Source organism: Ranitomeya variabilis, chromosome 5 (genome assembly GCF_051348905.1).
Source record: "Ranitomeya variabilis isolate aRanVar5 chromosome 5, aRanVar5.hap1, whole genome shotgun sequence".
Classification (NCBI taxonomy): Eukaryota; Metazoa; Chordata; class Amphibia; order Anura; family Dendrobatidae; genus Ranitomeya; species Ranitomeya variabilis.
Window position 1 is genome coordinate 603,161,151 of NC_135236.1, and position 144,179 is coordinate 603,305,329.

The 144,179-nt window shown below is 44.0% G+C and overlaps 1 protein-coding gene across 1 annotated transcript; it reads right to left on the reverse strand.

Annotated features, from left to right (window-relative positions):
* Positions 1-25,053: 25,053 nt before the first annotated feature.
* STING1 (stimulator of interferon response cGAMP interactor 1) lies at positions 25,054-118,160 on the reverse strand. The gene is made up of 8 exons (XM_077266049.1): positions 118,055-118,160; positions 108,636-108,712; positions 97,164-97,402; positions 90,409-90,586; positions 81,149-81,257; positions 71,323-71,561; positions 56,881-57,067; positions 25,054-28,569 (listed from the first exon to the last, which is right to left on the reverse strand). The coding sequence occupies exons 3-8, from the start codon at positions 97,400-97,402 to the stop codon at positions 28,451-28,453; spliced, it is 1,071 nt and encodes a 356-aa protein (XP_077122164.1). The 5' UTR covers positions 108,636-108,712; positions 118,055-118,160; the 3' UTR covers positions 25,054-28,450.
* Positions 118,161-144,179: the final 26,019 nt, after the last annotated feature.

Here is a 144,179-nt window from a genome sequence, read left to right on the forward strand (position 1 = left end):
AAGAGGGGGTTTCCACTTTCAGCAAAGTGATCTCCAAAGGCTTTCAGGCAAGTAAAATAGCAAAGCCAAAGGGTACCCAACACCCGCTCTCCATCACTGCTCTGATCTTTGTGTTTTGGCTGCAGCAGTGTTTTCATGTCAACAACGCACATCACCACTGCCACCAATCACTGAGCTCAAGGATTTGTGCCGTCCACATCGGTAAGGCGTAATGTCAATGTGACGTCATCACTGCAGTCAAAACAAAGAGCCCGGAGCAGCAATAGAGAGCTAGCACTGGAGCGGGGGAAGGTGAGCACTATTTGGTTTTGTTATTTTACATGCTTTCAGACGTGTGGGGCCCACTTGGATGTTTATTCAATATGGAGAAAGGACTAAGCAGTGGCATAACTAGTGTCCAGTGGGCCCGTGGCAAAACTTGGACCTGGGCCTCCTTCTGCCAACAGCATGTTTCTCTAGTGCGTGGGCCCCAGTGGCATTGCTAGAATGTTTGGCCACAAATATAATATTTACATCTCACAGTAAAAGCAGCACAATCATTTCTAATTGATACTTCTAAATAAGATTTATAAAATTATCAAATAACAAATACTGATACTGAACAAAGTCAACTAAATCAAGACCTATATTACCAATAATACCATTATACAATGGCAAAATAATGCTGTAATATCATAACTGTATATTACCATCCTGTTACTGGGCCAAACCCACTATACCAAGATCAATATACCAATCATGCAAAGGAAAAATCATACCACTTCCCATGACCACATAGTACCAGCACATACAGAGGTGAAGGAATAATACCACCATATAGATCATTGCTAGTGACAAGCGAACGTGCTCAGTTAACGTGTTATCCAAGCACTCTCGGGTGTTATCTGAGTATCTCGGGCGTACTTGGATAATATGTTTGATTCCCCAGGGCTGCATGATTCGCGGCTGTTAGACAGCCTGAACACATGCAGGTATTACCTGTTTGTTAGGCTAGTTTCACACAAGCGCTCGGCAGGGCTGCAGACGAAAGCCTTCTTCTTCCGTGAAGCCCTGCCCACTGCCACGCCTCTTCCTTCAGCTCCACCTACGTCTGCATGCGTCCTGAGTACCCTATCTTTAACATTGGGTACACAGGCCATACGGATGTATGCGGATGCCTCTGCATGCATCGTTGTCATGATCTCCATGGCCAGAGAACTAGCATAAGCCTCTATAGGAACAAGCTCTTGGAAGATGTAACTATACTGACCATGAACTAAACCTACCGCATCATCTAGAAGTAGCCAGGTAGCATGTCCTACTTTTTATCCCTATATGCCCAGCGCCGGCCGGAGAACTAAATAATGCTAGCAGAGGGAAATATAAGACCTGACTCACCTCTAGAGAAATGCCCAAAAAGGAGACAGAGGCCCCCCACATATATTGGCGGTGATATGAGATGAAACAACAAACGCAGCAGGAAAATAGTTTTAGCAAATTTGAGGTCCGCTTTCTAGATAGCAGAAGACAGAAAGCATACTTTCATGGTCAGTAGAAAACCCTAACAAAACACATCCAGAAATTACTTTAGGACTCTGGCATTAACTCATAATACCAGAGTGGCAATTCCTGATCAACAAGAGCTTTCCAGACACAGTAACGAAACTGCAGCTGTGAACTGGAACCAAAATACAAAAACAAAACATGGACGAATGTCCAACTTATCTAGTAGATGTCTGGGAGCAGGAACAAGCACAGAGAGGCTTCTGATAACATTGTTGACCGGCAAGCATCTAACAGAGAAGCCAGGTTATATAGCGACACCCAGATCTAATCAGAACAGGTGAACAGGGAAGATGATGTCACAAGTTCAATTCCACCAGTAGCCACCGGGGGAGCCCAGAATCCAAATTCACAACAGTACCCCCCCCTCAAGGAGGGGGCACCGAACCCTCACCAGAACCACCAGGGCGATCAGGATGGGCCCTATGAAAGGCACGAACCAGATCAGAGGCATGAACATCAGATGCAGTGACCCAAGAATTATCCTCCTGGCCATATCCCTTCCACTTGACCAGATACTGGAGTCTCCGTCTGGAAACACGGGAGTCTAGGATTTTTTCCACAACGTACTCCAACTCACCCTCAACCAACACCGGAGCAGGAGGCTCAACGGAAGGCACAACCGGTGCCTCATACCTGCGCAATAACGACCGATGAAAAACGTTATGAATAGAAAAGGATGCAGGGAGGTCCAAACGGAAGGAAACAGGGTTAAGAATCTCCAATATTTTATACGGACCGATGAACCGAGGCTTAAACTTAGGAGATGAGACCCTCATAGGGACAAAACGAGAAGACAACCACACCAAATCTCCAACACAAAGCCGAGGACCAACACGACGGTGACGGTTGGCAAAAAGCTGAGTCTTCTCCTGGGACAACTTTAAATTGTCCATCACCTGCCCCCAGATATGATGCAATCTCTCCACCACCGCATCCACTCCAGGACAATCCGAGGATTCCATCTGACCGGAGGAAAATCGAGGATGGAACCCCGAATTACAGAAAAACGGGGAAACCAAGGTGGCAGAGCTGGCCCGATTATTGAGGGCGAACTCCGCCAATGGCAAAAAAGCAACCCAATCATCCTGGTCAGCAGACACAAAACACCTCAGATATGTCTCCAGGGTCTGATTAGTCCGCTCGGTCTGGCCATTAGTCTGAGGGTGAAAAGCAGACGAAAAAGACAAATCTATGCCCATCCTAGCACAAAATGCCCGCCAAAATCTAGACACAAATTGGGTTCCTCTGTCAGAAACGATATTCTCAGGAATACCATGCAAACGAACAACATTTTGAAAAAACAGGGGCACCAACTCGGAAGAAGAAGGCAATTTGGGCAGGGGAACCAAATGAACCATCTTAGAAAAACGGTCACACACCACCCAGATGACAGACATCTTCTGAGAAACAGGCAGATCTGAAATAAAATCCATCGAGATGTGTGTCCAAGGCCTCTTAGGAATAGGCAAGGGCAACAATAATCCACTAGCCCGAGAACAACAAGGCTTGGCCCGAGCACAAACGTCACAAGACTGCACAAAGCCTCGCACATCTCGTGACAGGGAAGGCCACCAGAAGGATCTTGCCACCAAATCCCTGGTACCAAAAATTCCAGGATGACCTGCCAACGCAGAAGAATGCACCTCAGAGATGACTTTACTGGTCCAATCATCAGGAACAAACAGCCTATCAGGCGGACAACGATCCGGTCTATCCGCCTGAAACTCCTGCAAGGCCCGCCGCAGGTCTGGAGAAACGGCTGACAAGATAACTCCCTCCTTAAGAATACCTGTGGGGTCAGAGTTGCCAGGTGAATCAGGCTCAAAACTCCTAGAAAGGGCATCCGCCTTAACATTCTTAGAACCTGGTAGGTACGATACCACAAAATTAAACCGAGAAAAAAATAATGACCAGCGCGCCTGTCTAGGATTCAGGCGCCTGGCGGTCTCAAGATAAATCAAATTTTTGTGGTCAGTCAATACCACCACCTGATGTCTGGCCCCCTCGAGCCAATGACGCCACTCCTCAAACGCCCACTTCATGGCCAAAAGCTCCCGATTCCCAACATCATAATTCCGCTCAGCGGGCGAAAATTTACGGGAAAAGAAGGCACAAGGCCTCATCACGGCGCAGTCAGAACTTTTCTGCGACAACACTGCCCCAGCTCCGATCTCAGAAGCGTCGACCTCAACCTGAAAAGGAAGAGTCACATCAGGCTGACGCAACACAGGGGCAGAAGAAAAACAGCGCTTAAGCTCCTGAAAGGCCTCCACAGCATCAGGGGACCAATTAGCAACATCAGCACCCTGTCTAGTCAAATCGGTCAATGGCTTAACGACATCCGAAAAACCAGAAATAAATCGACGATAAAAGTTGGCAAAGCCCAAAAATTTCTGAAGACTTTTAAGAGAAGAGGGCTGCGTCCAATCACAAATAGCTTGAACCTTGACAGGATCCATCTCAATGGAAGAGGGAGAAAAAATATATCCCAAAAAGGAAATTCTCTGAACCCCAAAAACGCACTTAGAACCCTTGACACACAGAGAATTAGACCGCAAAACCTGAAAAACCCTCTTAACTTGCCGGACATGAGAGTCCCAGTCATCCGAAAAAATCAGAATATCATCCAGATACACTATCATAAATTTATCCAAAAAATCGCGGAAAATATCATGCATAAAGGACTGGAAGACTGAAGGGGCATTAGAAAGACCAAAAGGCATCACCAAATACTCAAAGTGGCCCTCGGGCGTATTAAATGCGGTTTTCCACTCATCCCCCTGCCTGATCCGCACCAAATTATACGCCCCACGGAGATCAATCTTAGAGAACCACTTGGCCCCCTTTATGCGAGCAAACAAATCAGTCAGCAACGGCAATGGGTATTGATATTTAACCGTGATTTTATTCAAAAGCCGATAATCAATACATGGTCTCAAAGAGCCGTCTTTTTTTGACACAAAGAAAAAACCGGCTCCTAAGGGAGATGACGATGGACGAATATGTCCCTTTTCCAAGGACTCCTTTATATATTCTCGCATAGCAGTATGTTCAGGCACAGACAGATTAAATAAACGACCCTTTGGGTATTTACTACCCGGAATTAAATCTATAGCACAATCGCACTCACGGTGCGGAGGTAGTGAACCAAGCTTGGGTTCTTCAAAGACGTCACGATAGTCAGACAGGAACTCAGGGATTTCAGAGGGGATAGATGATGAAATGGACACCAAAGGTACGTCCCCATGAGTCCCCTTACATCCCCAGCTCAACACAGACATAGCTCTCCAGTCAAGGACTGGGTTGTGAGACTGCAGCCATGGCAATCCCAGCACCAAATCCTCATGTAGATTATACAGCACTAGAAAACGAATAGTCTCCTGGTGATCCGGATTAATACACATAGTCACTTGTGTCCAGTATTGTGGTTTATTATTAGCCAATGGGGTGGAGTCAATCCCCTTCAGAGGAATAAGAGTCTCCAAAGGCTCTAAATCATACCCACAACGATTGGCAAAGGACCAATCCATAAGACTCAAAGCGGCGCCAGAGTCGATATAGGCGTCAGTAGTAATAGATGACAAAGAGCAAATCAGGGTCACAGACAAAATAAATTTAGACTGTAAAGTGCCAATGGAAACGGATTTATCAAGCTTTTTAGTACGCTTAGAGCATGCTGATATAACATGAGTAGAATCCCCACAATAGAAACACAACCCATTTTTCCGTCTAAAATTCTGCCGCTCGCTTCTGGACAGAATTCTATCACACTGCATGCTTTCTGGCGTCTTCTCAGTGGACACCGCCAGATGGTGCACTGGTTTGCGCTCCCGCAGACGCCTATCGATCTGAATGGCCATTGTCATGGACTCATTCAGACCCGCAGGCACAGGGAACCCCACCATAACATCCTTAATGGCATCAGAGAGACCCTCTCTGAAAGTAGCCGCCAAGGCACACTCATTCCACTGAGTAAGCACAGACCATTTACGGAATCTTTGGCAGTAAATTTCAGCTTCATCTTGCCCCTGCGATAGGGACATCAAAGTTTTTTCTGCCTGAAGTTCCAAATGAGGTTCCTCATACAGCAAGCCCAAGGCCAAAAAAAACGCATCCACATTGCGCAACGCAGGATCCCCTGGTGCCAATGCAAAAGCCCAGTCTTGAGGGTCGCCGCGGAGCAAGGAAATCACAATCCCAACCTGCTGTGCAGGGTCTCCAGCAGAACAAGATTTCAGGGACAAAAATAGCTTACAATTATTTCTAAAATTCTGAAAGCTAGATCTATTCCCTGAGAAGAATTCCGGCAAAGGAATTCTCGGCTCAGATACCGGAGCATGAATAATAAAATCTTGCAAATTTTGTACTTTCGTGGTGAGATTATTCAAACCTGCAGTTACACTCTGAAGATCCATTATTAACAGGTGAACACAAAGCCATTCAAAGATTATAAGGAGAGAGAAAAAAAAGAAAGACTGCAGCATAGACAGACTGGCAAGTGATCCAATTAAGAGCACAGAGAAAAAAAAAAAAAAAAAAAAAACTCTCAGCAGACTTCTTATTTCTCTCCTTTCTCAGCCAAGGATTTTAACCCTTTAGTGGGCCGGTCAAACTGTCATGATCTCCATGGCCAGAGAACTAGCATAAGCCTCTATAGGAACAAGCTCTTGGAAGATGTAACTATACTGACCATGAACTAAACCTACCGCATCATCTAGAAGTAGCCAGGTAGCATGTCCTACTTTTTATCCCTATATGCCCAGCGCCGGCCGGAGAACTAAATAATGCTAGCAGAGGGAAATATAAGACCTGACTCACCTCTAGAGAAATGCCCAAAAAGGAGACAGAGGCCCCTCACATATATTGGCGGTGATATGAGATGAAACAACAAACGCAGCAGGAAAATAGTTTTAGCAAATTTGAGGTCCGCTTTCTAGATAGCAGAAGACAGAAAGCATACTTTCATGGTCAGTAGAAAACCCTAACAAAACACATCCAGAAATTACTTTAGGACTCTGGCATTAACTCATAATACCAGAGTGGCAATTCCTGATCAACAAGAGCTTTCCAGACACAGTAACGAAACTGCAGCTGTGAACTGGAACCAAAATACAAAAACAAAACATGGACGAATGTCCAACTTATCTAGTAGATGTCTGGGAGCAGGAACAAGCACAGAGAGGCTTCTGATAACATTGTTGACCGGCAAGCATCTAACAGAGAAGCCAGGTTATATAGCGACACCCAGATCTAATCAGAACAGGTGAACAGGGAAGATGATGTCACAAGTTCAATTCCACCAGTAGCCACCGGGGGAGCCCAGAATCCAAATTCACAACACATCGTCTTGATGCTGACCTGCGTCAAACGCAACATGTTGCATTTGTCTGATCCAGGAAGGAGTGTTCTTGATAACATTAACAGCAGAAGACATTGCACAAAAAAGATCCGGGTCAATATCTTCACTAACATCAACCGATGGGTCGAGTGTAGCATCAGGTAGTGCTGGAACTATGGAACAGGGAAAATTCAAAAACACACATTTTCTGAGAAGCTACCAAGGGAATAAGAAAAGGAAACAAAAACCCTCCCCCGAATATGAACGAAAGGCAAAAAATACCAATTTGGAGGTAATTAACCTTTCTACATACCCACTGTCTAAAACACAGAGTGATCTACTGAAATTAGGTCTAAATTTCGTGCCACGTAATGGTTTCAATTTCTTTACAGCCCTGAAAGATGTCCACCTGTTTTGTCGTAAACTAATTTTCAAAAAACTATATCATCAGACCGATTCAAATTTAGATGTCATTGAACAACAGGCATTGGCAGATTTGGAAGATCTACTCAACGAACAACAACCCGACAATGCAGGTATCATCCCACCCTCGATTGTGCCAAAGTCGGCGACATTCCCCCCCTTGTCTATTTGTCCACCGGTAGATATATTTTGTAAACTGGTAATTGAAGATCTCAAAAAGATACCACAAAATGTGTGTAATGACAACCTCACATTTAAACAGAGACAGGCTCTGAATGAATTGCGATCATTGGATTCAGTGGTTATTAAACCAGCAGACAAGGGGGGGAATGTCGTGATTTGGCCGGTCGAGAGCTATGAAAAAGAGGCTTTCCGACAGCTTCAGAATAAAGACACATATTGTATGCTTCCGAGTAACCCTATGCAGACCTTCCATGCCGAGTTGGAATTTATTCTAACAGAAGCTTACGAATCAGGTACGATTACTAAGAAATTATGTGATGCACTCCTTCCAGAACATCCAAAGGTAGCCACATTCTACCTTTTACCAAAGGTGCATAAGGATGCTTGTAATCCTCCTGGCCGACCTATCGTCTCTGGCATAGGGGGGTTGAGCGAAAATATCTGTAAATTTATTGATTTTCATCTAAAACCCCTAGTGGAAACGCTCCCCTTCTATGTCAGAGACACTACAGACATATTAACTAAAATTGACGGTGTTATAGTTGATGAGGGGATGTTGTTAGTCACCATCGACATCGAATCACTATATACATCGATCAAACATGTTGACGGACTGAGGGCGGCTCGCTTTTTCCTGGGGATGGCCAACTGGGATGGCCATTTTTCTGACTTCATTTTGGATTTGTTAGAATTTGCTTTGACACATAATTTTTTTGTATTTAAGGACCGTTTCTTTCTGCAGACGCAGGGCACTGCGATGGGCGCGGCCTGTGCGCCGTCGTATGCAAACCTGTTTCTCGGCTTTTGGGAGAGGCAGGTTTTCCAGGGCGACGGGGCACAGGCCGCGGACCCAGTAATGGGCTGGTTTCGCTACATTGATGACGTGTTGATGTTTTGGGAGGGTAGCGAAGCCAGCCAATTGAAATTTATGCAGCAATTAAATAACAATTTATTTAATTTAAAATTTACTTTTCAATGGCACAAAAAACATGTGGATTTCTTAGATATTAGTTTGTGGGTCGGGAACGATGGACGAATAGAAACCGATTTGTATAGGAAAGACACCTCCGTGAACTCTCTCCTCCATGCTTCCTCAGCCCACAACTATTCCACCATTAAAGCCATCCCAGTTGGCCAGTTCCTCAGGAATAGGAGAGTCTGCTCCACTGAGGTCCGCTTTGAAGAACAGTCTACTACTCTTAGAGATAGGTTTAAGGCCAGGGGATACAGCAACCGGTGCATCAAGTCAGGATATAGGCATGCACGATCTCTGGAAAGGAGTGCTTTACTTAAACCCTCAATAAAGAGGATTAGGCAGAAGAAAGATTATAAACTAAGTTACATCTCTACTTCAAATTGTCGGTGGGACACAATGCGAGAAATTTTGGAAAAGCACTGGTCGATACTACGTAGTGACAATGATTTGGCTGCTCACCTATCAGAGTCTCCACAGATGACACAGAGAAGGAGTAAAAATCTGAGAGACCATTTAGTAAGCAGCCATTACGTGGCGAAACAACTGACCATTTTCAATCAGGGGAGTAAGAGGTTGGGATGTTTCCCGTGTGGATCGTGTGTGGCATGTCCCAATATAAAGAGGAGTGGGACCTTTAAATCCTCTGATAGGAGCAGGGAATATAAAATTAAGGAATATATTTCCTGTAAGACATCCTATGTGATATATTATGCTATCTGTCCCTGCTCCCTAATATATGTGGGTCTCACCTCAAGAGAACTCAGGGTGAGGACCCGAGAACATGTCCGCGAAATCAAAGCAGCCAAAGAAGTGTCCGATATTTCAACTTTGAAGACTCTGCCCAGGCACTTTAGGGAACACCATGGATGTGACCCTAGGGGTCTGGAAGTAAGGGGCATTGATTGCGTTCATGGAGGTATTAGGGACGGTAATTTGAAAAAAATTCTTGCCCAACGCGAATGCAGGTGGATCACCATTCTCGATACAATATCACCAAAGGGGCTAAATGAGAAGATCACATTTGTCCCCTTTCTATGATCCACCATGTTCTTTTACTTTTCGGTCTTTTTGGGTGCTATTCATTATACTTTCCCCGGGATGTCCTGTCCCTATTGTTGACTCTAAGTATATTTGCATAAATTAGAGTTTAAATATTTATATACCCTGGAGCCCTGCATGTATTTTAACTATGTGTGTCTTTCGTCATTTTTAATTATCTTTTTATTTATGTATATTTTTTACAGTATTCTCTTCCACATGTGATATGCAATCTGCTGTACCAGCCATTTGAAGTGGGATATTGGGACTGTTCCGCGATATAGAAGACACTGTGTACTTTTTTGGGAGTTGAATCGGAAGAAGGAGGAACACTTAGGGGGACGCTTTCCATATACAAATTTTAAATTTTATATTTTCACTATGTATATTGTATTTATGATGTTGTTTTATGTTTATGTTGTTGTTGCAACACTCTATTGTGATATAGTACCCACTGATTGTTTTTTGGTATTTATTAATATCCTCCAGATTAACATCTGGATATTTGGTTCACTTCACTTATGTTTTTATTTATAATAGTCACTTATACACTTTAATTATATGCGTACGTATGTGTCAGACGCATTGATCTATGCATTTTTGACACATACGTATTCGGTATACACATTTTCGTGTTTAAATTCATTTTGGATATATATATATAAAAAAATCTTTTCGGCACTTAGTGATTTGTTCTAGATCATATATCTGGACATCTGATTTATTTTGCACTGGGTTTCACATTATGATTATCTATAGCGATTCTTAATTGGACCGGGCATTTTAGATGTCATAGCCGGTATTGTTAGCCTGTGATTCGGTCCCGGTCTGTCTTTTAGTGTATATGGGTGTCTTTGATATATGTTCTCCTTGATCCCTGTGTGGGTATTTCTAGGATTTATATCCTGGTATACGGCCATACTTTAAAACTTAATTTAGGTACATGAAGTGTTGGTTTGATATAGGCGCGGGATTATGCTTGTTACTAAGCCTTCACAACCCGGTGAATGCGTCTCCTGTGTGCGCACGCGCAATACTTACCCGGATTTCCATGGCAACACAGCCGCGGACCTGTGAATACTAGGTGTTTGCGCCACGCAGGCGCATTAGGATTCATACACTTCCGGGCCAGGCAGTATAGACTTCCGGGAATATCGGCACAAGCAGTGCGCATGCGCAATTCTACTTACCCGATGTTGTCTAATCTCTATGGCGTCCACATGTTGTGCGGCGCGGATGTATATTGGCACCATAGGCGGTTTTCCGCCCGCACACACGCCGTACAATGACGCCATTTGAGATTGCACTATTTTATGTGCGGGATCTGGATGCGCATGCGCCGATTAAACCTTATGTCCGACTTCCTATAAAAGGTACAGTTGTAGTAAGACACCTTTGTCACCTCCCCTTTGAAAAAGCCATCGTGCGAAACGCGCGTCAGGGGTAGTGGGAAGGCAACACACAGACCGCGACCTACTATGGGTAAGCTCTCATTGGTTATATGTTATTGGCTATACTAGGATATGAGTATGTAGTATGTGCAGAAGAGGGCGTTGTTCCCTCTGAGACTTTTTCTTACGGCAAGCACATAGTGTTATACCATTTCAGACTTACCTAGGTCGTATTTGGCAGTTTGCCCTATCTCTTAGTGTACTGGTTGTTTTTCCTCCTGTCCGCATGCTGGAATTTTGTTATGTATTCTGTCATGCTGTTGTATTTTATCTATATAATATGTTTTCTGTATCTTTAAATAAAATTTAGTGTTTTTCTACGATATTGAGTATCTATACTCCTTCTTTTTTCGCTAGTATATGAGAAGAGGAAGAAGGTCTGGGCAGCTTCTCCATGCTGGGCAATGACACAGCACCAATGGCAGCATAGATATGGTAACCTACCCCACGTGATCTCATTGCACTGGGTAGGGGAGGGACGCTTGAAGTTGGTCAGATTGAAACCTCTGCAAGACAGGGGTCATTTAGCACATTTTATGCACTGCTGGACTAATCTGCTTCCATAGCAGCATACTCCAGTACCCCCTTTCCCTGCTGTGCTGGTGCTAGGTGTTGAAGTCAGACTGACACCTGTGCAAAGAGGTGTTACTGTCAGTGGCACCTCTCCTGCACAGGTGTCAGTCTGTTTATGGCATTTAGAGCAAAAACAGCAGTGGAAGGAGGCAGATTGCTGCTATGGATGCGGATTAGCCGTGTAGTACATAGCTGTGCTAGGGTAGCAGAGGAAGAGCCTTCCATCTCGGTTAGTGCTGTCCCTGCAGTGGGGACCAGTCCAAGCCTGGAATAGTGAATCTATATGCATCAATTTTGATCGAGGGAGATTAAGCTATATACACCATGAGTGGGGGAGAGGGACTGTCACACTGTGACTGCACGTGATTAGGGAAAGGGGCCCTGCACTGTCCCTAGTGCTGGGCCCTAGCAATCCCTGCTCCCAAAGGTACCTCTAATGGTGAGGAGGTTTGGGCCACATGCCTTACTGTTCTCCTGTTATACCCTAAGCTGTCCCCTCCTCCAGGAGGCAGGGGACAGACATGCTAGTGTATAAACACATAAGACAAACAGGGATAACAAAAATAACTAACATACAAAACACTAAAGAAAGGTAGCGAGGATTATAGAGAAAGGTATGACTGTACAAACCAAATGGGAATAGGATAATAAGGAAATCATACTCTCAAAAACAGCATACAACAATCTTCAGGAGCAATAACGATCTCCAACTTCAGCACAGCAACTCCTCGGAAAAAGGAAGTAAACTTATACTGGCAAGGAAGAGAAGGTCTGGCTAGATTTTATAGAGAGAGGAAATGACCAGGTTAGAAGCAGCTGTGAGATGGAGCTGCATGTTTCTAAACAGCATAGAAAAGGTCATTAACCTCTTCAGCACCAAAGGAAACAAAATCCATTTAACACGGGACACGAAACACACAGGCTAAATGGAAGACCTGCGATTCACACTACATAATTTTTTCTCTTAAGAGGAAGTGATACACTCATGATAGTACCCTATTCTATGAGGGACCACAGGACCCTCGGAGCTGGGTTTATCCAGATGGGCCAAATCAACCTACCGGCATTACCTTCAAATGCTGACACCCACATCCTCTCCTTAGGAGCATACCCCTTCCAATGTACCAGTTACTGTAAAGAGCGGCGAATCTTATGGATTATGAATCTTATCAATGATTTTCACTGCCTGAAATTCTAAATTGCTATCAATAATAACCGGTAGTGTAAAGGTGACGGTACCACAGGTGCATGAATTTCTTTGAGCAAAGATCTGTGGAACACATTATTGATCTTGAGAGTCGGAGGAAGCTTGAGATGAAAAGCTACAGAGTTTATTATTACGGCGACCACTTTATAAGGACCAATAAACCTAGGACCTAATTCCCAAGAAGGAGCCTTCTGTTTGATATTTTTGGTGGACAGGCATACTAAATTATTCAACCCCAGGTCCGAACCTGACAATAGTTTCTTATCAGCCATATGATCTTTAAATTATTCTGAACTCCTTCCCACAAAGATAAGAGCGATGAAGAAAATTGTTCATCCCCAGGAACCCCCGAGGACTCATTTTTGCTGAAGGTACAGAATTGTGGGTGAAAGCTGTATGCGCCAAAAAACATCGACTTACCAGTGGACTCGCTAAGATGATTGTTTAAAGCAAACTCAGCTAGAAGACCAATCCTCCTGGGTTTCTGGCACAAAACATCTGAGTTATGTCTCCCAACATTGGTTTAGGCGTTCAGTCTGACCATTAGTTTGAGGATGAACCGCCAAGGAAAAGGATAGATGCATCCCAAAATGGGAACAAAATGCTCTCCCAAATTTAGATACAAACTGAGTCCCCCGATCTGACACCACATTGGAGGGATCCTCGTGAAGCTTCACAATTTCAGTGATAAACACCTGAGCCAGTGTCTTGATGTTAGGAAGAGCAGGTAAAGCAATAAATTGTGCCATTTTACTAAACCTATTCACCATAACTAAGATAACCATTTTACCTGAGGATTAAGGAAGTTCCGTAATAAAATTAATGGACAAATGAGTCCATGGTCGGTCAGGAATGGTTAGTGGTAAAAGATCTCCAGACAGACAAGTCTGTGGGGAATGCGCAAAGACACTACAGGAAGACACTAAGTCAGCTACATCCTTACACAACCTTGGCCACCAAAAATGATGAGAAAGGAGGTCTACGGTCGCCTTACTGCCTGGGTGACCAGCAAGACTTGAGTTATGATATGCCTCTAAAATTTTAAGATGCAGATGTACAGGTACAAACAATTTACCTGAAGGAACAGCAGGGGTGTTCACCTGAGCCTTCAATACCTCACGTTCAAGTTCAGAACACACTGCGGAGACAACCACCCCTTCTTGTAAAAAAAGGACAACATCATCAGTATTAATACCCCCAGGGAAACTCTGAGATAAAGCATCCGCTTTGACGTTCTTAATCCAAGGACGGTAAGTAACCACAAAATTAAACCTGGTGAAAAACAAAGACCATCTAGCTTGCCTCGGAATAAGATGTTTAGCAGATTCCACAAAATGACACCACTACTCAACTTAATGGGCAAAAGTTCCCTATTGCCTACATCGCAGTTTCTTTCGGTCAATGACAACTTTTTGGAGAAGAGGGCGCATGAATGCCACTTACTGGGGATGACCCTTGAGACAATACAGCCCCGACCCCCACCTCAGAAGTATCTTCCTCGACAATAAATGGTTAAGAAGCATCTGGTTGGATGAGTATCGGCGCAGCGGAAAAATACCTCTTCAAAGAAGAAAATGCCTGTCAAGCACTGTCACACCACCATGAGAAGTCCGTACCTTTCATAATAATGTCAGTGATGGGGTGTGACAATAGAAGTTTCGGATATATTTTCAATAACAGTTTGCGAACCCCAAAAGGCATTGTAATGCTTTCAGATTTTCTGGGAGGTCCCAGTCTAGAACCACTCAGACCTTATCAGGATCCAATCAGGAACATGCAGCTAATACTAGGAAACCTAAGAACTGAACCTCTTGTACGGCGAATACAGATTTCTCCAACTTGGCATACAGTTTATTATCCTGTAGAACCTGTAACAAATCTATCAACGAGGTGACAGAAGATTTCATTAACAAAATGTTGAAACTTGGTGGGATCATTAATCAAACCAAAAGGCATGACAAGATTTTCATGATGCCTTTTTGGAGTGTTAAAAGCCGTCTTCCACTCATTCCCTTCCTTAATCCTAATCAGATTACAGGCTCCCCTGAGATCCAACTTGGAGAACCATTTTGCCCCAATAATTTGACTGAACAAATCAGGAATGAATGGGAGGGGATATGGGTCCTGCATAGTAATCCAATTTACAGGCGAAGATGAGGGTCTAATATGTTCCTTGGCAAGACTCTAATGCTGGAGTCACACTAAACGAGTTACCAACGACCACGACCAGCGATACAACCTGGCCGTGATCGTTGGTAAGTCGTTGTGTGGTCGCTGGGGAGCTGTCACACAGACAGCTCTCTCCAGCGACCAACGATCAGGGGAACGACTTCGGCATCGTTGAAACTGTCTTCAACGATGCCGAAGTCCCCCTGTAGCACCCGGGTAACCAGGGTAAACATCTGGTTACTAAGTGCAGGGCCGCGCTTAGTAACCCGATATTTACCCTGGTTACCATTGTAAAAGTAAAAAAAAACCCACTACATACTCACATTCTGATGTCTGTCACGTCCCCCGCCGGCATCCACAGGGTTAAAACTGCTTTCGGCAAGAGCGCTGCTAATGCACGCGCTGCTGCCGAGAGCTTCCCTGCACTGAATGTGTCAGCGCCGGCAGTAACAGCGGTGACGTCACCGCTGTGCTCTGCTTTACGGCCGGCGCTGACACAGTCAGTGCAGGGAAGCTCTTGTCAGCAGCGCGTGCATTAGCAGCGCTCCTGCCGAAAGCAGTTTTAACCCTGTGGACGCCGAGGGACGTGACAGACATCAGAATGTGAGTATGTACTGTTTTTTTTTTTTACTTTTACAATGGTAACCATGGTAAATATCGGGTTACTAAGCGCGGCCCTGCGCTTAGTAACCCGATATTTACCCTGGTTACAAGTGAACACATCGCTGGATCGGCGTCACACACCGTTAGCGGGATCGTTGCTACGTCACCAAAAGCATGATGTTGCAACGATATCGTTAACGATATCGTTATGTGTGACTCAGCCTTAAGAGATATAGTCTTTCAAGGTCTGTCTCTCAGGACCTGACAGATTGCATAATCTGGTATTGGGCAACTTTGCACTCGGAAGCAAGTTCACAGGACAATCATACACATGACGGGGAGGCAGTTCTTGACTAGAGATGAGCGAACTTGTTTGGAAAATATTTGCCAATTTCAAATTCGGCATGAATGTAGCACATTCGGATTCATGCTCAGTTTCCTAAGCATTTTTCCTCAAAGTCAGCAAAATTCGGTCAAAGATAGGTAAATAATCACGTTTCTACTAATAATTTTATCTAGGATAATGGTGCTGTATGATAAGCGTTCGGACGTGTTTTATGAGGGGAGGGGTTGTGTCTAGAAAAGAAAAGCGTAGGAGTCTAATATTTTCTGTGTGTACATTCTGCCAGCCAATCAGGGCTCAGAAACCATCCACAATGTCATGATACAAGGTGTTCTGTGATTACCTGCCGAAGTCTCCACATGGAAAGCGGACCTCTTGTTTTGCTGGCACCATTTTCTCAGTGAAACAGCGCAAAGAGGCCGCTCCTGCTGCTGCAAGTGAACTTGTTATTTAGTTAGATAGGATCCTGTCCTGTGCGAAATTGATATTCCATCATCTAACTAGCATGTGCTAAAACTGTGCTGCCCTCAGAAGGCCGCATTTGCTAATCGAAATTGTTTGGGCAAAAACTATGTTGCACTGAGGAATCAGTAGGCCCCATTTGCTCTTAAAACTCGTTAGGCCTAATATAGAGGTCAGCCAGGAGGCCTTATTTGGCAATCCAAATCTTTTTGGAAAAATGTTTTTGTAGCAATGAGGAATTAGTAGGCCTCAGTTGCTCATAAAATTCTTAGGCCTAATTTTGGGGTTCAGCCAGGAGGTCCTATTTGCTAATTCAAATCATTTGGGCTAAAACTGTGCTGCAGTGAGGAACCATAAGGCCCCATTTGCACTTAGAAATGGTTAGTCCTCCTAATATAAGGGTTCATCCAGGAGGCCCTATTTGCTAATCCAAATTGTTTGGGATAAAACTGTGCTGCAGTTAGGAATCAGGAGGCCCCATTTTCTCATCAAAATCATTAGGTCTAAAGGCTGAGTCACACATAACGATATCGTTAACGATATCGTTGCAACGTCACGCTTTTGGTGACGTAGCAACGATCCCGCTAACGATCTCGTTATGTGTGACAGCGACCAACGATCAGGCCCCTGCTGGGAGATCGTTGGTAATTGGGGAATGATCAGGACCATTTTTAGGTCGCTGATCACCCGCTGTCATCACTGGATCGGCGTGTGTGACGCCGATCCAGCGATGTGTTCACTTGTAGCCAGGGTAAATATCGGGTTACTAAGCGCAGGGACGCGCTTAGTAACCCGATATTTACCCTGGTTACCATTGTAAAAGTAAAAAAAAAACAGTACATACCCACATTCTGATGTCTGTCCCGTCCCCCGGCATCCACAGGGTTAAAATCTGCTTTCGGCAGGAGCGCTGCTAATGCACGCACTGCTGCCGAGAGCTTCCCTGCACTGACTGTGTCAGCGCCGGCCGTAAAGCAGAGCACAGCGGTGACGTCACCGCTGTTACTGCCGGCGCTGACACATTCAGTGCAGGGAAGCTCTCGGCAGCAGCTCGTGCATTAGCAGCGCTCTTGCCAAAAGCAGTTTTAACCCTGTGGACTCCGGCGGGGGACGTGACAGACATCAGAATGTGAGTATGTAGTGTTTTTTTTTTTTTTTTTTACTTTTACAGTGGTAATCAGGGTAAATATCAGGTTAATAAGCGCGGCCCTGCACTTAGTAACCCGATGTTTACCCTGGTTACCCGGGTGCTACAGGGGGACTTCGGCATCGTTGAAGACAGTTTCAACGATGCCGAAGTCGTTCCCCTGATCATTGGTCGCTGGAGAGAGCTGTCTGTGTGACAGCTCCCCAGCGACCACACAACGACTTACCAACGATCACGGCCAGGTCGTATCGCTGGTCGTGATCGTTGGTAAGTCGTTTAGTGTGACACCAGCTTAAGAGTGTTGTTCAGGCACACTATCAAAGAAAATAAATAGTAATTGTTCATTTAATTACAGGTGACTGACAATTGAGGGCCTAAGGCTGTGAAACAGCAATTTACAAGAGGAGCAGGGTACATGCAACATAAGTGGGAAAAAGCAAGGTTGTGGTGGAAGGGGGAATAAGCTTGGTGTTCAACGTGTTTGTGGGTTAGATGTTAATGTAAGCTCAACTGAACAAACATCATCTCGTCCCATCCAAAGACCACTAACAACATCTGTTACTTGACGGGCTACTCGACACCCTTTCTTTGGCTGCCGAACAGCGGTATGTCTTGTAGATGAAGCTCAGAAAGAGCATGTGCTCCAGTGGATAGCATGCCCTGCATCAAATGGCCTCTCCTCCTCTTCCTCTACCTTAACATCACACACAGTACAATCCCCAGAGGTGGCTGCCCAATTACCCTTGTTTCCCCCCGTGTCACAATTTTCCAAACGCCCAACTGACTGTGGGGAACCACAGATGGGCCATTCTGCAGAGCTCTGGAGACTCCAAGTTGGGTTTCCATCTGGTGGGTTGCCTGTGTAAGTAGGGCTCTCAGACAGGTAGGCCTGCATTTATTTTGACTCAACTACCTGTGTTACTTTGGTTACATTTTTTATGCCAATAGTACTGTATTAAAATGCTATTTTTTTTTCAATCTGAGTGTGGCTGAAAAAAATTTGAAGGTGTTGCATGAGGTATCAGGGCTCCCAGATAAAAAGGCTTACACAACTTTCTTAACCACCAGGTCCTCATTGAAACCAATTCAAAGCTATAAATGCTTCCCCAGACCCTGATATCTCATACATGGCCCATGACTGACAGCTTCTGTGCCATTATAAAAGGTTCTACTGTGGGTTAATTGATCAGTCAACTACTTGTGTTACTTTCCTTACATTTTTCTACCAATAGTACTGTATGAAACTGATGTTTGCGCCATCTGAGTGTGGCTGGAAAAAAAAATTAGAGGTGTTGTATGAGGTATTCAATTCAAAGCTTTAAATGCTGGCCCAAACCCTGATAGCTCATGCATGGCCCATGGCTGACTGCTGCTGTGCCATTTGCAAATTCCTACTGTGGGTCAATTGATGCTTTGTTTCATGGTGTCTGCCCCTAATTTTAGCTGTTTGGGAAGTTTTTTGTCACCCCTTAAGGTTTTATGTATACGTTTGGTTTGGCCTCCCATTGAAGTTAATGGGGTTCGGGTACGTTCGGTGGACTGTTCGTCGAATGGCTAAATGTTTGGTGAATCAAAACAAACCTTGAAAGGTTCGCTCATTTCTAGTGCCTACATACAGTACATGTGCATGAGGCTAGAGTATGGACAGGTAAAATGTCTATCTACAGTAGTGTAGTAGACCAAAGCATAGGAAACTATGTGTTGTAAAGCTGCAGCGCCCCATGGTCCTGGTCATTGCAGTAATACCATTCTCCTCTGGGGGGAGTGATGTTATGTCTGAAGGCAATAAAGGAGATCTCTTTATCAGGTAACACAATGCATGCAACATGTTCACACTCCAGACCAGAAGGGGGAGCTCTAAGCTTGTTTTTAGGTGAACTCCCCTATAAAACCATCCTGATCTGGAGAGAAAGGGAGTTCAGTGTTCAGTTCCTGTCAGGAAGACAGGGGAAAGGAAGGAGTGGAGTCCTGGAGCCTGAAGTGCTGCAGCTCCTGGAAGAAGTCACTAAAGTGAACATATGGCAGAGAGTGTGCAGGCAAGCAGAGCACAGGAGAGGAATATCAGAAGGGAATCAGCCCTGCACAAGCTGCTTCCTTCTGAGGCGCAGAAATCTGGTAGCCAGAATACCGAGGGAGTCAGGATCTCTACGCTTTACTTCAGAGAATGGCAGGACAGCTAATTGCAAGTTAACTGTCCGCACCTACACCCAGGAGGCACGGTGGCACCTCTCAGAGGCTGGGGCATGCTAGAGTCCCTGTAAAAAGCCTCAGGCCACCGGTCATACGGGTTTGTCCTATCCTTACCATCAGGGGGACAGAGAAAGAGACATAACATCTAGAACATCTACAACAGTTGTGAGGACCTTATGAGAGGCTCAGCAGTAAGGTACTACAACACCCAGGCGCTAGAGAAAGGCTACTGATTTCCACCTGGATAAGGGGACTCTGGATTTGCCTTCAGACCGGCCGGACTCTGCCTGCCCTGTGATCTGGTGCTTGGGACTGTGGATGCTGAAGACTTCAGTAAAAAGATAAAGAGACTGCAACCTTGTGTTCTCGTTCTTCACTGCGCCTTTCACCATCCACCGTCTACACACTGGGAAGCCATGGGGATACACTTCACCTGTGGGAAGGTATACCATCTAGCTGCAATAACATCACCCCAGTGGACCCCTTACAGCAGCGTCGGTCACCCTGACCGAATACCACAGGTGGCGTCACGAACATAAACTCTATCCCTTTAAAGACCTTTCCCCCCTTTTACAATGGATGTCCCTAGGGCCACGGACTGGGTCATCCACCGTGATATCCCCCTTGAGAACCGAAGGACCTGGTACCGAGTACCCCGCTGCCCTACGGGGGCGATCCAAAACCATGTGGCCTTCAGACTTGAACAAAACCCTGCAGAACTATTCTCAAGGAATAAATTGCGAAAGGGACAGAATTAGGCAGTGCACCGGATTGGCCTTCAATATAAGAGGTCAGAGTGCCCAAATGAGAGTACATTTGGCACCAAAAGATGAGGTGATGCTCTTACTGCAGCTCCAGCAGCATAGATAGTAGGCTGCAGCTGCAGGTACCACCAAGGCCCAGACTGGGACCAAGATGGTCAAGCACCGAAGACCAGAGTGATGCTGGCCAAGGTCTAGACTGCACTCATCGAAGTTCAAGCACCGAAGATGCGAACTGTAATAATTATAGGGGATAACTCAGGAGACTCTTTGCGTGGAACAAGACAATTACAGGACACAGTTTTATAAGTGGTAAAGTCTATATTATCACACAGTGATTCAAACAGGTGCAGAGAGAAACTCAAATCCACAACACTTGGTGTAAATATTAAACGCAACTTAGCAGTCTATAGGAAACTTCAGAGGAAAATGCAATCAAGCAGAAAGTCTATGAAGCAGTTATTCTTGAGGATACTTGACACGAATAAATCCTTGTCTTAGTCCAAACACAGATAGATAAGCTTATAAGGCAGTTCAAATCATATCTTAGCTCAACCAGGGAGGCCTGGTTAATAGTCTCAGGTTTTTGCAGAGCAGAAACAGTTTACATGTCCAGCAAATGCAGATGGAAGTAAACACGAGCAGCAGATGAAGGAGGATTACTGGAAACCGATGTATGCAGCAGAAACTCAGAGCAGAGTAGCAGGATCACCACACAGGTTCACAGGAGCAGGTATATAGCCAGGGAGTAATCAGAGGTCAGGAGCTGGATGCAAGGCAGAATACTCTAGCACAGACTGAAGGCTGGGGTGGAGTTTTATAGCAGGAAGACACAGTGCACATGAGACCAAAGACGCCATCTTGGAAAAGGACAGTAATGCACGAAAGGTAAAAAATGTTCAGAGTCCTGACACGAACAATGCCAGTCAAGGTTCCAGACTTAGCCAATGCCGGTTAAAAGTAAAGGATCAACCCCCTACCGATACAGACCTAGGAAATGCACTGATGAGGCCCTGGGAATACCTGGCCAGGAATTCCAGCCTGAGCCAGTGATCGAAGGAGATGTGTTAGTTGGGTTGTCACTTCCAGCACAGACTTACAATACCGAGCGTGGGCAGGGGGGAAGGCTGCAGACCAAACGGGGTTCGGCTGATGCTAGAGTGGCTCAGAGAGTGTTGATAGACTTTTTAAGAAAAGGATGGCTAGTGAGACAGGGCAGTGTCCATCATCAAGGCCCAGAAAGCCGCAGAAACATCTAGAGAGTATTACTGTCAAATATTGGGCTTACCCCCCACTAGAACTAGGTTGAACTGCAGACTCAGATCTGATACTGACGTTTCCTGTTGTATACTAATCCATGTACCTCTGTTATATAATTGCTTGTGAAATACTCTGTAAATATATTGTCTTTTTGTGATTTGTCATTTTCAGTATCCCTATTTCTAGTTCATGTTGTTAATACAATAATTAAATTGTTGTTTCTACCTGGTGCCTCCGCTGTTGCATTTAGCCACCTGCTTACAGTAGCAGTAGGGAGTGCCCTGTGGGATCAATTCCTCCTGTGGGCCCAACACACTCCAGTCTGGCACTGCACAGAAGTGGGTTTCATACATATTTAGGGTAAACAGGGGTGAAATCATAAACACCAAGTAGGCACAGTTGTGGACTTCTTACATACAAACTTCTGTTGGTCGCACAGTCTTATCAGTGCTTTCCGTGGTTCCCCAAGTCACAACAGTGAAGGTCAGAAAATATTTATAAAATACTTTGTGCACAGAGATTGTTTTGTCATGAAAAAATGTGTATGAATGTAAGGATTAGTTAGTAAAGGAATTTTGGACAGATGTCAGCATTGTCATGCCCATACTGTCGATAATTTAAAGTATCCTCCCTATAATCCTGATCTTGCCCCATTAGCCTATCACCTGTTTGGTCCACTAAAGATATGGGGAATTTGTGGATTCTTTCAGGGCTGAAGATGTCAGTAACCAAGAATTATTAAACATGCGGTAATAACCCCTTCACGACATTGGGCGTATCCATGTGTCTAGGTCAGTAGGTACTTACCGAATCATATTTTCCCATTGTGCACAGAATTTAAGATTTAAACTGTCAAAGGGATTGCTCTTTGTCCCATAAACATTGGTAATGCCAGGGACAAGTTCCAGGCTGCAGTGCCTCGTGTGAATGTGGCTCCAAGCAAAAATAGCACAAACGATGAATGATCGACGAACACCCACCTATGCCTGTCAGAAATGGTGAGCCATATATTCATTGTACAATACGCTATACAGAAAGTTTATAACCTCCTCTGAGAGTTAGTTTGGGTATCAAGAATGTTATCTTTTTAAATCTATGTCTGTGTATGTGGGTTGGCGCTCTGTTATTAGAAATAAATGCTTTAACCACTACATAAAGATGTAATAGGAATCTTTTTATCGCAGTGTTTTTGCATTATTATGACTCAATAGCATGAACGGTCGATTTCTGCTGACTTGCCCTGGCTGAACCATTCAAAGTCTATCAAATCCATCTCAAAGCAGATCCTGTCACAACTTATCTAAAGTACGTGAAATAAGATAAGTGTAGTGAGAACAAAAAAATCATGTCTTGTTATGAAGAAAGCATCTGTAAAATGTATAATCCTGGCGTGCCTTCACTTGTGAGGATTCCTAAATTGTGTCAAATGGTCAAACAGGAGCAGGTCAGTGTTTATCCAGGGGGTTGAGAGCAAAGAAAAATGTATAATGGTGGCCGGCATCATGGCCATCAATGACTATCAATATTAGTGGGCCTTGGAGGGTTATTTGCCCCAATACAATAGTAGATAGGTAGATGAACAGTCGAAATATAATGGGTGGCCGTAGGAAGATAGATAAGTGAGAAAGTAGTAAGTGTTCGGTCAACAGCTAATTCTCCTATAGCGACAATACATACGAATAATTAAGGATTAAGGTCCCATCTCTTTAAGGTGTTTTTGCCAGTTTTCTTCATGCCAGTCTCGGCTAGCTTTGCCAAAATGGGCATGGCATAGGTGGGGTGAGGCAAGACTACATCTGTCCATCTAATTCATGAAAAGTTATGCCACAGGCCCCGACAGGAGGTGCCTGGAACTTGAAAGATCCTCCTAATTCATTAGGTTGCATGTTCCTTTTACCGTTATTAGGCACATCTTACTCCAGCGGTCCCATTTATATTCAAATAATTCTTTATTTATTGAACAATGAACAACATACAGTATAATGACAAGATTATATAGCCCATTAAACATGGGATACAATCAGGGTCGTAATATAATAATAATAATAATAATAATAATAATTTTATTTATATAACGCCAAAATATTCTGCAGCACTTTACCATTGACATATACAAACAACAACGACATCAAAAAGTAACACATAGTTCAACAGTTACAGGAGAAGTAAGGGCCTGCTTGCAAGCTTACAATCCATAAGAATAAAGCAGCAACAAAATACTTAGAGGATAACAATAATCAATTTTGTACAAAACAAACTGGAGTGTCCAGAGTTATGGAAAGAGTTTAGGTGGAACCAAAATATGAAGGAGAGATAAAAAGTAGGATGCAATATACAGTAGTCTACATAGGGCATCGTAGGGGACCATACGGCAGGAGAAGAAAGATATTGTGGGGTTGGAGGAGAAAGAGAGCTAGAGGAAGAGATACATTAGGGAGGGCGTGATGTGGATTGTGTCATTTGGCTGGATAGGTTTGGAGCTTTGTGCTTCCAGGGAGACCATATTTTGCGGAATTGTGGTTGGATATGAGATTCCCAGCTAGAAAGCTCTTCTAAGAGATATATTAACTTCCAGCATAGGGGGATCAGGTCTTTGACAGTTCCTAACAATAGCATTAAGAGATCATGTAGTGTTTTGAAGGACAAGATAACAAAACTTCTCCTAGGTTTACAGTATGTTTAATAAGACTTTAATCTTGCAAAGTCAACTCTATCTCCTTGGAGAATTGTGTTAGTACAGGGAAGAACCAGAAAATGTAATAGAGGGTAGTTCTGTGGAGTTGAATCTCAAGTATAGACTAGAGTCTGCTAGTCCAAGATGATGTAACAATTCAGGGTTTCTGTACCAACAGTATTTTGTAGGCATTCTCTTGCAACAGTATAAATCTGGAGAAGCTATGTGAGTTAGATAGAATGGACTTTACATCACAGTCATATGAGATGATATTTAAACGGAATCTGTCACCCCCTGGACGATTTTGATCTACTACTATGGGCATGCAGGTAATAGAATGGTTAAACCAGTCTTACCTGTATGCCTCACAGCTGTGGTGTAGATCTTGAGAAATTCTGGGGCTTGCAGTGCCTGAAAGGAATCACTGCCGCCTGACTTCAATATAAAGGTACCCCCCTCACATCAGCATCACACTGACCTGTTCGGTGCTGTAGTCTTGCACAAACCCTGTCCGCCCTCCTATGGGCAGTCTCTGCATTGATCTTCTGCACAGGCGCGTTGAGCCACTGCACTGCAGCAGAGACTCGCCTGTGCAGAAGATCAATGCAGACTCTGCCTATAGGAGGGTGGACAGGGTTCACGTAACCACGCGCGTGCATAGTGCATGCGCAGGGTTACAGCGCCAAACAGGTTAGTGTGAAGCTGATGTGAGAGGGGTACTATTATAATGAAGTCAGGAGGCAATGGTTTATTCCAGGTACCGCACGCCCAGGAGCTTGGAGAAATCATTAACATATAACATTATAAATGAATTTCTCAACATCTACACCGCAGCTATGAAGCATACAGGCAACAATGATTTAACCATTGTATTACCTGTATGCCCATAGCAATAGATCAAAATTGTCCAAGAAGTGACATTCCTTTTAATTCTTTAACCCATGAGAGAAGGAAGGTTGGTTTATAAGCAGTCATTGGAGAAAATAGATAATCGTATATTTTAGAGATTTATCTGGGGAATCGGGAAAGCTAATTTGAAGAGTAGGCAGGGAATTTCACTGTAAAGATGTTTAATATATGCGACGCATGGATACGTTGTAGGAAATTACTGGGACAACGGGTGGGTTCTTTTGGCCAGGAGTCTATCACAGAAACCTTATTAGATAAATATTGGGAGATGTAATTAGGTACAGAAGATCATAAGTTGTATACATCTGAAACGTTAGGGTCTAAAAAGTAGGAGAAGGTGGAAATAGGAGCCAATGCCGGGAGAGTAGGTTTGGGGGTTAAGACTTTTTCTACAGATCATTTAATGGCGAGGGTAGTGGTAGTAATACTGTCACAACAAGGCTTAAGAGGAGACTATTTTTGCCTAATAGTAGGCATTCTGTGTTTGATTTGCTATGTAGCCTGGATGAGTTGTCAAGTTTGAACCATCTGTTTAGATGGATTGTCTTGTAGATGTAGATATCTGGGAGACCATCACCTCCTCTTACTTTTGGCTCTGTGAGGAGTTTGCATGGGAGTTTCTTTGTTTAAAACTTCCAAATATACTGGGAAAAAATTTGTTTGATTGAGGAGAAGAAGCATAGTGGGAGATTGATGGGTAGCATAATAATTTAGTGAGTATAAGAGATTTAATTAAATTTTTTCTTCCTAACCAGGATAGAAGGGGTAAGTCAAAAGATTAAGGCTAAGTGCACACATTGCAGAATTGCCGCAGAAATTTCCATGGCAATTCTGCAACTCCTGCCACGGGTATATCGCATGCGGAATTGGCATGCATATTCCTGCTAAAAACTAGCATTTTGCAAGCATAATTAGCTTGCAGAATGCTAGCGTTTTCCAAGTGATCTGTAGCATCGCTTGGAAAACTGATTGACAGGTTGGTCACACTTGTCAAACATAGTGTTTGACAAGTGTGACCAACTTTTTACTATTGATGCTGCCTATGCAACATCAATAGTAAAAGATATAATGTTAAAAATAATAATAAAAAAAAAAAAATGGTTATACTCACCTTCCGAAGGCAGCCAATCTCCTCAGCGGCTTCCGCTCCTGGTGAATTATATGGGGAACAATGTAGTGGTCCCATTTATTAAGACTCATGTACACAGCACTAATCTTAATGAATCAGGGCCTATATTTTTAAAGCATGTCTGTCATGTTATTTAATATCCTGTCTCTTACTAGCATATGCATCAAATCAATGTATCAGCCTTTACAAAGAATGAAGTACAGTTTCAGAAACTTTCTATGGAGCCCTTAGATCGCTCTGTGCAGGAGCTCAGCACCTCTGCATGTAGAGTAGCACTCAGCAGAGTGGAGCAAATGGTTTGGCATTTCAAGGCTTCCTGTAATCTGCTGCACATGTTAGGAAGAAACTATATATTAAATATATAAAAGGAGCACTTTAATTCTAAATTGTCCAATAGACATAATATTTGTCAGGTGGGAGTTATGGGAGACCACCATTCACAGTAGAAATTTGAAGATACATCTGCCTTTATTCTACTGTGTATGAGACCTTAAGTGACATTCATAAAGCGTTCAGGAAACTGTAGATTACCCAATTTTTACTTCTAAGAAGCAAAAAGCAAAAATACCCACCCTTCCAATCCCTTGTTAATGTAGAATTATGTGTCTGTTTAAAGACACAATCTTTAAATTTGATATGCATGTAACAGGCATTTATTGGCCACAATAGGATTTCTAATCAGCATGGGGAAGTACAAGCTGTATGGCCGGTCCCTTGTAGGTTAGTCCTGGGAAGCTATGAAGATTGTCCATAGAGAGACACTGTTATCTAAGGGATCTGATAAGGTTTTCCCATATGTAGCCAAAGCAGGGGCTAATGGGAAGGACGGCCCAGACAAGTGCATGGGATGCCACAATCAGTTGAGCCACCGAACTGTAAAGCTTCTGTTAAAAGACTTAGGCCCAGAACTTTGCAAACTTTAAGTCTAGAAGGAACAAAGCATATATGGCCTTATTCTGAAGCAGGTGTTATTCTTGCAGGAGTAGTGCCCACTTACTCCTCTTGGTAGGGATGTTGAGGAGAGCCATAAGATCAAATACTTATTTAACCTCAAGACATAAGAGATTGAGAGAAACGACCCATAAAGTGTATTATTTCTCCTTACATAAGCTTGCTCGGATCAAAGTGTGACACTAAAGATGGCTGCATTTCCTGTTTCAACACACACTATGCTCTGGTATCCAAGAGGACGCCTACCCTGATAACATCATGGATCCATCCACGATGATGCCCACCCTGATGACCTCATGGACCAACTCAGCTCGATGACTTCATGGATCCGCCCATTTCTTATTGTTCAACCTAACAGGGATTTCTGTATTCACTTGTTATGCTGCTTTTCTACTGACAGGTGAAAAAGGGTGGTTACATCAAATTCCACTATAACAGAAGAAATATAAATGCAGAGGATAACTAATGCCTAAAGAAGCAGCCTAAGCTCTCATTAGTTTTAAATGCAACATAAATACTATGGGTCCGATTTATCAAGGTTTTGGCGCAACATTTTATACAACTATGTTGTAGAAGATTCACAAAGATTTTTCACCTTTTTGCGTTTTAAGTCACTCCTGGCCAGCTCTGTTCAGTTTAAGAAAAGTGGGAAAAGTGGAGGCAAAACAGGAAATGACCAAATGTGCACTAAAGAGATGTAAATTACACTAGAAATTGACTCCATTAATTTGACTGGAGAAACATTTCTGGCACACTGCAGTTGAAAGAAGTAACAAATTAATAAATGAATTAGGTGCATCTTTTGGCAGCAGTTAAAAGTCTTGATAAATCGGGCGCTATAGAAAGATATTAGGACCATAAAATAGGCAACAGAAGAGGTGGGTCCTCTTCAACCGTTCCTTAAAAGCAGCAGAGGTGCAAGGCACACCATAGCATAAGTAGCAGAAGAATGAATCTCAACGGTGTGCAACCCTACGGCATGCTGCCTGGAGTAGGAACAAGAACCCCTGTTCTGGTGATCTGTGGAGTTCGCAACAATGAGACCAAAGTGACCACCTATCCCGCATATTATAGGAAACACCTCTTTAAGGAAATTGTTAAAGATGACAAACAAATATTTATTGACTCCGTAATGTTCTAAATTCAAGATCATATTCCTCAGAATGTTGTTGGTTTAAATGCTTCAGTATTATTTGGGATAAGAGATGTTCTGGAATGTCTTCAGTGTTTGGACAATCTGTAAGGGAAAAAAGAAGCCATAATTGGATTATTAATGTAATTTCTGTCAAGTACAGTATGGAACACTACAATCACAAGGGTTTAGAGATTAAAAAAAAGCTTTTCAAGAAAAAAGAGAAAAAGAGACACCTCCCCAGCTGTCCCAGTGAAGAAACTGAAGCTGAAAAGAGGTTGCCTGTTCTATCGAAACAATCATGCTGTAGTAGCTACTATACACACCCAGATTGCTTCAAGAAGCAACAGTTTTTGAAATGTTCTTCACCGATACTACCCAGTCAAATAAACTGATATACTGGAAAAATGGAGTAATATGTCCAAAATATAATGTATAAAAAAGTATAAGTTTATTAAATAGACCAGAAAACATATATCAATACATGTAATACAAATTAAATCAGTTTCAAAAGATTTCAGATTTTTCTCTTTAAAAAGTGCATAGTGCATATGTAAACCTGTGAGTCATTAAGGCATGGGGGGAGAGATAATGAAACTTCATTAGAAGTCAGTACTCAGGGTAAAAAAATTGCTTTATGCCCATCCCATCATGTCAGAACAGACTCTTACCCATGATGTGATGCAAGAAAGACACATCACTAGCCCCAACGCGCGTTTCGCATTGGCTCCCTCAGAGGGCCATGCTACTCTCTGTGTCTCTGCGAGGCATTAAATTTACCTCCCTACAGGTGTAACAAGTTGCAGTAATGGCGCATATGTACAATAGTCTGCGACAAAACCTGCATCACTTCTGACAATCCCTATGACGCTGCGGGTCGCGAAGACCATTGCTGTGACGTCAGTGACCTGCACGCATCATAATTAGGTGCCATCGGTGATGCATCATCACTTGGGACTCTAAGGTATGGTAGACATAACAGATGCGCCCACACTCCACACCTTCATATAGAGAGGGAACATCCCCTCAGATAGCGTAATGATCTGTGCTATGTGTAAGTAAGAAGCACCGAGCAACATACTGAAAATATAAACCGCTGTGTATATATATATTTATATATATATCAAATATAATAGTATGTGAACCATAGATACTTCACCACTAAAGCCACTATAAATGAAAGTGGTTACCACTGATTGGAGTGCAATAAAACAACATGGTATAATAATCAAGTGAATATAATAATTCACTACTAAACATTATGATACTCATGATCACTTCTACATAGTGACGTGTAATAGGGTATCATACCCATGACAAAAAATAAATAAAATAAAAATAATAATAAAAATAATAATGTGTTAAATTACACAGATATCATAAAGTGCTAGTGCTTAAACTAGTTATATTGCACAATACATACAAAAACATGAATAGACTGAATAATATTTGTCTAATAGTACATACAAGTCAAATAGACCTAGTTGTGAATAATAGTGTAACCATACATAGGGAGGAAGAAAAGAAAAGGGACAATAAAAAGCGAGAAAAACACATTCCAATGATGTATGCAAAAGAAAACAAAAATGCGAACATAGACCTCTGGTCTGCTGTAAAACATATCCTTGCATGTGTTGTCCATGGTCCTAATCACCGGAACAAATGGTAGAATGGGAGAACAGTTCAATGCCTGAGAGTAACTTCCCATGTAGACACTTCAAATCGAAATCACTAAGGCTACGTTCACACTTGCGTTGCGTCGGGCGCAGGTTCGGCGACGCATAGCGACGCATGCGTCATGCGCCCCTATATTTAACATGGGGGCGCATGGACATGCGTTGTCTTGCGTTTTGTGACGCATGCGTCTTTTTTGGCGCACGCGTCAGGGCGCAGAGGACGCAGTAAGTTGCATTTTTTGTGCGTCAAAAAATATGCCAAAAATGGACGCATGCGTCACAAAACAATGCGTTTTGCATGCGTTTTGCATGCGTTGTGCGTTGCATCGCCGATGCGTCGCCAACGCATCGCCCAACAACGCAAGTGTGAATGTAGCCTAATACTGATCATCATAAGAGATAAACAACCACAAAAAGCAAAATAAAAAGACACACAAATTAAAATTAAAAATTAAAAACAGAAACATGAGATGTTTATAGAAAGGAGGTAAAGCTCTTCTCACTTTGGGAATGTTGCCTCGGTCAGTAAATGCTGTGGGTTGGACGCTGTGGACACAGTGTCCAACCCGTAGAGTCCAGATGTTACAGCATAGTGGATGGGATTTCAAGAAATCCCATGCCCACTATGTGGGCACCGACGCCCGTAGTTTACCTGCGGAGACGGACATGCTGTGCGTTTTTCCAGAACGCAGCATGTCAATTTATCTTGCGGAGATGCGAGTCTACACAAAATAAGTGTCACCCGTATAATGTATTGGATGCTGTGATTCCGCACGGCTCAATGAACATATGCAGAATCACCTGCGTTCAAAAGCCGGCAACGCTTTGGACGGAGCGGACATGTGCTGTGTCAAAGCGCTGCCGATTACTGATCGCGGGAAAGTACCCTTTCTGAAAAGTGGAAAAAGCTGAGGCAAACCAGGAAATGACCAAATGTGCACTAAAGATATGTAAATTACACTAGAAATTGACTCCATTATTTGACTGGAGAAATATTTCTGGCACACTGCAGTTGAAAGGAGCAACAAATTAATAAATGAATTAGGTGCATCTTTTGGCAGCAAACAGTTAAAAGTCTTGATAAATCAGGCACTATGTAAAGATATTAGGACCATAAAATAGGCAACAGAGGAGGTGGGTCCTCTTCAACCGTTCCTTAAAAGCAGCAGAGGTGCAAGGCACACCATAGCATAAGTAGCAGAAGAATGAAACGCAATGGTGTGTAGCCCTAAGGCATATTGCCTGGAGTAGGAACAAGAACCCCTGTGCTGATGATCTGTGGAGTTCGCAACAATCAGACTTTAGTGATCAAAGATTTATCACCTATCCCGTATATTATAGGAAACACCCCTTTAAGGAAATTGTTAAAGATGACAAAACAAATATTTATTGACTCTGTAATGTTGTAAATTCAAGAGAATTCCCAGTGAAGAAATTGAAGCTGAAAACAGGTTGCCTGTTCTATCGAAACAATCATGCTATAGTACGGTAGCTACTATACAGACCCAGATTGCTTCACGAAGCAACATTTCTTGAAATGTTATTCACAAATACTACCCAATCAAGTAAACTGCTCGATATAGAAGTCTATTGCTCCTTATTTTACATAAAGAAATTACTACTACTATTACTACGATAGTTTGCACCTGTGTAAGCAGGTTACTTGCATACAACAGTGTAGACAATGAGGAGACAGTGGTAGTTAGCCAACAATATCTATTTAACTAACACAAAAAGGAAAATAAAGAAAATAAGTTGTGGTAGATCAACTCACTTGAATGCTTAAAGAGGTAGTCACTGTTATGTTAGGGCTAGCGGAACGCACCTAATGAATGTATATATTTTATTAGGATAGATGCGTTCGCAGCCCGGGGTCCACCGTGCAGGAGAACCTGCTGCTAGCAAATAGCGGAACTGAAAGGCGGTGTACGGCTACTTTCACACTAGCGTCGGGCTCGGCCCGTCGCTGTGCGTCGGGCCGACGTTCCCGACGCTAGCGTTGTCTCCGCCGCACAACGGGGGCAGCGGATGCATTTTTCCAGCGCATCCGCTGCCCCATTGTGAGGTGCGGGGAAGTGCGGGGAGGTGGGGGCGGAGTTCCGGCCGCGCATGCGCGGTCGGAAAAAGCGGACCGTCGTAAGCAAAAAACGTTACATGTAGCGTTTTTTGCTCCCGACGGTCCGCCACTGCACGACGCATCCGTTGCACGACGGGTGCGACGTGTGGCAATCCGTCACAATGCGTCGCTTAATGTTAATCAATGGTGAAAAAACGCATCCTGCAAACACTTTTGCAGGATGCGTTTTTTCAGCAAAACGACGCATTGTGACGGAATGCAGTTAACGCTAGTGTGAAAGTAGCCTAAGTTAACTCTGTTACTTCACAGAGCAGCCGTGAACTCAAAGCACTGCGCCCTGTTAGACACCACAGAGGCACAGGCTAACTGTCTAAACAAGAACAGTCAGTGGTCATGCATGCACACAAAACTCCTCGCCGGAGGTGCCAGCATTCTAGGGGCTTATTTCGGCCAGGTCCCTGAACACACAAGCATACAAACTCCTCGCCGGAGGTGCCAGCATTCTAGGGGCTTATTTCAGCCGGGTCCCTGAACACACTCATAAAAGACCACACTGGCGCAAAGTACATAAATGAAAGCAATACTAGCCATGCGAGCCTTAAATAGTTGCAGCACGTACATGACCTACCAAGGACCAATGAGAGGCTGCCACAGAGCGTGAGCACCTACAGGACCTTAGCTGCAGTGTCTGATCATGTGACCCTCGATCTCCACTGAGAGATCTTACTCTGGGCATGCTCAGAACAAGAAAAGCAGGACTAAAGGTACCTTCACACTGAACAACTTATCAACGATAACGATAGCGATCCGTGACGTTGCAGCGTCCTGGATAGCGATATCGTTGTGTTTGACACGCAGCAGCGATCAGGATCCTGCTGTGATATCGTTGGTCGGAGCTAGAAGGCCAGCACCTTATTTCGTCGCTGGATCACCCGCTGTCATCGCTGGATCGGTGTGTGTGACACCGATCCAGTGATGTCTTCACTGGTAACCAGGGTAAACATCGGGTTACTAAGCGCAGGGCCGCGCTTAGTAACCCGATATTTACCCTGGTTACCATTGTAAATGTAAAAAAAAACAAACACTACATACTCATCTTCTGATGTCTGTCGCGTCCCCCGACGTCCGCTTCCCTGCACTGTGTCAGCACCGGCCGGCCGTAAAGCAGAGCACAGCGGTGACGTCACTGCTCTGCTTTAGGGCCGGCGCTTACACAGTGCAGGGAAGCAGGTGCCGGGGGACGCGACAGACACCGGAATGTAAGTATGTAGTGTTTTTTTTTTTTACATTTACACTGGTAACCAGGGTAAACATCGGGTTACTAAGTGCGGCCCTGCGCTTAGTAACCCAATGTTTACCCTGGTTACCCAGGGAGTTTGGCATAGTTGGTCGCTAGAGAGCTGTCTGTGTGACAGCTCTCCAGCAACCACACAACGACGAAACAGCGACGCTGCAGCGATCAGCATCGTTGTCTATATCGCTGCAGCGTCGCTTAATGTGACGGTACCTTTAGTCCCAGAAGCGTCTGCTCGCTGCTGCTCAGCACTGACTTCAATGGCAGAAGCAGGAAAAGCAGCAGCAACTCTCTGTACAGAGTCAGACTGAGCAAGACGCTGGGACCGACGTCTCGGCTGAGCAGACTCCACTGCGGCAGAAGAATGGGAGACCAAAGCGGAGATGGCCCGAGATTCCCCCTGTGCAGAGATGGGAACTCGACCCCTAATATTACCCCCCTCCTTGGGCCTCGCTACGCTCGAAGGCAGCAATGAGCTGTGGAGCCCGAATGTGCTCAGCAGGCTCCCAGGACCTATCCTCAGGACCGTAACCCTTCCAGTCCACCAAATAAAATTTTTTGCCACGAACCACCTTGTACCCCAAAATAGCGTTCACCTCGTAATCGTCCGTAGATGAACCCGATGTCCCGGCAGATGACTCGGAAAACTGGGACATGTATACAGGTTTCAAGAGGGACACATGAAAGGTGTCGGTGATACCCAGGCGTGGCGGAAGGGCTAAACGATAGACCACATGGTTAACCTGTTCGAGGACCTTGAAAGGACCCAAGTAGCGAGGTGCAAACTTAGTGGACTCAACTCGCAGCCTGATGTTACGGGCGGAGAGCCACACTAAGTAGCCAGGAGCAAAGGTTGGAGAGGGGCGCCGATGTGCATTGGCAGAGGACCTCATTCTCTCCTTGGAGGCCTGAATGGCATCCTGAGTGCGGTCCCAAATATCCCATGCTTCCACAGCCCAGTCTGCCACCCTGGAGTCGGCAGAAGACACGGGCATAGGCACAGGTACCCGCGGATGCTGACCATAGTTAAGGAGGAATGGGGTTTGTCCAGTGGAGTCGGCAACCGCATTGTTCAGCGCAAACTCTGCCCACGGTAGCAAGGATGCCCAGTCATCCTGCCTGGCTGAGACAAAATGTCGCAGATATGTGACCAAGGTCTGATTGGCCCTCTCTACCAATCCATTCGTCTCGGGATGATATGCGGAAGAGAGATTTAACTCAATGCTGAGAAGACGACAAAGCTCTCTCCAGAACCGAGACGCAAACTGGGGACCCCGGTCACTGATAATCTTGTCTGGCATACCGTGTAGGCGAAAGATGTGCTTTAAGAACAACGCTGCCAAGGCCCGTGCCGAAGGTAACCGCGGAAGCGGCACCAAATGCACCATTTTGGAGAAGTGATCGGTGATAACCCAAATGATGGTACAGCCCCGAGACTTGGGCAAACCCACCACAAAGTCCATCCCGACCATCTCCCAGGGCCTGTCTGCCACCGGCAATGGATAGAGTAACCCAGCTGGCCATTGTCGAGGAGACTCATTTTTGGCGCAGGAGACACATGCCTGAATATAATCCCTGACATCACGGACCATATGTGGCCACCAATACGTCCTCGCTAACAGCTCAGATGTCCTTTTTGTCCCAAAGTGTCCACCCACCCTGGACGAATGAGCCCACGAGAGAACCTCCGGTCGCAAATTGGATGGTACAAAAGTGTTGCCCGGAGGCACAGACTCTAGCGAAACCGGAGCTACGGTTCTCAGGCTTTCAGTGGGGACAATAAGCCGAGGCTCCTCTTCCTCCTCCACAGATGACACAACGGAGCGAGAGAGGGTATCGGCACGAATGGTCTTCTCCCCAGAAAGAAAATGGAGGGTGAAATGGAACCGGGAGAAGAACAAGGACCATCTAGCCTGGCGAGAATTTAACCGCTGGGCTGTCTGTAGGTACACCAAATTTTTATGGTCTGTGAAGACTTGGAAAGGAAAACGAGCTCCCTCCAAGAGATGTCTCCACTCCGAGAAGGCCAACTTCATGGCCAGCAACTCCCTGTCCCCGATGGAATAATTCCTCTCTGCTGGTGAGAAGGTCTTTGAAAAGAAGAAGCACGGGTGCTTCCGACCTTGAGCATCCTTTTGGAAGAGGACTGCTCCAGCACCAACAGATGAGGCATCCACCTCCATGATAAATGGTTTGTCTACATCGGGGCGATGTAAGATGGGAGCGCTGGCGAAGTGTGACTTTATGGAATTAAAGGCCTTGGAGACCTCCTCAGACCGCAATTTGGGATTTGCTCCCTTCTTGGTAAGGGCAACCAAGGGAGCTACCAACGTTGAGAAGTGTGAAATGAACTGTCGATAGTAGTTAATGAACCCCATAAAGCGCTGCACCGCTTTAAGAGAATGGGGTTCCTGCCAGTCCATCACAGCCTGTAGCTTGGCAGGATCCATAGCCAAACCCTGGGCAGAGATGATATAACCAAGGAATGGCAAGGACTCCTGCTCAAACACACACTTCTCCAACTTGGCGTAGAGGGAGTTTGCCCGTAAGAGGTCAAAGACTTTGCGAACATCTCTCCGATGGGAGTCGATATCTGGAGAGTAGATGAGAATATCATCCAGATAGACTACGACCGAGGTGGTGAGCATATCTCAGAAGATGTCGTTCACAAAGTCTTGGAAAACGGCTGGGGCATTACAGAGCCCGAAGGGCATCACCAAATACTCATAGTGCCCATCCCTAGTGTTAAAAGCCGTCTTCCATTCGTCCCCCTCACGGATGCGAATCAGGTTGTAAGCACCCCGCAGATCTAATTTTGTAAATACCCTTGCTCCCCGTAGCCTATCAAAAAGTTCAGATATCAGGGGTAATGGGTATTTGTTCTTAACGGTGATGGCGTTAAGACCCCTGTAGTCTATACATGGACGCAGTTCCCCATTCTTCTTCTGAACAAAGAAGAACCCAGCCCCAGCAGGCGACACTGACTTCCTGATGAACCCTCTTGCCAGATTTTCTTGGATGTACTGAGACATAGCCTCCATCTCCGGGAGAGATAACGGATAAACTCGACCCAGGGGAGGCTCAGCACCAGGCAAGAGATCAATAGGACAGTCATAGGGGCGGTGAGGCGGAAGGGTCTCCGCCGCCTTTTTGGAGAACACGTCCGCCGCATGAGACCAGTATTGCTTGGGGAGAGAGGATAGATCTGCGGGTACCTCTGTAGTAGCAACCTGAACGCACTCCCTTTGACACCTACCCTCACAAGACTCACCCCATCCCAAAATTCTGTCTGAAGACCACTCGATATGTGGAGAGTGGTACCGTAACCAAGGTATCCCCAACATGACCTCATCAATACCCTCAGGTATGACGAGCAGAGATATTGTCTCCTGATGGGATGGCGACATGGACAGAGAAAACGGAATGGTCTGGTGAGTTATCTGTGAAGGCAGTGTCGACCCATTCACCACTCATACCGTAACTGGTTGCGCTAGCATAACCAGGGGTATTGCGTGACGTTGGGCAAAGGCGGAAGACATGAAGTTGCCCTCTGCCCCTGAATCCACGCAGAGCTCTACTGAGTGGGAAGATGAGCCAATAATAATTGTCCCCTTAAAGGACAATTTTGAGGCAAACGTCGCCGTATCTAGAGTACCTCCACCGACTACCACTAGAGGCTGACGTCTCCTCGACCGCTGGGAATATCTGGTGGCAAGATGTCCAGACTGCTGGCAAACATGACAGACCTTGGATGCCCAAGCAGTCCGGGACTTAGAATCCGCTCGTGACACCTCCCTGGCCTCATGTGACTCAGGAACCAGGACTGGAGATTCCAGAGGTCTGGCGAAGGTAGGAGCCAGCCGAAACCTCTGCCTACGCTGGGCTCGCTCTAACCTCCGCTCGTAAAAACGGAGGTCAATACGGGTAGAGACAGTTATTAACTCCTCCAGTGTGGCTGGAATCTCCCTAGTGGCCAGAGCGTCCTTAACGTGATCAGCCAGCCCCCTCCAAAATATGGGGATAAGGGCTTTATCCGACCACTTCAGCTCTGAAGCTACAGTTCGGAAACGGATGGCAAATTGGCTGACCAAGGACTCACCCTGAGTTAATGCCAGCAGTTGGAGCGCCATATCATGGGTGACTTGAGGTCCTAGGAAGACCTGTTTCAGAGTGCTCAGAAACAACGGAGCACTCTGCACCACATGATCGCCACGCACCCACAGCAGCGTAGCCCATTCCAACGCCCTGTCCGACAAGATGGACACAATAAATCCCACCTTAGCCCGCTGTGTGGGAAAACGTGCAGCCAGAAGCTCAAGGTGAATAGAGCACCGACTCACGAATCCCCTACAAGATCTGCTTTCTCCAGAATATTTTTCTGGGATCGGGAGGCGCGAAAATGTCGGAACAGGGGTGGTAGTGGACAAAGTTGCTGCAGCCACGCTAGCAGCTAGCAGCCTGTACAGCTGAAGCGATGGCCCGGGGACCACCACGGTGCAGGAAGACTACTGTACACAAGATGAGGTGCAAACAACAAAGGATAGATTTATTGGGAGACAGGGAATGGAAGGGACAAGGAAGATGCAAACGGGTTTACAATAGTAAAAGATAATGCACATGAGTCAACTTGTATGTAAAATAGCACGATACTTAAGCAATTGCAAACTCAGAACCTATCTCATAATCCACTTTGCACAATGGAACATATATATATCGATGCTACTCTGCATATAGCCTCCCTGGCCTTTACTACACAGGCCACACGGCTACCGTGCTCTAACTGCTGAAGTCTGCACTAGGCCCTAACTGGTGCACCAGACAGGAACAGACTCACGGTGACGTTGGGGACACAGGTCCAGTCCCAGGGGGCCCCCGAAGTCCTTAACTGTGGTACACACGGGTTCCTGTCGGCTCTGTAAAGCGTGGTCTTCTCTTTGCTCCTGGAAACCGTAGGTCCCCTTCTCGCTATCTTCGTGGCTTCACAAACCAGCGCAGAACAGCCACCCTTTGCTGTAGCCGGGAACGTCTATTTAGCAAACGCAGTTCGTCTTAAGCTGTGTAATCTTTCCTGCAGCAAAAGTCTCTTCCTTGCAGATAGCAAAGCACCCAAAGTTCTCTCAGTTCCCTCTCGAAACTTCTCTCTCTACGCTGCTTCAGCTCCACCCCTTCACTCAGCCCTGAGCAGTCCATAGCCAAACAAGAGCAGGGGAGAACAGCAGAACATACCATCACATAGACAAGGGGGTGCAGCCTCTTAAAGTGACAGCGTGTTTCTTATTATGCATAACAGCACCACCCTCTTACACAGCAACTGCGGAAATATCCACAGCTGAGGTTGAGCTCTCGAGAGCCGCCAACCTACCCTCCAGCTGCTGGATATACCGCAAAGATTGCTGTATGTCCGCCATTTACTAGCCAGACCCTGGCGCTAGTATTATGTTATGTTAGGGCTAGTGGAACGCACCTAATGAATGTATATATTTTATTAGGATAGATGCGTTCGCAGCCCGGAGTCCACCGTGCAGGAGAACCTGCTGCTAGCAAATAGCGGAACTAAATGGCGGTGTAAGCTAACTCTGTTACTTCACAGAGCAGCCATGAACTCAAAGCACTGTGCCCTGTTAGACACCACAGAGGCACAGGCTAACTGTCTAAACAAGAACAGTCAGTGGTCTTGCATGCACACAAAACTCCTCACCGGAGGTGCCAGCATTCTAGGGGCTTATTTTGGCCAGGTCCCTGAACACACAAGCATACAAACTCCTCGCCGGAGGTGCCAGCATTCTAGGGGCTTATTTCAGCCGGGTCCCTGAACACACTCATACAAGAACACACTGGCGCAAAGTACATAAATGAAAGCAATACTAGCGCATGGCCGTGCGGCCATGCGAACCTTAAATAGTTGCAGCACGTAAAGGACCTACCAAGAAGGACCAATGAGAGGCTGCCACAGAGCGTGAGCACCTACAGGACCTTAGCTGCAGTGTCTGATCATGTGACCCTCGATCTCCACTGAGAGATCTTACTCTAGGCATGCTCAGAACGAGAAAAGCAGGACTTAGTCCCAGAAGCGTCTGCTCGCTGCTGCCCAGCACTGACTTCAATGGCAGAAGCAGGAAAAGCAGCAGCAACTCTCTGTACAGAGTCAGACTGAGCAAGATGCTGGGACCGAAGTCTCCGTTGAGCAGACTCCACTGCAGCAGGAGAAGAATGGGAGATCGCAGCGGAGATGGCCCGAGATTCCCCCTGTGCAGAGACGGGAACTCGACCCCTAACAGTCACAGGAACACTTTCCATTTAAGTTTTCAACTGGTTTATTAAAAACGTACTGCATAAACCAGTCCAAAATTAGGTAAACAACATGGACCTTCTGGCATAACGGGAAAAACAAAGCATACAGTACAGTCTGTGTGGCTGTGGGGAGCCACCTGCTCAGGGGAACATAAACAAAGTTCAGCTCTGTAGATCTCATCTCTAGTCCAAAGGCTCGACATTTATCCTCTGGACCACACCTTGGAGGTGCAAATATGGTGAACAGCCTCCCACCCACTCTTCAGCTGTCCACAAAAACCGAGCCCTTAATATGGCGGATTATCCCCTCTATGCACCTAGTGTGCTGGAGCATTTTTCCAGTTTCATATCACTGAGGCTTACATCCTCAGTGACATATATCTCCCCTCCAGTATTTCACCAGTGACATTCTCACATTTTCCCCCCTCTGCCCAAAGCCAGGGGTTTTGGCACTTTGTCAGCAAACAGTGAAGCCTAGAGAGGGCATCTGCTTTATCGTGTTGTTTTCCGGGCCTGTGCTTCACATGGAAGCTGAAGTCCTGGAGAGCTAGAAATCATCTAGTCACCTGGGCATTCTTCCTCTGCCTTTCCCTCATCCATTTCAGGTGTGCATAGTATGACACTCACCTAAACTTTCGGCTCAGCAAGTAGTACCTCAGAGTGTCAATTGCCTATTTGATAGCCAAACATACTTTTTCCACGATAGCATAATTTTTTTTTCACAGGATGAGAGTTTCCTACTTGGATATAGGATGTAATGCTCCTCAGCATTTATTTCCTGGGACAGCACAGCTCCCAATCCGATCTCTGAAGCATCTGTCAGGACCACCAATTCCTTATTGAAGTCCTGTGCAACAGAGACCGGCTGTTTACTCAGGGTGAGCTCCAACTCTTGGAATGCTTCAGAAGACCAGTTGTTCATCGACGTCTTGTGCCCTTAAGAAGGTTGGTCAAAGTATAACTGTCATGGTGAAATTCAGGATAAACCGACGATAGTGTTCCACAATTCCCAGAACCGCCCTAACCTGTTTTTTGGAGACTGGTTGTGGCCAATTTTGGATTTCATTTTCTTTCTTCATTTCGTAAAAATGAGAAATTGCTGGTCAAATTTTAACCCTTATAACTCCCTAACAAAAAAAAAATGTGTTTCCAAAATTGTGCTGATGTAAAGTAGACATGTGGGAAATGTTACTCATTAAGTATTTTGTGTGACATATCTCTGTGATTTAAGGGCATAAAAATTCAAAGTTGGAAAATTGTGAACTTTTCAAAATTTTCGCCAAATTTCCGTTTTTTTCAAAAATAAACGCAGATAATATCAAAGAAATTTTACCACTATCATGAAGTACAATATATCACGAGAAAACAGTGTCAGAATCACCAGGATCAGTTGAAGCGTTCCAGAGTTATAACCTCATAAAGGGACAGTGGTCAGAACCTGAAGCTCCCGAACTGGCTGCCCCATTGAACCTGGGCGCGTCCCTGTCCTTGCCCACTCAACCTGACTCCACTACTCAACCTGACTCCACTACCTCACCTGTTCCCACTACTCAAGCTAATTTACAACGCACAGAATGGATAACAGCAAGAATACCACCCAACCAATATGAACAAGACCAATTTATTTGGCAGCGAATCATCAAGGAGATGGAAGAATGTCAACATTTGCTGCAGGAACTGTCGCCCGTGGAATGGCAAGCAAAAGAAGAGGGGGAGTGTAAGAAGAAGGATCGTGCTGCAGATACCTGTTCTGTATCGGTTCCGGAACTGTCGGGGCTGTCTCCTCTGTGGTACGGGGGAAAGCTTAAGGGACAGGACCAATCCTTGAAGGCGGAAGCAGGGGCTGTGGCTAAGGGTACACAGCCTCAGCGCGTGCGGAAACAGGTACATTTGGCGGGAACAGACAGCACGCAGCAGGGAGAAGTGAGAACTCCGGCCTGCGAGTATCGGTACAGCACAGGCCCGTGCCCAAGCATCGCCGTCACCACTGACAGAGACTGTGAGATGAGGCGTGCAGTGTACCTGTTGGCCACCATGAAGCTAGGTGCCAAACGCTCCAGGCCCGTGAATACTGTGCGCGCCACCTAGAAGAGACCAGGTGCAGGACCGCCATCTGCACCCCGATTCCTCAGTGTATATCTGCCAGACCACAGTGAGCTCAGACAGTGCAGTGGCCCACGCTTCCCCAGCCACAGCAGTATATGGACTAGGGGCTCAGCGGAAGGTACCGGAGACCAACCGCTGCCGCCAGAAAATGGATCATCATTGCCTCCAGGAATTCATGACCTGCTATGTGGTCCACCACGTTCTAGGAAACGACTGACAGGATAAGTTGACCCAGCAAGAACCGTTAATACCTTTTCCCACTGTTCTTTAACCCTGCATACTATTCACGTTTTGAAATGTCTACCCCCCGTTAACCGTTTATCTCCCTGCGAGGAGTAATCGAGTGTTAATTAAAATTGTTAACCCTTGCTTTGCCTCCTGTCCGTCAGTGCATCCCGCTACCTGCTCACAATAGAATGAATGATGGATGTGACATACAGTGGGGAAAATAAGTATTTGATACACTGCCAATTTAGCAAGTTTTTCCACCTACAAAGAATGGAGATGTCTGTAATTTTTATTGTGGGTACACTTCAACTGCGAGAGACAGAATCTAGAAATAAAAAACAGAAAATCACATTGTATGATTTTTACATAATTAAATTGCATTTCATTGCATGAAATAAGTATTTGATCACCAATCAATTAGTAAGAATTCTGGCTCTCACATACCTTTTAGTTTTTCTTTAAGAAGCCTTCCTACTCTGCACTCATTACCTGTATTAATTGCACTTATTTGAACTTGTTAGCTATATAAAGACACCTGTCCACACTGTTATGATCTGGTGGCCTAAGAGCAGCATGAGACGTACTCTGGAGAAGGTGGTACCTGTACTGACCGCAGACCCTGAACTTAACACCGCAACTAGAAGTAGCCATGGAATGTACCTAGCGCTCCCTAGACATCTCGACACAGCCGGAGGACTAATTACCCCTAGAGATAGAAAAGGGAAAACTATCTTGCCTCAGAGAAAATCCCCAAAGGATAGACAGCCCCCCACAAATATTGACTGTGAGAGAAGAGGGAAAAAACATACACAGACTGAAATGAGAATTTAGCAAAGGAGGCCACTTCTAGCTAAATAGAAAGGATAGGACAGAGTACTATGCGGTCAGTATTTAAAACACTAGAAAATATCCACCACAGAAAATACAAAATCTCCACAGCTAACTAAAGATATGGAGGGTATATCTGCATCTCCAGAGATACCAGCTTGGCTAAACAAATCCTTATACAGACCAAGCTGGACAAGACAAAAACATGGAAAAGAACTGAACAATAAGGCCACAGCATGTGGACAGCAAAAATCAAGGCCAGAACTTATCTTTGTTGAAATGAACTGCAAAGCAGAAGAGACCAGGCAGGGATGTGAATCCTCCAGGAACAATGGACAACTGGCACTGACTAAAGGGTGAAGCAAGACTAAATAGACCAGTCAAAATTGCAAAAAGTGAACACACCTGATAAATGCTGCGATTCAGAGACAGCAGCGCTACCACTTACAACCACCGGAGGGAGCCCAAGAGCAGAATTCACAACAGTACCCCTGCCTTGAGGAGGGGTCACCGAACCCTCACCAGAGCCCCCAGGCCGATCCGGATGAGCCAAATGAAAGGCACGAACCAAATCATCAGCATGAACATCGGAGGCAACAACCCAAGAATTATCCTCCTGGCCATAACCCTTCCATTTGACAAGATACTGAAGCTTCCACCTCGAAAAACGAGAATCCAAAATCTTCTCAACCACATACTCCAACTCCCCATCAATCAACACCGGGGCAGGAGGATCAACAGAGGGAACAACGGGCACCACATATTTCCGCAACAAAGATCTATGAAAAACATTATGGATGGAAAAAGAGGCTGGAAGGGCCAAACGAAAAGACACTGGATTGATAATCTCAGAAATCCTATAAGGGCTAATAAACCGAGGCTTAAACTTAGGGGAAGAAACCTTCATAGGGACATGACGGGAAGACAACCAGACCAAATCCCCAACCCGAAGCCGGGAACCAACACACCGACGACGGTTAGCAAAACGCTGAGCCCCCTCCTAAGACAACACCAAATTGTCAACAGCATGAGCCCAAATTTGCTGCAACCTGTCAACCACAGAGTCCACCCCAGGACAATCAGAAGGCTCAACCTGCCCCGAAGAAAAACGAGGATGAAAACCAGAGCTACAAAAGAAGGGTGAAACCAAGGTAGCAGAACAACTAGCCCGATTATTAAGGGCAAACTCGGCCAATGGCAAGAAAGCCACCCAATCATCCTGATCAGCAGACACAAAGCATCTCAAATAAGTTTCCAAAGTCTGATTAGTTCGCTCGGTTTGGCCATTTGTCTGAGGATGAAATGCGGAAGAAAAAAACAAATCAATGCCCAGCCTAGCACAAAAGGCTCGCCAAAACCTAGAAACAAACTGGGAACCTCTATCAGACACAATATTCTCCGGAATGCCATGCAAACGAACCACATGCTGAAAAAACAACGGAACCAAATCAGAAGAGGAAGGCAACTTAGGCAAGGGTACCAAATGAACCATCTTAGAAAACTGGTCACAAACCACCCAGATAACTGACATCCTCTGGGAAACCGGAAGATCCGAAATAAAATCCATAGAAATATGCGTCCAAGGCCTCTCAGGGACTGGCAAAGGCAAAAGTAACCCACTAGCGCGGGAACAGCAAGGCTTGGCCCGCGCACAAGTCCCACAGGACTGCACAAAAGAACGCACATCCCGTGACAAAGAAGGCCACCAAAAGGACCTACCAACCAAATCTCTGGTACCAAAAATCCCAGGATGACCAGCTAACACAGAACAATGAACCTCCGAAATCACTTTACTAGTCCATCTGTCAGGAACAAACAATTTCCCCACTGGACAGCGGTCAGGTTTTCAGCCTGAAATTCCTGAAGAACCTGTCGTAAGTCAGGGGAGATGGCAGAAAGAATCACCCCTTCCTTCAGAATACCGACCGGCTCAAGGACCCCAGGAGAATCAGGCAAAAATCTCCTAGAGAGGGCATCAGCCTTAACATTCTTAGAACCCGGAAGATACGAGACCACAAAATCAAAACGGGAGAAAAACAGGGACCATCGGGCCTGTCTAGGATTCAGCCGTTTGGCAGACTCGAGATAAATCAGATTCTTATGATCAGTCAAGACCACAATACGGTGCTTGGCCCCCTCAAGCCAATGTCGCCACTCCTCAAATGCCCACTTCATAGCCAACAACTCACGATTGCCGACATCATAATTGCGTTCCGCAGGCGAAAACTTTCGAGAAAAGAAGGCACACGGTTTCATCAAGGAACCATCAGAATTCCTCTGAGACAAAACGGCCCCTGCCCCAATCTCAGAAGCGTCAACCTCAACCTGAAAAGGAAGAGAAACATCCGGCTGACGCAACACAGGGGCAGAAGTAAATCGGCGTTTAAGCCCCTGAAAGGCAGAGACAGCCGCAGAGGACCAATTCGTCACATCAGCGCCTTTCTTCGTCAAATCGGTCAGGGGTTTAACCACACTGGAGAAGTTGGCAATGAAACGGTGAAAAAAATTAGCAAAGCCCAAAAATTTCTGAAGGCTCTTCACGGATGTGGGCTGGATCCAATCATGAATGGCCTGAACCATAACCGGATCCATTTCTATAGATGAGGGAGAAAAAATGAAGCCCAAAAAAGAAATCTTCTGTACTCCAAAGAGGCACTTAGACCCCTTCACAAACAAGGCATTATCACAAAGGATCTGAAATACCATCCTGACTTGTTTCACATGAGACTCCCAATCATCTGAAAAAATCAAAATATCATCCAAATATACAATCATGAATTTATCAAGATAATTCCGAAATATATCATGCATGAAGGACTGAAACACAGATGGAGCATTAGAGAGTCCGAATGGCATCACAAGGTATTCAAAATGGCCTTCAGGCGTATTAAATGCAGTTTTCCATTCATCACCCTGCTTAATACGAACAAGATTATATGCTCCTCGAAGGTCAATCTTAGTAAACCAACTAGCCCCCTTAATCCTAGCAAACAGATCAGAAAGCAAAGGCAAAGGGTATTGGAATTTGACCGTGATCTTAATCAAGAGGCGATAATCAATACAGGGTCTCAAGGAGCCATCCTTTTTGGCAACAAAAAAAAACCTGCTCCCAATGGTGAAGAAGATGGCCGAATATGCCCCTTCTCCAAGGACTCCTTAACATAGCTCCGCTTGGCGGTATGTTCTGGCACAGACAGGTTGAAAAGTCGGCCCTTAGGGAACTTACAGCCTGGAATCAAGTCAATAGCACAATCACAGTCCCTATGCGGTGGAAGGGAACTGGACTTGGGCTCATTGAATACATCCTGGAAATCTGACAAAAACTCAGGAAATTCAGAAGAGGGGGAGGAGGCAATTGACATCAAAGGAACGTCACCATGAACCCCCTGACAACCCCAACTAGTCACAGACATAGATTTCCAATCTAATACCAGATTATGCACCTGTAACCATGGGAAACCCAGCACAATAGCATCATGCAAATTATGCAACACCAGAAAACGACAATCTTCCTGATGGGCTGGCGCCATGCACATGGTCAGCTGTGTCCAAAACTGAGGTTTATTTTTAGCCAACGGTGTAGCATCAATGCCCCTCAAAGGAATAGGACTCTGCAAAGGCTGCAAGGGGAAACCACAACGTCTGGCAAATTCTAAGTCCATTAAGTTTAGAGCGGCGCCTGAATCCACAAATGCCATGACAGAAAATGACAATAATGAGCAGATCAGGGTCACAGATAACAGAAATTTAGGTTGTACAGTACTGATGGTAACAGAACTAGCGATTCTCTTGGTACGCTTAGGGCAATCAGAAATAACATGAGCAGAATCGCCGCAGTAAAAACACAACCTATTCTGACATCTGAGTCCTTGTTGTTCAGCTCTAGACACAATCCTATCACACTGCATAGGCTCAGGACTCCGCTCGGAAGACAATGCCATAGTGTGCACAACTCTGCGCTCACGCAAGCGCCGATCAATCTGAATGGCCAGAGACATAGAATCACTCAGACCAGCAGGCGTGGGGAACCCCACCATAACATTTTTAACGGATTCAGAAAGACCCTTTCTGAAGATTGCCGCCAAGGCATCCTCATTCCATTTAGTCAGTACAGACCATTTTCTAAACTTCTGGCAATATGATTCTGCCGCTTCTTGACCCTGAGACAGGGCCAACAAGGTCTTCTCAGCATGATCCACTGAATTAGGTTCGTCATACAATAACCCAAGCGCCTGAAAAAAGGTGTCTACATTAAGCAACGCCAGATTCCCAGGTTCCAGGGCAAATGCCCAATCCTGGGGGTCACCACGCAGCACAGATATAACAATTTTACCTTGCTGGATGGGATCACCAGAGGAACGGGGTTTCAGAGCAAAAAACAGTTTACAGTTATTTTTAAAGCTCAGAAATTTGGACCTATCCCCAAAAAACAAATCAGGAGTTGGAATTCTAGGCTCTAAAACCGGAGTCTGAACGATATAATCGGAAATACCCTGTACTCTAGCAGCAAGTTGATCCACACGAGAAGCCAATCCCTGAACATCCATACCAGCGCCGAACTCCTGAGCCACCCAGAGGTAAAGAGGGAAGAGAAAAAAAAACACAACAAACTACAGAAAAAAAAATGGCTCTGCACTTTCCTTCCCTTCTTCTGAGATGCGGTTAACTCATTGTTGGCCAGTTGTACTGTTATGATCTGGTGGCCTAAGAGCAACATGAGACGTACTCTGGAGAAGGTGGTACCTGTACTGACCGCAGACCCTGAACTTAACACCGCAACTAGAAGTAGCCGTGGAATGTACCTAGCGCTCCCTAGACATCTCGACACAGCCGGAGGACTAATTACCCCTAGAGATAGAAAAGGGAAAACTATCTTGCCTCAGAGAAAATCCCCAAAGGATAGACAGCCCCCTGTTGTGAACTCTGTTTTCGGGCTCCCTCTTGTGGTCACAGGTGGTATTGTGTGAGTTTTGTTTTTGGGCTCCCCCTGGTGGCTTTGTTTGTTATCCTGCGGATCTGTGGCTGAATCAGCTGCCTCGTTATGCTCTAGGGAGTTTCCTATTTAGCTCTGCTTCACCTCCACTTGTTGCCGGCTGTCGATGTATTCAGTGCTATTCTGATCTCCCCTGATTATCTTCGTTTTCATTCTCTTCTGGAGAAGCTAAGTTTCTGTTTGATTATTTTTTGCTCATCAGTCTGCAATATGATTTCAGTGTATGATGAGTTTGTTCCAGCTTGCTAATATGTGAGTTCTTGTTGCTGGTAAGCTCTGGGGTACGGAGTTGCTTCCCCCGCACCGTTAGTTGGTGCGGGGGCTCGAGCAATCTCTGCGTGGATATTTTGCTTAGGGTTTTCTATTGACCGCACAGCTCCCTTCCTATTTTCTGCTATCTAGTGTTAGCGGGCCTCATTTGCTAAATCTATTTCATCTCTGCGTTTGTGCTTTACACTTAACTCACCGTTAATATTTGTGGGGGGCTTTTCTATATCTTTGGGGTCATTTCTCTGAGGCAAGTAAGGACTTTACTTTCCCTCTAGGAATAGGTAGTTTCTCAGGCCGTGAAGAGACGTCTAGGATTTTCAGGTAACGTTCCACGGCTGCCTATAGTTGTTTGCGGATAGGATCAGGTTGCGGTCAATCCAGATACCACTTCCCCAGAGCCAGTCGTCGGTTTAGTTACTTAGCTAGTCTTACTTGCGATCCTTGCCACTAGGATCATAACAGCCCCCCACAAATATTGACTGTGAGAGGAGAGGGAAAAAATATACACAGACTGAAATGAGAATTTAGCAAAGGAGGCCACTTCTAGCTAAATAGAAAGGATAGGACAGAGTACTATGCGGTCAGTATTTAAAACACTAGAAAATATCCACCACAGAAAATACAAAATCTCCACAGCTAACTAAAGATATGGAGGGTATATCTGCATCTCCAGAGATACCAGCTTGGCTAAACAAATCCTTATACAGACCAAGCTGGACAAGACAAAAACATGGAAAAGAACTGAACAATAAGGCCACAGCATGTGGACAGCAAAAATCAAGGCCAGAACTTATCTTTGTTGAAATGAACTGCAAAGCAGAAGAGACCAGGCAGGGATGTGAATCCTCCAGGAACAATGGACAACTGGCACTGACTAAAGGGTGAAGCAAGACTAAATAGACCAGTCAAAATTGCAAAAAGTGAACACACCTGATAAATGCTGCGATTCAGAGACAGCAGCGCTACCACTTACAACCACCGGAGGGAGCCCAAGAGCAGAATTCACAACAGTACCCCTGCCTTGAGGAGGGGTCACCGAACCCTCACCAGAGCCCCCAGGCCGATCCGGATGAGCCAAATGAAAGGCACGAACCAAATCATCAGCATGAACATCGGAGGCAACAACCCAAGAATTATCCTCCTGGCCATAACCCTTCCATTTGACAAGATACTGAAGCTTCCACCTCGAAAAACGAGAATCCAAAATCTTCTCAACCACATACTCCAACTCCCCATCAATCAACACCGGGGCAGGAGGATCAACAGAGGGAACAACGGGCACCACATATTTCCGCAACAAAGATCTATGAAAAACATTATGGATGGAAAAAGAGGCTGGAAGGGCCAAACGAAAAGACACTGGATTGATAATCTCAGAAATCCTATAAGGGCTAATAAACCAAGGCTTAAACTTAGGGGAAGAAACCTTCATAGGGACATGACGGGAAGACAACCAGACCAAATCCCCAACCCGAAGCCGGGAACCAACACACCGACGACGGTTAGCAAAACGCTGAGCCCCCTCCTAAGACAACACCAAATTGTCAACAGCATGAGCCCAAATTTGCTGCAACCTGTCAACCACAGAGTCCACCCCAGGACAATCAGAAGGCTCAACCTGCCCCGAAGAAAAACGAGGATGAAAACCAGAGCTACAAAAGAAGGGTGAAACCAAGGTAGCAGAACAACTAGCCCGATTATTAAGGGCAAACTCGGCCAATGGCAAGAAAGCCACCCAATCATCCTGATCAGCAGACACAAAGCATCTCAAATAAGTTTCCAAAGTCTGATTAGTTCGCTCGGTTTGGCCATTTGTCTGAGGATGAAATGCGGAAGAAAAAAACAAATCAATGCCCAGCCTAGCACAAAAGGCTCGCCAAAACCTAGAAACAAACTGGGAACCTCTATCAGACACAATATTCTCCGGAATGCCATGCAAACGAACCACATGCTGAAAAAACAACGGAACCAAATCAGAAGAGGAAGGCAACTTAGGCAAGGGTACCAAATGAACCATCTTAGAAAACTGGTCACAAACCACCCAGATAACTGACATCCTCTGGGAAACCGGAAGATCCGAAATAAAATCCATAGAAATATGCGTCCAAGGCCTCTCAGGGACTGGCAAAGGCAAAAGTAACCCACTAGCGCGGGAACAGCAAGGCTTGGCCCACGCACAAGTCCCACAGGACTGCACAAAAGAACGCACATCCCGTGACAAAGAAGGCCACCAAAAGGACCTACCAACCAAATCTCTGGTACCAAAAATCCCAGGATGACCAGCTAACACAGAACAATGAACCTCCGAAATCACTTTACTAGTCCATCTGTCAGGAACAAACAATTTCCCCACTGGACAGCGGTCAGGTTTTCAGCCTGAAATTCCTGAAGAACCTGTCGTAAGTCAGGGGAGATGGCAGAAAGAATCACCCCTTCCTTCAGAATACCGACCGGCTCAAGGACCCCAGGAGAATCAGGCAAAAATCTCCTAGAGAGGGCATCAGCCTTAACATTCTTAGAACCCGGAAGATACGAGACCACAAAATCAAAACGGGAGAAAAACAGGGACCATCGGGCCTGTCTAGGATTCAGCCGTTTGGCAGACTCGAGATAAATCAGATTCTTATGATCAGTCAAGACCACAATACGGTGCTTGGCCCCCTCAAGCCAATGTCGCCACTCCTCAAATGCCCACTTCATAGCCAACAACTCACGATTGCCGACATCATAATTGCGTTCCGCAGGCGAAAACTTTCGAGAAAAGAAGGCACACGGTTTCATCAAGGAACCATCAGAATTCCTCTGAGACAAAACGGCCCCTGCCCCAATCTCAGAAGCGTCAACCTCAACCTGAAAAGGAAGAGAAACATCCGGCTGACGCAACACAGGGGCAGAAGTAAATCGGCGTTTAAGCCCCTGAAAGGCAGAGACAGCCGCAGAGGACCAATTCGTCACATCAGCGCCTTTCTTCGTCAAATCGGTCAGGGGTTTAACCACACTGGAGAAGTTGGCAATGAAACGGTGAAAAAAATTAGCAAAGCCCAAAAATTTCTGAAGGCTCTTCACGGATGTGGGCTGGATCCAATCATGAATGGCCTGAACCATAACCGGATCCATTTCTATAGATGAGGGAGAAAAAATGAAGCCCAAAAAAGAAATCTTCTGTACTCCAAAGAGGCACTTAGACCCCTTCACAAACAAGGCATTATCACAAAGGATCTGAAATACCATCCTGACTTGTTTCACATGAGACTCCCAATCATCTGAAAAAATCAAAATATCATCCAAATATACAATCATGAATTTATCAAGATAATTCCGAAATATATCATGCATGAAGGACTGAAACACAGATGGAGCATTAGAGAGTCCGAATGGCATCACAAGGTATTCAAAATGGCCTTCAGGCGTATTAAATGCAGTTTTCCATTCATCACCCTGCTTAATACGAACAAGATTATATGCTCCTCGAAGGTCAATCTTAGTAAACCAACTAGCCCCCTTAATCCTAGCAAACAGATCAGAAAGCAAAGGCAAAGGGTATTGGAATTTGACCGTGATCTTAATCAAGAGGCGATAATCAATACAGGGTCTCAAGGAGCCATCCTTTTTGGCAACAAAAAAAAACCTGCTCCCAATGGTGAAGAAGATGGCCGAATATGCCCCTTCTCCAAGGACTCCTTAACATAGCTCCGCTTGGCGGTATGTTCTGGCACAGACAGGTTGAAAAGTCGGCCCTTAGGGAACTTACAGCCTGGAATCAAGTCAATAGCACAATCACAGTCCCTATGCGGTGGAAGGGAACTGGACTTGGGCTCATTGAATACATCCTGGAAATCTGACAAAAACTCAGGAAATTCAGAAGAGGGGGAGGAGGCAATTGACATCAAAGGAACGTCACCATGAACCCCCTGACAACCCCAACTAGTCACAGACATAGATTTCCAATCTAATACCAGATTATGCACCTGTAACCATGGGAAACCCAGCACAATAGCATCATGCAAATTATGCAACACCAGAAAACGACAATCTTCCTGATGGGCTGGCGCCATGCACATGGTCAGCTGTGTCCAAAACTGAGGTTTATTTTTAGCCAACGGTGTAGCATCAATGCCCCTCAAAGGAATAGGACTCTGCAAAGGCTGCAAGGGGAAACCACAACGTCTGGCAAATTCTAAGTCCATTAAGTTTAGAGCGGCGCCTGAATCCACAAATGCCATGACAGAAAATGACAATAATGAGCAGATCAGGGTCACAGATAACAGAAATTTAGGTTGTACAGTACTGATGGTAACAGAACTAGCGATTCTCTTGGTACGCTTAGGGCAATCAGAAATAACATGAGCAGAATCGCCGCAGTAAAAACACAACCTATTCTGACATCTGAGTCCTTGCTGTTCAGCTCTAGACACAATCCTATCACACTGCATAGGCTCAGGACTCCGCTCGGAAGACAATGCCATAGTGTGCACAACTCTGCGCTCACGCAAGCGCCGATCAATCTGAATGGCCAGAGACATAGAATCACTCAGACCAGCAGGCGTGGGGAACCCCACCATAACATTTTTAACGGATTCAGAAAGACCCTTTCTGAAGATTGCCGCCAAGGCATCCTCATTCCATTTAGTCAGTACAGACCATTTTCTAAACTTCTGGCAATATGATTCTGCCGCTTCTTGACCCTGAGACAGGGCCAACAAGGTCTTCTCAGCATGATCCACTGAATTAGGTTCGTCATACAATAACCCAAGCGCCTGAAAAAAGGTGTCTACATTAAGCAACGCCAGATTCCCAGGTTCCAGGGCAAATGCCCAATCCTGGGGGTCACCACGCAGCACAGATATAACAATTTTACCTTGCTGGATGGGATCACCAGAGGAACGGGGTTTCAGAGCAAAAAACAGTTTACAGTTATTTTTAAAGCTCAGAAATTTGGACCTATCCCCAAAAAACAAATCAGGAGTTGGAATTCTAGGCTCTAAAACCGGAGTCTGAACGATATAATCGGAAATACCCTGTACTCTAGCAGCAAGTTGATCCACACGAGAAGCCAATCCCTGAACATCCATACCAGCGCCGAACTCCTGAGCCACCCAGAGGTAAAGAGGGAAGAGAAAAAAAAACACAACAAACTACAGAAAAAAAAATGGCTCTGCACTTTCCTTCCCTTCTTCTGAGATGCGGTTAACTCATTGTTGGCCAGTTGTACTGTTATGATCTGGTGGCCTAAGAGCAACATGAGACGTACTCTGGAGAAGGTGGTACCTGTACTGACCGCAGACCCTGAACTTAACACCGCAACTAGAAGTAGCCGTGGAATGTACCTAGCGCTCCCTAGACATCTCGACACAGCCGGAGGACTAATTACCCCTAGAGATAGAAAAGGGAAAACTATCTTGCCTCAGAGAAAATCCCCAAAGGATAGACAGCCCCCTGTTGTGAACTCTGTTTTCGGGCTCCCTCTTGTGGTCACAGGTGGTATTGTGTGAGTTTTGTTTTTGGGCTCCCCCTGGTGGCTTTGTTTGTTATCCTGCGGATCTGTGGCTGAATCAGCTGCCTCGTTATGCTCTAGGGAGTTTCCTATTTAGCTCTGCTTCACCTCCACTTGTTGCCGGCTGTCGATGTATTCAGTGCTATTCTGATCTCCCCTGATTATCTTCGTTTTCATTCTCTTCTGGAGAAGCTAAGTTTCTGTTTGATTATTTTTTGCTCATCAGTCTGCAATATGATTTCAGTGTATGATGAGTTTGTTCCAGCTTGCTAATATGTGAGTTCTTGTTGCTGGTAAGCTCTGGGGTACGGAGTTGCTTCCCCCGCACCGTTAGTTGGTGCGGGGGCTCGAGCAATCTCTGCGTGGATATTTTGCTTAGGGTTTTCTATTGACCGCACAGCTCCCTTCCTATTTTCTGCTATCTAGTGTTAGCGGGCCTCATTTGCTAAATCTATTTCATCTCTGCGTTTGTGCTTTACACTTAACTCACCGTTAATATTTGTGGGGGGCTTTTCTATATCTTTGGGGTCATTTCTCTGAGGCAAGTAAGGACTTTACTTTCCCTCTAGGAATAGGTAGTTTCTCAGGCCGTGAAGAGACGTCTAGGATTTTCAGGTAACGTTCCACGGCTGCCTATAGTTGTTTGCGGATAGGATCAGGTTGCGGTCAATCCAGATACCACTTCCCCAGAGCCAGTCGTCGGTTTAGTTACTTAGCTAGTCTTACTTGCGATCCTTGCCACTAGGATCATAACAGCCCCCCACAAATATTGACTGTGAGAGGAGAGGGAAAAAATATACACAGACTGAAATGAGAATTTAGCAAAGGAGGCCACTTCTAGCTAAATAGAAAGGATAGGACAGAGTACTATGCGGTCAGTATTTAAAACACTAGAAAATATCCACCACAGAAAATACAAAATCTCCACAGCTAACTAAAGATATGGAGGGTATATCTGCATCTCCAGAGATACCAGCTTGGCTAAACAAATCCTTATACAGACCAAGCTGGACAAGACAAAAACATGGAAAAGAACTGAACAATAAGGCCACAGCATGTGGACAGCAAAAATCAAGGCCAGAACTTATCTTTGTTGAAATGAACTGCAAAGCAGAAGAGACCAGGCAGGGATGTGAATCCTCCAGGAACAATGGACAACTGGCACTGACTAAAGGGTGAAGCAAGACTAAATAGACCAGTCAAAATTGCAAAAAGTGAACACACCTGATAAATGCTGCGATTCAGAGACAGCAGCGCTACCACTTACAACCACCGGAGGGAGCCCAAGAGCAGAATTCACAACACCACACAATCAATCAATCACACTCCAACTTCTCCATAATGACCAAGACCAAACAGCTTTATAAGGACATCATGGACAACATTGTAGACCTGCACAAAGCTGGTATGGGCTACAGGATAATAGGCAAGCAGCTTGGTGAGAAGGCAACAACTGTTGGCATAAGTATTAGAAAATGGAAGAAACACGAGATGACTGTCAGTCTTCCTCGGTCTGGGGCTGCATGCAAGAAAAGAAAGAAAGAGACACAACAGAATTTGCGATGAATGATCAGAATGGTACTTCCAAATATGGAATCCTATAAGGTGAGCAAGTGGTGGTGTTTGGATAAACGTTCATTATACCACATGGCTTGTTAACAAACAAAACCAAACAAAAGACAATGTGTGCATATACCCTAATGAAAATAAATAAGTAAAAAAGCAAGTGCGTTAAATAACAGGGTATTTAGTAAACACTCTTTTTGATAAAAAAAGCATAAAGCTGTCCCACAGTGGCAAGGTGTACCCAATTGGGACAGACCTACACTCTCTAATGTTAAAATCTACCTAGTGTGAATAGTGGCAGAGAGTAATCGGGTCCCAACCGGACACCCGGCTTTGGAGGGACTATATATAAACTGCCCAGCTCAGTAAAATGGGGGCCACACCCTATTTGTACTGAATACAAAAATACTGAAGAAAAACAGAAAACTGAGCCGGAGTAGGACTTGAAAACATGCATGATGTAAAAGCATGTTCACACTGGCCATGGAAACCAACAAAACCAAAGAAAAGACAATGTGTGCATATACCCTACTGAAAATAAATAAGTAAAAAAGCAAGTGCATTAAATAACATAGGGTACTTAGTGAACACTGTTTTTGATTTTAAAAAAAGCATAAAGCTGTCCCACCGCTGCAAGCTTTCTGTGTACACTGTGCATAGCCATAAAGCTGCCAATCAGTGGAGGAGGGGAGTTTGTATTGGAGGATTGCATGTTAGCAGGGTTAATAGTCCATTACTGATAACCAGCTGCTGATAAAACTGTGATTTTACCAAAACTACAGCAAGCAGCCGAGTAAGTGACAAATCACTTAAACCAGGGTTTCTGACACATAATGAAAACAGCATAATGTACAGAGTAAAACCTCCATGACAGATTCCAGATTTAAGAAGTCTTGTAGAATCCATGAGAAAACTACTTATGTGTTCCTTACAATCTGAGGTATATGGAGATAGAATTCTACAGGTGCATAATATACTGTATCCGAATAAGCCATGGGCCTAAATGTAACTAATAGTAGAGGTAAGAAGGTGCATCTGAGCTCTATAAACTGGTCTGGTACTGTACCTTCCATATCTATAAACTGGTCGGGTACTGTACCTTCCATATGTTGCAATGTTAAGTATCAGTGATATTATAAAATAACATTTAATATTGGAAACATTATTAAGATTCCCTTGTCAATGTGTATATTATACCTCAAACCACAAGGCAAGCCCTTTCTTTATTGCTACTTTATCTCTTAGCTCCACATTAGACAGTGTAACGTAGTCTTAGCAGGAGCAGGGATGCAGAATTCCTATTCCACAGCTCTAGGTGGACGAATTGTACCATCAAAGTGCCTAAAATACTTGCACTTGCTTCCTATAGTCATGTAAAATTAATATTTGTTTCTTTTTCTGACTGCTGCTGTTGGGGAGAAAATACAATGGCATAAAACCACAAGTCTGTGGAAACAGGAAGGTTTTGCAGTAGTTTCTCAATGTGAACAAGTATGAGGGTTCCCATGAAAAATAGACAAGTGCATTTTACTTTTGCAATGTGTTAAATATTGAGATAAAGTTAGAAGACATATTAGAAGAGTAGTTTCTTACCGTCATATATCACTAATCGGAAAGTGTTGTGGCATTCCAGTGCACTTTCTAGGATATCCTTGAGGGTGCGGTAAAACAGCTTGGCTTGCTCCATGCGATCTTGCTTACTAAAGCCAGCAGTGGCGATATTTGACATTTCATACAGAGATGCAAGAGGTGTAGCATATTCCACTATACAGTAATGTGGCTATGCCACGTAAAGAGGAAAAAACATGAATTAAGATAAATTCACACATGTAAATTGCCATGGAATAAATGGCGCTATAATAATAATAAATAATAAATGCTTTCGGTCTATCTTTAGTCATTCATAGCACATTTTAAAAGTAAACCACAACTTTTCTGAAGTATTATGACATTGCTCTTAAATCCAATGATACATTTATACATTTCTCTTCAACAGTGAAATTGCAGCTCTTAAAGGGAAACTAAGGAAATCATAGGATGGATAAATATGTTAATATTATGTAAATTATGAACAAATGTAATCAAAACATCTTGTTTTTTTCAGTGTGGAATATAAGCACTAAATGTAGAAATACATGCATTTACATGCCTTGGCTGTTATCAATGTGGTCATTTACGGTTGTCTGTGGAATGTTCTGCCATGCTAAATACACTTGGGTATGCAAATCATCATGATCTGCTGCTGGCAGCTCCCTTTGTAATTACCGACCAATGATGTCCCAGATATGCTTAATGAGAGACAGTGCAGGCCATGTTAGCATATTTAGGTCACGCAGGCTGATCATAATAGAACCAGCGACATATAGCCTGGTGTTGCCATGTTGAAACACGGCTCCTGGGACACTTTGGAGAAATTGCTGTACCAATGCTTCCACTATGACATCAGTTAATCACTAAAATGTTAGTGTACATGGAATAAAGACTAGAAGGGCCTGGCTACCATCCTGGAAGTATGACTAGTGTGATGTTCCCCTGTGAAGGCCTCTTCATGGTGTTTTCCACATAGGCTCCAGATGGAGAACAGAGTCTGTAATGGAGCTCTATCCTCGTTAGTGACGAGTCCTGTTTCTGTTTTGGATGCAATGATAACACAGAGATATATCAGGATTTGTCTCCCATCAAGCACATGTGGTACGTCATTGGTTGGCGATTGCAAAGTGAGCTACCAGAAGTCGGTCTTCAGCATTGGCATGCTGCATGGCAGAACAGTGCTCAGACATAGGGATAGAGCCTAGATATGAATAATTGTCCATGATGCATCTATTATTACTTGACTAGTTCTGCGTGTGACGTTCAAACTCAATATTGAATAAATTGAGAAGCAAGCATTGAAAATGTTGTTTCCATTTTTTTATCATTTACATATCATTAACATGCCTGTTGTTCCTGTGATTTCAACAATTCAGCTTTTCCTTCTCCGTGTTGCAATATAAAGGAGTGTAGTACAACTGATCTGGAGAAATGGGCATAAACATTTGCAAATTTCTGATTGCTAAAGGTCTATTGATCTGGAATCACAAATATGACCAAAGATGTAATACTATGGCTATAATGTAAAATTACTACTCAATAATTTCAGCTGATGGGTGGACTTTCTAGACCCAAAAGCAAAATGAAAAAAATAATACTTGCATCTGGGATTAGTGACCACTTAGACTGCAGTCTTTTCATTAAATCTGTTTGGATGGAATTAGAAGACTGCAGTCAATCCAATTAGCAGCAGTGGTAACGTGACACCCAATAAGTGCCATGGATGCTGGCAGATCGGCAGGTGATGCAGTAGCGAGTGCAGATGAGTGACACAATTTCAGGAGGTAGGATTTTTTTTTCTGGACCCATTAGATATATCTTGTAAAGTTGAGACAGCCCATTTAAAGATATATGCAAAGAGTATCCAAGACCACTCTGCAATTAATTAATATATGAACTTCCCTATAGCCATTAGCATCAAACACAAAGCTACTTGTGCAGTTTTGATCAAAATTGTATAAGCCCTCCTACTAGAAAAAAAATTGACTGTATAGACATCTGTCTGAGATGGGTTAGTGAATCCTGCATTGAGCAGGGGGCTGGACACGATGACCCTGGAGGTCCTTCCAGCTCTAACAATCTATGACTCTATGAAAAGGTGGCCTGCTTTTGCATTGGACCATAAATTCTTTAGACTTATCTCTTCATGTGTCTAGGCATCAAATAAACTGTAAAAGGTAGGGATCCAGCTAAGACACTGGTATATATGGGTGGGTAATGGGGTGCACAGTCTTGAACGTGGCCACATCCCCAAGTCACAACCCCTTTAAAGATGGCGCTAGGAGAACCTTACAATGAATAAAAGTGGGAGAATGTGATAAGAGACGGAACAAAAAGCCTAAAACATAGCAATGCCACTTGCACTTCTCAATCTTTTGAATCATGCTGCTTAATATGTTTTTTTAGTCCAAAAATGCTATTTTAAAACATAAAGTCCACTTGGTTCCTATCAATGTAATGAGTACCAACATATTGCTGTGTTTGTATGTAAAACGTCAAGGATGCGTCTCATTTTTTGTATAGGCTTTTTTGTAAAGGGCTTTATGCTATTGTTTATGCCTTAAAAAGTACTGTATATACAGTACAACAATAGATCAATGTTTATAGAAATAGGTTATGTATGCAAATGCATGCCATACTTTGCAAACACGTGCAACATAAATTGTAGTAAAAAGACACATCTACGTCATACTTATGGAAAATCAAAGTTGTTTAGCCAAATGCGTTGTGCAAGGACTTTGAATATTAGCCTAAAATCCAATAATTGATCCCCGAGGTGCTTTTCAAATTAGTTAACAACCTAAAAGTAGTTTGGACAAAACTAAGTATTTTATAGAGTTAATAGGAAAAAGATTTGTGGTGATCCTGAGATTATTTATGTGCCCTAAGCATAATGCACCGTATCGGGTTGCCATATAAATCAAGGGACACAATCGAGATGGGACTACAAAGCTTAAGTTTATGATATAGCTGAAAATGAATAAATATTTGATGAAGATCCATTGCTTTACTACTATTTATGATTGTACAACCCCAATTCCGAAAAAACTGGGTTACTATGTAAGATGTAAAGAAAACAAGAATGTAATAATTTGGAAATTTCATACAGACATATTTTACTCTCATCAGAACATAGAAAGCATTTCAGAAGTGGGAAGTTGCACTTTTTTTACATTTAACTTGAAAAAATTAAGAAATGAATTGCAACAACGCATTTCAAAAAAGTTGGTACAGAATTAACAAACAGATGGGAAAGTATGTGGTATAATAAAAAACAGCTGGAGGGTCACATGAATGTGGCAGAGGCAAAATCTCTCCGAAATAAGAATGGTCAGAAGTTCACCAATCTGTGAACAACCGCGGCTCAAAATTGTAGGATTATTTCAGAAAAAATATTTCTCAACATAAAATGGCAAGCACTTTGAATATCTCACCAACTACAGTACATAATATCATCAAAAGACTGAGATTCTGGAAAATCCATGTGCACAAATGAAAAGGCCAATGGTCAATATTAGATACTTGTGATCTAAAGGTACATAAGCGGCATGGCATTAAAAACAGGCATGATACGGTGAAGAAAATCACTCCATGGGCTCAGGAATACTTCACGAAATCATTGTCTATGAACACAGTTCACCGCTCAATCCACAAATGCAAATTAAAGCGCTATCATACAAAGAAGAAGCCATATATGAACACTATCGAGAAATGCTGAAATCTTCTCTGGGCAAAACCTAATTTACAATGGACTGAGCCAACATGAAAAATTGTTCTGTGGACATATGAATCAAAATGGGATTTGTTAATTTTCAATATTTGCTGAAGGGTGTGCTCATGTTATGAAATTGGTCTAGTTAGTTAGAAATCATGAAAATAAGCAAGTTTTCAATTGATTTGCTTTTTCTATCTGCTTTCATACTCCTGCTATGAGAACTTTTACCTGTTCATCTTGTTGCCCATGAGATTGCCCACCAGAACCTGGAGTATGTGCAGTAGACTGATGGATTAACTCTTGAGATTAAAATTGATTTTTATGCAACAGTTAAAGAGGTTGTAAACTACTTTTACATTGATAGCCTATATGCTTAGGATCGGTCATCAATGTCTGATCGGCCAGGGTCCAGCACTCGGCACCGCCGCTTATTAGCTGTTATTGTTGGCGACGGCTGCCAGCAAGAAGTACTTACCTGTTTAGCTGGTCGTATACTTGTAGTGGCCGGGGCTTGTTACTGAACTTCTGCCTCCTATTGATTTGTATAGGAGGCAGATGTGCAGTACCCTGCGGCGGCCACTACAAATAAACGGCCAGCTCCACAAGTAAGTACTTCTGGGCGGCGGCGCCACCGCCTTCACCAATAATAGCTGATTGCCAGAGTGATGGGTGCCTAAGGATAGGACATCAATGTAAAAGTAGTGGACTACCTCTTTAAATGCCCAACTTCCACCTAACCTGACTTTTTATTTGTCCAAAACAAATCACAATCCACTGCCCTGACCATTGGCCTCTTTCATCAGCAGTGTCAACAGCAGTTATCCTAATCGTTGCACTCACTTTCCCAGTCATGTGCTTGTTCAAAGATTGAGTTATGCCTAATATACAATTGGAAAATGAGTATTTGATACGGTGCCAATTTTACAAGTTTTCACACCTACAAAGAATGGAGAGGTCTGTCATTTTTATCGTTGGAACACTTTAACTGCGAGAAAAAGAATCTTGAAAAAAATCCAGAAGATTACATTGTATGATTTTTACATAATTAATTTGAATTTTATTGCATGAAACAAGTATTTGATACAATAGAAAAACAGATCTTAATATTTGGCATAGAAACCATTGTTTGCAATTACAGAGGTTAGATGTTTCCTGTAGCTCTTGACCAAGTTTGTACACACTGTAGTAGTCAGTTTGGACCACTCCTCTATACAAATCTTCTCAAGATCTTTCAGGTTTCGGGGCAGTCACTGGGCAACATTGAGTTTCAACTGCCTCCAAAGATTTTCTATTGGGTTCAGGTCTGAAGACTGGCTAGGCCACCCCAGGACCTTGAAATGCTTCTTACGGAGCCACTCCTTACCTGCCCTGGCTCTGTGTTTCAGGTGATTGTCATCTGGAAACCCCAGCCACAACCAATCTTCAATGCTGTTACTAAGGAAATGAGGTTTTGACAAAAATCTCGCTGTACATGATCTTATCCATCCTCCCTTCAATAGGGTCCAGTCATCCTGTCCCTTTTCCAGAAAAGTAAAACCAAAGTATGATGTTTCCCCGACCATGGGATGATGTTCCTGGGGTTGTACTCATCCTTCTTTCTCCAAACAGGGCGAGTGGAGTTGATACCAAAAAGTTCTATTTTGGTCTCATCTGACCACATGACCTCCCCCATGCCTCCTCTGGATCATCCAAATGGTCATTGGCGAACTTCAAACGTGCTGGCGTGAGCAGGAGGACCTTGCATTCCCTGCAGTATTTTAATCCATGACGGTATAGTGTATTACTAACAGTAATGTTTGAGACTATGGTCCCAGCTCTCTTCAGGTCATTAACCAGGTCCTCCCATGTTGTTAGGGCTGATTCCTGACCTTTCTCAGAATCATCATTACCCAACGAGGCAAGATCTTGCATGCAGCCCCAGACTGAGGAAGATTGATAGTTATCTTGTGCTTCTTCCATTTTCTAGTAATTGTGCCAACAGTTGATGTCTTCTCACCAAGCTGCTTGCCTATTGTCTTTTAGCCCTTCCCAGTCTTTTGCAGGTCTACCGTTTGGTCTCTGGTGTCCTTATACAGCTCTTTGGTCTTGTCCATGGTGGAGAGGTTGGAGTCTGATTGAGTGTGTGGGCAGGTGTCTTTTACACAGGTAACAAGTTCAAACAGGAGCAATTAATACAGGTAATGAGTGCAGAGTAAGAAGGCTTCTTAGGCCGGAGTCACACTACAGTGTAATACGGCCGAGTGCAATGCGGTAAAAAATCGCATATCACTCGGCCCAATTTTAATCTATGGGGCATCTCCTATCATCCATTTTTTTCTCGGACGTATTCAGGATCCAAGTGAAATCGCAGCATGCTGCGATTGTCAGTGCATCTTGGCCAAGAATCGCCAATGCAAGTCTATGGGTGCGAGAAAAAATCGGATTCCACAAGGACCTTGGGTGTGAATTGCGAGAAATACGAAAGACTTCTCCAGGTGACAGGAAATTGAATCATCCATTATCAGGAAGCTTTGGCATGCAAATTTCTTGGCCACACTGTAGAGCAAACCAGGAAGCACGCCTCCACGGAGTGTAGCAGCATGGCCAGGCATATAAATGTAGAGATGCTGATAGCTCTGGTCCATGATAGACCAGAATTATGGGACCAACGCGACGCACATTATGTGGACCGTGCACGTAAAGACGCAGCATAGAGGCCAATCTGTCACCACATGTTCCCCGATTTTGATGATCGACCTCATGAGGTGCAGCATGAAATTTGTAAGTACCATCCTTTACCAAAATATATTAAAAATTACCTTCATGAGAAAAATTATCATGAACACATCATATGTGATGTGGTTATTAGTGAGGTTACTGTTAAACTCTTGTTTGCGGATGCGAAATCAGCAACATGACACCCAAATATGTGTTACATTTAATAGCAATAGTTCTTTTATATAGGACAAAGGGACTTTTATTTCCCTCTAGGCTCCAGGGCCCGTGTGCGATTGCAAACCCTGTACCTGTTGGAGTTATGTGCTTGATAGTTAAAACAATTCTTGTGTTTGTTTGCAGTGAATGATGTCAATAGACGCTGGCGGAGTTGCTGGGACCAATACCGGCGTGAACGTCAACTTTTTGGGCGTAGTGGTGATGCAGCCCCCCAAAAAAGAAAATATGTCTATTTTGAGAGTCTTAATTTTCTTGCACCGGTGATGGAGCTCAGACCGTAAATGCATGCATGTCCAAAAACTTATAACACATGTTATAACGTCAATATGTTTTTTAAACAAGTTTTTATTTATTTTTGGATTACCAGAACAGAGTCAAACCTTACAGAAAGGGAGACTGCATCTGACTCTGAGGTGGTGATTGACCCCATTGGGGAAGGTGCCAAAGTGGCTGGCCCATCTGCCCAACCAACAGCCAGCAACCAACCACCACTACCACCAGCAGCAGTGTCTTCTGCCACACAGGAGGCCAATCCAGAGGTTGAGGAAGGGGCCCACAGCAGCAGTCCAACCTTGGCTCTGGATACATCACCACAGCCTTCTACAAGACCACACCATGGGTGGCGCAGAAGGGTGCCTCCTATTACTGCCACCAGGAGGCAAGTGGATAAGGGGGTGTTGGACTATTTGTCCAGAGCTGCCCATGACGATGGGGAGGAAGCGTACTTCCGCAGTCTTGCCTGCTACTTGCATCTCATTCGGCGCTCGCTCAGGCTGCGGACCAGAGGTTGTCTACAAATAGTGATAGATGTGGCAACACCCCCAAACAACCCTACTCCTGTGTTTAACTATCTTGAAAGTTGGCAAATGTCATCTAACAACCTTCTTGCAGTGCAAGACCTTCCACAGGAACAAATAGAACCAGTCGCAGCAGCACCCCGGCACGTATTGCACCACAGCCACAGCCTGCCCAAACCCACCAATAAACACAACCTAGGCCAATGTATGAGTATCCAGCACCTGCCCAATCTGGCCACTGGAGCAGACACACATTTGGAGGCTGGTCCCAATATGTGTCTGCTCGACATGGCCATATTGGGGGGGTATGTCCAAATGGGTCAATCCAGTTCACAGGAGTTAATGCACTTCTACCCTCAGCAACAATTTTTCCCTCAGACACAGGATAGATCCTTGCAACAAAATCCTCCATATATATCTGGCATACCACAGGTTGACAGTCAGGTTGGTCAACCACGTAGGCCAAGTTCTGCACATGCTGGCCACCCGCCATCACCACCCCCAACCTACCACAACCTGTAATTTGTTTGTAATAGTTATTTGGCTGCCATTGACAGTGTTTGGGGTGTAAGGTTAGTTGTGTCCTTGGCTTGTTATGCTTTATTGTTTGCTCTGGTTAGTATGCCTAAAATGACATATGGTGTTAATATGTTTTTGGCTACTATATATATGTTTTGAGCAGTAAAAACGATTTTTAAATCAATGAGTGTCATGTATTGTTAGGACTACATACATATGACTGGAGGTTGGTATTCTTAGGCTGGTAAGGGACCATGAATATTGACCCCCCCAGCCTAAAAATAGCAGCTGACAGCCACTCAGAAAAGGCACATCTATTAGATATGCCAATTCTGATGCTTTGGCAGGCTCTTCCCACTTGCCCTGTAGTGGTGACAAATGGGGTTCATATTTGTGGGGTTAACCCCCTTCCGACCTGTGACGCCACGTAGGCGTCATGAAAGTCAGTGCCAATCCGACCTGTGACGCCTATGTGGCGTCATGGAGGGATCGCGTCCCTGCAGATCAGGTGAAAGGGTTAACTCCAATTTCACCTGATCTGCAGGGACAGGGGGAGTGGTACTTCAGCCCAGGGGGGGTGGCTTTGCCCCCCCATGGCTACGATCGCTCTGAATGGCTGTTGAAAGTGAAACAGCCAATCAGAGCGATTTGTAATATTTCACCTATGAAAATGGTGAAATATTACAATCCAGCCATGGCCGATGCTGTAATATCATCGGCCATGGCTGGAAACTCTGATCTGCCCCCCCACCGCCACCGATCGCCTCCCCAGTCCTCCGTCCTGTGCTCCGCTCCCTTCTGTCCGCCTGTCCGCTCACCCGTCATCCTGTCCGTTCCCCCCGTGCTCCGATCCCACCCCCGTGCTCCGATCCCCCCGTGCTCCGATCCCCCCCATACTTACCGAGCCTCCCGGTGTCCGTCCGTCTGCTCCATGGGCGCCGCCATCTTCCAAAATGGCGGGCTCATGCACAGTGCGCCCGCCGAATCTGCCAGCCGGCAGATTCGTTCAAGGTACATTTTGATCACTGTGATAAAACCTATCACACTGATTAAAATAAAAAAAAATAGTAAATGAACCCCCCCTTTATCACCCCCATAGGTAGGGACAATAATAAAAATAAAGAAATTATATTTACTTTTATTTTTCCACTAGGGTTAGGGTTAGAACTAGGGTTAGAGTTAGGGTTAGGGCTAGGGTTAGAATTAGGGTTAGAATTAGGGTTAGGGCTAGGGTTAGGGTTAGGGTTAGGGTTAGAATTAGGGTTAGAATTAGGCTATGTGCACATGGTGCGGATTTGGCTGCGGATCTGCAGCGGATTGGCCGCTGCGGATTCGTAGCAGTTTTCCATCAGGTTTACAGTACCATGTAAACCTATGGAAAACCAAATCCGCTATGCCCATGGTGCGGAATATACCGCGCAGCAACGCTGCATTGTATTTTCCGCAGCCTGCTAATTCTTTGTGCGGATTCCGCAGCGTTTTACACCTGTTCCTCAATAGGAATCCGCAGGTCAAATCCGCACAAAAAAACACTGGAAATCCGAGGTAAAACCGCAAGTAAAACGCAGTGCATTTTACCAGCGGATTTTTCAAAAATGGTGCGGAAAAATCTCACACGAATCCGCAACATGGGCACATAGCCTTAGGGTTAGGGTTGGAATTAGAGTTAGGGTTGGAATTAGGGCTAGGGTTGGAAATAGGGGGTTAAGATTAGGCTTGTGGTTAGAGTTATGGTTAGGGTTAGGGGTGTGTTGGGGTTAGGGTTGTGGTTAGGGTTGGGATTAGGGTTAGGTTTGGTATTAGTGTTAGGGGTGTGTCGGGGTTAGGGTTGTGGTTAGGGGTGTGTTGGGGTTAGGGTTGTGATTAGGGTTGTGGCTAGAGTTGGGATTAGGGTTAGGGGTGTGTTGGGGTTAATGTTGGAGTTAGAATTGAGGGGTTTCCACTGTTTAGGCACATCAGGGGTCTCCAAACGCAACATGGCACCACCATTGATTCCAGCCAATCTTGCATTCAAAAAATCAAATGGTGCTCCCTCCCTTCTGAGCCCTGACGTGTGTCCAAACAGTGGTTTACCCCCACATATGGGGTACCAGCATACTCAGGACAAACTGGGCAACAACTATTGAGGTCCAATTTCTCCTGTTACCCTTGTGAAAATAAAAAATTGCTTGCTAAAACATAATTTTTGAGGAAAGAAAAATGTTTTTTTATTTTCACGGCTCTGTGTTCTAAACTTCTGTGAAGCACTTGGGGGTTCAAAGTGCTCACCATACATCTGGATAAGTTCCTTGGGGGGTCTAGTTTCCAAAATGGGGTCACTTGTGGGGGGTTTCTTCTGTTTAGGCAGATCAGGGGCTCTGCAAACGCAACATGAAACCCGCAGACCATTCCATCAAAGTCTGCATTTCTAAACGTCACTACTTCCCTTCCGAGCCCTGATGTGTGCCCAAGCAGTGGTTTACCCCCACATATGGGGTATAAGCATACTCAGGACAAAAAGGGCAACAAATATCAGGGTCCACTTCTCCTGTTACCCTTGTGAAAATAAAAAATTACTTACTAAAACATAATTTTTGAGGAAAGAAAAATGATTTTTTATTTTCACGGCTCTGCATTGTAAACTTCTGTGAAGCACTTGGGGGTTCAAAGTGCTCACCATACATCTGGATAAGTTCCTTGGGGGGTCTAGTTTCCAAAATGGGGTCACTTGTGGGGGGTATCTACTGTTTAGGCAGATCAGGGGCTCTGCAAACGCAACGTGACGCCCGCAGACTATTCCATCAAAGTCTGCATTTCTAAACGTCACTACTTCCCTTCTGAGCCCCGACGTGTGCCCAAGCAGTGGTTTACCTCCACATATGGGGTATCAGCATACTCAGGACAAACTGGGCAGCAACTATTGGGGTCCAATTTCTCCTGTTACCCTTGTGAAAATAAAAAATTGCTTGCTAAAACATAATTTTTGAGGAAAGAAAAATGATTTTTTATTTTCACGGCTCTGCGTTATAAACTTCTGTGAAGCACTTGGGGGTTCAAAGTGTTCACTGCACATCTAGATAAGTTCCTTGGGGGTCTAGTTTCCAAAATGGGGTCACTTGTGGGGGGTTTCTACTGTTTAGGCACATCAGGGGCTCTGCAAACGTAACATGATGCCCGCAGATCATTCCATCAAAGTCTGCATTCCAAAACGTCACTACTTCCCTTCTGAGCCCTGACGTGTGCCCAAACAGTGGTTCCCCCCACATATGGGGTATCAGCGTACTCAGGACAAACTGGACAACAACGTTGGGGTCCAATTTCTCCTGTTACTCTTGTGAAAATAAAAAATTGAGGGCTAAAAAATAATTTTTGAGGAAAGAAAAATGATTTTTTATTTTCACGGCTCTGCGTTATAAACTTCTGTGAAGCACTTGGGGGTTTAAAGTGGTCACCGCACATCTAGATTAGTTCCATGGGAGGTCTAGTTTCCAAAATGGGGTCACTTGTGGGGGAGCTCCAATGTTTAGGCACACAGGGGCTCTCCAAACATGACATGGTGTCCGCTAACAATTGGAGCTAATTTTTCATTCAAAAAGTCAAATTGCGCTCCTTCCCTTCCGAGCCCTGCTGTGTGCCCAAACAGTGGTTTACCCCCACATGTGAGGTATCAGTGTACTCAGGAGAAATTGCCCAATAAATCTTAGGATCCATTTTATCATGTTGCCCATGTTAAAATAAACAAATTGAGGCTAAATTAAATTTTTTATGAAAAAAAGTACTTTTTCATTTTTACGGATCAATTTGTGACGCACCTGGGGGTTCAAAGTGCTCACTATGCATCAAGATAAGCTCTTTGGGGGGTCTAGTTTCCAAAATGGGGTCACTTTTGGGGGAGCTCCAATCTTCAGGTACACAGGGGCTCTCCAAACACGACATGGTGTTCCCTAACCATTGGAGCTAATTTTTCATTCAAAAGTCAAATGGCGCTCCTTCCCTTCTGAGCCTTGCCGTGTGCACAAGCAGTGGTTTGTGACCACATATGAGGTATCAGTGTACTCAGGAGAAATTGACCAACACATTTTAGGATCCATTTTATCCTGTTGCCCATGTGAAAATTAAAAAATTGAGGCTAAAAGACATTTTTTGTGAAAAAAAAGTACTTTTTCATTTTTACGGATCAATTTGTGAAGCACCTTGGGGTTCAAAATGCTCACTATGCATCAAGATAAGCTCTTTGGGGGGTCTAGTTTCCAAAATGGGGTCACTTGTGGGGGAGCTCCAATGTTAAGGCACACAGGGGCTCTCCAAACGCGACATGGTGTCCGCTAAAGATTGGAGCCAATTTTTCATTGAAAAAGTCAAATGGCGCTCCTTCCCTTCCGAGCATTGTCGTGCGCCCAAACAGTGGTTCCCCCCCCATATAAGGTATCGGCATACTCAGGACAAATTGTACAATAACTTTTGGGGTCCAGTTTCTCTTTTTACCCTTGGGAAAATAAAAAATTGTTGCTAAAAGATCATTTTTGCGACTAAAAAGTTAAATGTTAATTTTTTCCTTCCATGTTGCTTCTGCTGCTGTGAAGCACCTGAAGGGTTAATAAACTTTTTGAATGGGGTTTTGAGCACCTTGAGGGGTGCAGTTTTTAGAATGGTGTCACTTTTGGGTATTTTCAGCCATATAGACCCCTCAAACTGACTTCAAATGTGAGGTGGTCCCTAAAAAAAATGGTTTTGTAAATTTTGTTGTAAAAATGAGAAATCGCTGGTCAAATTTTAACCCTTATAACTTCCTAGCAAAAAAAATGTTGTTTCCAAAATTGTGCTGATGTAAAGTAGACATGTGGGTAATGTTATTTATTAACTATTTTGTGTCACATAACTCTCTCGTTTAAACAGAATAAAAATTCAAAATTTGAAAATTGCGAAATTTTCAAAATTTTTGCCAAATTTCCATTTTTTTCACAAATAAACGCAAAAATTATCAACCTAAATTTACCACTAACATGAAGCCCAATATGTCACGAAAAAGCAATCTCAGAACCGCTAGGATCCGTTGAAGCGTTCCTGAGTTATTACCTCATAAAGGGACACTGGTCAGAATTGCAAAAAACGGCCAGGTCATTAAGGTCAAAATAGGCTGGGTCATGAAGGGGTTAATGTCACCTTTGTATTGTCAGGTGACATCAAGCCCATGGCTTAGTAATGGAGAAAAGCCTATAAGACACCTATCCATTACTAACCTATAGTTATATGGCAAATAAAAACACAGCCAGAATAAAGTCTTATATTAGAAACAAAACAAAGCACAGTTTTTCTTTTTTATTTAAAAATAACAAACAGTTATACAAACGCCTAATTCCACCAAAGCCCTCGTTCTCCTGTAATAAGACTAAAATAAATAAAATAAAAAAAACAACAATGTACCATACCTGTATGTTGTTCTGTCCTATGCCGTAATCCATGTCTGGGGGATAAATAGTTTTCAACCTGTACGGTGCCAAGATGCGACCGTCCAGGCTGAGACCCACTGGTGAATGAGCTGCTGCGAGTGCAGCATTATTGACCAGCGGTGACATCATCGAAGTTCCCAGTCGGGCTGAACTGCGGTGACCTCAGGACCGTGGAAAAATGCAAGTGATTATGTCACTGCAGTTCAAGCTCAGTGTCTTCACAGCAGATCACTGTGAGAATTTCAGAGCAGGGGAGAATGATGAGAGCCATCTTTAGCACCCGACGCCGGGTAACAGCGCTTACTGTAGTGCTTCTTCCCCGGCGCCGATGCGTGTCACAAGGATGACACCCATGTGTATTCTCTGTGTGCACATGTGCAGGACATTTTGTGGTAAAAAACGGACATGTCTACGTGTGGGGCATAAGGACACACAGTCCGTGGAAACACACTGACGTGTACACAGACCCATTCATTTGAATGGGTCTGCGTGTGTCAGTGTCTCCGGTATGTGTGAAAACTGTCACCACACGTACCGGAGACATGGATGTGTGAAAGAGGCCTAAGGCAAATTTATAAACAATATTTGAGATAAAAAGGCCTTTTCTGTACATAGAAAAAGTCTTAGATCTTTGAGATCAGCTCATGAAAAATGGGAGCAAAAAGTAAAGTGTTGCATTTATATTTTTGTTCAGTGTACATATATTTATATATGAAAACAGTAGTAACTGTAGACTTTCGAACAAGCACTGACAGATTGTTAATGTGTCACAGTAGTATAAAATCTGCAGTAAGATGGAGCTACTGATCCAGAACTGTTATTCAAGGAAGAATGCCTGCCACGCCTGGAAACAAGGAGGTGAAAGGCTGTGTCGTAGTATGTTGCGTAACATGAAAGTTGAGAATAACCTTTTAAATATGCAAATTGTTCTTTCTACCTTTTCTCCATACCCTGAATCCATGTTACCAGTGCCCCATGATGTAATTATGCCTGTGTTTACCCTTCAGAAAGCGTTCCTACAGTTACACCGAATAATGAAAACGTAACTTACCCTGTGCTCATCATCCAGTATGCGATACACATTGTTTTTAAACACTCTCCCTCTGATGCCAGCTCGGTCCAGTTGGAATGGAGGAATCTCTTTCATAAATGTTATGTTTTCATCTTCCTCATGCAAGTCGTTATATATTTTGCAGCTTAATGGCATTAAGATATACAGCTTCAAAGTTTCTGGAAACCTCAATAAATTGTTGTTTTCTTCATTGAATTTTTTTACCAAGTGTTTTAAAGCTATAAAACAAATGTGCAATAATCAAATGAAATATTAAAAGCCATTGGAAATGGAGATGAATTATATATTATCTATAGATTCCCATACAGCAACTGATACTCGGTAATCATTTTCTGTTATACCTGATATCTTGACTGTTGCCAACATCTAAATACAGTCATGAGCAATACCAAGTACACCCTCTTTGAATCCTATGGTATTACATATGAGGACATAATAACTAAAGACATAATAAAAAAAATAGTTCTTAGTAGGTCTTAAAATTTTGTAATGAACCCCTTCATAAGTTTGGGTTTTTCTGTTTTTGAATTTCCATTTGTTGCTCCCATTCTTCCCAGAGCCCAAACTTTTTTTAAATTTTTCATCAATATGGCCATGCGAGGGTTTGTTTTTTGGCGGGACAAGTTGTACTTTTGAATGACTCAATTGGTTTTGCCATATAGTTTACTAGAAAATGGAAAAGAAAATTCAAAGTGCGGTGAAATTGCAAAAAAAGTGCAATTCCACAATTGTTTTTTGTTGTTGATGTTTTTTTTTTATCATGTTTACTAAATGCTAAAATTGACCTGCCGTTATGATTCCCCAGTTCATTACTAGTTTGTAGGTACAAATATAACTAGGTTCTTTTTTATTTAAGTGGTGAAAAACAATATTCAAAGTTTCTAAAAAATATATAAATAAATAAATAAAAGTCGCTATTTTCTGAGACCTGTAGCATCTCTATTTTTGGTGATATGGGGCTGGGTGAGGGCTTATTTTTTACGTGCCGAAATGACATATTTATTGATACAATTTTGGTGTAGATACGATCTTTTGATTGCCCGTTATTGCACTTTAATGCAATGTTGCGGAGACCAAAAAACGTAATTCAGAGATTGACAGCGGCATTTAACATGTTAACAGCTGCAGGTGGATCGCAATTTCATCCGCGGCTGTTATGGCACATATCAGCTAATGAAATCAGCTGACATGTGCCGGAAAAGTTGCGGGATCATTGCTGGAGCCTGCAGCGAATGGGAAGCCAACCATAGACGTACCTATACTGTAAGTTCAAGGTTGAAAGTGGTTAAAGGTAAACCTGAGATGAACTTCAGCATATGATAGATTAAATCAGTAATTCCCAAACTCAATTCCTCACGGCTCCCAACAGTTCGTGTTTTCATGATTTCCTCAGTGTTGCATAAATGAAAGAACCACTGTCCATTTCTGATGCCTTTAAAATAATTCCATCACCTGTGCAATATTAATGGAATCCTGAAAAAGTGATCTTTTAGGGGTGCCGTGAGGACTGGAGTTTGGGATTACTAAATTAGACAGTATCATTATTTATTTAACCCTGCTTTTGTCTTCGGTCAAAAACAACCGATTTTGAACTTTAATATTTTAAAAAAAATTCAAGATGCGGTTCTGAAATTTATGGTTGATTGACTTTTCCTCATTTGAGGGGTTCTTACTATGCGTATTTTTATATATATTTTTTTATGTTTACTTTTTGCTCCACAATTTTTTATACACTTGTACTCTTCGGTCACAAATGACCAATAGCCTTTTATAGTGATCTCCAGCCATTTTATGAGTAAAATAAAGGAGCTATAATCTCATTTTGGACTATATATTACATCTACTACTATTTATCAATTTATTTAGGTCCTTTTGGTCCATGCAGATTTACACATACATTTATTGTTATTAGTTATAGTTTACAGTTGGATGAATCATTATTTTTGTATGTGCAAATATGCAATATGCATAAATATTCCAATAAAGCCATGTTAAATGTTTTGACAAAAAAAAAAAAGTTACCCGTATTTTTCGGACTATAGGACACACCGGACTATAAGGCGCACCCAGGTTTTAGAGGTGGAAAATAGGGAAAAAAATATTTGAAGCAAAAAAAATGTGGTAAAATATTTAATAACATAAATAACATACTATTATATGTGGTGTTATTATATATAATAGTATGTTATTATGTTGGAAGCTGCGGGACCAGTGTGGTGTCTGTGAAGTACGATATGAAGACGCTGGAGGGTGAGTATAAGGGCTCATTTCCACATGCGAGGCACACGTCCGTATCTCGCATGTGGAAACCAAGCTCTGGCGCCGGCACTTTGGAGCGGAGCGTGCAGCTCCATGTGTTCCTATGCGGCCGCACGCTCCGCTCTGGAGTGCCAGCTCCACAGCTTGGTTTCCACATGTGAGATACGGACGTGTGCCTCGCATGTGGAAATGAGCCCTAAGAATGGGTGCACAGGGCTTATAGTGAAAGCACTACTCCAGCACTGCAAAATAACACTGGAGTGCTGCTTTAAAATCCCATGGGAGAACTATAACTCCCAGCATGTCCTGCAGATCCTATGACATGCTGGGAGTTATAGTTCACTAAAGGAGTGGCAGAGTGCTTTATTGTGTTTTGTAAAGACTGACCTCTTAATTGTGGCAGCCAGCCACACTGTGGTGAGGTAAAAGCTGGAGCATCCCATGGCTGCACACACACAGAGCCCTCCCTCTTGTTGTTGCCTTTCCACAGCGCAGGACATAAGAGGAAGCTGCAGATTCTAGGTGGGAGTCTGAAGGACCTGTGATGATGTCAGAAGAGGGAGGGCTCTGAGCTGCCATGTGATGCTCCAGCCCGCCCACTCCTGACATCACACAGGTCCTCCTTGTGCACAACAGACAGCTCAGCTCCAGCACAGGCAGGTATACAGCGATCTCCTGGCCCCTGCTGCTGCCTCCTCCTCCCCCGGACACACAGATTCTCCCCGGAATCAGTGCTGGGGAAACTGTGTGTCGCTGCTTAAGTGCAGTATTCATTTGCTGCTAATAAATATTTACTGCACTTAATCAGCGGGGCCATGTGCTTTCCCCAGCAGCTGATTCCGGGCAGCGGAGACAATCCTGAAGTGGGATAACAGTGCGATCCCACTCGCTGCTGCCCCCCTCCCCACATGCTATATCCGTACTATAAGACGCACCCACACTTTCCTCCCAAATTTGGAGGAAGAAAAGTGCGTCTTATAGTCCAAAAAATACGGTAAGTTTTTCTTTCCATTTTTCATTTGTTTATAAACAACCAGGTTCACATACAATATAATACTGCAAAAATTATTCAATTAAAACTCTTAAATTAGCTAAAAATCAAGACTTTATTAGGTCCAGTCAAAAATGACCAGAAGATAACAAGTGTATAGTGGTAACCAGGAGAATAGCAGGGTTAACAGAATCCTAGGCCAAAATACAGAAGCAGCGTGCATAAAACAAGGTACACTCCTTCTCCTCCCATCCCATAAAAATTAAGACATTAAAAAACAGCCAGAAGTTGCTAATCAAATGCACTTGATTAATTGTTTATCAGCAAATATGACCGCCTTCATAAAAGCAGAAGTTTGGTCAGTTTGCTGGTCTGGAACATTCAAGCTTGCCTGAAAGAGGAAAACATTAGGAATAACCTTAGAGAAGCAACTGTTGCTGCCTATAAATCTGCTAAATTTTGAAGTCCATCATTCTACTATTAGAAAAATTATTCACAAGTGGAATAAATTCAGGACAGTTGACAATCTTCCCAGCAGTGCAGATCAAATGATAATGTTTATTTGTACGACCGATGTCACATTTGGGAAAAAAACAAACACAGCACAACCAAAGATAAGATGTCACCAATTGTTATACATGGTGGTGGAAAGATAATACTGTAATTATTTTTTTTTTTTTGCAGCTAAAGGACATAGGCACCTTGTAGTCATTTAGACGATCCTGAACTCCTCTGTATACCATAATATTCTATGTGAAGCCATCTATCCAAAACTTAAATTAATACATTTAAAAGGATTTTTAGACCCATACTATATCAAAATTCAGTAATAATGTGTGGGGGTAACCACTATAGGAGTTATATTCAGACTAATATCACCACTTAAATATAATAGAGAGACAATATATAAGAATAATATCATGATTAGACACCTGTGGGAAAACATTTCTCTGGACCTGGACACAGTATGACAGACTTAAAAGTCTTAATACTAAAAGGTAATTTTAAGGACCACAGGGAAAGAAAAATTTGGGAAAACAAACTAATGAATATGTTTAATTCGTTGACACTAGGACTCAATTTAACACCTGGATTTATGAGTCACTACATGGATACAATTCACACCTCCACCAGATGGACTCCAGATAACTAAGAACATTTTTCCCACTGCCTCTCCATTTGTAAGAAAATGCCTAATAGGATTACCATAGCTTATCTATGGACTCATCACACTTCCCACCCCCTAACAAATGTCCTCCTGTAATATTCTTTAAATGTTGTGCTTGTCTCTTATTAATCTATTTGTAATCTAGCCTGAAGAAGGAGCCACTGTGCTCTGAAAGCTTGCAAACATATTATTTTCTGGTTAGTCAATAAAGGTATCACTCCTAGAATACTTCTGTCATCATTGGGCAGAAAAGTATTCACATCGATGATTAGACAGAAAAATCTGTATTACAAAAATCACACAGTGAAAGAAACGCAGTACAGAAAAAGCCCCATAAAAAACCTTTAAAAACAGTAAGGGCCCCCTGATGAAGCTACACACGAAACACGCGCTGGGGTGCTGGGCAGTGTAGTTCTACCTACTATAATGGCACACGGTCTGTATTTTCTGAGCTATATTTAATCTGGCATTTTTCTGCTGTTCTATAGTTTTAGGTCACTGTCCTATTGCAGGCAATTGATATCTAGCATCTAGTGATGAGTGAGTGTGCTCGTTACTCGAGATTTCCGAGCATGCTCAGCTGTTCTCCGAGTATCTTGGGCTTGCTCGTAGATTATGTTTGTGTCCCCGCAGCTGCATGATTTGTGGCTGTTAGACAACCTGAACACATGCAGGGATTGCCTGGTTGTTAGGGAATCCCCACATGTATTCAGGCTGTCTAGCAGCTGGAAATCATGCAACTGCGGGGACACAAACATAATCTACAAGCCAAGATACTCAGTGAACAACCGAGCATGCTCGGAAATCTCGAGTAACGAGCACACTCGCTCATCACTACTAGCAGCATATCCTTAAGGCTCTTTCTACTAATTCCATTGCCTTGTAATATTTTCAGTAAGGTTATGTGTTGGATTGTGATATACAATTGATGTAATACTATGTAACATATCTACACATGCCTGCTGCTTTATGTATGAACCACACTGTCCTTACTGTTTTTTAAGGGATTTTTTAATGGTGCTTTTTCTGTACTGTCTTTCTTTCACTGTGTGATTTTTGTAATACAGATTTTTCTGTCTAATCATGATATTCCTCTTATATATTGCTTTTTCGATTATATTTAAGTGGTGGTATTAGTCTCAATATATATCCAAAAGTCATGCAATAGGTCAATGATCCTAAGCACATCAGCAAATCTACATTAGAATGGCTCAAAAAGAAAAGGAGCTGCAATGGCCCAGTCAACGGCCAGATCTCAACCCAATTGAAATGCTGTGGTTGGACCTTAAGAAACCTTGAACTTAAAGGAAGTCTGTCACCTCAAACTGACAGGAATTTTACGAACGCAGCTTTATATGGCTTATACCACCTACAAAATTGCATCTTATGTATTCTAATCGTTGCCTCCATTCTGCAGAAACTGGATTTTAATCAAATATGCTGCTTAGGGTGTTTGGTTCACCGTTAATGTGGGCAGGAGGCACAGTGCAATGCTCCATCCACTGGTTTGGCATGTCCCACCTCCAGATTATGGATGGTCTTGTAGGTCAGTGTTAGTAGTTTAAACTGGATACCTTGGGAAACTGTGAGCCAATGCAGAGATTTGCAGAGGGGAGATGCAGGGGAGTAGATATGTTATATGATATTGTTCATCTGAGGGTATGGTAACTTCATTAAAAGACCTTCTAAGGATCACATTTTTTTTATTATGACCTGATGTATTAAACCATAGAAGTCAAAGAGGATGTACTTTATTTTACTCCTGACTTTTTTAGGAGGTGAAATATGGTAATTGCCTATTGCATGCATAGAATACATCTAACTCAATATATGCAATATTACTGTATGTTTGTGGATCCGACTGACCATGTACACAAGATATGAGATAATGTATAAAGAATAGGACCTCAGTGTTCTAAGGCTGCTTCTAATACTATTAATATTGTATAAGATTGAGTATATATTGCTTATAATACACACCTCAGCTGCAGAACTGTGTATTCAAAAGCTAAGGTGGCTTTTGCACTCTACCATTGATTGGCTAACGTAAAAAATTGTCATTGTTTAAGAGGGATTTGCAGAATCTGACATTTGTATATGATCCACTAAAGAGGGGGGCTGGAACAAAGCGTAGCTGGGTGGAGGCCCCCCATGACTGCTTTGAGCCGGGCGGGCTTTTTAAATAATGCTGTGGTTAGGGATAGGAGGATGGCAAGGGGGGGAGGAGTTAGGATAGGGGGAGGTAGGAAGGAAAGTGCGGGAAAACCGCCATTCCTTACCTTATTTCTGGACGAAGAAGACCCACCCACCCTCCCTTGTTGGCTTGTATTTGGGGGTTTTTTAATGAAAGGGGGGAGAATTGTTGTGAAGAGTTTATATATCGATATGGCGAGGGCAGTTGTGTATGTGTATGTGTATGTATATATATATGTGTGTGTATGTATATATGTATATATATATATTTATATAAAAAAAAAAAAAAATGGGATTGCACTTTGTATGCGGGTGTTTGGTTCATTATTTACATGTTATTTGTATTGTCACAGTGGCTGTGGGGGGGTGGGGGTTCTTGGAGTTGACGCTGATTGTTTGGGGGAAGGAATTGGAGCATAATTACAGGCAATTTAAAATGTGGTGGGGTTGGATCTGGCATTTTGGTATGGGCTCTGGACGGGGTCTTTACCCTGGGAGCTGTTGGTGGTTTTTTCTCTTCCTGGAACGGGATGTACGGTGCCCTCGAGCTGGTTTTCACGGCTGGGGGTAATATGGTGGTCGATCTTCTTTTGTGGGGTTTGCCAGATCTTTTTAGCTCCAAGAACCCTCCCCTCGAATTTATACTGTTGTATTTATTTTTATGTTAATTTTGTTAATAAAAGTTGGCCGCTGTGGCCAAAATATCCAAAAGAATAATTAGTCATGTTTTATTCAGGGTAAGGGTTGGGTCGGTGGGCAGGTGTTGGTGGTTGGGTTAAATACGTAAGAAAAGACCGTACTCGGCATACGCGGTCAAGCAACAGTTACATACTAATTAGTGATGAGCGAGTGTGCTTGTTATTCGGGTTTTCCGAGCATGCTCGCGTGTTCTCTGAGTATCTTGGGCGTGCTCGTAGATTATGTTTGTGTCCTTGCAGCTGCATAATTTGCGGCTGGTATACAACCTGAACACATGCAGGGATTCCCTGTTTGTTAGGGAATCTCCAGATGTATTCAGGCTGTCTAGCAGCCGCAAATCACGCAGCTGCGGAGACAAAAACATAATCTACGAGCACGCCGAAGATACACGGAAATCTCGAATAACAAGCACACTCGCTCATCACTAGTACTAATATATAATGGATGCTGCTGTGGAAGGACAGGAGAGCCATCCAGCTCTGTAATCTGCTTCAAGAAGTGAGATAAGTAGTGTGTAGGGCTGCACGATCATCAGGTTCTCCTGACGTCAGAATGTAATGGTTATAAAAATATTACAATGGATATACAAATATTGGTTAATAATGGTTAACAAATCAATGAAAAATTATCATCATTGTGCATTCGAGTGAGAATCAATGAATATTTGAGTTCCTACTTTTAGTGAATTCAGTGAGTTAACGCACATTCAGTTTTGTGTGAACAGCTAGAACACAAGCTAAGCAAATCTGAACGAAAAATCATCTTGAGGTTTCCTTTTAGTTAAGAAAGATGAAATAAAATATCACCTTTCTTTTATTAATTTATGCATGACAAAAACTGACTCCTAAAATTCAATTATTTTCTGAATACGGTTTCATTTCTTAATTACTTTTTTGTGGGGCTAGCTGGGGTCCATAATAACTAATATCATGTTTGGGAAGGGTTTATGTTAACCTCACCCTTTTTTGGACCAGCAAATAGCTAAATATATCAGGATTATATCAGTAAATATGGGACAATTTTAGCAACAGGGCAACAATGATAACTAGAAATTGTCATATCTATGTACAGTGGTTACTACTGCAGAAAAATAAATAGTACCTTCAGACCTTTAGTATTAAAATAAAGTACAGGTACACAAATATGCTATGTGGCCAATATATGAACATATACAAATAATAATAATAATAATAATAATTTTATTTATATAGCGCCAACATATTCCGCAGCGCTTTACAACTTATAGAGGGGACTTATACAGACAACAGACATTACAGCATAACAGAAATCACAGTTCAAAACAGATACCAGGAGGAATGAGGGCCCTGCTGCTCGCAAGCTTACAATCTATGAGGAAAAGGGGAGACACAAGAGGTGGATGGTAACAATTGCTTTAGTTATTTGGACCAGCCATAGTGTAATGCTCGGGTGTTCATGTAAAGCTGCATGAACCAGTTAACTGCCTAAGTATGTAACAGTACAGACACAGAGGCTATTAACTGCATAAAGTGTATGAGAACATGATGGAGGAACGTGATTATGTTGTTGTTTTTTATTAATAGGCCACACAGGGATAATTAGGTTAATGCGTTGAGGCGGTAGGCCAATCTGAACAAATGAGTTTTTAGTGCACGCTTAAAACTGTGGGGATTGGGGATTAATTGTATTAACCTAGGTAGTGCATTCCAAAGAATCGGCGCCGCACGTGTAAAGTCTTGGAGACTTCAGAACATCAGAAGTCATCAGAACACTGCGACTAAGACATTTAATGGATAGGAACCATTCATGTTAAAAGACCACTTTGACATGGGTGGATGGCTTTTGCGCTCTTTGATGAAAAAATTCTAGGTTCTAAGTAGTTCATGTTTTTAACACTTGCAGCAATATTGGAGATCATATCTTTATTAGTCTCAGTGTGAGGACACATCGTGTATGTATATGTATAAAGGTTGTCACCAAATTTTCCTAAATGTAAAATGAGTACTGTGACCTGTTAAGGCATACCAAAGAGTGGTAATTAGTAAAAATAAAAACATTTAGGAATAATAGTGTAATTTCCAAAGGGGATCACAAAGCTGAAAGAAAGGCTTGTTATACCTGTAAGATCTCAGCCGACATTACAATATACAGGAGCACTCGCTCGACTAAGCACTCCTATATTTTCTATGAGAAAGCCACAGACTGACAAGTTGACAGGAGGCTTATGTCAGAAAGAACAATGTGATCAGCAGTCTGAAATCGGAAAAGTGACATCTACATCACTCCAGATCATCAGCTGACCATCGCAGGCATACACATTAGACTAACGGCTGAACACGTTGATATCAGCAGGTGCAGCCAACATCAGTGTAATGTGTATGGGGCACTATACCCACCGAACTGTTTCAGACCTTAAGACTAGGTGTTTCATGAGACAAGGTAAGGCTAGATTATGGTAATATTTATTTTACTATATACCAGATCCCCATCACAGCGTGTAACATAAAGTTTCCTACCTGGCAAGACAAACTTTAAATATCCAACGTAATAGGACCATGCAAGGCCTTGAGCCACATTCAACTTCTTCTTTTCAGTTATTTCTGATATCACAGCCTGTGTTGCGTTCTATGGGAAAAGGCATGTTACTGCTGTTAAAGCCCAAATGATATATGCCTTGCTGACAATTTTAACAGATTTCTATGGCATGCTATATACCGTACATATCACAGAGAATATGCCAAAGCATAATTTGCAATTTTAGTAATTTTTCATCTGGCTGCATTGAATCATTATGCTGAGGGAACTATTGGAAGTAAGCGATGGGCAGAATCACGCACAGTGCCCTTCCTGTTCAGAGCTGAAATCTTTTTTGGGATTTGTACAAGTGATTAAGATGACTAACTGAAAAAGCCACTCAAATCTTATATAATGTCACCAATGTTAGATAAATAATAATGCTGTTTTCAGATATGATAATAACCATAATTTAGGTGGCTTATAGTGTCCATATTTTTGGCGCAATACCCTGAATTCATGTTGTTATACCGAACTACATGTTGATCACCAAGGGATTCTTCGAGCAATAAAAATGTTGATTTTATAACCTCCTGAAAAGTGGCCTAAGCAGTTACACTACAAGCATTATTATAACAGTGACATTTTACAACATGGATTGACCATTAATTAATTAATTGTAATCAATGATATTGATTGATTGGAGATGTTGCAGAAAATAGATCTAGGCATTATACAAGGTTAGCGTTTCAATCAAAATTATTCAACTCTGATTGCAAATTTAGCAAAATTTACAAACTTTCTGCTGTTTTCAATAAACCAGTCAAACAAGAAAATTGCACATAGTTCAAAACAACTATCAACAACGGTCCTGGTGGTCAGAGAGTAGGAGTGACTGGAGGCCCGGAGGAGGCTCAGGCACAGATCATAAAGACCGCTGAACCATTCTACATTGAGTCAGCAGAGATCCTGCTATACGAGACCAGAGAGGCCCGTGAGAAGTAGAAGGTACACGAGATCTGAGAGGCCCGTGAGAGGGGAGAAAGCTGCCAAGATCCAAGAGGCCCATGATGGAGGAGAAGGAAGCCGAGAAGTGGGAGGAGGACAACCGCCCTCTGCAAGCCAGGAGGTGGTGATTCGGTGATGAGTCGGATCTGCTAGCCCAGTTGGACCTAGAATAGGCCACCCTGAAGGCAAACGAGTCCCTAGCCCTGAGGCACCCCATTACTGGCAGATTCCCAGCTGGCACCCCTACACACAAAGAGAGAAAGTAGGGGGAGACTCCGAAAAATAGAGAAGTTTTGCATTGGGTGGAATAAGGCAATAAAAGAGAGTAACTGGGAGAAGAAAAAAGGACCGAGCGCCATAGAATTTGAACAGCAGTGCTCTTCCGGGATACTCCTGCACTTTAATATTGTCTGGGGGATTGGGTTCATTCGGGAGTGAGGGAAAGGAATTCTGTTTATATCAGCCACATTGACATCAAGAAGAAGGAATATCTACCCCAGAAGCTCCACAGTCTATATCCTGGAGAGGCTGTATGGTTTATGAAGGAGGACGGGCTATGAAACTGAGCTGTGGGGGTGGATCACCCTTGCTCAACAGCGGATTTGGAGAGATAGAAGAAGGAACTGAAAGGAGAAAGTATGAAAGAGGGAAAGATGGCTCCGAAAGGTGAATGAATGGGTGGAGGAGGAAAACCAGCGGTATGACACTTGCCTATAATCTCAGATAGGGTTGTGTCGGGCCTGTAGTGAGAGCAGTGTAGCTACCCAGACAGGAGCCCCAGAGAGCAGAGTTAAAAAAATGTGAAGGTGACCCAGGGGGCTGTGGATTTTGTGTGTGTTCATCAGCCTCAGCCTCAGGTTACACCTCAGTGGGCTGAACAGCCAAAAAAGAGAAGGAAATCTCCCTTTAAGTTTGACATTAAGAAATGGACTGACCCTGAAGAGCCTTGAAGACAACATGAACTTACAGTTCTCTTGAATTAACCCTCCGTCAGGGGCAACTGATCTGACAGGCGCAGCTCACTTAGTTTCATTTCTCTATTTTCAGTGGTTTGTCTGGGAAACACCCTCCTCCCAGTACCTTCCTAACTTTTAGGCCATGTGCACACGTTAAGTATTTTTCGCGTTTTTTTCACGTTTTTTTGCTATAAAAACGTGATAAAAACGCGAAAAAAAACGCTTACATATGCCTCCTATTATTTTAAGTGTATTCCGCATTTTTTGTGCAAATGTAGCCTTTTTTTCCGCGAAAAAATCGCATCGCGGAAAAAAAAGCAACATGTTCATTAAAATGCGGAATTGCAGGGGATTCCGCACACCTAGGGGTCCATTGATCTGCTTACTTCCTGCACGGGGCTGTGCCCACGATGCGGGAAGTAAGCAGATTATGTGCGGTTGGTACAAAGGGTGGAGGAGAGAAGACTCTCCTCCACGCACTGGGCACCATATAATTGGTAAAAAAATAAGAATTAAAATAAAAAACAGTCCTATACTCACCCTCGATGTCTTCCCGCCTCCACTGCATGCTGCCGCTTCGGTTCCTGTAGCTGGTGTGCGGTGAAAGACCTTGCCGATGACGTCACTGTCCTGTGATTGGTCGTGAGCGGTCATGTGACCGCTCACGTGACCGTGACGTCACGGAAGGTCCTGTGCGCACAGACCAGCTATAGGAAGAGGAACGGACGCCGGTGAGGAGATGTCTGGGTGAGTATAAGCATTTTTTTATTTTTTTTAAACATTCTATCTTTTACTATAGATGCTGCATAAGCTGCATCTATAGTAAAAAGTTGGTCACACTTGTCAAACGCTATGTTTGACAAGTGTGACCAACTTGTCAGTCAGTTTTCCAAGCGATGCTACAGATCGCTTGGAAAACTTTAGCATTCTGCAAGCTAATTACGCTTGCAGAATGCTAAAAAAACGCGAAAAAAACGCAAAAAAAAAAATGCGGATTTCTTGCAGAAAATTTCCGGTTTTCTTCAGGAAATTTCTGCAAGAAATCCGCAACATGTGCACATACCCTAAAGGCTGTGTGAAACCTGAGAAGCCTCTTGTGCTGCAGAGCTGCAGGAGATCAGATATCAGTGATTTGGCTTCTCAGGCTCATTGCCCCTGAACGCGTCACACATTTGACGATTAGAATTTGCTGTTTTTATTCATCCCAATTGTTTTTTTAGCTTGTTTTATGAACAGCTAGTGCTAAATTTGTGGATTTGTCATAAAAGGTTTTGTTAGAAATAAGATTGTGCTTCTCAGGCACATTGCGCCCTAACACATATTCTCTCTCTTGCTTCAGCTTTTCTTCTGAAATGGCGAGGAGAATATTTGACTTGTCCAATGCCCTTCATGTTGAGCAAGTGCAAAATATACTGATTGATGATGAGACAGACCCCTTACAGCTAGAAGATTTAGGGGAAGAAAGTGACATTGCTTCAGAAGATGATGTGGAAGAATGTCCAGATGTGTCTGATACAGGTCAAGATGGAGAGAGTGAGGAGGATGCTCAAGACATAGAAACATATTACTTTTCTGGTTATTAAACATTTTTTTTTACACCTGATTATATGTATTCTCATTTATTACATTTCTATTAAGGTAACTGATCACTTTTAGAGCATTGAAATTTTTAAAAAAGGAAAATATAGCCAATTTTCTAGCCTGTGCCAGACAGGCGCAATGCCCCTTAACTCATCATGAAACATATTGCCCCTGACGGAGGGTTAAAGGGCCATCATTTAAGAAGGGGTGAATTCCAGAACACCCATATCCCTGAAATGGTTGGAGACCAGTCAGGTCTGGGAAAAGACGTCTTAAGTTTGGAGCTAAGAAATTCCTGTTGATGGTTCAGCATTAAGACCCTCATGACCGTGTAAAGGACTGCTTGCAGTTTAAGGGATCTGAGGTACTGTTTGAGATACCCTTGAGGCCAGTTGGGCCTGTAACAGCCAAGTAGGCTTGATCTTTATTTTTATTGCTTTTGTTTTGTTGTGCCTGTTGTGCCTTTCTCTGCTGGACTGCAAGGGCTGGTGCATCTGTCAGGGTCTGATACCTTCAATAACAGAGACTGTTATTTTCATGGACACTCTGATGGTTTCCTTGGTCCTTACCAAGAAGGTGTGAACGTTTTAAAAAGTTATGGACTTGTGCTCGGGACTGTGTTATTGATCTTCTGGGTTCCTTGACCTGGAAGGGCTGGACATCCAATGGAACAGAAGATGCCTAGATCAATACTTTAGTCCTGAATGCCTTATTGTGTTTTATTATGTATGCCCTATTTTTTTAGGTTCTGGATGGTCACGGAACACAATAATTAAAGAATGGGGAAGTATGAGGGTTGCGTGGATGGTGTTCCATCTCCCTGACAAGCCCTGACATTTTTATGTAGGAAAATGTTTTTCATTGTATTGTATTCTATTGTTATCCATCTGTAGGCTGCAGTCCCTGTTAGATAGGACAGGGTTAACTGTAAGTTCAGCCCATAGTGGCAAGGAGTATTGGGAATCTGTGGGTTAGTTGAAGGGTTAGGGAGTTTTAGGAAGACAAAAGTAAAGGCACCCTATGTTTAAGGTGATCATCACCTGGGGTGTGTGTGTGGATCAAGGAGAAAATAAAAACAAAGAGTGAGAGGAAGCAACTAAGAAGAACTTCATCGGTGGCAGCGAAATATGTTTAACAGGCGAGTTGGGAAAGAGGACGCACAGCCAGGAACTAAGGGTCTCTGAGGAACGGGTAAGTGTTAGCCAGGTCTTGAAAGCTGTGGGTCTAAGAAGAGACGAGTCAGCAAGGCTGGAGACACACTCAGTAAGGTGGCAGGCACAGTCGCATTTCACATGATTCAGGAAAAGTGGTCTGAAGGGTAGTGGTCACTAGAAGAATTTGTAGCTTTCTAACTTGTTCTGTAATTCACCAACTGTGCAGCTGAAAAATGTTAATTGAAGACATGCCTGTAACGGGAGTGGTGGAACCAAAGTGCCATAGAGGGGCCTGGAGAGGCATGACTAGGTGAGCAACTGACTCTTCGAAGAGCCCCTGATGATGGGGTTAGGCTTGGCTCCTGATGAACACCAGTTGCTACTCCAGGACAAACCAGGGACGTATGGCAGCTGATGCCCAAGTGACTGATAGCTGTAGCGGACCGGAAGGAGAGGACAGCTCATATAGGTAGGAACTGGTAGGTGCAGACTGGTGTGAGTGATATACAGAATGGCACAGCAGGTGCAGGCAGGTCCAGCTGATATACAGACTGGCAGGGCGGGTGCAGGCAGGTCCAACTGTTATACAGTCTGGCACGGCCGTGCAGGCGGGTCTGGACGATATACAGACTGACACAGCAGATGCAGTCAGGTCCGGCTGTAATAGAGATGATGAAAACATACTGGAACCAATGAAGTACATAATACATATTCTTAAAAAAAGGGGGGTACTCTCAAAGATACAATAGAAAATGGATGAAGACCACATTCTTAAAGGCGCTGCACACACCATCCTAAAGTGTCCTCAGCCAATGACTGGGAGACACTTATTATTAAAGGCACCTCCACCTGCATGGAGGTGCCTGTGCAACGTTAGTCTGTTCCCAAACACACTTGCTAGTTCTCAGGTCCTTGTCCGTTAGTTACTACTAGTCCTGCTAGTGTCTGTCCACCCCTAACCTCCTTGCTAGTATTTGCTATGACAGTCTCTATTACAGCTGGAAAATGCATGAAGACCATAGAGAGCTTAAAGTACCGTAACAATAATTTGGATACACTGTGGAGTTTGCTTACTTATAAAGTAGTCACCAAAGACAAAGCCTGTAAAGTTACAAAAAACAGCCCCTTTAAGAAAGAGGGAGAGCACGCATGCCCTTAGCACAGTGCTCGGAATCTGCGTGCCGTACTCCAGGTAGCAGCCAATGAGGAAGTGAGTCGGTCGTCCCTATCGGGGGAGAGGTGCAGCGTGATGGGACGCCGGCACTATATTGCCACTGTATTGTAACCAAGAGAAAGAGATCTGCATCTCCTGCTGTTCTTTGTGTATAAGTCAAACTGTCAGTACAGAATATCTTGTGTTTATGGACTGGTGCGATTTCCTGTTCGTCAGGCCATATGGATCGGAGCTGTACATTGTGTGGCACATCAGAAGACCTAGGTGGTGTCCATTATGGAAACATGTCTACACACACACCAAAGCAAGACCCAATTTTTCTGAAGTGGGCGGGGTGTCGGATAAGAGAAACTCGTCCGTGGTTACCGACCTGTGCCTGATTACACCTTGATAATCTAAGAATGCAACTGTACAGGAAACCATTCCCTTTAAGAAATGGGCAGAGATTCCTTGGAAATGCTGTCTGAAGCTGGTGTTTGGTTTTGCATCATGTTGGCAGCAGGTCATCATAACAGCCAAAGGGTTCTCTAAAAAGTGCCAAAGACAGTTGTCATGAAGGGGCTGAATCACTCTGAGACTGCAGTAGTCATTAAAAGTGTCATTTTGAGATGAAAAGGCAAAACATTTTTAAATTTTGCTAATAAACCTAATTTAAAATTAGGGTTGAATAACATTGATTGTAATTGGACTTATTAACAGGTTATGTCATATTTTACAGATCATTTCTCTATCTTCTGTGATATAGAAAAGGCATGTTTAAATATGGAAAACATATAAACATGATGATGGATAGAATTTCATTATCACACTGTATGTTGAAGAGCCAGCATATTATATAATCTAACCTCTGCATTGCATCTTGTTGAAGATCATAACTGCTGGAAACAGAGGATTATTGAGATGTTACTATTAGGTTTATTTACAAGGATAGCAATTAGATAGAAAATAACTCAGAGAAGAACATACTGTATATCTAAAAAATTGTTTTTACTGCAGCATGTTCTCTTCTGTGAGATATTTGCAACTACTGAAAGGTAAGTTGTAGCTTACAAAAGGCAATTATCCTGTTGTGCAATCCATCACACAATACATCATAGTAATAAAGCCTTTGTCTTTGTATGTATGAGAAACGTTCCCCACCTTCTCCTGCGCCTAATGATAGTGACTGGCATGCATAATCCTAACTTCCAATTCTCGTCATACACTCGACATAGCTGCATGATTGCAATGAAAAATTTCCCATTCCTACCTTCCATTCAATGACAACCAGAGTGCCACCTCACAGATAGTGTTTGGCTAGAATGCCTATGTTTAGAGTGAAAAGAAATGCCATAGTCCTCATTACACAACTGTGCTCCCCCAGTGAATCAGAGGTGATCAGATGAGTGTCTATATTTTTCTCCCAGTACCGAGCTCTGAGAAGAGACCTCAGCATCATGTCCTATCAGTTGGGGATTGTCTCTTCCCGTGGTACAGACTCCTGCTCCTGTTGGGGACCTGCCTGCTTTGCTTGGAGTTCTAAATCTCTGATCTCTTATAAGTCTACATTATTAGATTATGGTACGTTGTGCCCCCCTGGGAAGATTTCTCAATATAAAAGTGGGGATGCTCTCCACCAAACTGCATTGGCCCTGTTGGGGATGAGGCTTGTTAAAAGCAGTGGTCATCATATCTACAGTTGTGCTCAAAAGTTTACATACTCCGGCAGAATTTTTGCTTTCTTGGCCTTTTTCCAGAGAATATGAATGATAACACCAAAACTTTTTCTCCACTAATGGTTAGTGGTTTGGTGAAGCCATTTATTGTCAAATTACTGTGTTTTCTCTTTTTAAATCATAGTGACAACCCAAAACATCAAAAAGACCCTGATCAAAAGTTCACATATCCTGGTGATTTGGGCCTGATAACATGCACAGAAGTTGATACAACTGGGTTTGAATGGCTACTAAAGGTAACATCCTCACCTGTGACCTGTTTGCTTGTAATCAGTGTGTGTGCATAAAAGCTGAGTTTCTGGGATCCAGTCAGACTCTTGCATCTTTCATCCAGCCACTGACGTTTCTGGATTGTGAGTTATGGGGAAAGCAAAAGAGTTGTCAATGGATCTATGAGAAAATATAGTTGAACTGTATAAAACAAGAAAGGGATACAAATAGATATCCAAGGAATTGATAATGCCAGTCAGCAGCGTTCAAAATGTGATTAACAAATGGAAAATCAGGGGCTTTGTAAAAACAAAACCACGGTCAGGTAGACCAACAAAAATGTCATCTACAACTGCCAGGAAAAGAGAAAAACCCACAAATAACATCAGCTGAAATACAGGACTCAGTGGTGTGACAGTTTCAAGATGCACAATAAGAAGGCACTTGAAGAAAAATGGGCTGCATAGTCGAGTCGCCAGAAGAAAGCCATTACTGCGCAAATGCCACAAAGTATCTCACCTACAATACGCAAAACAGCACAGAGACAAGTCTCAAAACTTCTGGAACAAGGTAATTTGGAGTGATGAGACCAAAATTTAACTTTTTGACCACAACCAAAAATGTTACATTTGGAGTGAGGTCAACAAGGCCTATGATGACTGGAACAACATTCCGACTGTAAAGCACGGAGGTGGTTCACTGATGTTTTGGGGATGTGTGAACTACAAAGGCACAGGAAACTTGGTCAAAGTTGAAGGAGAGATGAATGCAGCACGTTGTCAGCAAATATTGGAGGCAAATTTGCACTCATCAGCCTGGAAGTTGTGCATGGAACGTACTTAGACGTGTCAACATGACAATGATCCAAAACACAAGGCAAGTTGACCTGTCATTGGCTACAACAGAACAAAGTGAAGGTTCTGGAGTGACCATCTCAGTCTCCTGACCGCAATATCATAGAGCCATTCTGGGGAGATCTCAAGCACGCAGTTCATGCTAGACAGCCCAGGAATTTACAGGAACTGAAAGCTTTTTGCCAAGAAGAGTATGCAGCTTTACCATCTGAGAAAATAAAGAACCTCATCCACAATTACCACAAAAGACTTCAAGCTGCCATTGATGTTAGAGGGGGCAATACATGGTGTTAAGAAATGGGGTATGTGAACTTTTAATCAGGGTCATTTGGAGGTTTTGGGTTGTCATTAAAAAGAGAAAACACAGTATTTTGACAATAAATGGCTTCACCCAACCACTAACCATGAGTGGAGAAAAAGTTTTGGTGTTATCATTCATATTCTCTGAAAAAGGCCAAGAAGGCAAAAATTCTGCCGGGGTATGTAAACTTTTGAGCACAACTGTATATAAGGTATATTTTAAAATTCTATTACTTCATCTATACATGTAAGCCTATCCATAAAAATAACATATTAATAATTATGATACATAATGTTAATTAGCACATACCTGAAGTCCAAAGCACCTGCACAGAAAATTACAGAGAAACAGCAACACTACATTTATCATTACTGGCAATGGCTCTTCTTTGTAAAGAATGTAGCAGAAAATGGCAGTAAAGATCATAAAAAATGTGTTCCTGGAGCTGACACTTGCTTGAAATGCTTTAAGGTAGTCTCCATTATACCTTTAAAAATGGAATATAATTAGATAATGTTATTGTTATTAATATTATTATTATGTTCCACAAAATCTTTAGTACTTGCTACTTTTCTCAACCCTGTAAGTATTGTACTGTGAAAACATTTGTGATATGTGTGAGAGAAAATGCTGAAAAGTAAAAATAGAAGTGTTGGAGGTTTATTTTAATCAACAAGTAAAATGCAAAGTGAGTGAGCAAAAGAGAAATCTAAATCAAATCAATATTTGGTCTGACCACTCTTAGCCTTCAAAACAGAATCAATTCTTCTAGGTACACTTACACACGGTTTATGAAAGAACTCAGTAAGTTTGAGGTCGTTGCCCTGGTAAAGAATAAATTTGGGGCTAATGAGATGCCTCCCTTTTGGTATTGCATGATGGAAAAGTATCTCCCTGTATTTCTCAGCATTGAGGACACCAGAAAATGGGAAAAATTGAGGACCCTAGACATAGTGGTCAACCAAGGAAACTTGCAGCTGATAAAAGTCACTTCATGGTTATTTTTCTTCTAATTGTACATCCAGACGATCAGTAAATGTTGCGGGTTGGATGCTCTGTACTTGTGCAGCGTTCAACCCGCAGCTGCCAGATGTTACAGCTAGTGGATGTGATTTAAAGAAATCCCATGTCCACTATGCATCCAGAGATTCCCTGCGGCTCATCTGTGGAGACGGACATGTGGCACGTCTTTCCAGACCACAGCATGTCTATTTCACCCATAGAATGTATTGGACACGGTGATTCCGCACAGTTCAGTGAACACATGCGGATTTACCTTGGTTCAATAGACGGCAAGCTGTCTGAGTAGCAAGCTGCATCCAAAGCGCTGCTACTCCGGATCAGGTGCACCCAGACTTCGAATTGAAGGCAAAGTGTAGTCACACCATATATTGATTATATTAATTTTATTTTTATTTGTCTTTTGTTAATTGCTAGAAATAAACTATGCATAGTACTGCTTTTTGAAAGTATCCTTACTTTTAATGATTTTTCTATACATCTGCCTAAAACTTTTGCACAGTATTGAATATTGACACAAACAGAAAATAAATGACTATAATGAGTTAAGGTGAACAGAAACATTCATTAAAACAAATCTGTCACCAGGTTTTTGCTACCCCACAATCAATGGGGTCCCTTGGCTTCTGTTTGCATCAGTCATACAATAGATCCATTTTTTACATTAATTCTATTTGACGGTTTTCTAAAATTGTTGCAGACAAACAGAATTTCTAAGTGCAGGTGTGAACGTAGCCTAAACCAATGCTGCACTTCATTCAACCTAGAATTTATGAATACATTGACATCTTGGAGCTGCCATTCATTTTTTTCAGAGGAGTGTATCTCTACAAAATCTGATAGTCTCAGCACTGATTAGACAATGTCAATTTATATATGGACTAACTATTGAACCCGTTCTATGCCAAGGTGGGGAGTATTATTATTGGTACACTTATTTTTTTGAAGACACGGTGCCTGCGAATTCGCACAGGCAGTGTCTTCAATAAGATGGCGACGGAGATCATGGTATATGCAAGCGCTGACTCGGCACCATTTTATTGAAGTAATGTACTACAACATCAACATAACAGTGCACACTCCCCCGAAAAAAATTCACATACACATTGTCTTCAATAAAATGGCGCAGTAGTGCAGTATGCGCAAGCGCTGACCCGGGCGCCACACTGCGCAGGTGCCGCCCATCCTAGCTGTGAATAGAAGGACACATTCAATGTTATATATAAGACTAGCTATTGAACCCGTTCTACGCCCGGGTGGCGACCATTTATATTGGTATATGGTCTCCATCCTGGTATGTGCTGCTCCCATCCTGTCATGTGCTGCTCCATCCTGCGCCCCCATCCTGTCATGTGCTGCTCCACCGTGTCATGTGCTGCTCCATCCTGCATCCCCATCCTGTCATGTGCTGCTCCACCGTGTCATGTGCTGCTCCATCCTGCATCCCCATCCTGTCATGTGCTGCTCCACCATGTCATGTGCTGCTCCATCCTGCGCCCCCATCCTGTCATGTGCTGCTCCACCGTGTCATGTGCTGCTCCATCCTGCGCCCCCATCCTGTCATGTGCTGCTCCACCGTGTCATGTGCTGCTCCATCCTGCATCCCCATCCTGTCATGTGCTGCTCCACCGTGTCATGTGCTGCTCCATCCTGCGCCCCCATCCTGTCATGTGCTGCTCCACCGTGTCATGTGCTGCTCCATCCTGCATCCCCATCCTGTTTTGTGCTCCCATCCTGCGCCCCCATCCTATCACGTGCTGCTCCATCCTGCGCCCCTATCAGTGCGGGCGGCTGTGCTGAGTGCGGGCGGCTGTGCTGAGTGCGGGCGGCTGTATGTGGCTGTGCTGAGTGTGGGCGGCTGTATGTGGCGCGGCTGTGCTGGGTGCGGGCGGCTGTGGGTGACTGTGCGTGGCTGGGCTGGGTGCGGCGGCTGTGGACGGCTGTGCTGGGTGCGGTGGCTGTGCTGGGTGCGGCCGCTGTGGGTGGCTGTGCTGGGTGTGGCGGCTGTGGACGGCTGTGCTGGGTGCGGTGGCTGTGCGTGGCTGTAGGCGGCTGTGCGTGGCTGTGGGCGGCTGTGCGCGGCTGTGCTGGGTGCGGCGGCTGTGCTGGGTGTGGCGGCTATGCTGGGTGCGGTGGCTGTGCTCGGTGCGGCGGCTGTGCGTGGCTGTGCTGGGTGCGGTGGCTGTGCTGGGTGCGGTGGCTGTGGTGGGTGCGGCGGCTGTGGTGGGTGTGGCGGCTGTGGGTGGCTGTGCTGGGTGCGGCGGCTGTGGATGGCTGTGCTGGGTGCGGTGGCTGTGCTGGGTGCGGTGGCTGTGGTGGGTGCGGCGGCTGTGCGTGGCTGTGGGCGACTGTGCGTGGCTGTGCTGGGTGCGGCGGCTGTGCTGGGTGCGGTGGCTGTGGCTGTGCTGGGTGCGGCGGCTGTGGGTGGCTGTGGCTGCTGTGGACGGCTGTGCTGGGTGCGGTGGCTGTGCGTGGCTGTGGGCGGCTGTGCGTGGCTGTGGGCGGCTGTGCGTGGCTGTGGGCGGCTGTGCGTGGCTGTGCTGGGTGCGGCGGCTGTGCTGGGTGTGGTGGCTGTGCTGGGTGCGGTGGCTGTGCTGGGTGCGGCGGCTGTGGGTGGCTGTGCTGGGTGTGGCAGCTGTGGACGGCTGTGCTGGGTGCGGTGGCTGTGCGTGGCTGTAGGCGGCTGTGCGTGGCTGTGGGCGGCTGTGCGTGGCTGTGCTGGGTGCGGCGGCTGTGCTGGGTGCGGCGGCTGTGCTGGGTGCGGCGGCTGTGCTGGGTGCGGCAGCTGTGCGTGGCTGTGCTGGGTGTGGTGGCTGTGCTGGGTGCGGTGGCTGTGCTGGGTGCGGCGGCTGTGGTGGGTGCGGCTGCTGTGGGTGGCTGTGCTGGGTGCGGCGGCTGTGGATGGCTGTGCTGGGTGCGGTGGCTGTGCTGGGTGCGGTGGCTGTGGTGGGTGCGGCAGCTGTGGGTGGCTGTGCTGGGTGCAGCGGCTGTGCGTGGCTGTAGGCAGCTGTGTGTGGCTGTGTGTGGCTGTGGGTGGCTGTGCTGGGTGCAGCGGCTGTGCGTGGCTGTAGGCGGCTGTGTGTGGCTGTGCTGGGTGCAGCGGCTGTGCGTGGCTGTAGGTGGCTGTGGGCAGCTGTGCGTGGCTGTGCTGGGTGCGGCGGCTGTGCTGGGTGCGGCGGCTGTGCTCGGTGCGGCGGCTGTGCGTGGCTGTGCTGGGTGTGGTGGCTGTGCTGGGTGCGGTGGCTGTGGTGGGTGCGGCGGCTGTGGTGGGTGCGGCGGCTGTGGGTGGCTGTGCTGGGTGCAGAAGCTGTGGATGGCTGTGCTGGGTGCGGTGACTGTGCTGGGTGCGGTGGCTGTGGTGGGTGCGGCGGCTGTGCTGGGTGCAGCGGCTGTGCGTGGCTGTAGGCGGCTGTGGGTGGCTGTGCGTGGCTGTAGGCGGCTGTGTGTGGCTGTGGGTGGCTGTGCTGGGTGCAGCAGCTGTGCGTGGCTGTAGGCGGCTGTGCTGGGTGCAGCGGCTGTGCGTGGCTGTAGGTGGCTGTGGGCAGCTGTGCGTGGCTGTGCTGGGTGCGGTGGCTGTGGTGGGTGCGGCGGCTGTGCGTGGCTGTGCTGGGTGTGGTGGCTGTGGTGGGTGCGGCGGCTGTGCTGGGTGCGGCGGCTGTGGATGGCTGTGCTGGGTGCGGTGGCTGTGCTGGGTGCGTCGGCTGTGGACGGCTGTGCTGGGTGCGGCGGCTGTCGCCACCTGATTCATTTCCGCCGCCATTTTCTTGGTCCTGCTCCCGGAATCGGCGCCTGCGCAGTCCGCGCTTCCCGGCGCCATTTTCTTGAAGACACACTGCAATGTGTCTTCAAGAAAATGGCGCCGGAAAGCGCGGACTGCGCAGGCGCCGATTCCGGGAGCAGGACCAAGAAAATGGCGGCGGAAATGAATCAGGTGGTGTAAGTAACAAATAGCTGTGGCATGAAGTGCCACAGCCTCATGGCACAGCAATTTGTTACTTGCGCTACCTCATTCATTTCCGGCGGCATTTTCTGTGTCCTCCTGGTGCCGGAATCGGCGCCTGCGCAGTCCGCGCTTTCCGGCGCCATTTTCTTGAAGACACACTGCAATGTGTTTTCAATAAAATGGCACCGGAAAGCGCGGACTGCGCAGGCGCCGATTCCGGGAGCAGGGGGACATTCATGGCCCGGAATAGCGTCGGTGGAACGGGACAGGTAAGTATACTCACCCTCCGCCTCCTGGCTCGTCCCTGCTTCTCCGTTGGAGATCGCGGTGTGCGTTCAGCGCTTACGCATACCGCGATCTCCTGGGAGCGTCGCTCTGTGGGGTCCAGACTGCGCCGGCGCTTGCGCTTGCGCAGTCTATAAAGGCTTCGGACAGAGTGACGCTCCCAGCGTTATATTATAGATACACCCCCAAATCATAACATGTAACAATAGACAAGCTGCATAGCACAGAGTTCTAAGAGAAGTGACCCCCAAATTTATATATAATGTGAAATACAATCATTTACGACATCAGACATGTCAGAAGAGCCCACAGGATCTTTTCCTCTTCATTAACTTGCATCTTATAAACAGATCTCGTGATATCGTCCACAGATCAGTATGTGTATACCCTTGCTGTTGTTCAGATATAGTAAAGGTCTGTAACTTACAATATAATACTTGGCCATGGCACCAAAATAAAAAATTACCACAAATGTGAAATGACAGTTATTGCACACTGTCCTTCTGTATAAAAAAGTAGTAACATAACACAATATGGCCAAAAGTATGTGGAAGCCACTCCGCATCATTGAGAAGAGCTGTGCAAGCCACATGTTATGACAAATTGAATGAAAGTTACATTTTATTTGATGCTTTGGAATCTGTTCTAGTTCTTCTGGTATCTGATAGCTGTGGTGATTGGCTATACCAATGAAGTGGTGCAGAAATCTACTTTGATCATGTAAAATTAGACCTAGAATCCCCATAGACAAACATGGTAGCAGAATGGGACCTAGAATGCCGCCTTTACAGTTGGTTAAATACCTGATGTGCTCAATCTGCCCTAGCTAGCAATACATTTTTTTAATATAATTGGTATCTGTTCTAGAATAAAGCGACTCAGACACACAGCAGTAGATCATGGAAAGTCACATAGTGGAGTCGCCGAGTTCTGCAGTGCCTAAAAATCACCAGAGCTGTTTGCATTGTACGTGGCAGCTCTATTGAATCGTTTTCTGCTGTCAAGCAGCAGCACACAAGCAACGTAAGGTCACCATGCACAATGCCATGGGCTGGAGAAGTGGAGGCATCTGGAGCAGTGTAACATTTTCTCTGGAATGAGTGATGTCTTACTATAAGTAAGCAGTATAAGGAAGGTATTTGGGCTTAGTAGATGCTCTGCCAACACTTCTTTCAACTTTGTTGAAGGCTCATTCCTGTTCTAGTAAGACAGTGGCCTGTGTATAAAAAAAGGTTGCGAAGACATGGATTGAAGAGATTTGTTATAAGAAGCCCACATGGAGTGTTTATATTAAACCCCACTAATCAGCTTTGAACTTGACTGGAACACTGAATATTGGATGGACCTTCTCAGCCAATATCGGGGTCTGGATCCACAAATGCTCTTCTGCGTCACAATGCGATGTGAACGGAGCATAACAAGGCAGTTTATACAATAATGGAAATATTAAAATTATTAAATATTACAATTTGAGAGTCCTCAGTGGTTGATACCATTTAATGGCTAACTGAAAAGATGGTAGCAAATTGCAAGCTCTCGAGTCTACTCGGGTCTCTTCATCAGGTTTAGTATACCAGATAATCTGAAGAGTCAGTCCTGGTCTGATGAAGAGACCTGAGCAGTCTCTAAAGCTTGCGATTTGTTACCATCTTTTCAGTTAGCCATTAAAAGGTATCAACCACTGAGGACTCTCAAATGGCTACTGGATAACATGGTACAAAGATATATTTTTCATGCACAATATGAGATAATATTTAACAGAAATATACTGCTTTAGCTATACTATTTACTAAAATCTATTTTTTTCTATAATTACCTGGTGTGAACATGAGCAATTTCTTCAAAAAATTCACATAGGTAAACCATGAAATGCCAACTTTGTGCAATTAGACAATGAACTGCAATGGCAAAGGCAATCTGACTCCTTGTGCAGTTTACTATTCCAAGTAGGTAGAGTAGAACAGAACATAGAAGAATAAAGAAATAGGCAGCTTTAGCAGCTCGGTTTCCTCTTGGTTGCGGAATAATTGAGCTATTCCTTATTGCGGGTGTCATCTGAGATAAAATAAAATTTAAAAATTTGACATCTTCAGACAAAAACATTTATTCCTAAAGTCATTCAACTAGCAACATTTACAGGGTTTTATTATACCTTTTTTACTTAATTGATCGTGGAAAGCAATCTAGACCAAAAATGGATTGTGTGCATTAGAAATGAAAAAGTATGCTGCATTCTGTTAAATGGAACATGTCGTCAGAAAATGATCAAATAAAATAAAATAACAACATTAAACTGCAGATATGGGTTAATCTGCAGGTTAGTAGAGTTCTAACCCCATGTGGTGCCAGCACTGAGAGCCCCGAGGAAATTAACTTTACTGGTTGGTAGGTGATCAAATGCTTATTTCATGCAATACAATGCCATTTATTAACGCAAAAATCATACAATGTTATTTTTTTCGGTTTTTATTTTTAGATTCTGTCTCTCATGGGTGAAATGTACCTGCGATAAAAATTACAGACTTCTCCATTATTTGTAGGTGTGAAAACTTGCAGTGTATCAAATACCGTACTTATTTTCCCCACTGTATGTAGAAACACATTTTAGGTGCTGGACCACCCTTTAATGCCACTTTGTCTATCAGAATCCTGTTCATGGAATTGCTTTTATGGCATTTTTTTTTCACTTTGTGAATATACCAGAGTGATTAAAGACATAGAGTACAGTCTTATGATGTCTTATCTCCCTACACTTAAGAAGAATAGTCACATATTATTTTATACAAATGTCTCGATTACAAAGATTCGCAGGACCATGGTGCAGTGGCCAAATCAGTAGTGTGTGGCCACAGAACAGGAGCCCTGCGATCCTCCTCCTACCTGCCATCTTCCTCTGCATATCTTTTATTAATAGGCCCAGTGCAACGTCATCTTTGTTGTGTGACACACCCATGAGGTTGCGCCAGGTCCACTACTTAGAGGAGGTGCCAGTGATGACAGCATGTAGGAGCAGGTTTGCAGGTCTGGTCCGGTGGCCATAAATTACCAATGTGGCTGCTGGACCAGGGTTTTGTGAATCTTTTTTTGCTCATTTCTACATATATAGCTTAGGTAGCAAATATACGAGGATATACACATTCTTCTTTCAAACTTTAACAGTTTATAGAGAGTGATATGAATCTATATTATAAATATTACACACATGTAAAATGACAATGGTATACTTCTCAGCCAATCTCAAATTAACAAACTTTCATTCAATGAAGAACATAATTTGAAGCATTTTCCTGACTAAAAACTTTATTTGTAAAACAGCTGTACTGGTGCCCCTGGGGAACACATCTGCAAAATCTATACAGACAAGCACTGTATAGATAAGATGTATTTGATCCAAATACATGAATATCACAACAGCCCCCTTTGGGTCTAAAAATCTGCAGGCGTTTATGTGCATATTTTACAATAGGAGAAAAAAACACTTCCTCTTGTGAAATCATCACACATCTATTCATGTTCATGATGTTTATAATTTGCAAAGATATAATAATGGGGTGCTATCTATCACATTTCAATGCAAAATGTCTCAGAGTTTAATTTAATGTAGTTACAAGTGTTACCATTTACTGACTAATTGATAAAATGGCAAATAGCTAAATTTCAAGACTACTTAGGTTTCTATTAGTGATGAGCGATCGTGCTCAGTCATACTCAGATATCACTCGAGTATCTGGGCGCTCGGATTTGCTCGGTACTCGACATACATTGGCTGGTGCTCGAATCTGAAGCTCGAATCCCCACCCTGCATGTTTGCCACCTGTAACACAGCCAATAAGAATGCGGGGATTGCCTGACAGTCCCTGTAATACCGTAACTATCTTGGTAGTGGCACTACTGTGATTGACAGGCCAAGTTACCTCATCATTATAAAACAACAGGCGCTACCACGCTCAGCACACTGATGCCATGGCTCAGCTCAGGGACAGTTCTTATTGGAGAGAAAGATCAGTTATCCAGGCCTGTGTGTGCACAGTTTAACTAATCAAATCCTCTAATGTTGATAGTGGTGCTGATGCTGAACCATCATGCTAACAGTTCTTCTAAGGGTTAATCCTGTGCCTTGCTGTTCATATCAGATACATTCTGCATTTAGCCTAGGGACAGTTGCAGTGGAGAGTGGCAGAATACAATCTCTAGGCAAGGCTTAGGACTTTACAGTTCATTGCTAAATATATATAGCTGCTGAACGTGACCCCATTATTTTTTTGGGGAGGGAGGGGGAATTTTCAATATTGTCATCCATACAGTTAGTGTTACATTACGGTGGTATAGAAAAAAAAGTTCATAAAATGTTTTCTGGATTCATTTAGTCATCCATAGAGTTAAACGTGGTTAGTGTTACATTATGGGAGTAAATAAAACTAAAAAAAAAGGTTCAAAATGTATTTCTGTATTGAATTAGTCATCCATAGAGTTTATCGTGCTTATTGTTACATTACAGTGGTATACAGTTGTGCTCAAAAGTACATACCCCAGCAGAATTTTTACTTTCTTGGCCTTTTTTCAGATAATATGAATGATAACACTAAAACCTTTTCTCCACTCATGGTTAGTGGTTGGGTGAAACCATTTATTGTCAAACTACTCTGTTTTCTCTTTTTAAATCATAATGACAACCCAAAACATCCAAATGACCCTGATCAAAAGTTCACATACCCTGGTGATTTTGGCCTGATAACATGCACAGAAGTTGACACAAATGGGTTTGAATGGTTTACTAAAGGTAACATTCTCACCTGTGACCTGTTTGCTGGTAATTAGCATGTATGCATAAAAGCTGAGTGAGTTTCTGGGATCCAGACAGACTCTTGCATCTTTCATCCAGCCACTGACGTTTCTGGATTGTGAGTCATGGGGAAAGCAAAAGAATTGCCAACAGATTTACGGGAAAAGGTAGTTGAACTGTATAAAACAGGAAAGGGATACAAAAAGATATCCAAGGAATTGATCATGCCAGTCAGCAGCATTCAAACTGTGATTAACAAATGGAAAATCAGAGGCTCTGTAAAAACAAAACCACGGTCATGTAGACCAACAAAAATGTTGTCCACAACTGCCAGGAAAATTGTTTGGGATGCAAAGAAAAACCCACAAATCACATCAGCTGAAATACTGGACTCTCTGGAAACTAGTGGTGTGGCTGTTTCAAGATGTACAATAAGTAGAAAGTTGAAAAAAATTTGGGCTGCATGGTTCGAGTCACCAGAAGAAAGCCATTACTGCGCAAATGCCACAAAGTATCTCGCCAATAATACGCAAAACAGCACAGAGACAAGCCTCAAAACGTCTGGAACAAGGTAATTTGGAGTGATGAGACCAAAATTGAACCTCTTGGCCACAATCATAAACGTTACATTTAGAGAGAGGTTAACAAGGCCTATGATGAAAGGAACACCATTCCTGCTGTAAAGCATGGAGGTGGATTGCTGATGTTTTGGGGATGTTTGAGCTACAAAGGCACAGGAAATTTGGTCAAAGTTGAAGGAAAAATGAATGCAGCACATTATCAGCAAATAATGGAGGCAAATTTGCACTCAAAAGCCCGGAAGCTGCACATGGGACATACTTGGATGTTCCAACATGACAGCGATCCAAAACACAAAGCCAAGTCATTGGCTACAGCAGAACAAAGTGAAGGTTCTAGAGTGGCCATCTCAGTCTCCTGACCTCAATATCATTGAGCCACTCTGGGGAGATCTCAAGTGCGCAGTTCATGCTAGACAGCCCAGGAAGTTACAGGAACTGGAGGCTTTTTGCCAAGAAGAGTGGGCAGCTTTACCATCTGAGAAAATAAAGAACCTCATCCACAACTACCACAAAAGCTGTCATCGATGTTAGAGGGGGTAATACACGGTATTAAGAAATGGGGTATGTGAACATTTGGATGTTTTGGGTTGTCATTATGATTTAAAAAGAGAAAACACAGTAGTTTGACATTAAATGGCTTCACCCAACCACTAACCATAAGTGGAGAAAAGGTTTTAGTGTTATCATTCATATTCTCTGAAAAAAGGCCAAGAAAGGAAAACTTCTGCCGAGGTATGTAAACTTTTGAGCACAATTGTATATAACTCCAAAAAACAGTAAAAAAATGTTTTTCTGGATTCAAATAGACATCTATACAGTTTAACGTGGTTAGTGTTATATTACGGTGGTATATAAAACTGTCCAAAAAAGTTCAACATTTTTTTCTGGATTCAATTCGTTATCCATATACTTTAACACATTGCTTAGAGGTACATTATGGGGGTATATAAAACTGCCAAAAAACACTCAAATTTTTTTGTGGATTAAATTAGTCATCCATACAGTTCAACGTGCTCTCTGTAAATTTACGGCGGTTTAAAAACCGCTTGGCCTGCTACAGTTGACCAATATTTTGGATTCCAAAAGTTGACTATTGTCATCCATACAGTTTATCCTGCTTTGTGTAAAATTATGATGTTCTACATTCCATGAGGCCATGGAAGTGTCACGAGCGGGATCTAAGTCCCGGACCGCTTGTGCACTCAAGGTCTGTCATGTTTGCCAGCAGTCAGGACATCTTGCCACCAGATGTCCCCAGCGGTCGAGGAAACGTCAGCGTCTAGTGGTAGTAGGTGGAGGTACACTAGACACGGTGACGTTTGCCTTCAAATTGTCCTTTAAGGGGACAATTATTATAGGCTCATCCTCCCACTCAGTAGAGCTCTGCATGGATTCTGGGGCGGAGGGCAATTTTATGTCTTCTGCCTTCGCCCAACGTCACGCAATACCCCTGGTTATGCTAGCTCAACCAGTAACGGTACGAGTGGTGAATGGGTCGGCACTGCCATCACAGATAACACACCAGACCATCCCTTTTACTCTGTCCATGTTGCCATCCCATCAGGAGATTATATTTCTGCTCGTCATTCCTGAGGGAATTGATGAGGTCCTCTTGGGGATACCTTGGCTACAGTACCACTCTCCTCATATCGAGTGGTACTCAGGCAGAATTTTGGGATGGGGTGAATCTTGTGGTTCAGATTGCTACTACAGAGGTTCCCGCAGATCTATCCTCTCTCCCCAAGCAATATTGGTCTTATGCGGACGTGTTCTCCAAAAAGGCGGCGGAGACCCTACCGCCCCATCGCCCCTATGACTGTCCTATTGACCTCTTGCCTGGTGCTGAGCCTCCCCGGGGTCGAGTCTGTCCGTTATCTCTCCCGGAGATGGAGGCAATGTCTCAGTACATTCAAGAGAATCTGGCAAGAGGGTTCATCAGGAAGTCAGTGTCACCAGCTGGGGCTGGATTCTTCTTCGTGCAGAAGAAGAATGGGGAACTGCGTCCATGCATAGATTACCGGGGTCTTAACGCCATCACCGTTAAGAATAAGTATCCTTTGCCCTTGATATCTGAGCTCTTCGATAGGCTTCGGGGAGCAAGGGTATTTACTAAATTAGATCTGCGGGGTGCTTACAACCTGATTCGCATCCGTGAGGGGGACGAATGGAAGATGGCTTTTAACACCAGGGATGGGCACTATAAATATCTGGTGATGCCCTTCGGGCTCTGTAATGCCCCAGCCGTTTTCCAAGACTTTGTGAATGACATCTTCCGGGATATGCTCTCCATCTTGGTCATAGTCTATCTGGATGATATTCTCATCTACTCTCCAGATATTGACTCCCACCGGAGAGATGTTTGCAAAGTCTTCGACCTCCTACGGGCAAACTCCCTCTATGCCAAGTTGGAGAAGTGTATGTTCGAGCAGGAGTCCTTACCTTTCCTAGGCTATATCATCTCCGCCCAGGGATTGGCTATGGATCCTGCCAAACTACAGGCTGTGATGGACTGGCAGGAACCCCATTCTCTTAAAGCGGTGCAGCGCTTTATGGGGTTCATTAATTATTATCGCCAGTTCATTCCGCATTTCTCAACTTTGGTAGCTCCCTTGGTAGCCCTCACCAAGAAGGGAGCAAATCCCAAATTGTGGTCTGAGGAGGTCTCCAAGGCCTTTAACTCCATAAAGTCACATTTTGCTAGCGCTCCCATCCTACATCGCCCTGATGTAGATAAGCCATTTATCATGGAGGTGGATGCCTCATCTGTTGGTGCTGGAGCAGTCCTCTTCCAAAAGGATGCTCAAGGTCGGAAGCATCCTTGCTTCTTCTTTTCTAAGACCTTCTCACCAGCAGAGAGGAATTATTCCATCAGGGACAGGGAGTTGCTAGCCATGAAGTTGGCTTTCTCGGAGTGGAGACATCTCTTGGAGGGAGCTCGTTTTCCCTTCCAAGTCTTCACAGATCATAAAAATTTGGTGTACCTGCAGACAGCCCAGCGGTTAAACTCTCGCCAGGCCAGATGGTCCTTGTTCTTCTCCCGGTTTCATTTCACCCTCCATTTTCTTTCTGGGGAGAAGAACATTCGTGCCGATGCTCTCTCTCGCTCCGTTGTGTCATCTGTGGAGGAGGAAGAGGAGCCTCGGCTTATTGTCCCCACTGAGAGCCTGAGAACTGTGGCCCCGGTTTCGCTAGAGCCTGTGACTCCGGGCAAGACTTTTGTACCATCCAGTTTGCGACCGGAGGTTCTCTCTTGGGCACACTCGTCCAGGGTGGGTGGACATTTTGGTTCCAAAAGGACATCTGAGTTACTGGCGAGGACATACTGGTGGTCGCATATGGCTCGTGATGTCGCAGACTATGTTCGGGCGTGTGTCTCGTGTGTGGCACGAGACATTTGGGACCGCACTCAGGATGCCATCCGGGCCGCCAAGGAGAGAATGAGGTCCTCCGCCGATGCACATCGGCGCCCTGCCCCGACCTTTGCTCCTGGCGACTTAGTGTGGCTCTCCGCTCGTAACATCAGGCTGCGTATTGAGTCCACTAAGTTTGCACCTCGCTACTTGGGTCCCTTCAAGGTCCTTGAACAGGTTAATCCTGTGGTCTACCGTCTAGCCCTTCCTCCACGCCAATGGTATCACCGACACCTTTCATTTGTCCCTCCTTAAGCCCATATACATGTCCCAGTTTTCTGAGTCGTCTGCCGGGACATCGGGTTCGTCTACGGACGATTACGAGGTGAACGCTATTTTGGGGTGAAAAGTGGTTTGTGGCAAAAAACTTTATTTGGTGGACTGGAAGGGTTACGGTCCTGAGAGCCTGCTGGGCACATTCGGGCTCCGCAGCTCATTGCTGCCTTCGAACGTAGTGAGGCCCAAGGAGGGGGGGTCCCTAGGAGGGGGGGGTAATGTTAGGGGTCAAGTTCCCCCCTCTGCACAGGGGGAATCTCAGGCCATCTCCGCTGCGGTCTCCCATTCTTCTCCTGCCGCAGTGGAGCCTGCTCAGCGGAGTCGTCGGTCCCAGCGTCTCGCTCAGTCTGACTCTGTACTAAGAGTTACTGCTGCTTTTCCTGCTTCTGCCATTGAAGTCAGTGCTGGGCAGCGGCGAGCAGATGCTTCTGGGACTAAGTCCTGCTTTTCTCGTTCTGAGCATGCCCAGAGTAAGATCTCTTAGTGGAGATCGAGGGTCACATGATCAGATACTGCAGCTAAGGCCATTGGTCCTTCAGGAAGGTCCTGTAGGTGCTCACGCTCTGTGGCAGCCTCTCATTGGTCCTTCTAGGAAGGTCCTGTACGTGCTGAAATTATTTAAGGCTCGCATGGCCGCACGGCCATGCGCTAGTATTGTTCTATGTTATGTGCTTGGCGCCAATGTGGTCATGTGAGTTTGTGTTCAGGGAATAAGCCCCTAGAATGCTGGCACCTCCGGCGAGGAGATTTTGTGTGAATGTATTCAGGGACCTGGCTGAAATAAGCCCCTAGAATGCTGGCACCTCCGGCGAGGAGTTTGTGTGCATGCATGACCACTGACTGCTCTTAGTTGGGTAGTTAGCCTGTGCCACTGTGAAGTCAAACAGGACGCAGTGCTTTGAGTTTCAGCTACTCTGTGAAGTAACAGGGTTAGCTCATACCGCCATATAGTTCCGCCGTTTGCTAGCAGCAGGTTCTCCTGCACGGTGGACCCCGGGCTGCGAATGCATCAATTATAATAAAACCTATATACTTACTCGGTGCGTTCCGCTAGCCCTAACACACGTGTCCTGGTACTGTTGACCAAATGTTTTTGTTCATTAAAAATTTAGTTTCAATTAATAAAGGAAACTTGGTTTCCAGAGGCCTAGCAATTAGAAAATGTGTAAGGCATGCGGTAGGGGACAGGGAAGTGGGAGTGCTGATGATGGTGAACACAGAAATTGAGGACATGGGGCAAGTGCGACTATGCCTGTTGTTGGAGAACAAGAAACACGCTCATCTATGACATATAGCTCCCTTTCCTACTTTGCAGGGTGGCTTATGAAGCCACACCAGTGAGAACAGGTAATCGGTTGAATAGCAAATAATGTTTCCAGCATGCTTGCCAGCACCACCCCGTCTTTCCTACTGTCCACTCTCACCAGTCAACAGTCTGGATAACTTAATCTTCACCCTGATCCTCCTTCCTCCCACCATGTTGAGTCTCAGGAGACCAGTGATCCCACGCTAGGAAACCCCGAGGAGCTCTTTACAACATAATTTCTTCATTGTGGCCTCTCACCCTGCATGTTCCAAGAGGGACAGGAATAGATGCTGTGTGTAACAATGCATAAAACTTTGAGCAGCCACAGTCACAAGAAGAAGACAGTGGGGAATGGCAAATTTTGTCTCAGGTGGCAGAAGATGATGAGACGCAGTTGCCGTTAATTCAGGTTGTTGTTAAGTTACCAAATCAGAAGGACCACGGTGCTGAGGTGGAAGACAAAGTAATGGATAATGAAGTCACTGACCCAATCTGGGAAGCTGGCATGCAGAGCAGTGCCAGCAGCAGTGAGGGGGACGAATTGGCAGCACCAAAACAGAAAGGAAGAGGCAGTGGGGTTATCAGAGAGAGATGACGGGCAACTGTTCACGCTAGTGAACATTTTTCTGTCAAAGAGTTAGGGGTTACCTAGTCTGAATTTTTTTTATAGAGCATTCTGATATAAAAATGGTCAGTTGTAATCTGTGCCATGCCAAGATCACCAGGGACCTCATCACTAAGAGCTTAACCACCAGCAGCATGATTAGGCACATGTCATTTAAGCACCCAACTCTGTGAGACGAATGCCTGGAACAACTATTAGTGCCAGTGGGTGACACCTCTGCCTCTTCCCCTGTGCTAGGTACTTCCCAATTCCCTGTCCATGACACTGATGCCTCCTGCCCTAAACCTGTCCTTGCACATTGTGAGTCCCCATAATTAGAGACTTCCAAAAACTTGTCCCACCACAGTGTTCAGCTGTCTCTACTCCAGGCCTTAGAGCAAAAAAGAAAGTTCCCAGCCACCCACGCACTGGCCAAAATGCTAAACAGGCGCATTTCGAGGCTGCTTGCACTGGAAATGTTGCCATTTAGGCTTCTAGACAAGGAGGATTTCCACCGACACAAGACAGCTGTCCCTCGGTACTTGGTCTTCCGCTGTGATTATGTCTTCACCTTACACCAGCACGTGTCCAGGAACACCAACCGTGCCCTTATCAATACAGTTACTGGGATTGTACACTTAACAAATGACACATGGACAAGTGCTTGTGGCCAGGAATGCTTCATTTTCCTGAGGACACACTTGGTGAACATTGTGGAGACCAGGTTCGAGACCCCCTGTGGCATGGTACATGTGCTACCAATACCGATGATTGCTGTCCCTACTGCTATCAGGGTTTCCTTCACCAGTTCCTGCACCCCCTCCTGCTCCTCCTCATCCTCCATCTCCGATTTCCCATTGACTTCCAATGTGACTCGAAATGAGCATCCGAGCACTAGGAATTGCTTGGTTCGAGTAACGACCATCCGGACACATTAGTTTTCGCTCATTCCTAGTTTCTATATCACATGTGGTTTAACCCAAAACGGCAATATTTAAATATTCATACTCAAAACTGGAAAACCCCTTCAAGTTTCTGATACAATAAGCAATGGTTTGAAATCTCATGGTCATTCATATTATTAGTTTCTACGAGACACATTTTTATTTGTCACGTTATGCAGAGTCCCTCTTTCCTCTTTTTTTTTAAGTCCTGCTCATAGCGAGCAATTGAATTGTCAGGTTTCCCCAGTCTTTTATGCAACAAATAGAGCTATTGTCAAAACAAGAAAAATATATTGTCTTCAAAACATCTTGCATGTCATTAGAGTGTTACTTTTCATGTAATTCTTTGATCAGTTCAGGGCCATTTGCCCCTTCCTTGCCAGACACATCTTCAGTTTTTTCATGCATGCAATTTTAACAACTTTCACAATTGACAGGTGAATGGAGCAGGCAATGTCTTATCTACTGATACATAGGGTGTCATTACTTATTTATTATGCTTTGCCTATTTAGCACTATCATATTCCACAGCGCTTTACATAATTAAAGGGGCTCACAATCTAAATTCCCTATCAGCATGTTTTTAGAACGTGGGAGGAAACCAGAGAACCCGGAGGAAACGCACACAAACACGAGGAGAACATACAAACTCCTTGCAGATGTTGTCATTGTGGGATTTGAAGCCAGGACCCCAGCGCTGCAAGGCTGCAGTGCTAACCACTGAGCCACTGTGCTGCCCATTAGCAGGGTATTAGCAAACAAGGGGTGGTGGTTCATAGAAACATGGATGAGGGGGAACAAATACCATTATTTTCTGTCCTAGGCAGAAAAGCCGAGCACTATAATAAGTGGACCAGGTTGAACTTTGCCGTAAGACCTCTTCCCTTTTTTGTACACCACTGTTTAGTTTTTAACAATTGTATGTAAGTTACATGTACAGAGGTAAAACAACATGCATGTAACGCAAACAGTCAGCTGCCTTTACATAAAAAAGAATTTAAAACATCACCATACAAAATTAATGCAGACACACGATACAAAAAAAATGCCACCATGTTATACAAGTATGTAATCCTGCTATACTGCTCACAATACCATGATAACCATAATAATAATTTTCCTTCTATACTGAGCATTGCTGGTATCAGACATAAAAATAGTAATGTTCTAGTATAACAAAATAGTACACATAAAGAGTTCCACAATACATATAAATAATACTCTGCTTATTAAACACTCCATGCCATGCACATAAATAGTCCATCAATACTATGCAAGCTAATAGTACTGCTAAAGGTTTGTACAATGTTTTTGTTGGGTAACCTACATATTGACTGGTGTAATCTATATCTTGACTGGTGAGGCATAATCTAATCAATCTTACCTTTAATCCTTGTACTAATTTGCACTTGCAGCTGAAACGGAATCACTGGGAGTTGATTTTACAACTTCAATCTCAGGCTGGGAAATGAAAGCAAAAGTAGAACTTCACAAAGGAGGAACTTGTTTAACTTGCTATTTTACTTTCTGTACGACACATTAAACCTACAACTATGGTGTTTTTTTTTTTTCTAAAAGCAGAAGGATAGCTGCAAGAGGATGTAAGCAGTAGCTACCGATAGTGGTGTACCGCCAATAGTGGCAGACGACACCGCAACCATCATTCTCCCTGTGCGTCTGCCTTCTGATATCTCTAACAAAAAAAAGAGGAAGCAATACAGAAATAGGTGCACACCTATCAATGCAAAAAATATATGTTATTGATACAGTAATGCTCCAAAATTAGAAACAATTAAAACCACAGTCTCCCCATCAGCATCTGATATTATAGATCAATAGTACATATATGAAAAGCTAGGCACTTAATAAAACCTACATACTGTACAATTCTTCCTAAATGCATGTGAATACAAACAGTTGTGCTCAAAAGTTTACATACCCCAGCAGAATTTTTGTTTTCTTGGCCTTTTTTCAGAGAATATGAATAATAACTAGTGTTGAGCGATACCGTCCGATACTTGAAAGTATCGGTATAGGAAAGTATCGGATCCGATACCGGCAAAGTATCGGATCTGATCCGATACCCAATACCAATACAAGTGAATGGGACTCAAGTATAGGAAGGTATCCCTGATGGTTCCCAGGGTCTGAAGGAGAGGAAACTCTCCTTCAGGCCCTGGGATCCATATTAATGTGTAAAATAAAGAATTAAAATAAAAAATATTGATATACTCACCTCTCCGACGCAGCCTGGACCTTACCGCTGTGAACCGGCAGCCTTCTTTGCTTAAAATGAGCGCGTTCAGCACCTTCCATGACGTCACGGCTTCTGATTGGTCGCGTGCCGCTCATGTGACCGCCACGCGACCAATCACAAGCCGTGACGTCATCCCTTACTACCAGGGCGCGTCCGAGGGTGAGTATATCAATATTTTTTATTTTAATTCTTTATTTTACACATTAATATGGATCCCAGGGCCTGAAGGAGAGTTTCCTCTCCTTCAGACCCTGGGAACCATACACTGGGAACTTCCGATTCCGATTCCCGATACCACAAAAGTATCGGATCTCGGTATCGGAATTCCGATACAGCAAATATCGGCTGATACCCGATACTTGCGGTATCGGAATGCTCAACACTATTAATAACACCAAAACTTTTTCTCCACTCATGGTTAGTGGTTGGGTGAAGCCATTTATTGTCAAACTACTGCGTTTTCTCTTTTTAAATCATAATGACAATCCAAAACATCCAAATAACCCTGACTAAAAGTTCACATACCCCATTTCTTAATACCGTGTATTGCCCCCTCTAACATCAATGGCAGCTTGAAGTCTTTTGTGGTAATTGTGGATGAGGTTCTTTATTTTCTCAGATGGTAAAGCTGCCCACTGTTCTTGGCAAAAAGCCTCCAGTTCCTGTAAATTCCTGGACTGTCTAGCATGAACTGTGCGCTTGAGATCTCACCAGAGTGGCTCAATGATATTGAGGTCAGGAGACTGAGATAGCCACTCCAGAACCTTCACTTATGCTGTAGCCAATGACAGGTCGACTTGACCATGTGTTTTGGATTGCTGTCATGTTGGAATGTCCAAGTTTGTCCCATATGCAGCTTCCGGGCTGATGACTGCAAATTTGCCTCCAGTATTTTCTGATAATGTGCTGCATTCATCTTTCCTTCAACTTTGACCAAATTTCCTGTGCCTTTGTAGTTCAAACATCCCCAAAACATCAGTGAACCACCTCCGTGCTTTACAGTCGGAATGTTGTTCCTTTCATTATAGGCCATGTTAATCTCTCTCCAAATGTAACGTTTATGATTGTGTCAAAAAGTTCAATTTTGGTCTTCTCACTCCAAATTACCTTGTTCCAGAAGTTTTGAGGCTTATCTCTGTGCTGTTTTGCGTATTATAGGTGAGATACTTTGTGGCATTTGCGCAGTAATGGCTTTCTTCTGGTAACTCGACCATACAGACCATTTTTCTTCAAGTGCCTCCTTACTGCGCATCTTGAAATAGCCACACCGCTAGTTTTCAGAGAGTCCTGTATTTCAGATGATGTTGTTTGTGGGTTTTTCTTTGCATCCCAAACAATTTTCCTGGCAGTTGTGGATGACATTTTTGTTGGTCTACCTGACCGTGGTTTGTTTTTACAGAGCCCCTGATTTTCCATTTGTTAATCACAGTTTGAATGTTGCTGACTGGCATTATCACTAAGAAACAAAACATAGAATAGGTCATACAGAATGGGGATCACCAAAACGCACAGATTGAACCAGAAAACACAGCTTTATTACCATATAAACACAGGACATAAATATTTAGAAACATTTTAAACATTTGAATACACAAAGCCTGTAATAAGGCAAGCACCTGTGCTAGACAGATGGGGAAGGTAATTAAGATATTAGAGGCCTCTATATGGACAGCATATTCAAGATGTGCAAAAAAGCAAAAAAATATCATAACAAAATACCACATATCAATAGGCCTTACAAATATGGCTACAAGTGCATGCAGATGTGGATACTGGAATAAAGAACAGATGTGAACTGATATACACCGCAGACTCTGTGGAAAGACGACCTCATGGTCCCTAATATAACCAATGGGTCCCTGACAAAATAATAAAATAGTGTAAAGTGTGGGTCAGCTGTATCATGTCATACACATAAGTCTACTTTCACACTAACGTCGGTACCGACGTACCGACGCATACTATGAAAAAAATGCACAACGGGGGCAGCGGATGCAGTTTTTCAACGCATCCGCTGCCCCATTTTAATGTCCGGGGAGGAGGGGGCGGAGTTCCGGCCGCGCATGAGCGGTCGGAAATGGCGGACACGACGCACAAAAAAAGTTACATGCAACTTTTTTGTGCCGACGGTCCACCAAAACACGGTGCAGCCGTCGCACCATCGTCGTGGCCATACGTCGCAATGCGCCGCTAATGTAAGTCTATGGGGAAGTCTTAGGATGCGTTTTTTCCCCTAGACGACACATTGCGACGTACGCCAAACAACGCTAGTGTGAAAGTAGCCTAAGTTGCTGAGGTGCAGAAGCAACAGATATTAGACCATGCATCCAAATAAATATAACTGTATGCTGGACACAGAAATTAACAGCCAGTAATCCCCCAAGCACTTTAGATATATGAATACACACTAAACAGAGTCATGACGTAACACCTAAATTTCTGGGGATATGGTAAAGGCTGGTATATAGCATGCATGAATCTGGTCTAGAGAAATGGACATATGGTAACGTCAAGTAACCCCCGGATAAGGCACAGAGGGTCCGAAGGAGGGGGGCATGACCGGGGCAGGTTGCGAGTGACGGTTTTGGTTTGGGATTTGGGAAAAGGCAGGGAGATGACAGGGAAAGGGGGGGTAGATGGAGGAAGTAAGGGATTGATTGAAGGGGAAGTGATGAAGGGGAAGTGACCTAGGATGGGGGGTAAGGAGGGGGGCCGAAGGGGGATAAAAAGGACGTAGGGAGGAGCCGTGATCCTTTCGCTCCCAAGACGGCCGGACACCAAGCACCATGCTCCCCCACCAAGCAGGCACCTCTTACCAGACATGGACGTGATCTCCAGGCTCCAGGCGGCTGCCAGCGCTCACCCACCCGGATGGTTGGAAAGCATTGAGGAAGGTATCCTGGGGATGGGTGGTGGTGGTAATAGCAGGGAGTCCTATGTTCCGGCTTTCTGGGGAAGGTCCGAGGAACAGGAGTGAGGGTAGTTCAGGGTCCCGCAGGAGGAGGGCAGGGGGTCCCAACGCTAATAGCCGCAGGAGGAGTGCGCCGGCGAGCAGGCGTCGGGCAGCGGATGCTGCATGCTCTGCTGAGCAGGAGAGGCAGGGAGAATGTGGGCTGGAGCCGACGGGGGGGCATAGGAGGAAGACCGCGAGACCCCACGCAGCGCAGCAGCAGGGCCAGGGATCCCCAGGGAGTCTTACGGCAGCAGTTCCGCCTTCACAAGCGGCCGGGGGTGTGAGCGTTCCCCCCATGGCCAGGCAGGAGAGCCGGGACACATGGGCTGCGCCATCTTGTTTCCGGGGACCTTCTCAAAGGCCCCCGGGAATCAGGCTGCCCAACGAGGCACCTGTGGAAGAAGTGCAGGATTCTGTGTCATCCAGCCAGATGCCCGTGGGGGAAGAGGGGGAGAGGAGGCCAACACGCAGGGCTAGGCCCCCCGAAAGGCTGTCCATGGAGATGCCGGTAGGGGGGCAACAGCACAAGGTAAGGAGTCCTTCAAGGGAGCCAGGGTCGAGGGATAGCAGAAGGCGACGGCCCAGGGCTATGAGCACCCCCCCGGCAGCCAGAACCTCACATCTTGCTGCAGGGCCAGAGCCACCAGCAAAAAACCCAGGACAGAGCCAGGCAGGCGAATAGAAGTAGGGAAAGCGAGGTCACCACGCAGTATAGCCGCAGGAGCCAAGAAGGAACGCGAGACGAGGGCGCAGAGGATGGACGCCTGTCGCTAGGAACAAGATGTCCCTCATCCCTGGATGTGGACAGCAACGACAATGGCGAGGAGGAGTCCAGGAGCACAGCAGCCGGGGGGGGGGATGACTCCCGCACGGCCTGGTAACTATGACTCCATGTTTTCTTCATATCCATATGCAGGCCCAGTACAGGGGGATGGGGGGAGCCAGAGATCACAAGGGGATAGCGTAGCCCCATCTTAGGGTCCCTGGAGGCCACCGCTAGGGAAATGAGGGCAATGCTAGCGAGCTTAGCAGACAGAATGGACCACTTTGAAGGACGCGGGCCTGGGCATCTAGCAGCTTGGACGAGCCCATACTTGCGGCCTGGTGCTGCTGGGGGTGGCGAAGATATAATCAGGGCCCCTGAGTCGGCGGCAGCTGGGGATGAGGAGAATGGGCAGTTAGATGACACGGCGCAGGGGGATGAATTCTTTTGCTTTATGGGTAACTTGGGTATCCACCTTAAAAAAGAGGTGAGGGAGAAAATATGGAAAGACGAGTATGTGGACATTTTTTCACTTTTGCCTGTAGAGAGGTTGACTGCAAAGTCAGGAAAGGAAGGGGGGAAGAGAGAAGAGGAGCGACAGAGTACGGTGGCGCATACGTTTTCAAATTGGTGGCATGCCTTCACGATATTAGGTAGCGTCATTGGGGAAAAGGCGCCAGAAAACTGAACTCAATTATTTTGCTACATGGACACCATCAGGGACGCTCACAAGTCGTATGGGGGGCAAGCTTGGCTGCGGTATGATGAACAGTTTTGTCAGCACAAGGCCATGCGACCATCTATTAGATGGGATCAGAAAGATATTGGACGGTGGCTTCAGGTTCTGCATTGGGTCGCTAAGAAGTTCGGGGTGCCATTGGCTCCCGAGAAAACTGTCGGCACCAAGGGTCTTTTATTATTATTAATAATAAATTGGCTGCTGTGGCCATTATTATCCAAAAGTACTGGTGTGGTGTGGTTATTCGAGAAAAGGTGGGGGAAGTCATGGGGAGTCAACCTTGCCAAGGTCAAGTAACCCCCGGATAAGGCACGGAGGGTCTGAAGGAGGGGGGCATGACCGGGGCAGGTTGCAAGTGATGGTTTTGGTTTGGGATTTGGGAAAAGGCAGGGAGACGACAGGGAAAGGGGGGTAGAGGGAGGAAGTAAGGGATTGATTAAAGGGGAAGTGATGTAGTGGTAGTGACCTAGGATGGGGGGAAGGAGGGGGGCCAAAGGGGGATAAAAAGGACGTAGGGAGGAGCCATGATCCTCTTTCGCTCCCAAGACGGCCGGACATCAAGCCCCACCCACCCAGCCCAGAGGAAAAGAAGGACGACCGGGTCGCAGTAGCCAGATGAACCATTTGAATGAGGACAAGAATAATACTTATACAAAATTATTTATTTGACAGCTACCTTTAAGCCTAGGGGAAGGGCAGTCCATCGCCATGGTTCCCTGGAGGTTTCCCCCACAGGGGTTTTTTCCTCTCCTGACTGGTGGCGGATAGCTCTTCGTGAGCCCGAGGTTCTGTTATATCATTGTTATGATGATTTGAGCGTTGGTGGGTCCTCGAAGCTGGCAAAAAAGTTTGTTAAAGGGGGGATTCTTGCATTGCGGGACCCCCATAAAGTGGATAGTTACTTTGTTGGTGGTCTGGTGATACTTGGTTGATACCCGACGAGGCGAGTCGGGGTCACGTTATCGTGGGACCCAGAGGGCCACCTGATGTTGGAGGTCGGGTGCACGGTACCGACGGGTGAGTACCCGATGATGGAAGTCAGGTACAGGTTAACGGTGTGGAGGCAACCTCTTCCCTCAATTCATGGTGCTTCCGAGCTTGGAGGAAAACGCGGCTGGAAGTAAGGCTGAGAGGGAAGAGGTAATGCCGACAGGATAATCACCAGACCAGGACCGGGTTAGCTTTGAGGGCCTCACCAAGGGTCTTTTATTATTATTAATAATAAATTGGCTGCTGTGGCCATTATTATCCAAAAGTACTGGTGTGGTGTGGTTATTCGAGAAAAGGTGGGGGAAGTCACGGGGAGTCAACCTTGCCAAGGTCATGACTCTGTTTAGTGTGTATACATATATCTAAAGTGCTTGGGGGATTACTGGCTGTTATTTTCTGTGTCCAGCATACGGTTATATTTATTTGGATGCATGGTCTAATATCTGTTGCTTCTGCTCCTCAGCAACTTATGTGTATGACATGATACAGCTGACCCACACTTTAAACTATTTTATTATTTTGTCAGGGACCTATTGGTTGTATTAGGGACCATGAGGTCATCTTTCCACAGAGTCTGCGGTGTATATCAGTTCATATCTGTTCTTTATTCCAGTATCCACATCTGCATGCACTTGTAGCCATATTTGTAAGGCCTATTGATATGTGAGATTTTGTTATGATATTTTTTTGCTTTTTTGCACATCTTGAATATGTTGTCCATATAGAGGCCTCTAATATCTTAATTACCTTCCCCATCTGTCTAGCACAGGTGCTTGCCTTATTACAGGCTTTGTGTATTCAAATGTTTTAAATGTTTCTAAATGTTTATGTCCTGTGTTTATATGGTAATAAAGCTGTGTTTTCTGGTTCAATCTGTGCATTTTGGTGATCCCCATTCTGTATGACCTATTCTATGTTTTGTTTCTTAGTGCTTAAGCAGTTTTTAGGTCAAGGTTGGATCCCAGTTCATTACTTCTTGTGGTGCCCCCACATAGTATTAGTTTAGTTGACTGGCATTATCAATTCCTGTATTATATAGTTCAACTACCTTTTCCTATAGATCCGTTGACAATTCTTTTGCTTTCTCCATGACTCACAATCCAGAAACATCAGTGGCTGGATGAAAGATGCAAGAGTCTGTCTGAATCCCAGAAAGTCACTCAGCTTTTATGCATACACACTGATTACCAGCAAACAGGTCACAGGTTAGGATGTTACCTTTAGTAGCCATTCAAACCCATTTGTGTTAACGTCTGTGCATGTTATCAGGCCAAAATCACCAGGGTATGTGAACATTTGGATGTTTTGGGTTGTCATTATGATTTAAAAAGAGAAAACACAGTAATTTGACAGTAAATGGCTTCACCCAACCACTAACCATGAGTGGAGAAAAAGGAAGGTTTTGGTGTTATCATTCATATTCTCTGAAAAAAGGCCAAGAAAGCAAAAATTGTGCCGAGGTATGTAAACTTTTGAGCACTACTGTATAACCAGGTATGGATCCATGTAGTTATGCTAGGTAATTCTACAATATTGATGTATCAAGCAAGAGCCCAAAAGAGAACAAAGTCAATGAAATATCCACAGTATAGATCATATAACCCCTTGTGACTCGACCCGGTACCGAGTACCCCACTGCCCTGGGGGCGACTCACATGCATGTCTCTGTATATATGTTTGTATGTATGTGCATGCATTTCTCTGTATGTAGGTGTAGAAATGCATCTATATCTACAGGTCGCAGTGCATCGGTAGCACACTTATGCAGTGATTTGGCAGTGACCCAGCAAAGTTCCAAACAAAAGTCTCTTTAATGCATTTACTTCACAGCATTAATGTCCAACTCACAGCATTGATGTCCAACTCACAGAAATACACAGTACATGATATCCCCCGGATCGCAGCTGGGAACCATATCCTCAAGTTTTCTGCCAATAAACATGCCAGTCCACCTCTGAGACCAGTGACCATGGGCGACTGCATTGCTATGTATGCTGTGGGTGCCGGGCATCTCAGCTCTCCTGGCTGTTTGGCTCCGCTTGCCTGTGTTGCCTTACACTGATGGAGCTCTGCAGAGCCGACCGCTCTGCACTCTAGCAAAGACCAGACTGACACTGACTCTGACCCTTACACTCCCAAACCCTTTACTGCAGGGCTTTAAACCAAAGAACCTGTAGCCTTCCGCCACATGGAAATCCAAAAGGAAGGAAACGGACTGCCACTACCATCCTGTAGTCCATTTCAAACAAAAATGCAGCAGGTTTTCTCAAATTTGCCCTGGACAAATATCTTGCCCAAGACAAACAGTCCCTTTTTATTTAGCATTGCAATCACAGCTACTCCTGTGACTGCAATGCACTCCCATAGCCTCAAATACACCTCCGTGCGCATCCTGGGGGGAACACATAGCGACCCTCACATGTGACACAGGTCACTGCCTCACAAGGTGCTTCTCACAAAATTATAATATCAAAAGTTAATGTATTTCAGTTCTTCAATTCAAAAAGTGAAACACATATATTATATAGAGTTATTACTAACAGAGTGATCTATTTCAAGTGTTTGTTTCTGTTAATGATGATGATTATGGCTTACAGCCAATGAAAACCCAAAAGTCATTATCTCGCTAAATTAGAATAACTAAGAAAAAATACCTGCAAATGCTTCCTAAGCATTTATAAAGGTCCCATAATTTGTTTCAGTAGGTTACACAATCATGTAGAAGACTGCTGACTTGACAGATGACCAGAAGGCAGTCATTCGCTCAGTCCACAAAGAGGCTAAGCCACAAAAGGTCATTGCTAAAGAAGCTGGCTGTTCACAGAATGCGGGATCCAAACATATTAATGGAAAGTTGAGTGGAAGGAAAATGTGTGGTAGAAAAAGGTTCACAAGCAACCTGGATAACCGCAGCCTTGAAAGCATTGTTAGGAAAAAGCCATTCAAAAATTTGGGGGAGATTCACAAGGAGTGGACTGCTGCTGGAGTCATTGCTTCAAAAACCACCACACACAGACTTATCCAGGACATGGGCTACAAGTGTCGCATTCCTTGTGTCAAACCACTGTCATGACCAATAGACATTGCCAGAAGCCTCTTACCTGGTACAAAGAGAAAAAGAACTGTACTGTTGCTCAATGGTCCAAGCTGTTGTTTTCAGATGAAAGTAAATTTTGCATTTAAGTTGGAAATCAAGGTCCTAGCATCTGGAGGAAGAGAGGAGAGGCACATAATCCAAGCTGCTTGAGGTATATTGTGAAGTTTCTACAATCAGTGATGGTTTGGGGAGCCATGTCATCTGCTTGTGTAGTTCCACCATGTTTTATCAAGACCAAAGTCAGTGCAGCTGTCTACCAGGACATTTTAGAGCACTTCATGCTTCCCTCTACCGACAAGCTTTTTGGAGATGGAAATTTAATTCTCCAGCGGGACTTGGCACCTGTCCACACTGCCAAAAGTACCAATACCGGGTTTAAAAACATCAGTATAACTGTGCTTGATTGGCCAGCAAACTCACCTGCCCTTAACCCCATAGAGGATGTATGGGGTATTGTTAAGAGGAAGATGAGAGACACCAGACCTAACAATGTAGACGAGCTGAAGGCTGCTATCAAAGCAACCTGGGCTTCCATAACACCTCGGCAGTGTCACAGGCTGATTGCCTCCATGCCATGCCACATTGATACTGTAATTGATACAAGAGGAGCCTGTTGTGAATTAGACTTTTTTGGCTCCCTCTTGTGGTCACTAGTGATATGACTCTGGGATTGTCTTTCCTCAGTTTGGCACCCACCTGGGTCGTTAGTCCAGGGGTGTTGCTATATAAACTTCCTGGTTTCTCAGTCCAGTGCCTGGCATCGTTGTAATCAGTTCCTTTCTGTTTGCTCCTGTCTGCTGGTCTTGGATCTTGCAAAATTAAGCTAAGTCCTGCTTCCTTGTTTTTTGGTTATTTGCTTTGCTCGTATTTTTTGTCCAGCTTGTACTAAATGTGATTCCTGATTTTGCTGGAAGCTCTAGGGGGCTGGTGTTCTCCCCCCGGGCCGTTAGACGGTTCGGGGGTTCTTGAATATCCAGCGTGGAAATTTTGATAGGGTTTTTGCTGACCATATAAGTCATCTTCCTATATTCTGCTATTAGTCAGTGGGCCTCTCTTTGCTAAATATCTAGTTCATTCTTACGTTTGTCTTTTCTCCTTACCTCACCGTTATTATTTGTTGGGGGCTTGTATCCAACTTTTGGGGTCTTTTCTCTGGAGGCAAGAAAGGTCTATCTTTTCCCTTCTAGGGTTAGTTAGTTCTCCGGCTGGCGCGAGACGTCTAGAACCAACGTAGGCACGTTCCCCGGCTGCTGCTATTTGTGGTGCTAGGATTAGATATATGGTCAGCCCAGTTACCACTGCCCTATGAGCTGTTTTTTTGTGTTTGCAGACTTGGTATGTACTTTTGAGACCCTCTGCCATTGGGGTCATAACAGTATGCCAGGCCAAGGTTAATGTTTAATGCATTGCAGAAGTGGGATTACAAGAAAGGAAAGTCTGAGTTTTTGTTTTTTTTTCCTTTCCTCTCTTTTTTCCTCCCCTTTACCTCTGAGTGGCTTGTGCTTGCTGCAGACATGAATGTCCAGACTTTGATTACAAGTGTGGATCAGCTTGCTGCTCATGTGCAGGGCATACAAGATTTTGTTACCAGTAATCCAATGTCTGAACCTAAAATACCTATTCCTGAACTGTTCTCTGGAGACCGATTTAAGTTTAGGAATTTCAGGAATAATTGTAAATTGTTTCTATCTCTGAGACCCCGTTCATCTGGAGACTCAGCTCAGCAAGTAAAAATTGTTATCTCTTTTTTACGGGGCGACCCTCAGGATTGGGCCTTCTCGCTAGCGCCAGGAGATCCGGCATTGGCAAATATTGATGCGTTTTTACTGGCGCTCGGATTGCTTTACGAGGAACCCAATCTTGAAATTCAGGCAGAAAAAGCCTTGCTGGCTATTTCTCAGGGTCAGGATGAAGCTGAAGTGTATTGCCAAAAATTTCGGAAATGGTCCGTGCTTACTCAGTGGAATGAGTGTGCTCTGGCCGTAAATTTCAGAAATGGCCTTTCTGAAGCCATTAAGAATGTGATGGTGGGTTTCTCCATTCCTACAGGTCTGAATGATTCCATGGCGCTGGCTATTCAAATTGACCGGCGTTTGCGGGAGCGCAAAGCCGCGAATCCTCTGGTGGTGTTGTCTGAACAAACACCTGATTTAATGCAATGTGGTAGAATTCAGACTAGAAATGAACGGAAAAATCATAGACGTCAGAATGGGTTGTGTTTTTACTGTGGTGATTCTACACATGTTATATCAGCATGCTCTAAACGCCTAACTAGGGTTGTTAGTAGAGTTGAGCAACTTTCATTTTTTTAAGATCGAGTCGGGTTTTGTGAAACCCGATTTTGTCCAGAGTCGAGTCGAGTGCAGTCGGCCGATTATCGCTAAAAGTCGGGGATCGACCGAAACACGAAACCCAATGCAAGTCAATGGGGAAGCATAGTCGGCAGTGAGTGGAGGCCAGGAAAACACCTACAGTGCCCATTTTAATGCCAAAAACATCCATTCTTGTTTCTGAAGCTTGTCAATCTTAATTAACTTTATAATAATAGTTGGGCATAGGGAATTGGGGGTCATTTGGCAAAAGTTGTGGGGGGAGTAGGGCCGGCTCAAGTTTTTCGTGGGCCCAGGAAATGCGGACTACGTCATGGCGGTGTTGCAGGGAAAGGTAAGTATTTCAACGTTGCAAGTGCTGTGATCCTGAGCAAGCAGGGGGGGCCCACTCGTTCGCATTGGCACTGGCACAGGGCCCCTCAAAGTACAGCGATGTGTGTTTGCATGGCGGGGGCGCCTCCCACCAGCAGCGACACTTTTGCGTACTCTGAGGGGCCCTGTGCCAGTGACGTCGCCAACGAGTATGCCCCCCCACCTGATGAAGGAACCTGCACTTTCATCTGCACCTTCCTCTCTGTCCCTGTGTAAGGTGGTATAACATGCGGGAAGGGGAACCTTACTTTCAGCAGGGTCAGATTCTGGCTGTGTAGAGTATAAGGGGAATGTAGTGGTCTAGGTCAATGTACCAGCAGACTCATCTAGCAGTGGCTGGGCAATGGGCAGGATGAGGAGGAAACAGATATAGGGCCAAAGAATAAAGTAGGCTACATGCAGTTCAAAATTGGTAACAGGACTAAACAGGCGGCATTGCTTTGTTCAGTGGAGTAGCAAACCCAAGAGCAGCAGACACTGTTTCAAGGGCCTAACCACACTAGTAGGCCAAATGCAGTTTAATATCTGATAGTATAGGGCGAAAGCCAGAATGTGGAAGCTCAGCTTTGTTCAGTTGAGGACAACACCAGGCAGGGGCAGACAGACACCTTTAGTAGGCCGGAACAGCCAATTTTTTAAAAAAACAGCAGTTAGTAAGAGGCAGAAGGTAGAAGCTCAGCTTTATTCAGTTGAGGACAACACCAGGCAGGGGCAGACAGACACCTTTAGTAGGCCGGAACAGCCAATTGCATTTTTAAAAATGGTAATTTGGAACTGAAGGTTGAAGCTCAGCTTTATTCAGTTGAGGACAACACCAGGCAGGGGCAGACAGACACCTTTAGTAGGCCGGAACAGCCAATGGCATTTTTAAAAATGGTAATTTGGAACAGAAGGTAGAAGCTCAGCTTTATTCAGTTGAGGACAACACCAGGCAGGGGCAGACATTCACCTTTAGTAGGCCGGAACAGCCAATTGCATTTTTAAAAATGGTAATTTGGAACAGAAGGTAGAATCTCAGCTTTATTCAGTTGAGGACAACACCAGGCAGGGGCAGACATTCACCTTTAGTAGGCCGGAACAGCCAATTGCATTTTTAAAAATGGTAATTTGGAACTGAAGGTTGAAGCTCAGCTTTATTCAGTTGAGGACAACACCAGGCAGGGGCAGACAGACACCTTTAGTAGGCCGGAACAGCCAATGGCATTTTTAAAAATGGTAATTTGGAACAGAAGGTAGAAGCTCAGCTTTATTCAGTTGAGGACAACACCAGGCAGGGGCAGACATTCACCTTTAGTAGGCCGGAACAGCCAATTTTTTAAAAAAACAGCAGTTAGTAAGAGGCAGAAGGTAGAAGCTCAGCTTTATTCAGTTGAGGACAACACCAGGCAGGGGCAGACAGACATCTTTAGTAGGCCGGAACAGCCAATTGCATTTTTAAAAATGGTAATTTGGAACTGAAGGTTGAAGCTCAGCTTTATTCAGTTGAGGACAACACCAGGCAGGGGCAGACAGACACCTTTAGTAGGCCGGAACAGCCAATTTTTTAAAAAAACAGCAGTTAGTAAGAGGCAGAAGGTAGAAGCTCAGCTTTATTCAGTTGAGGACAACACCAGGCAGGGGCAGACAGACACCTTTAGTAGGCCGGAACAGCCAATTGCATTTTTAAAAATGGTAATTTGGAACTGAAGGTTGAAGCTCAGCTTTATTCAGTTGAGGACAACACCAGGCAGGGGCAGACAGACACCTTTAGTAGGCCGGAACAGCCAATGGCATTTTTAAAAATGGTAATTTGGAACTGAAGGTTGAAGCTCAGCTTTATTCAGTTGAGGACAACACCTGGCAGGGGCAGACAGACACCTTTAGTAGGCCGGAACAGCCAATTTTTTAAAAAAACAGCAGTTAGTAAGAGGCAGAAGGTAGAAGCTCAGCTTTATTCAGTTGAGGACAACACCAGGCAGGGGCAGACAGACACCTTTAGTAGGCCGGAACAGCCAATTGCATTTTTAAAAATGGTAATTTGGAACTGAAGGTTGAAGCTCAGCTTTATTCAGTTGAGGACAACACCAGGCAGGGGCAGACAGACACCTTTAGTAGGCCGGAACAGCCAATGGCATTTTTAAAAATGGTAATTTGGAACAGAAGGTAGAAGCTCAGCTTTATTCAGTTGAGGACAACACCAGGCAGGGGCAGACATTCACCTTTAGTAGGCCGGAACAGCCAATTTTTAAAAAAAACAGCAGTTAGTAAGAGGCAGAAGGTAGAAGCTCAGCTTTATTCAGTTGAGGACAACACCAGGCAGGGGCAGACAGACACCTTTAGTAGGCCGGAACAGCCAATTGCATTTTTAAAAATGGTAATTTGGAACTGAAGGTTGAAGCTCAGCTTTATTCAGTTGAGGACAACACCAGGCAGGGGCAGACAGACACCTTTAGTAGGCCGGAACAGCCAATGGCATTTTTAAAAATGGTAATTTGGAACTGAAGGTTGAAGCTCAGCTTTATTCAGTTGAGGACAACACCTGGCAGGGGCAGACAGACACCTTTAGTAGGCCGGAACAGCCAATTTTTTAAAAAAACAGCAGTTAGTAAGAGGCAGAAGGTAGAAGCTCAGCTTTATTCAGTTGAGGACAACACCAGGCAGGGGCAGACAGACACCTTTAGTAGGCCGGAACAGCCAATTGCATTTTTAAAAATGGTAATTTGGAACTGAAGGTTGAAGCTCAGCTTTATTCAGTTGAGGACAACACCAGGCAGGGGCAGACAGACACCTTTAGTAGGCCGGAACAGCCAATTGCATTTTTAAAAATGGTAATTTGGAACTGAAGGTTGAAGCTCAGCTTTATTCAGTTGAGGACAACACCAGGCAGGGGCAGACAGACACCTTTAGTAGGCCGGAACAGCCAATTGCATTTTTAAAAATGGTAATTTGGAACTGAAGGTTGAAGCTCAGCTTTATTCAGTTGAGGACAATACCAGGCAGGGGCAGACAGACACCTTTAGTAGGCCGGAACAGCCAATTTTATAAAAAAAAAGCAGTTAATAAGAGGCAGAAGGTAGAAGCTCAGCTTTATTCAGTTGCAGCTTCTTGGCAATAATATAAAGAAGACGCGACAGGACAACACTCGGTGGATGCCATATCTGTGTTTTCAATGGAAAAAAACCTTTCAGTTAACTACTTGCAGGAGCAAGTTTTTGTAGCTGGTGGACAATTTTTTTAAAAAAAAGCAGTTAATAAGAGGCAGAAGGTAGAAGCTCAGCTTTATTCAGTTGCAGCTTCTTGGCAATAATATAAAGAAGACGCGACAGGACAACACTCGGCGGATGCCATATCTGTGTTTTCAATGGAAAAAAACCTTTCAGTTAACTACTTGCAGGAGCAAGTTTTTGTAGCTGGTGGACAATTTTTTTTAAAAAAAGCAGTTAATAAGAGGCAGAAGGTAGAAGCTCAGCTTTATTCAGTTGCAGCTTCTTGGCAATAATATAAAGAAGACGCGACAGGACAACACTCGGTGGATGCCATATCTGTGTTTTCAATGGAAAAAAACCTTTCAGTTAACTACTTGCAGGAGAAAGTTTTTGTAGCTGGTGGACAATTTTTTTTAAAAAAAGCAGTTAATAAGAGGCAGAAGGTAGAAGCTCAGCTTTATTCAGTTGCAGCTTCTTGGCAATAATATAAAGAAGACGCGACAGGACAACACTCGGTGGATGCCATATCTGTGTTTTCAATGGAAAAAAACCTTTCAGTTAACTACTTGCAGGAGAAAGTTTTTGTAGCTGGTGGACAATTTTTTTAAAAAAAAGCAGTTAATAAGAGGCAGAAGGTAGAAGCTCAGCTTTATTCAGTTGCAGCTTCTTGGCAATAATATAAAGAAGACGCGACAGGACAACACTCGGTGGATGCCATATCTGTGTTTTCAATGGAAAAAAACCTTTCAGTTAACTACTTGCAGGAGAAAGTTTTTGTAGCTGGTGGACAATTTTTTTTAAAAAAAAGCAGTTAATAAGAGGCAGAAGGTAGAAGCTCAGCTTTATTCAGTTGCAGCTTCTTGGCAATAATATAAAGAAGACGCGACAGGACAACACTCGGTGGATGCCATATCTGTGTTTTCAATGGAAAAAAACCTTTCAGTTAACTACTTGCAGGAGCAAGTTTTTGTAGCTGGTGGACAATTTTTTTTAAAAAAAGCAGTTAATAAGAGGCAGAAGGTAGAAGCTCAGCTTTATTCAGTTGCAGCTTCTTGGCAATAATATAAAGAAGACGCGACAGGACAACACTCGGTGGATGCCATATCTGTGTTTTCAATGGAAAAAAACCTTTCAGTTAACTACTTGCAGGAGAAAGTTTTTGTAGCTGGTGGACAATTTTTTTAAAAAAAAGCAGTTAATAAGAGGCAGAAGGTAGAAGCTCAGCTTTATTCAGTTGCAGCTTCTTGGCAATAATATAAAGAAGACGCGACAGGACAACACTCGGTGGATGCCATATCTGTGTTTTCAATGGAAAAAAACCTTTCAGTTAACTACTTGCAGGAGAAAGTTTTTGTAGCTGGTGGCCAATTTTTGTACTGTACCAGTTTTTTGTTGTATGTGTTTTTGTTTTTAATGTTAAAATGTCTGCATTTGATATCTCTCCAGTATTTTCTTTTTTATAAGCAAAATACTGCAGTTTTACATCGGTTACATGGATACACAGGCAGCTTGGTGGTGAGTGGAGGAGTATTTAAAGTAGGGACCGCAGACAGGCTATCAAAGGCCTAAAATAACAAACAATAGGCTCATGGCAGCTTTACAGCGGTTACATGGATACACAGGCAGCTTGGTGGTGAGTGGAGGAGTATTTAAAGTAGGGACCGCAGACAGGCTATCAAAGGCCTAAAATAACAAACAATAGGCTCATGGCAGCTTTACAGCGGTTACATGGATACACAGGCAGCTTGGTGGTGAGTGGAGGAGTATTTAAAGTAGGGACCGCAGACAGGCTATCAAAGGCCTAAAATAACAAACAATAGGCTCATGGCAGTTTTACAGCGGTTACATGGATACACAGGCAGCTTGGTGGTGAGTGGAGGAGTATTTAAAGTAGGGACCGCAGACAGGCTATCAAAGGCCTAAAATAACAAACAATAGGCTCATGGCAGCTTTACAGCGGTTACATGGATACACGGGCAGGCAGCTGGTGATGAGTGGAGGAGTATTTAAAGTAGGGACCGCAGACAGGCTATCAAAGGCCTAAAATAACAAACAATAGGCTCATGGCAGCTTTACAGCGGTTACATGGATACACAGGCAGCTTGGTGGTGAGTGGAGGAGTAGTGCAAGGAGTGTCTGTCCCAGTACTCCCAAAATATAAATAGATGTTAATGTCTCGCAAAACAACCAAAACAAAAAAAAAGGTGGCATACTTAGGTACAGGGGTGGGCTCATCTACTGAGTTTCTGACATAGTAATTTGGCAGTAACTATTTAATGGTGCCAATATAGGACACAGACACAGACTACTTTAAGTTGCATCATAGATGTCTACAAATTTGTATTGTCAGTGCCAGACATTGAATGATGTCAGCGAATAGACTAAAGATTGGTGGAGCTGTGCGACATAATTTTGCACGTGGTAGAGCACATTTTGAGCTGGGGTAGGGGGGAACTCTCTTGAGGCCGGCGGGACCGCCCCAGGGCCCCTCATGTTACAACGGTGTGTCTGACGTTGGGTGCGCACCACCACCGCCAGAGACACTACATTGTACTATGAGGGACCCAGTAGCAATGCCGTCAACCAAAAGCGAGCACACCCACCTCTTCAGACAAACAGCAGTCTCACGGGTGCTTGCGCCAAGTCGCGATACCACGGCCCCGTGTGGGGAGTTTTGCCATTTAGGGAGGTGTAAACATGTCGTATGCTGTACAATCAGCTGCAGCAAATTAGACATTAGAAAAGTAATTCACAGGCAAGAGCTTTTCATAGGAAAGCTAGGTGTCGGCCGGGCAAGGTGGGGCAAAAGATTTCGAAATCCAGTTGTGGTTCATTTTAATGAATGTTAGATCGTCAACATTTTGGGTAGCCAGACGAGTCCTTTTTTCGGTTAATATTGAACCTGCAGCACTGAATACTCTTTCTGATAGGACACTTGCTGCCGGGCAAGCAAGCTCCTGCAATGCATATTCTGCCAATTCTGGCCAGGTGTCTAATTTGGAGGCCCAGTAATCAAATGGGAATGACGGTTGAGGGAGAACATCGATAAGGGATGAAAAATAGTTAGTAACCATACTGGACAAATGTTGTCTCCTGTCACTTTCAATTGATGCAGCAGTACCTGTCCTGTCTGCGGTCATAGCAAAATCACTCCACAACCTGGTCAGAAAACCCCTCTGTCCAACGCCACTTCTGATGTGTGCACCCCTAACACTCCTAGTCTGCTGCCCCCTGGAGCTCGTGTGAGAACGATCACGTGCGCTGTGTGCTGGGAATGCCTGAAGCAAACGGTCAACAAGAGTTGATTGTTTGGTTGCTAATATTAGTTCCAAGTTCTCATGTGGCATAATATTTTGCAATTTGCCTTTATAGCGTGGATCAAGGAGGCAGGCCAACCAGTAATCGTCATCGTTCATCATTTTCGTAATGCGTGTGTCCCTTTTTAGGATACGTAAGGCATAATCCGCCATGTGGGCCAAAGTTCCAGTTGTCAAATCTCCGGTTGTGATTGGTTGAGGGGCAGTTGCAGGCAAATCTACGTCACTTGTGTCCCTCAAAAAACCAGAACCCGGCCGTGACACGCAACCAATTTCCTGTGCCCCCGGGAAAGGTTCGGCATTAAAAATATACTCATCCCCATCATCCTCCTCGTCCTCCACCTCCTCTTCGCCCGCTACCTCGTCCTGTACACTGCCCTGACCAGACAATGGCTGACTGTCATCAAGGCTTTCCTCTTCCTCTGGTGCAGACACCTGCTCCTTTATGTGCGTCAAACTTTGCATCAGCAGACGCATTAGGGGGATGCTCATGCTTATTACGGCGTTGTCTGCACTAACCAGCCGTGTGCATTCCTCAAAACACTGAAGGACTTGACACATGTCTTGTATCTTAGACCACTGCACACCTGACAACTCCATGTCTGCCATCCTACTGCCTGCCCGTGTATCCTCCCACAAATAAATAACAGCACGCCTCTGTTCGCACAGTCTCTGAAGCATGTGCAGTGTTGAGTTCCACCTTGTTGCAACGTCTATGATTAGGCGATGCTGGGGAAGGTTCAAAGACCGCTGATAGGTCTGCATACGGCTGGCGTGTACAGGCGAACGTCGGATATGTGAGCAAAGTGCACGCACTTTGAGGAGCAGGTCGGAGAACCCAGGATAAGTTTTCAATAAGCACTGCACCACCAGGTTTAAGGTGTGAGCCAGGCAAGGAATGTGTTTCAGTTGGGAAAGGGAGATGGCAGCCATGAAATTCCTTCCGTTATCACTCACTACCTTGCCTGCCTCAAGATCTACTGTGCCCAGCCACGACTGCGTTTCTTGTTGCAAGAACTCGGATAGAACTTCCGCGGTGTGTCTGTTGTCGCCCAAACACTTCATAGCCAATACAGCCTGCTGACGCTTGGCAGTAGCTGGCCCATAATGGGACAACTGGTGTGCAACAGTGTCATCTGCCGATGGAGTGGTTGGCAGACTGCGTTCTGTGGAAGAGCTGTAGCTTCTGCAGGAGGACGAGGAGGAGGAGGGGGTGCGAACGCCTACAGCCAACTGTTTCCTAGACCGTGGGCTAGGCACAACTGTCCCTAAATTGATGTCGCCTGTGGACCCTGCATCCACCACATTCACCCAGTGTGCCGTGATGGACACATAATGTCCCTGGCCATGCCTACTGGTCCATGCATCTGTAGTCAGGTGCACCTTTGTACTCACAGATTGCCTGAGTGCATGGACGATGCGCTGTTTAACATGCTGGTGCAGGGCTGGGATGGCTTTTCTGGAAAAAAAGTGTCGACTGGGTAGCTCGTATCGTGGTTCAGCGTACTCCATCAGGGCTTTGAAAGCTTCGCTTTCAACTAACCGGTAGGGCATCATCTCTAACGAGATTAGTCTAGCTATGTGGGCGTTAAAACCCTGTGTACGCGGATGCGAGGATAAGTACTTCCTTTTTCTAACCAGAGTCTCATGTAGGGTGAGCTGGACTGGAGAGCTGGAGATCGTGGAACTTTCGGGTGTGCCGGTGTACATGGCAGACTGAGAGACGGTTGGAGACGGTATTGTTTCCGCCGGTGCCCTAGATGCAATATTTCCTCCTACAAAACTGGTGGTTCCCTGACCCTGACTGCTTTTGGCTGGCAAAGAAACCTGCACAGATACTGCCGGTGGTGCGGAAAATGGTGGCCTTACAGTGACGGAAGGGATGTTGCGTTGCTGACTAGCTTCATTGGCCGAGGGTGCTACAACCTTAAGGGACGTTTGGTAGTTAGTCCAGGCTTGAAAATGCATGGTGGTTAAGTGTCTATGCATGCAACTAGTATTTAGACTTTTCAGATTCTGACCTCTGCTTAAGCTAGTTGAACATTTTTGACAGATGACTTTGCGCTGATCAGTTGGATGTTGTTTAAAAAAATGCCAGACTGCACTCTTCCTAGACTCGGATCCCTTTTCAGGGATTGCAGACTGAGCTTTAACCGGATGGCCACGCTGTCCTCCAACAGGTTTTGGCTTTGACACGCGTTTTGGGCCAGATACGGGCCCGGCAGATGGAACCTGTTGCGATGTTGATGCCTGCTGCGGCCCCTCCTCCACCTCCGCTTCTGAACTACTGCCGCCTGCACCCTGTTCCCCCAATGGCTGCCAATCGGGGTCAATAACTGGGTCATCTATTACCTCCTCTTCGAGCTCGTGTGCAACTTCGTCTGTGTCACTGTGTCGGTCGGTGGTATAGCGTTCGTGGCGGGGTAACATAGTCTCATCAGGGTCTGATTGTGGATCTGTACCCTGAGAGGGCAATGTGGTGGTCTGAGTCAAAGGAGCAGCATAGTACTCTGGCTGTGGCTGTGCATCAGTGCACTCCATGTCAGAATCTACTTGTAATGGGCATGGCCTGTTAAATGTTTCACTTTCTAAGCCAGGGACGGTATGTGTAAAGAGCTCCATGGAGTGACCCGTTGTGTCGCCTGCTGAATCCTTCTCTCTTGTTGTAGTTTTTGCTGAGGAGGACAAGGAAGCGACTTGTCCCTGACCGTGAACATCCACAAGCGACGCGCTGCTTTTACATTTACCAGTTTCGGAAGAGGAGGCAAAAGAGCTAGAGGCTGAGTCTGCAATGTAAGCCAAAACTTGCTGTTGCTGCTCCGCCTTTAAAAGCGGTTTTCCTACTCCCAGAAAAGAGAGCGTTCGAGGCCTTGTGTAGCCTGACGACGAAACTGGCTCCACAGCTCCAGACTTAGGTGGAATATTTTTATCCCCACGACCACCTGATGCTCCACTACCACTACCATCATTACCAGCTGACAATGAACGCCCACGACGACCTCTTGCACCAGACTTCCTCATTGTTTTAAAATCTTAACCAAAGTAACTTTATTTGTTGCTGTCAAACAACTTACACGGTGAGCTATAACTTCAGTATGATTTCAATATCCCTTAACAGGTTGGTGAGACCACAAGGAAAATCAGGCACAATGTTACACACTCTGTTTTCTGTGGCACAAAATCACAGAGATGACACACACGCAGGACTGTCACTCAAGCACTAATGTCAATATTAATCTCCCACCTAATTTATTTATTTTTTTTTCTCAGGGAGACTTTAGAAACCAAATAATATTAAAAAAAAAACAAAAAAAAAAAGGCTTTCTATGGCCCACAATTAGAGAGAGAGAGGTGGCACACCCAGGAGTCAAGACTGGCGCACAAGCTGAAAGGGCAATATTACTCTCCCACTGTTTTTTTAACTTTTTTTCTTTTATTTTCAGGGAGACTTTAGAAACCAAATAATATTAAAAAAACCAAAAAAATAAATAGGCTTTCTATGGCCCACTGAATGAGAGAGAGAGGTGGCACACCCAGGAGTCAAGACTGGCACACAAGCTGAAAGAGCAATATTACTCTCCCACTGTTTTTTTATGTATTTTTAGTTTTTTAAGGGAGACTTTAGAAACCAAATAATATTAAAAAAAACAAAAAAATAAATAGCCTTTCTATGGCCCACTGAATGAGAGAGAGGTGGCACACCCAGGAGTCAAGACTGGCGCACAAGCTGAAAGGGCAATATTACTCTCCCACTGTTTTTTTAAGTTTTTTTTCTTTTATTTTCAGGGAGACTTTAGAAACCAAATATTATTAAAAAAACCAAAAAAATAAATAGCCTTTCTATGGCCCACTGAATGAGAGAGAGGTGGCACACCCAGGAGTCAAGACTGGCACACAAGCTGAAAGGGCAATATTACTCTCCCACTGTTTTTTTATGTTTTTTTTTTTTCAGGGAGACTTTAGAAACCAAATAATAAGAAAAAAAATAAATAAATAAATAGGCTTTCTATAGCCCACTGAATGAGAGATAGCACACACAGCAGTGGCACACAAGCCCTGACTGAGGCCAATATTTTTCTCCCACTGATTGATGTAGTGTTTTTGTGTTGAGGTAGATTTTAGAACACAAATCAAGGAAAAAAAAAAAATGCTTTCTATGGCCCACTGAATGAGAGAGGTGGCACACCCAGGAGTCAAGACTGGCACACAAGCTGAAAGGGCAATATTACTCTCCCACTGTTTTTTTATGTATTTTTTGTTTTTTAAGGGAGACTTTAGAAACCCAATAATATTTAAAAAAAAAAATAAATAGGCTTTCTATGGCCCACTGAATGAGAGGGAGAGAGGTGGCACACCCAGGAGTCAAGACTGGCACACAAGCTGAAAGGGCAATATTACTCTCCCACTGTTTTTTTATGTTTTTTTTTTTTCAGGGAGACTTTAGAAACCAAATAATATTAAAAAAACCAAAAAAATAAATAGGCTTTCTATGGCCCACTGAATGAGAGAGAGAGGTGGCACACCCAGGAGTCAAGACTGGCACACAAGCTGAAAGGGCAATATTACTCTCCCACTGTTTTTTTATGTATTTTTTGTTTTTTAAGGGAGACTTTAGAAACCAAATAATATTAAAAAAACCAAAAAAATAAATAGCCTTTCTATGGCCCACTGAATGAGAGAGAGAGGTGGCACACCCAGGAGTCAAGACTGGCACACAAGCTGAAAGGGCAATATTACTCTCCCACTGTTTTTTTATGTATTTTTTGTTTTTTAAGGGAGACTTTAGAAACCCAATAATATTTAAAAAAAAAAATAAATAGGCTTTCTATGGCCCACTGAATGAGAGAGGTGGCACACCCAGGAGTCAAGACTGGCACACAAGCTGAAAGGGCAATATTACTCTCCCACTGTTTTTTTATGTTTTTTTTTTTTTCAGGGAGACTTTAGAAACCAAATAATATTAAAAAAAACCAAAAAAATAAATAGGCTTTCTATGGCCCACTGAATGAGAGAGAGAGGTGGCACACCCAGGAGTCAAGACTGGCACACAAGCTGAAAGGGCAATATTACTCTCCCACTGTTTTTTTATGTATTTTTTGTTTTTTAAGGGAGACTTTAGAAACCAAATAATAATAAAAAAAACCTAAAAAATAAATAGCCTTTCTATGGCCCACTGAATGAGAGAGAGAGGTGGCACACCCAGGAGTCAAGACTGGCACACAAGCTGAAAGGGCAATATTACTCTCCCACTGTTTTTTTATGTATTTTTTGTTTTTTAAGGGAGACTTTAGAAACCCAATAATATTTTTAAAAAAAATAAATAGGCTTTCTATGGCCCACTGAATGAGAGAGGTGGCACACCCAGGAGTCAAGACTGGCACACAAGCTGAAAGGGCAATATTACTCTCCCACTGTTTTTTTATGTTTTTTTTTTTTTCAGGGAGACTTTAGAAACCAAATAATATTAAAAAAACCAAAAAAATAAATAGCCTTTCTATGGCCCACTGAATGAGAGAGAGAGGTGGCACACCCAGGAGTCAAGACTGGCACACAAGCTGAAAGGGCAATATTACTCTCCCACTGTTTTTTTATGTATTTTTTGTTTTTTAAGGGAGACTTTAGAAACCAAATAATATTAAAAAAAAAACAAAAAAAAAAAGGCTTTCTATGGCCCACAATTAGAGAGAGAGAGGTGGCACACCCAGGAGTCAAGACTGGCGCACAAGCTGAAAGGGCAATATTACTCTCCCACTGTTTTTTTAAGTTTTTTTTCTTTTATTTTCAGGGAGACTTTAGAAACCAAATAATATTAAAAAAACCAAAAAAATAAATAGCCTTTCTATGGCCCACTGAATGAGAGAGAGAGGTGGCACACCCAGGAGTCAAGACTGGCACACAAGCTGAAAGGGCAATATTACTCTCCCACTGTTTTTTTATGTTTTTTTTTTTTCAGGGAGACTTTAGAAACCAAATAATATTAAAAAAACCAAAAAAATAAATAGGCTTTCTATGGCCCACTGAATGAGAGAGAGAGGTGGCACACCCAGGAGTCAAGACTGGCACACAAGCTGAAAGGGCAATATTACTCTCCCACTGTTTTTTTATGTATTTTTTGTTTTTTAAGGGAGACTTTAGAAACCAAATAATATTAAAAAAACCAAAAAAATAAATAGCCTTTCTATGGCCCACTGAATGAGAGAGAGAGGTGGCACACCCAGGAGTCAAGACTGGCACACAAGCTGAAAGGGCAATATTACTCTCCCACTGTTTTTTTATGTATTTTTTGTTTTTTAAGGGAGACTTTAGAAACCCAATAATATTTTAAAAAAAAAATAAATAGGCTTTCTATGGCCCACTGAATGAGAGAGGTGGCACACCCAGGAGTCAAGACTGGCACACAAGCTGAAAGGGCAATATTACTCTCCCACTGTTTTTTTATGTTTTTTTTTTTTTCAGGGAGACTTTAGAAACCAAATAATATTAAAAAAACCAAAAAAATAAATAGCCTTTCTATGGCCCACTGAATGAGAGAGAGAGGTGGCACACCCAGGAGTCAAGACTGGCACACAAGCTGAAAGGGCAATATTACTCTCCCACTGTTTTTTTATGTATTTTTTGTTTTTTAAGGGAGACTTTAGAAACCAAATAATATTAAAAAAAAAACAAAAAAAAAAGGCTTTCTATGGCCCACAATTAGAGAGAGAGAGGTGGCACACCCAGGAGTCAAGACTGGCGCACAAGCTGAAAGGGCAATATTACTCTCCCACTGTTTTTTTAAGTTTTTTTTCTTTTATTTTCAGGGAGACTTTAGAAACCAAATAATATTAAAAAAACCAAAAAAATAAATAGCCTTTCTATGGCCCACTGAATGAGAGAGAGAGGTGGCACACCCAGGAGTCAAGACTGGCACACAAGCTGAAAGGGCAATATTACTCTCCCACTGTTTTTTTATGTTTTTTTTTTTTCAGGGAGACTTTAGAAACCAAATAATATTAAAAAAACCAAAAAAATAAATAGGCTTTCTATGGCCCACTGAATGAGAGAGAGAGGTGGCACACCCAGGAGTCAAGACTGGCACACAAGCTGAAAGGGCAATATTACTCTCCCACTGTTTTTTTATGTATTTTTTGTTTTTTAAGGGAGACTTTAGAAACCAAATAATATTAAAAAAACCAAAAAAATAAATAGCCTTTCTATGGCCCACTGAATGAGAGAGAGAGGTGGCACACCCAGGAGTCAAGACTGGCACACAAGCTGAAAGGGCAATATTACTCTCCCACTGTTTTTTTATGTATTTTTTGTTTTTTAAGGGAGACTTTAGAAACCCAATAATATTTAAAAAAATAAATAAATAGGCTTTCTATGGCCCACTGAATGAGAGAGGTGGCACACCCAGGAGTCAAGACTGGCACACAAGCTGAAAGGGCAATATTACTCTCCCACTGTTTTTTTATGTATTTTTTGTTTTTTAAGGGAGACTTTAGAAACCCAATAATATTTTAAAAAAAAAATAAATAGGCTTTCTATGGCCCACTGAATGAGAGAGGTGGCACACCCAGGAGTCAAGACTGGCACACAAGCTGAAAGGGCAATATTACTCTCCCACTGTTTTTTTATGTTTTTTTTTTTTTCAGGGAGACTTTAGAAACCAAATAATATTAAAAAAACCAAAAAAATAAATAGCCTTTCTATGGCCCACTGAATGAGAGAGAGAGGTGGCACACCCAGGAGTCAAGACTGGCACACAAGCTGAAAGGGCAATATTACTCTCCCACTGTTTTTTTATGTATTTTTTGTTTTTTAAGGGAGACTTTAGAAACCAAATAATATTAAAAAAAAAACAAAAAAAAAAAAGGCTTTCTATGGCCCACAATTAGAGAGAGAGAGGTGGCACACCCAGGAGTCAAGACTGGCGCACAAGCTGAAAGGGCAATATTACTCTCCCACTGTTTTTTTAAGTTTTTTTTCTTTTATTTTCAGGGAGACTTTAGAAACCAAATAATATTAAAAAAACCAAAAAAATAAATAGCCTTTCTATGGCCCACTGAATGAGAGAGAGAGGTGGCACACCCAGGAGTCAAGACTGGCACACAAGCTGAAAGGGCAATATTACTCTCCCACTGTTTTTTTATGTTTTTTTTTTTTCAGGGAGACTTTAGAAACCAAATAATATTAAAAAAACCAAAAAAATAAATAGGCTTTCTATGGCCCACTGAATGAGAGAGAGAGGTGGCACACCCAGGAGTCAAGACTGGCACACAAGCTGAAAGGGCAATATTACTCTCCCACTGTTTTTTTATGTATTTTTTGTTTTTTAAGGGAGACTTTAGAAACCAAATAATATTAAAAAAACCAAAAAAATAAATAGCCTTTCTATGGCCCACTGAATGAGAGAGAGAGGTGGCACACCCAGGAGTCAAGACTGGCACACAAGCTGAAAGGGCAATATTACTCTCCCACTGTTTTTTTATGTATTTTTTGTTTTTTAAGGGAGACTTTAGAAACCCAATAATATTTAAAAAAATAAATAAATAGGCTTTCTATGGCCCACTGAATGAGAGAGGTGGCACACCCAGGAGTCAAGACTGGCACACAAGCTGAAAGGGCAATATTACTCTCCCACTGTTTTTTTATGTTTTTTTTTTTTCAGGGAGACTTTAGAAACCAAATAATATTAAAAAAACCAAAAAAATAAATAGGCTTTCTATGGCCCACTGAATGAGAGAGAGAGGTGGCACACCCAGGAGTCAAGACTGGCACACAAGCTGAAAGGGCAATATTACTCTCCCACTGTTTTTTTTTTTTTTTTTTTTTTTTCAGGGAGACTTTAGAAACCAAATAATAAGAAAAAAAATAAATAAATAAATAGGCTTTCTATAGCCCACTGAATGAGAGATAGCACACACAGCAGTGGCACACAAGCCCTGACTGAGGCCAATATTTTTCTCCCACTGATTGATGTAGTGTTTTTGTGTTGAGGTAGATTTTAGAACACAAATCAAGGAAAAAAAAAAAATGCTTTCTATGGCCCACTGAATGAGAGAGGTGGCACACCCAGGAGTCAAGACTGGCACACAAGCTGAAAGGGCAATATTACTCTCCCACTGTTTTTTTATGTATTTTTTGTTTTTTAAGGGAGACTTTAGAAACCCAATAATATTTAAAAAAAAAAATAAATAGGCTTTCTATGGCCCACTGAATGAGAGGGAGAGAGGTGGCACACCCAGGAGTCAAGACTGGCACACAAGCTGAAAGGGTAATATTACTCTCCCACTGTTTTTTTATGTTTTTTTTTTTCAGGGAGACTTTAGAAACCAAATAATATTAAAAAAACCAAAAAAATAAATAGGCTTTCTATGGCCCACTGAATGAGAGAGAGAGGTGGCACACCCAGGAGTCAAGACTGGCACACAAGCTGAAAGGGCAATATTACTCTCCCACTGTTTTTTTATGTATTTTTTGTTTTTTAAGGGAGACTTTAGAAACCAAATAATATTAAAAAAAAAACAAAAAAAAAAAGGCTTTCTATGGCCCACAATTAGAGAGAGAGAGGTGGCACACCCAGGAGTCAAGACTGGCGCACAAGCTGAAAGGGCAATATTACTCTCCCACTGTTTTTTTAAGTTTTTTTTCTTTTATTTTCAGGGAGACTTTAGAAACCAAATAATATTAAAAAAACCAAAAAAATAAATAGCCTTTCTATGGCCCACTGAATGAGAGAGAGGAGGCACACCCAGGAGTCAAGACTGGCACACAAGCTGAAAGGGCAATATTACTCTCCCACTGTTTTTTTATGTTTTTTTTTTTTTCAGGGAGACTTTAGAAACCAAATAATATTAAAAAAAACCAAAAAAATAAATAGGCTTTCTATGGCCCACTGAATGAGAGAGAGAGGTGGCACACCCAGGAGTCAAGACTGGCACACAAGCTGAAAGGGCAATATTACTCTCCCACTGTTTTTTTATGTATTTTTTGTTTTTTAAGGGAGACTTTAGAAACCAAATAATATTAAAAAAACCTAAAAAATAAATAGCCTTTCTATGGCCCACTGAATGAGAGAGAGAGGTGGCACACCCAGGAGTCAAGACTGGCACACAAGCTGAAAGGGCAATATTACTCTCCCACTGTTTTTTTATGTATTTTTTGTTTTTTAAGGGAGACTTTAGAAACCCAATAATATTTTAAAAAAAAAATAAATAGGCTTTCTATGGCCCACTGAATGAGAGAGGTGGCACACCCAGGAGTCAAGACTGGCACACAAGCTGAAAGGGCAATATTACTCTCCCACTGTTTTTTTATGTTTTTTTTTTTTTCAGGGAGACTTTAGAAACCAAATAATATTAAAAAAACCAAAAAAATAAATAGCCTTTCTATGGCCCACTGAATGAGAGAGAGAGGTGGCACACCCAGGAGTCAAGACTGGCACACAAGCTGAAAGGGCAATATTACTCTCCCACTGTTTTTTTATGTATTTTTTGTTTTTTAAGGGAGACTTTAGAAACCAAATAATATTAAAAAAAAAACAAAAAAAAAAAGGCTTTCTATGGCCCACAATTAGAGAGAGAGAGGTGGCACACCCAGGAGTCAAGACTGGCGCACAAGCTGAAAGGGCAATATTACTCTCCCACTGTTTTTTTAAGTTTTTTTTCTTTTATTTTCAGGGAGACTTTAGAAACCAAATAATATTAAAAAAAACAAAAAAATAAATAGCCTTTCTATGGCCCACTGAATGAGAGAGAGAGGTGGCACACCCAGGAGTCAAGACTGGCACACAAGCTGAAAGGGCAATATTACTCTCCCACTGTTTTTTTATGTTTTTTTTTTTCAGGGAGACTTTAGAAACCAAATAATATTAAAAAAACCAAAAAAATAAATAGGCTTTCTATGGCCCACTGAATGAGAGAGAGAGGTGGCACACCCAGGAGTCAAGACTGGCACACAAGCTGAAAGGGCAATATTACTCTCCCACTGTTTTTTTATGTATTTTTTGTTTTTTAAGGGAGACTTTAGAAACCAAATAATATTAAAAAAACCAAAAAAATAAATAGCCTTTCTATGGCCCACTGAATGAGAGAGAGAGGTGGCACACCCAGGAGTCAAGACTGGCACACAAGCTGAAAGGGCAATATTACTCTCCCACTGTTTTTTTATGTATTTTTTGTTTTTTAAGGGAGACTTTAGAAACCCAATAATATTTAAAAAAATAAATAAATAGGCTTTCTATGGCCCACTGAATGAGAGAGGTGGCACACCCAGGAGTCAAGACTGGCACACAAGCTGAAAGGGCAATATTACTCTCCCACTGTTTTTTTATGTTTTTTTTTTTTCAGGGAGACTTTAGAAACCAAATAATATTAAAAAAACCAAAAAAATAAATAGGCTTTCTATGGCCCACTGAATGAGAGAGAGAGGTGGCACACCCAGGAGTCAAGACTGGCACACAAGCTGAAAGGGCAATATTACTCTCCCACTGTTTTTTTTTTTTTTTTTTTTTTTTCAGGGAGACTTTAGAAACCAAATAATAAGAAAAAAAATAAATAAATAAATAGGCTTTCTATAGCCCACTGAATGAGAGATAGCACACACAGCAGTGGCACACAAGCCCTGACTGAGGCCAATATTTTTCTCCCACTGATTGATGTAGTGTTTTTGTGTTGAGGTAGATTTTAGAACACAAATCAAGGAAAAAAAAAAATGCTTTCTATGGCCCACTGAATGAGAGAGGTGGCACACCCAGGAGTCAAGACTGGCACACAAGCTGAAAGGGCAATATTACTCTCCCACTGTTTTTTTATGTATTTTTTGTTTTTTAAGGGAGACTTTAGAAACCCAATAATATTTAAAAAAATAAAATAAATAGGCTTTCTATGGCCCACTGAATGAGAGGGAGAGAGGTGGCACACCCAGGAGTCAAGACTGGCACACAAGCTGAAAGGGTAATATTACTCTCCCACTGTTTTTTTATGTTTTTTTTTTTTCAGGGAGACTTTAGAAACCAAATAATATTAAAAAAACCAAAAAAATAAATAGGCTTTCTATGGCCCACTGAATGAGAGAGAGAGGTGGCACACCCAGGAGTCAAGACTGGCACACAAGCTGAAAGGGCAATATTACTCTCCCACTGTTTTTTTATGTATTTTTTGTTTTTTAAGGGAGACTTTAGAAACCAAATAATATTAAAAAAAAAACAAAAAAAAAAAGGCTTTCTATGGCCCACAATTAGAGAGAGAGAGGTGGCACACCCAGGAGTCAAGACTGGCGCACAAGCTGAAAGGGCAATATTACTCTCCCACTGTTTTTTTAAGTTTTTTTTCTTTTATTTTCAGGGAGACTTTAGAAACCAAATAATATTAAAAAAACCAAAAAAATAAATAGCCTTTCTATGGCCCACTGAATGAGAGAGAGGAGGCACACCCAGGAGTCAAGACTGGCACACAAGCTGAAAGGGCAATATTACTCTCCCACTGTTTTTTTATGTTTTTTTTTTTTTCAGGGAGACTTTAGAAACCAAATAATAAGAAAAAAAAATAAATAAATAAATAGGCTTTCTATAGCCCACTGAATGAGAGATAGCACACACAGCAGTGGCACACAAGCCCTGACTGAGGCCAATATTTTTCTACCACTGATTGATGTAGTGTTTTTGTGTTGAGGTAGAATTTAGAACACAAATCACGGAAAAAATAAATAGGCTTTCTATGGCCCACTCAGTGAGAGATGGCACACACAGGGATGGCACTGTAGCAGAAATGCCAATCTTAATCTCCCACAAAAAAAAACAAAAAAAAAAAACAGGGACTGTCCTACAATTACTATCTCCCTGCAGTAATCTAAGCCAGGTATGGCAGGCAGCAATAGGAGTGGACTGATGCACAAATTAAATAAAAAATGTGGACAAACAAAAAAGATAGCTGTGCAGAAAGGAACAAGAGGATATGTGCTTTGAAAAAAGCAGTTGGTTTCCACAGTGGCGTACACACAGCAATACAGCTATCACGGAGCCTTCTAGGGCAGCCCAATGAGCTACAGCGCTGAGGAAAAAAAAAAAAAAATAGCTTCCACTGTTCCTGCACACCGAAGGTGGTGTTGGACAGTGGAAATCGCTACAGCACAAGCGGTTTGGTGGTTAGTGGACCCTGCCTAACGCTATCCCTGCTTCTGACGAAGCGGCAGCAACCTCTCCCTAAGCTCAGATCAGCAGCAGTAAGATGGCGGTCGGCGGGAACGCCCCTTTATAGCCACTGTGACGCCGCAGACAGCAAGCCAATCACTGCAATGCCCTTCTCTAAGATGGTGGGGACCAGGATCTATGTCATCATGCTGCCCACACTCTGCGTTCACCTTCATTGGCTGAGAAATGGCGCTTTTCGCGTCATTGAAACGCGACTTTGGCGCGAAAGTCGCGTACCGCATGGCCGACAAGCACAGGGGTCGGATCGGGTTTCATGAGACGCCGACTTAGCCAAAAGTCGGCGACTTTTGAAAATGATCGACCCGTTTCGCTCAACCCTAGTTGTTAGTCCTGTCGCCATTAGTGTTGAGCGATACCGTCCGATACTTGAAAGTATCGGTATCGGAAAGTATCGGCCGATACCGGCAAAGTATCGGATCCAATCCGATACCGATACCCGATACCAATACAAGTCAATGGGACTTAAGTATCGGACGGTATTCCTGATGGTTCCCAGGGTCTGAAGGAGAGGAAACTCTCCTTCAGGCCCTGGGATCCATATTAATGTGTAAAAGAAAGAATTAAAATAAAAAATATTGCTATACTCACCTCTCCGACGCAGCCTGGACCTCACCGAGGGAACCAGCAGCGTTGTTTGCTTAAAATTCGCGCTTTTCCTTCCTTACGTGAAGTCCCGGCTTGTGATTGGTCGCGTGCCGTTTGCCCGGATTAAAGGTGCCAAGTGGTTCACCAAGATAGATCTTCGTGGTGCGTACAACCTTGTGCGTATTAAGCAAGGAGATGAATGGAAAACTGCATTTAATACGCCCGAAGGTCATTTTGAGTACTTGGTGATGCCTTTCGGGCTCTCTAATGCTCCTTCAGTGTTTCAGTCCTTTATGCATGATATTTTCCGGAAGTATCTGGATAAATTTATGATTGTTTATCTGGATGATATTCTGTTTTTTTCTGATGATTGGGACTCGCATGTAGAGCAGGTCAGGATGGTGTTTCAGGTTTTGCGTGAGAATGCTTTGTTTGTTAAGGGCTCAAAGTGTCTCTTTGGAGTACAGAAGGTTCCCTTTTTGGGTTTTATTTTTTCCCCTTCTGCGGTGGAGATGGACCCAGTCAAGGTCCGAGCTATTCATGATTGGACTCAACCCACGTCAGTTAAGAGTCTTCAGAAGTTCTTGGGTTTTGCTAACTTCTACCGTCGTTTTATCGCTAATTTTTCTAGCGTTGTTAAACCTTTGACGGATATGACCAAGAAAGGTTCTGATGTTGCTAACTGGGCTCCTGCAGCCGTGGAAGCCTTTCAAGAGTTGAAGCGCCGGTTTACTTCGGCGCCTGTTTTGTGCCAGCCTGATGTCTCACTTCCCTTTCAGGTTGAAGTGGATGCTTCTGAGATTGGGGCAGGGGCCGTTTTGTCGCAGAGAGGCCCTGGTTGCTCTGTAATGAGACCATGTGCTTTTTTCTCTAGGAAGTTTTCGCCTGCTGAGCGGAATTATGATGTTGGCAATCGGGAGTTGTTAGCCATGAAGTGGGCATTTGAGGAGTGGCGTCATTGGCTCGAGGGTGCTAAGCATCGTGTGGTGGTCTTGACTGATCACAAAAATCTGATGTATCTCGAGTCTGCTAAACGCCTGAATCCTAGACAGGCCCGCTGGTCATTGTTTTTCTCCCGTTTTGACTTTGTGGTCTCGTATTTACCAGGTTCAAAGAATGTGAAGGCTGATGCTCTTTCAAGGAGCTTTGTGCCTGACTCTCCTGGAGTCGCAGAACCAGTTGGTATTCTCAAAGAGGGAGTTATCCTGTCAGCCATTTCTCCGGATTTGCGACGTGTGTTGCAGAGATTTCAGGCTGGTAGACCTGACTCTTGTCCACCTGACAGACTGTTTGTTCCTGATAAGTGGACCAGCAGAGTCATTTCCGAGGTTCATTCCTCGGTGTTGGCAGGGCATCCGGGAATTTTTGGCACCAGAGATCTGGTGGCTAGGTCCTTTTGGTGGCCTTCCTTGTCACGGGATGTGCGGTCATTTGTGCAGTCCTGTGGGACTTGTGCTCGAGCTAAGCCTTGCTGTTCTCGTGCCAGCGGGTTGCTCTTGCCCTTGCCTGTCCCGAAGAGGCCTTGGACACACATTTCCATGGATTTCATTTCAGATCTTCCGGTGTCTCAGGGCATGTCTGTCATCTGGGTGGTATGTGATCGCTTTTCCAAGATGGTCCATTTGGTATCTTTGCCTAAGCTGCCTTCCTCTTCCGATCTGGTTCCTTTGTTCTTTCAGAATGTGGTTCGTTTACACGGCATTCCTGAGAATATTGTGTCTGACAGAGGATCCCAGTTTGTTTCCAGGTTCTGGCGATCCTTTTGTGCTAAGATGGGCATTGATTTGTCATTTTCGTCTGCCTTTCATCCTCAGACTAATGGACAAATGGAGCGAACTAATCAGACTCTGGAGGCTTATTTGAGGTGTTTTGTTTCTGCAGATCAGGATGATTGGGTGACCTTCTTGCCGTTGGCTGAGTTTGCCCTTAATAATCGGGCTAGTTCCGCTACTTTGGTTTCGCCATTTTTTTGCAACTCTGGTTTCCATCCTCGTTTTTCCTCGGGACATGTGGAGCCTTCTGACTGTCCTGGGGTAGATTCCGTGGTGGATAGGTTGCAGTGGATCTGGAATCATGTGGTGGACAACTTGAAGTTGTCACAGGAGAAGCCTCAGCGTTTTGCCAACCGCCGCCGCGGTGTGGGTCCCCGACTTCGTGTTGGAGATTTGGTATGGCTGTCTTCTCGATTTGTTCCTATGAAGGTCTCCTCTCCTAAATTTAAGCCTCGCTTCATCGGTCCTTACAAGATATTGGAAATCCTTAATCCTGTGTCCTTTCGCTTGGATCTTCCGGTGTCGTTTGCCATTCACAACGTGTTCCATAGGTCTTTGTTGCGGCGGTACGTTGTACCTGTGGTTCCTTCTGTTGAGCCTCCTGCTCCGGTGTTGGTTGAGGGCGAGTTGGAGTACGTGATGGAGAAGATCTTGGATTCTCGTCTCTCCAGGTGGAGGCTTCAGTATCTGGTCAAGTGGAAGGGCTATGGTCAGGAGGATAATTCCTGGGTGGTTGCCTCCGATGTGCATGCGGCCGATTTAGTTCGTGCCTTTCACGCTGCTCATCCTGATCGCCCTGGTGGTCTTGGTGAGGGTTCGGTGACCCCTCCTTAAAGGGGGGGTACTGTTGTGAATTAGACTTTTTTGGCTCTCTCTTGTGGTCACTAGTGATATGACTCTGGGATTGTCTTTCCTCAGTTTGGCACCCACCTGGGTCGTTAGTCCAGGGGTGTTGCTATATAAACTTCCTGGTTTCTCAGTCCAGTGCCTGGCATCGTTGTAATCAGTTCCTTTCTGTTTGCTCCTGTCTGCTGGTCTTGGATCTTGCAAAATTAAGCTAAGTCCTGCTTCCTTGTTTTTTGGTTATTTGCTTTGCTCGTATTTTTTGTCCAGCTTGTACTAAATGTGATTCCTGATTTTGCTGGAAGCTCTAGGGGGCTGGTGTTCTCCCCCCGGGCCGTTAGACGGTTCGGGGGTTCTTGAATATCCAGCGTGGAAATTTTGATAGGGTTTTTGCTGACCATATAAGTCATCTTCCTATATTTTGCTATTAGTCAGTGGGCCTCTCTTTGCTAAATATCTAGTTCATTCTTACATTTGTCTTTTCTCCTTACCTCACCGTTATTATTTGTTGGGGGCTTGTATCCAACTTTTGG

Coding starts and splice junctions, on each gene's coding strand:
- STING1 (XM_077266049.1), bottom strand. CDS start 97,402: ATGACACCCGCAATAAGGAATAGCTCAATTATTCCGCAACCAAGAGGA. Junction 81,258..90,408: donor GCAGGTGCTTTGGACTTCAG/GTATGTGCTAAT, acceptor CTTTTCCCATAG/AACGCAACACAGGCTGTGAT. Junction 57,068..71,322: donor TACTGGATGATGAGCACAGG/GTAAGTTACGTT, acceptor TACGTGGCATAG/CCACATTACTGTATAGTGGA.